The sequence below is a fragment of the Brassica napus genome, chromosome A7 (genome assembly GCF_020379485.1).
Source record: "Brassica napus cultivar Da-Ae chromosome A7, Da-Ae, whole genome shotgun sequence".
Classification (NCBI taxonomy): Eukaryota; Viridiplantae; Streptophyta; class Magnoliopsida; order Brassicales; family Brassicaceae; genus Brassica; species Brassica napus.
The window spans coordinates 3,456,999-3,560,188 of NC_063440.1; the positions used below are offsets into that span (position 1 = coordinate 3,456,999).

The window sequence follows — 103,190 nt, forward strand, 5'->3', positions numbered from 1 at the left end:
TTTTATCATTTGTATCTTTTCTAGCAAAAAGTCTAAATTAGTGATAACAAAATTTTCATTGTGGGATACCTATCAAAAAAAAAAATTTTCATTGTGGGATTAATGGTTTAAGTAATTTATAATATTTTAAAAAATTAAGTTGTCAATATTTTTTCAAATTTTTTATCAAAAAAATGTTCAAAGTAAATTTCAAAATTAAGATATTTATGTATTTTTATATGACATATAATTTAATTTCATATGATACATATATTTATATATCTTTTGTTTTTGATACATATTAAATGAAACTTTCAACTTATATTATTTTTTAATTATTTGTATCATGTCATAACAAAAATTTTAAATCATAGATCACAAAATTTGAATGTGAAACTTTTAACAGTTTTAGTAATTTATACTCGTTTTTAAAACATTTAAAATATAATATATAAAGAATTTTTTTAATTTTTATTATATGGTTACTATGATTGTTTAATTTATTTTAATAGGTTAAAATTAAACAAATATAATTTTAATACACACTTAGTTTTATCAAATCTTAATTATTCAAAATCATTAATTGTCATAAATACTTTAGCCACATTAGGCAATTCCGTAATTATATTTATGAAAATAATGAAGCACATTAATAATGTATTTATTGTGATTTAATAAAAAGCTTATTATATATTTAGATGGACTAACTTATTTCTCTAAGGATTCTAAGAATCATTCTAGTGATGACACGTGGCTACAAAAAATGTTGCAATGCTTCTCAAATAATATATAGGGGATATTTATCAGATTTGTAATTTGTGTATATTGTCGAAATACTTCGCAGGTCTTGCAATTGGTGTGGGAAAGTGTTGGCAGATGAGACTGGAACCGCTGAAGAATATACTAAACTCTTCCTTAAACATCATCAGGTGTTACAAGACTCAGTTATGGTTTCTGGCAAAAGAAGTCGACGTATCAAAAAACATTAAACTGAGTTTGTTATTATTTTAAGTTAGGACAAATGTGTCTGCTTAATATAGACTAGTGGTATTCCGGCACTACGCGCCGGTTCTTATATTTTATTTTTATCAAAAAAAATATTTTTCTGAATTACAGTTTGACTGTTTAGAGTAAATTCAGAATTTACTATATGAAAATGACAAATTACCTTTTAGATTTCTCATATATAATTAACTAACTAAAATGATGATGGCTTTTTATATCAATTATTGAACATGATAATGACATATATTCATTTCTAAATTGTTGAAAAATATCTATCTATATATATATATAAAGATGTTGGTGGCTCTCCTGGGATGCCACGTGGAAGGTCGAGCTCCTACAGATTGACACGCGTCCACTTAAATGAAACTCTGTGTTTCATTAAGTCGTATCTGCTCATTTGTGATTTGGGCTTTTTGTCTATGTAAAGGTCCATAACCTGAATAAGGTAAACCTAAGCAACTCGCCATCGTTTCCTTCTTTGTTGTTGTACGGCGACTTCTCATCTTCATCATCTCTACCACTGAAACGCTCTCGATTATTTCTTCTTCGTGTTTAATCTCAATTAATTCTTCAACCACGATGTAGCCTTGAATGCTTGCTTCGCTTTTCGGAGTCGGAGTCGGTGTATCTGCAGAGTATAAATAGGTCATGTTAGGATTTAAACCTTTGCCTAGTGCTTTAAACTTAGATTGAAATCAATATCAAAAGCTCTTTTTCTTTATTCACTATTAATGAATAACCTTACAAGAACAAAATAGAAATCACAAGTTTCTCTTAAGAACCAAAACCCTAACTATTGATTCTCTTGATCTCTCTCTATTTGCCTCACTCTTGTATCTTTGTTTCGGATGCCCTAACAAGCCTAGATCACCTCTCTATTTATAACATCATCAGCCTCTTAACTTTCCTATTCCTTGTTGTCTTGGTTCGTCTTTGACCGACATAACAAAACAAGAAACTAACTTCACGTTTCCTTTTTGTTTATGCAGGATTCTTGCTGGGCTGGAGTGGGCCAAGACAGAATTGGGCTTTTCTCTCTACAGGTCAGTATTCTTCCTCTTACAATCATCTTATCAGTATGTTTAAACAGCATAACTTTAGAATTTCCAATAGGATTCGATATGTATTTCTTTCTAAGTATAATAGCTAACCAGTTTGTTCTACTTACTGATTTGAAGTCCCGACGTTGTTCTTCCACTTCCTTGCGGCTGCTCAGATCGGTGAAGCCAGAAACGGGAGTTGAAATGATCATCCTTGATGCTGAGGTATTCCGTTCTTGAACCTCATGAACTCCTAAATTTTAAACAATTTCTTGCTTTTAAACTCATAAAAATCCAAAACTCAGTATTAAGATCCTTATTCAAACTCTTTTGAATGATAAATCTTGGACCCATTTAATGATTATGTTTTCTTTATACATGTGTTGCGGTCAATACTCATGCCAGTCAATCGTGAATGTCAATTGTCTTGCTCCACCGGCATGAAGAAGGACAAATGGTGTTGTTACGTCTCTTGCTCCAGGTGGACCAAGGAGCTTCAAGGACTGGCTCAGCCTTTACTTTCGTGACCTGCAACAACGCTAATGTTGTTGGTGTCCTCCGGTACGTAGGACCCTAAACACTTTGTTTTCTTAGCTTTAGATACCTTTTAAATGAGTTAATTTGGTTAATTATATTATGTTTTTGATGTAATGAATGGTTTAATGTTTTAAAAATTATAGATTGTGAAAGTTACTCACATTAATGTGTATAAGGTGAAGATTTATTGACTAAGAAATGGTAGCTTCAGAGAAAGTTAGATGTGATTATTTGGAAACATAAAGTGTTAAGTTCATGGCGAGAGAGAATCTTATGCTGCATGGGCTAAATCATCATAAAGTTATTAAGTCTCTACATCGTTTTTAGTCTATGGAGCATCATCTCCCTGGCCTTCCTGCAACTGAAGGTATTAAATTTAATCTTTTTCAAGTTTGTATTGTGTTTTGCGTTTCAATTCTTGCTGGTGAGCGATGTATATATTGTTTTATATAAGATCATGAGATAATTAATTACATAAAATTTTAATGTTCAAGTCTTCATCTGCAGTGTAATTATGCTTCCACATATAAGTGGTAATTGTGATTTCCAACGATGTGATTTTTATTTTCTGATTTTTCCCTTTGGTCTTTCTTTTTATTGATTCCCTTTGATCTGGCAATGATGACGATGATATGCCTGGAATGAACTCATTCTCTGCCAAGGTGGACGTTGGCGGTAGTACTCTTGAGGGAGCACCGACTACATGAGCAGATCCAAGTGATCTCGACACTAAGAAGCCTCCGGCTTGAAGATAGCAGAGAAAGCATGCATGGTACAATGGCACAAGTGAAGATAACGAGGGCTCTGAACGCCGTATTTCCTGTTTGAATAATGCTAGCATATCAATGTTGCTTAACGATTTTTTTTCCTTTCGTTTCATCCCTTTGGATTTGCTATGTTTGGTTCAGACGATGTTTAAAAATATTTCTAAGTTTAAATAAATTGATGTATTTGTGACATGTTTAATCATTACGGTTCCATTAAAAATAAAAACATGAGCTTCATACTTCGCCAAATATAGTCAGGGATAATTTGTTGCATTAATGTATAATTATATTTATAACATTCAAACAATATCAACAATATTTTACAAGCAAGAATCTGGGCAGCACAAACATAACAAGAATCAACAGAACTATAACTCTGAATATTTGGCACTTCAAATCTTTTCCTCACTAGGAAGGTTACTTTGCAACTTAAAAAGAGAATTCTTCCCTTCACTAATTCAGAATCATTATAATTTTACCTTCACTACCTCTAATATCCCATTTTATAAATCTGTATATATAAAGTTGGGTTTGATACTCTCCTAGGCTGTCCACGTAGGCGGACACGTCACTAATTCGAGTCTTGAGAAGCCGACACATGTCTGCGCCCAAAACGCGGCGTTTCATTAATTTGGAGTTGGAGATCGTGTGAGCTTTTGGTGTAACTCATAAACATGCGGGAATATTATCGTGTGGACTTTAGATCAAAATAAAAATAATACTTTTAACAGCATACTTTTATATTTTAGTAAACAAATAATGTCGTGTTCTTCGTCTTATGAACATGTCATAAAAACAGCTATTATGATATCGTTGATATTCAATCCGATCATACAGGTATGACAAGTTAATGTAAATCAACATAACCGAGTACGATGATTTTAATTGGATTTACATGTGTCAAAAAATACAATAAAATATTTTTATTTATTTTAATGTGTAAAATAGCCCGTAAAAACCAAAAAAACTAGGTGAACCAATAGGTTTATAGTATATTAGTGAACGTACATATAAAATGTATAATATTATATAGAGAATGAAAAATTGAATTTACTAATTTGATATACATATACTGAGCATTTAACATAGGAATAATGTTTTAGCAATAAAAAAAATAGGAATAATTATTTGCTTTACCCATTTACATCAATTTATTTTCTAAGGTCCATGATTTCACGATAAATAGTACTCCTATAATTATTTGCTTTACCCATTTACATCAATTTATTTTTTAAGGTCCAGATTTTTCACGACAAATAGTGCTCCTAACTTCTTCTTCTTTTTTCAAACAGTAGCTAAAACATATTATTATATATTACTCCTACTTAGCTATTTAAATAAACAAACATTCTCTGATATTTGAAAATTTTGAACGATTCCCTTTGTACGGTAAACGGTTTTATTTCAAAGTATTAATAAACCAATGCAAAAATATATTTTGCAAAATAATTACGCGGATCTTCAGCATAAGCTCTTTATTACATACGAGCATGAATTATGTAAAAAACTTTCATGCAATATTATCATTTAATTTAAATAAATTGTTATTGATAACGCAAGTTTCCACAGTATTAATAACTTATAAATTAATAGTAAAACCTATCTAATAAATTCTAAACTTATTTAATAACGATAGACCATATTCAATTTAAAGAGTGGCAGAAAGTTGAAGTATGACTTTTATTAGAAGAAAACTATCACATTTTAATTAAAACATACACAGACTATGCTACTCAGAGTAACAAAATGTTTTTTTGGCTTAGATAATTAAGTTTTTCCTTAACATATTTCTCTGGCATGATCTTTGCATAATTATATGCGGACATCACTAATTTTATTATATTAGATTGTTCTTCATAGATAATGAAAGTTACTATCATTTTAATTCAGTCCAAAAATATTAATTAAAAATAACAGCATGATCTCTGAATTCTATTTATTTATTTTTGTTTATAATATCGTTTTCAGTCTAAAATTTTTTTAAAAATGCTTTATAAAATTAATGTAAATTCATATAAATAGTTTTTTTTCCTAACTTCCTGCCCATAGGGCGGGCCGATCCTAGTATATATTTATATATATGGCATTCATATTTTTATGGTGCAATCATATTTATATGGATATCTAGATTTCATTAGTTAAACATTAGATGATATCAAATATATGTAGTTTATATATTATTATTTTAAAATAGTTGAAAATATAAATGTTATCTCATATTTATTTTAAATATATTTATAATTATTTTCATTTCTAAATTAAAATATTAAATGATATAGTGTATATGTAGATGATGCACTATCACTAAAAGAGAAAAAAATGTAACAAAAGAAACCTATTAAGAATCTTTACGCTATTATTATATTAAATATTGTATTAATATATTTGAGCTAAATAATTAAAAGAAGAGAAATATGAGACAATTCATAAATATTAATATATCTTCTCAGTTTCTAAAAATTGTTTTTATTTAACTTAATGGTATAAAAATATGATATTTATTTGACATATTTTATAGGTGGTGTTAAATCTTTATAAATATATCGTAAAAACTTTTAATTTTGTAAATGAATCCCTTATATATATTAGAGAGATCTTTTTTGTAAAAGTGTGAGTACTTTTGATTATTGTTATTTTATGTTTGACATATATTTAGACTTTTCGTGTTTTAAGAGTTATATATATATATATATATATATATTTAGTTTAATTTATATCATTTTTAAAGAGTTAATTTGTATACCAAAAGCAAATTTGAAAAAACAGAGACAAACTACATAAACGAATACGTTTTTGTGATGTTTAATTCTTTTTCGAACACGTTTTCGAATTCTTTTTATTTGAAGGGTTTACCTTTTCGAATATAATAGTGACGTTCTTTCCAAAATTCTCAAATGTCTAAGTACAATGCAGAAATCTACATACTCCCCATTTATAAAATGAAAAGTTGAAATTAGTGAATGTAATGTGATTTGTCCAAAATATAAAGAAGTTTGTAAGCAGTCAACTGATGTTATTGGTTTTTGATCCTGGATAGTTAGTTGGGCATAGAAATACACCTTTTTATTTATAATCCGAAAAACCCATAAGAATCTTGCGGAAGAGATGGTAGATTTCTTTATGAAAGCTGGCAACATAGAGACGGTAGATTTGAAACCCTAGATTTTACTTAATCATTGGAGCTTTCTTTAAATCGACGTCAAATGAATCGATAAGAAGAATTGAGAAGGCATAAGGTACCTGTTGACTTCGCAGCAGGAGCCAGGAAGAAGCAATGCTCACATCACATGGGGAACTATGTGAGGAGAACATTTTACCTTATTATATTAGATGGTTAAGTAATGTGGTTATTTCATCTTTAAATATTTTTAGATTAATGCTTGTGACAACATTTTTTTGGTTCTTGTGAGAAATGTGTTTTTTCATTTTTTGACATTCAATATTTTATGAAAGTAGCTGTTTTTAACCACAAAAATGTGCTTTGAACAAAAAAAAAAAAAAACCACAAAAATGTGGATCTGTTACTTTTTCTCATATTTTTTTTGCTATTGTTGCTCAAGTGTAATGTTATGTCAATGTCAACCTTGTATTAATTTTCTGCTGTGATAACGACAAAGGTCCCATAACAGCCTATGTATCCAGTAAAACCTTTAATTACATCCAAAACCACATAACTAACCGAGACAGGAATCATTAACTTATTTTACAGTAAAGCTTAGGAGAGTCAAATCAAGACATAAATTGAAGAGTCGACGAATGTCCAAAACATCAAAATCCAAAACGACTACGAAAGCAGCTGAAAAAAAAAATAACAGGCTAAAGACAGCCTAAAGTGTTTGAGTTTGTGTATCAGAGTATAAATTTTGGAAGCAAAATCTACGGTGAAAGTTTAACACCTCGTTTCTCAACCTCCATCCCGCTCTTTGGAACTCAACCCCATCCCGCTCTGTGGAACTCAACCCCATCTTGTTTATTTTCTTTGGTCCTTCCTTCTTATCTTCTAAGTCTCGCTATATTTTCTTTCATAATTCTATTTATTATCATCTTTTTCCTCCTCCATACTTTCTTCTGCAACTTCACCCTCCAAAGTCCAAATCACTGGTTCTTTTCAAATACTCAACTCAGTTGTGTATTTTGCATCACAACTGATCCAAGCATCTCTTAAGCAGAACTCATAAGCAAGTCAAATTATAAGTATTTTCTGCAGGTTTAAAGCGTTTCCTCATAACTAATCTTGACAGGCTTCCAACCTTCTCTAACTTCCTTGTTCTTTGCCTGACGCTTGCTCCTAGACTTTCTATTGTCCAAAAAATAGCACTCGAAGAAGTGTTTATAGCTTCGGATTCATCCATGAAACTAACCTTCTGAAAGTAACAGATATTGTTTGAATTTCCTAGAAGAACCCATAAGCCTTCTTCTCTGTTCGTAAGGCGTGTGAGGAATAATAGCACATAAGAATCCATTGGAAAGTTTAAGAGTGATCCAAGCTTGAACTACGGCCTTCTGTTTTGCAAGTGACTCTTACTTTTAGAGAAGGGAACAGTTTAGGACGTTCTTTCAAGTGAAGCCTCTTGAAATTTTTAGAATGACTAACGTGCACTAGGAACAACAGTAGAAACTTAAGGAAACCAAATCATATTGATCTGACCAATCCAAAAACAATTAATATGTGAAAGAACATATCCTACAACAGTTTTAAAGGAAAATTCTTGCCACCATTAAAACCTAGTTACCCAGTAATCGATAACCTATATAGCACCTATAAGCATTCCATCATCGTCATATCCTACAAATCAGTTCTGATCTGAATCTATAAGCATTTATATTGTAAATAATGCTAACTTTCTCTCTATTTGACGCTTTATTTTTCCTGCGATTGGGTTGCCGTGGATATTAAGTTGGGAAGAAGGTAATTTCGAGGCCAAAGTGGATTGTTCTGCCTTGGAATGTTTGAACTTGTTCACCTTCTGTAAGTCAATTTCTTACTAAGACTTGCTGTTAATTTCCCCATCCCTTATCCCCACAACATTATAAGTTATAACATCAGATTTTCACAAAAATTGTCAAAGAAAAAGGTTAAGAACAAAACGTCCAAAGTGAATCGTTCGAAGAATTGACGTTTTTTTTTTCTTTTTGAAGAGCCTGCATCAGATTTCATAAAATAATCAGAATAGGATAAGAGCAAAAGGGATCAAACTGGGGCCGACAAAATCATTATGCGGAGCCTTCTTAGATCTGAAGCAAAACAAATACTCACTGCATATCAAATCAAAAAAATTTTGCAGATGAGGATGAAAGACTTACTGGTGTTTTTATGCAGCATGAATACCCGATTTAAAGCTTGAGCGGATGGCATATCATAAATGCATAGAAGCTTGATGGCCTACAGTTTCTGAGAAGAGAAAGTCATCGTCGAGAAAAGTGAATAGAAAAACCCAATTAATCTCTTCAATGGATAGCTGTCTGACATGTAAAAATATAATCTTTTTTATTGGATGATTTTTAGTGCGGACATGGAGGTCTCACCATTGAGTATACCATGCTTTTAGTATTGTGACTAGATCTTTTCTCTGCGCTACGCACGGGTAATATATTTAAATTTGTTACCTTTATCATTTTTAACTTAACTTAACTAATTTTTAAATTTTTTTTTATGTTTTTAGTTTGAAGTAAGTATTTCTATTATATGTAACACAATTAACTAATAAAATATGAAGTATCAAATCTGAAATTTTAGAGTTATATAAAAAATATAATTATGTATAGAACATAAACTATCTTAGTTTAAAAGATCAGAATCTCATCATGAATAAATTCACGAAAAAGTACTCCAATAACCTAATTAAAATATAAAACCTCTTTTTTAAAAAAACGTACTTAATAATATTTTTTATGTGTAATAGTTGAAAACTGACAATTGAATATCAATCTAAAATATTATTTTAATATATCTAAAGGTAAAATATTAATTGTAATAAAAAAAATTTGAATTTTGTAATATTACATGAATTAAAGGTCTTTAAAATCAAAAATCTATTTTATTAACATAATATATTTTTTATTAATTTATTATTTTGACGTTACAAAATATTGATTTAGTTGTATTTGTATATTAATTTTTTAATAATTTAGTTTCCTTTTAAGTAATTTTAAAATTATCAAGAATATAATATATTTAAAATTATTTATTTAAATATATTCAAATATGACGTCTCATTTTTATGTGTGTTTGCGTTGAGCATATTTAATTTGTAGTTTGTATATTTAATAACACCTTGTTGTGTGTCGTTTTATGATTTTAATAAATGTGTTGTTATTTCATTTTTATTACTACTAACATGATTGTTTAGTGATCAATGATAATTTATTTTTAACGTTATGTATTATATTTTATCGTATATTTTCTAACTCTTCATGATGACACTTTTTTTTAGAATCATTTTAATTAGATAATATGTTTAAGGATGTAAATAAAATTGTGTATGTTGTAAATTTAGACTTTTTAGTGTAACTGAGCACTACTGAAAAAATCCTTGATACTGACATTAGAAAGAAAAAAATTTGAACCCTTAAAGTTAAGAAGTGAGACGTTGTCTTTGACACTTGGATTAAGAAGAAGAAGAACACCGGCAGACTCAACACCGGCGATGGCAAGCTCTGAGAAGCCAATGATTTGAAATCGACTAGTTCTCTATCGCCAAAAAAGAGCCGAAATTAGGGTTCTTAGTCTCCCCGATTTGGGAAATTATCAGTTAACCTCTTTTTTTAACCACATCCACTTTTGTTTATTTACTTTATTTTTTTGTTTTTTTAATTAGAACTTTTTTTAAACAATTAAATTTATAAAAAACGTATTAAGATTAGATTAAGGGTTTAATTGGGTTTTCAGAAAATATTATACTAAGTGGACAACTTATAGTTCATATTATGGTATAGGGACAATCTATTAGTTTTTTTTGTTCCATATTTACAATTTTCCCTTTAAATTATGGTGTGTATCCAAAATATCATTATTGCCAAATATCTTTTGCACTTTCAACCCAAATTATTTTTCCAAAATTATTATTCATTAAATTTTATATAATTGGATTTTTGAAATGTATAATTATTGTTTTATCAATAAATAATAAATAAAATATTTTTTTTATAGTTTTCAGATTAATTTTTTGATTTTTTTAGAAAAACTTATATGTTTTAAATTTTATATAGCTTTCAAATTATATGTTATAAAAATTTGAAATTCTTTTTCAAATTTAAAATAAAAATAGTTTCAATTTGAAAAATATAAAGAAACAAATTCAAAATAATTCGAAAAAATATTCATGAAGTAGCAATTTACAAAAGTTTGATCAAATTTTGTAAGTTAGTGTATATATATTTTCTTATCCAAGTAACTTTTAAAATTCACTAACTCTACACAATTTTTTCTCCCAATAATCTTCATCTTTATAGTAGACTTCTTACTCACTCTAATCATGCTTTCTTGCTCACTTACACCTAATCCATACCTCTAGTCTCTAGACCAATCTTTACACCCACAACTTAACTATTCCAACAACTCCTTAACAAACAACAACTCTTACTAACGACTTCTTACGATCTGGTTCACGTTCATCATCTTTAGCTTTGACTTTGTATTGATCTGAAACTTCTTCTTCCTCTTTATAATCACCACGGTTCTTCTTCTTCTTGCCTTTTAGTTTTTCTTCTTCTCACTGACTTCCATTCTTTCATTTGCAGGTTTTACTCAATGAATCACTTCTCAACACAAAGTAGTATGTGAAGCAAAGTGTGATCACTACCTCGTTCATTGCAACCATAGGTGTCTCATAAGAAGAGGTTTCGTCCGCCGCGGAGTATCTTTTTGCGAAGATTATGAATCACAACTTGTTTTCAACAGAAACTAAGCAGGACCATTGTTGAACGGCTTAAGATATGCTCAGTTAAATATACTTCGTTTCAGATGCATCGAAACACATCTTTGACTAATGTAGCTTTTAACGTAGAGAAGATGTCATGTACTGATGTAAATTGTTTAGATCGTGTGATAGTTATCAGGATCAAATCGTATTGGTATGAATCGCATTGGCATCTTTAGAATAATTTTTGTAAAGAGAAGAGAGCAATATGTTTGATCTATTACTTGCACACGTATTCGTATAGTATTTAAACGAACCTTAGTAATTTTTGTAAAGAGAAGAGAGCAATATGTTAGATCCTTTTTCTTTGAATCTGCATATATAAACGAACCTTAGTGATTAAATTACATGATATAAATATCAATTAATCTAAACTTAGACAAATTCTTTAAGATACGTTTGGACGTGTATTTGTATACTCCCTGTTCGAAAACTCGCTAGGCGCAATGCGTGCGGTTGGATAGGGCCTAGCGCCGAATCAATAAATCGGATATTGTACGTGGATTAATCGGCGAGGAGTTTTAGGTTAAATATATTCTTTATGTAATGTTTCAGCAGGAATGACCCATAGTCTAGTGGTTACTGGCGTCATATATTCTTCTCAGCACACGGGTTCGAGATGCTTATGATGCATTTTTGTCATTTTTTCGGATTTTAGGTTAATTAATAGGAAAATGACAAAAACAACCTTGTCTTCAACGTAGACCTGCACTTTCTCTCCCAAAGTTACAGCCGCCATTATTTTTTTTTTTGATTCAACTGTTTCTTTCTGCTATTCTTGTAGGTTTAAACTATAATTTAACAAGTATAACAGATACGTATGTGATTTCGAACACAAAACGTTCGAAAACGATGATTTAAAAAAATGTCCGATTAATTGACCGTATTGCACCAAATCGGGACGGTGCTATAGCGCAACGCGAGTTTCCGGCGAGTTTCCGGCCGCGGACACCGCGTTTTCGAACAGGGCTATTATGTTATTCTATAGTTAACCATTATTCTTTAGCGAGTGCTAAAAAAAGAAGTAAGCACTACAAATATGAAACAGTACATTCCATGAAAAAAAGAAAATCGTAAAGATGCTCTCTGAGTCTCAAACTTAGTCACATGAAAATGCAAGAAGATGATCCAAGCAACAAATACTCTTTTTCACAAAATAAATTTAAACTAAAAAATAGAAAAACAACGCCAATCAATACTTTTAGTTCCCCAAGATGCTTGCTTTGTCTAGCTGAATCTTTGATCTTATCAGCTTCTGGAAACCATTCCTGCAAACAAATAATGGTGATTATCATTGGTTTCAGGGAATGGAGTGATACATATATATATATATATATGTCTTATACTCTTGTGATCCAAATGTTTTTTAATAATCTCTCAAAATTGAACCATATACTCTGGATATGCCTTTAAACTGTATCATGTCACAAAATAACAGCTTGGAAGATTAAGAGTATATAAAGATTTAAAATTTGCAGCAAGAGAGATGAGATGTCGGTAGACGCAAATCTAACGATTCAAAAAGTATAGTTGCATCTAGAATTGTTCATGAAATAAAGAACTAAAGCGTATTTCCTACTACGGTCATATATCAAGAGAGACTTGAGAAATTCGAAAATCTCTGAAACTTTCAGTAGAACCACATCACCAATACTTCTTTCTTTATAAAAAAAAAACTTCTACATGTCCTAAGCTCAATCTCTTCAAGATTGTATACACACAAACAGAAGAACTTTGTTTCTATAATGGTTCCACATGATTTCAGACTCAATTTCATTAGCTTTCTTAGAACCAGTTAAAGAAGATGAAGTGTTTCTTGAGTAGACATCAGAATGATAAGCCCTTGAGAGGATGGAGACAAAGCAACCCAAAAAACGGATCCAAACCGGTAAATAATTGAGACATGGCTAATCGAGTCCTCTTCCTTCTGATGGCCTCTCCTCTGAAGTCTCCAGCCAAACACATCAAGGCTTCCTTGAACAAAAGGGAGTGAAGCATAAGGAAGGTTTGATCCGTGAGGACGGAGGAGCCGAGACTTGAGCAGTCGAACCTCCACGGGCCATCGGCTTTCGGATCAGAAAATAGAACATCATTATAATGAGAGAAAAAAAATTCTATTGCTATTATAATTGTGAGGATGATTTTCAGGGATGAGGGTTTACCTTTTTATAGAGATACACGGTCTGGAAGAGTGTAGGAATCATTGAATGAGTGTTCGCTAACTGCGTTGAATCAATGAAGGTTGTAACGCATGTGAGGAGATGAATCGATATCGAAACACATACGAAGAGATGAATCGATATTAAAGCACACAGATCGATATAGACGCGACGATTAGGAGACTCGTGTTTCATGCCCATGGATGTTCGATTAGTTAGAGACGACAAAGAAACACAAAAGGGGAAGAGACATTCATTTAGCTTAGGGTTTTCAGGAAACAGGCCTGATGGGCCAACAAAATAAAACAGAACGGATAAAAAAGCAGAAGCCTACTTTGCCCAATGACGTGGCAAAAACCAAGTTTTTTATTGGCTGATTTTTTATGGTGACGTGGACAGGTTCAATGGAGCTCATATATCCCTTTTAGTATATAGTATAGATATCAAAATTATTTTCTCCGAAAGTTCCAATATATTATAAGAAAACATTTGTAATAAATGTGTTAACATTAATTGACACGTAGTAGACTTGCAATCATTTAAAAAGTAAAATGTTGATGTGGTACCTTCACATGCAATCGTTTAAAATTTATGTGTTCACACACTATCTTTTTTAATCAGCTCAGTTTTAGTTCATACATTTTTAACCTTTGTATTATTGAATTTGAAATTATCTCCGTGTAACTACTAAATAATATCATTGTTGAAAAAAATAAATTACAAAATCATTAAGATTCGAATCTAGGACTCGAAAAAATATCCGTAAATTTTGATTCAATTGGTTTTGTTTCGATTTAAACTGAAAAAATCCGGATATCCGTAATTCTACGAAACAAAGCAAATACTAATATGCAATATCCATAAAAACACAAAGCAAATCAGATATACTAATTTTTTAAGAATGAATATCCTATCCGTTATAGGCATATATATACATACATTTAAAGAATTTTATATATAACTTATACCAAATTATATTTTATATAAATTTAACAATATTTTTATTTGTTAAATTTTATTATATAAAGTAGACATTCACTCAGAAATCTACTTAGTTTAGTTTTGTTTTTTTGTTGGAAAAAAAAAATATAGACATTCACTCTCTTCTCATCATGCCATGTCACTAAATAGAGAGAGGAGAGAGTGCCACCTGTCCCCATTATTGAAAATATCTGATCTTTCACAACGTTGTCTTCTCGCTACTCTGCAAACCCCCATCGAAACGTTTCCTTTCAACTTTCACACCAAGAAATTACTTTTCTCAATTATGGCCTTTACCCCCTTCTCAAGAATCTAATTACGTGTAATTAATTTTGATTCCTCACGTTCTATGTCATTCAGATTTTCTGATCTATAAAAAGGGATGTAAATGATAACAAATCACATTGCTTAATCCACTTCCTTTTTTTTTCTTACCTTTCAAATAATATGCTACGACAATTAGCGAATTCTCATCTCCTGCAGACGATAGAAACGATGTGGGTGTTCTCCGATTCGAGAATAGCAGAAAGCCACCGGAGATTCAGAGAAATTCCATAATTTTCATTATTGTGAAAAAAAATGTTTAGCGGGAAACTAAAATAGAAGACTTTCCAGGCGATTTACATGTAAGTCGTATATTTTAATTTCTTCACCAGACGACTGAAATGTAAAAAATTAACTAACTAAACACTTCATAAAATCAAATTAAACTTCAAAAGTGTTTACTATACACAAAAATAGACACATATAGGTAAAAATTTAATTTTTCAAAAAAAAAACATTCAAGCTTTCCAAAATCTAACCCTAAGAATACATACAATACTACAACATATGTTGTCAAACCCTAGACCAAAGAATACCATGATTCAGTACCTACACTTATCTATGTTGAAAAAAATTCATTTTTATTATATTTTAATTTATATCACTTAAAACTGTTTATATTTACATGATTTTAATTTTTCGCTTATCAAAATATTTTTTTAAAAATTTAAAAAATTATTTTGAAGATCAGCTACACCAGAAGACTTATTTTGAAGTCGTCCAGACATACAACATCTCAGACGACTCAGACGACTTACTAGAATTATATTCATAAAAATGGCTCTGTTTTTTTGTTTGGTCACAAGGGACTGGGCTATAATTTCACAAGGCTTTTAGTTTAGTTTTGCATTTGATTCAAGTTTGGGTATATGTTTAAAGTTAAAATCAAGTTGTGGATTAGTTTTGGGAAATTCCTCAATTACTTATTGGTTTACCAATTACACCCTTAATCTTGATAAGTCTAAATCTTTTTATTCATCATTATCTTTAAAGTTTACAATCATTATCTATTGCCAAATCGTAATTAATATCTCTAACCAATAAAATGACGCCACGTCATAACACTTTATACTCATTTTTTTGCAGATTCCAGGTTCAGTTTTTCTTGTTTCTTGGTTTCATATTAAACCTTTTTCTTATGGACACGGAAGTTGGTCGAATAAACCCATCACTGATCTGATGATCTACTTAAAGTTTTTATATATAACACGATAATTTTTTTTTTTTGTAAATGGATATAACACGATAATTAAAACACGCAAAGTAGGAAGATGGAGATGTGATTAATTAGAAGGTGGATCATCCTCGGGAGATGAGGGAGCCTACAACTCCGGCGATAAGGGCCGTTGGATCACCAAGCACGGCAGAGATAACGAACTGCACGGCCATTCCAGCGATCTCACAGCACTTCTGGACTTTGCCTTTGCTGCTGCTACGGTGGTGATGCTCAAGGGTGTTCTTCAACGCCAGGCTCTTGCCCTCTATGCGTTTACCACTTTGTCCTTTGTACAGCTCCCGCCAATTCTCCACCAACATCTCCCTCACGCACGCTACGTGGAGATTGTACTTTTTGCAAGACGACCTGTATTTAGTTCATATGTTTTCTACACTGTTACATCCTTATCATTCACAGAAATTATAATTTATATGAACCCCATTTTATAATCTGTTATACACTGTTACATCCTTATCAGTCACAGCAATCAATACTATTAAAAGAAAAGGAGTCTAAAAAATCTACTTATAAAAGTTGTTTGGACTCTTTCATTTAACTCATTATTTTTTGGTCTTACCATAAATTTATACTAACAATGTTACCATATATTTCTCTAACAATAATTTAGTCAATTCTTTTATTTATTTAAATCTCACTTCTAAATTCTAATCATTACTATTACTATATTTATCATTTTGATTTTTAATCGTAAAAACATTGAAACTAATGTTTTATATTATCACTTTGATCATATAATATATGATTTAAAGCAAGATAAATTACAGGACATATATGTGTACATTCTAACTTCCTCTTTCGTTTATAATAAAGTAATCATATCATATATAAACTTTCTCACTAAAATCTCATATCATATACTAAACTTTCAACCGTCTATAGTTTGATAATATTTTCATATTTAAAAATGATTTTTCTGAATATTCATGTTACCTTCACAAAAATGAAGAAATTCATTGGTTCTATTAAAGTTAACCCGACTTCACGATATCAGTATTGATTATTCAAGATTTGAAAATTATTTGTTTAGATATTATACTTTTATATACTTTTCACTTAAAACGAATCAATACAATTAAAAGGAAAAGAGTTTAAAAAAATTTAATATAAAAAAGTTGTTGGAGTTATGTATAACTATTTATTATTTTTCTGATAATACATTAATCATTCTAAACATACAATATTTTAAATATTTTTAACAGATCTTAATATTATTTCTTATGATACCTTTACTCATAAAAACATTTCATCAACCATGTTTTTGTACAATAACGTTAAAAATCTATATCAAAAAGTTGTTGGACCTGATATGGACGTAATGGGTCCACATCTGTTCGGGTATTTAAGATCCTAAAAGAATTCGAAATATAAAAAAAATCTGAAAAAAATCTGAAACACGAAAAGTATTTGAAACTCCAAACAAATACCAAAAAAATTTAAATACCTAAAAAATTTTAAAATCTTATTCAAAATCTAACACGATGAACTGGAAAATACCCAAAATTTTATCCAAATACCCAATTTTTTTTAATTTGAAAAATTTATCTGAAATCAAAACTCTAATCGTAAACCAAAACCTTAAAAACAATATCCATAATACTGGAAACATATTCGAAATATCCAAATATACCTAATAAACACATATTTATGATCGGATCTAGGGTAGGACCCGAACTCAAACAAAGACATGCAGGTCAAAAAAAACACAATATGTTATCTTCTCTGGACCTGAACTAACCTATAATTTTGGGTCGGTTTAGTTTTGTTTTTTGATCCGGATATAATTCTCACGTCGAAAAGAAACTTACGTAAAAGTGTACATATAAAATCTCAAATAAACTAATTTGTAGATTATATAGCTATTAAAAATTATGTTTTTCGATATAATAAAATTTTGTATTATAATATAATCCAACAATCCTGCGGGTCAAAATCTAGTTATACTTTATGTAATCAACCACATCTTATAAACTGTTAAATTCAGAAATATATTTTTTTGTAACAATACTATAGTTTTGCGACAAATAATAAGCTACCGTAGAGTACACGTTATGTAACTTGTATACCAATTACCACACAAGTTCATTTCCTTAAAGTAAAGGAGAAAGTATTGTGTTTAAACTTTAAATGACATTTGCTTTAAATCCTTGTTTGAAGGCCGTCGCTTTAATCTTTCTTTTCCTCTAATCATATATTCGGTATAAAAACGAAGTTCATGTTCAAGAATCAAACTATCGACTAAATCCAAATTTTAACTCAAGTTGCTTTATTAAAAATATTCTTCAGAGATGTTGATTTAGAATATATGCTAATGTTGACTAAAACACCAATGAAAACTTTCACGACAAATACAATTAGGCATGGTATTTTTTCTTTATAATCATAATTTGATTTGTTTCGTTATCTCAAATTAAATATAAAAAAACAAATCAGAATATTTTAAATTGATATTATAATAACAATACAAGAAAAAGAAAAGAATAAAGAAGAGAAACCTGTAACTCCAGCTACGGCCTTTTTTTCCACATCGATGACAGGACGAGCTAACTTTGCGGTAAAGGAAGAGCTTGGTCTCTCCATCGTCCAAAACCATAGGAAGCATAGCGCAACACGGGTGAAGATCAAACCCACATGCCCTGCAATGGTACACGAATCCCGACACGTCCTTCTGGCACGCGTTGCAGTATCGTCTTTCATTCCCTGGCGGCTTAGCCAAAAACTGAAACTTACATTTTTTGTAGAACGGATGTGTTATGGTGGCGGAAGGTAACGCGCAGTGTGCATGAAGATCGAAATCGCAGCTTTGATGATCACTGGAGCAGCGATAGCGAGAGCCGATCCCTACTTCATTGCAGCCATCACACTTGAAGGGCTTCTCGGTGTAGTCGTATTTGAGGTTATGTTTTGGGTGGCTAAAATGAGATATCTCTGCGTATTTCATATTTAGTTAGTTTTCTTTTAGAATAGTTTTATGTACAATAAGTTTGGAAAAAAAAATCATAATTTATAGAGGGGATTTTTGAGAAGCTTTAATCTGACTTGAAGCATCAAAAAAGAGAAGAGAGTTATCAAGTGGAATCTCTAAGTTGCTGCAAATGTAAGAAAGTCCCTAAAGAGAGAATAAGAATGTAGAATATGATGGTATAAAACTTTTTGCCCATAATTGATTAGACTATGTATTCCAAAATAATTTTCTAATTTTTTATTTGAAGCCTTCATTTTTCTACCACTTAAATTATACTGTTCTGAAACGAAGAAAAGTATTTCATTGGGGTCTTGCCGGAGATATAAATAACAACTACTCTAACTTGTAAAATTATGTTAAAATTATCTAATATATTAAAACAGAAGTACATTTTATAAATAACTCTGAGTTTTTACTATATTTACCAACCCCTGCCACTGAGTTAATTTTTTCTTTTTAAAATAAACTAAATCAGAATAAAATCAAGCCGTTGAACCACTATGTTTTGATCTATTAAATACAAACTTATATTGTACACATAAATTTCGTGGAAGCTAATAACTACTTTCCATATATTCACTTTTCAAAATTACTCCTAAATATGCTTACACTTTTCTAACGTGAATCAATATAAGGAATATGCTCAGTAAAATTTTCAACATTGCAATATTTTAACCTCAAATTACGGTACAAATAAAATATTGCCATATCATTAGTTAAATTTCAAAATATCTAAACAAGATTTTAGGAATGTTGCAAAAAATATCGCAGATATACCCTACCTATAATCTCTCCATATCTAACTATTAAATTCAAAAATAAGAGTTAACCGTTTTTTCAAAAAAAAAAAAGAGTTAACCTACATCGTTTCACCATGTCAATATATACGTTATAACCTCTTTAAATTAATAATCTATAAATTAATATGCACTAAAAATCTCTATAAAATAATATAATTTTATAGTCACAAATTGAGTTTTTGGTTCAATTAGTATATCGATAAATTAATAAAAAAAATTATAGTTTTGGTATAGTCCCAACGTTATTAATTTATAGAAGTTTTACTGTATAGCAATTCCAGTTACATACTTCCCATTCATATTCTGAAATCGCAAAATAGTGTCGCTTACTAAAAATTTTACACCTCTTAAGGATGTTAAACCCTACAAGACTTGATGGGAGTACACATGAAGTTACTTCATTCGTGAAATTAGAACACCGGTTATGGGGGAGACTTTCTTGAGTGCATTCTTGAAATCAGAACACCGGTTATGGGGAGAGTCTCTTTTGAAAGAAATATCCTAATATTCGTCAATATAATTTTTAAAAAATTCTTAAAATATATAGATAGTTATATAAGTCTCTCTATTAAGTGGGTTTACATATTATTTAAGCCTAAAATATTTAATATGTTTTCGATCATTTATCATTCTCAAATTACAAGCCAAAATAGGTAATCCTCTTAAAACCTAATTATTAGTGTAGATGATTATTTTAAATATTAAACAAAATAAAATAAAATTTCTACATACTAATTATGTAGTGCTAATAATTTAAAATTTAACTATACATGAAAGTCCCAAATTTATTAATATAGAAATTATTGATACAAATAATATTCAAAATGTAATATATTCTATGATCCAGAACTCCATCTTAAAACTAATATAATATTATATATTATAAGAAAGATGTGATACAAATGACAATTTGAAAAAAATAATTTAAGTTATCATATTCACACTATATTTTTCAAATATAAAAATATTATACGATTAATTATATGCGAAATGTTAGAAATATATATCATTAATTTATAGAAACAATATTCACTTATAAAAAAGTAAAAACAAACATCCGCGCTCGGCCGAGCGGGTCAAGCTCTAGTATGTCCTTAAAAGATAGGTACGATTTGCTACATGAAATACATGACTCTATATATGTGAACATGACAACATGTCATGAGACTGGTTTGGATTTGCCTATTTCTAGACGCTGATAGGTAGTTATAGTATTTGACACACCCATCGGGCCACCCTTTCTATATATGTCACATGATCATTCGCTGATTTTTTTTAAAATGTTTAATTATCCACATTAGTTTGTCCTTCAACTTTACCATCGATGTAGGGGGAATGTATCTATTTCAACCTGAATTTTACCCATCGTCCTTATTTCTATCCGAACTTTGTAATAATGCGTAATCCATATCAAACTACATAAAAACTCAAAAAATATTACATGAAATTTAAGCGTTGTGTTTTTTCCTTCACCAATTCTAGTGCATATTTCATACTGAACTAAACAAAAATTCAAAAATAATACATGAACTAAAATCGTGCTTATATATAATTGACCATCAAAAGTGTTATTCAACCATTAATTTATCGAACGACGTTGTTTTTGATAAATTCCGTAAATTTTTAGTTTAAAATACTACATTTTTAACGACTTAAAAATACTACATTTTTAACGACTTAAAAATACTACATAAACTCTAAAATTCGTGTTTACATATTAATTTTAAATTTTACAAAATTTATCTAAAATGATGTCATTTTGATAAATCAACAGATGACTAACATCTTTGATTGTCAATTTATATATAACCACGATTTTGAAAGTTTATGTAGAGTTTTCAAATTTTAAATTTTACAAAATTTATCAAAAACTACTTCTTTTGCATCTGATCTAAAGGCAACCAACACAAAATTCAAAATTTTTACAATCTATTTCAATTTTTAGTAATACTATAAAGTAAATATTTAAATTAATAATAATTGGTCTAAATTTATAAAATAATAATTTTTAAAGTTAAATTAAGACATAAATGATTATATAATTTTTTTATAAAACTGAAAAACCAAAATTTGATAATATTTATTTGATTAAACTAAAACTTAAATATCAGTTACTGTTTACAAATTTATACAAAAAAATTACTTTGGTCTAGTAATTAATCTGATCTGACTTGTCCACCAGTATGAGAGTTTAAACCTTCCAAAAATTAATTTCAAATTTTACAGAATTTATCTAAAATGACGTCATTTGATAAATTAACGGATGACTAATATTTTTGAGATTAATATATATATATATATACACAATTTTGAGAGTTTATGTAGTATTTTAAAATTTTACATTTTACAGAATTTATCAAAAATGACGTTTTTTGATAGATTAATGGTTGAATAACACCTTTGATGATTAATATATATTATTTTTAGCACAATTTTAAGAATTTGTGTAGTATTTTTGAATTATTTTTTAGTTCACTATAAAATATGCACTACTATAAAGTAAGGAAAGGAAAAGGCACAACATTTAGGGTATGACTGGTTTTCCCGCTACCACCCGCAAACGCAGCTTTTGCGGTTAGTAGCGGTTGCTGGCGTTTTGCAACAATCGCTCAAACCGCTCTAAACCGCTCCAAATCGCTCCAAATCGCTTTGAACCTCATAAATTCAAAAGCTGGTTCCAGCTAGCGTTTGCGGTTGCGGGCGTTTGCGGGAAGATAAAATTTTTTTTTTTTTCCAAAACAATATAAATACAAAAATAAAAAAATTCAATAAAAAAATTAAAGTGAAATTATAAAAATGCTAAAATATATCAATTAAATTTTAATTAATATTATAAAACTTTAAAATAAAAATATTTTCTATATTTTTAAAAAATTTAAACTATAACTTTCTAAATATAAATTTTATATTTATTATAATATTATTATTTTTGATATTTTTATAATTGTATAAAATGTAAATATTAATAATTTATTATTTAACAGCTGCTGCATTTGGTAGTTAACCAGTCATAAGTATCCCGCAAACGCACAAATTTCTAACCGCAGAACCAGTCGTACAAATCTCTTAAAACCGCTAGAAACCGCAACCACCCGCATCCGCAAACTCCCGCAACCGCAACCGCAACCGCTGCGGTTAAACCAGTCAGGCCCTTAAAGTTTATGTAGTATTTTGGAGTTTTTATGTAATTGGGTATGGAATACACACCACCGAGAGGAAATAGGCATGACGGCAAAGCTCAGGTTAAAATAGGTGATTTTACCTCGGTATAGGTATAGTGATATCAAACGCACACAATTTTAGGTTAAACATTCAACAAAAGCTAGCTTAATAATTTAGATTCTTTAGGTCTTAGATAAAACATTAATTTATTCCGGTCATATCGAAAACATGCCTTCACTTTGATTGGGTTCCAAACTGAAAATATACTGCCTATTAACCAGTAATTTTTTCAAAAGTCATAACTAATGGGTTTGAATTATGCCCCGACAAACCAACTAGCAGAGCCCCAAACCGAAGTTTGGCCAATTCGGTTTGCATTCGGCTCATAATCTATTAATTTAACAAAATTTATAACTAACGTTGCTTTTAACTGGCATTTGGTTTGGTTTGGTATTAACCGGTTTCAGCCCCTTATAAATATGAACCAAAATAACTATAATTTATCAAACTGAACTATTCTTTTTAAATTACACTGAAATTAGTCAAAAATTACTACAAATAATATTTTCTATTGATGTCAAAAAAAACAAAAATTTCTATTTTAACAAACCCTGCCATACCCTTAATTGACAAAACACTTCAGAAAAAACGCTATAATTTTATTTGCTGCTTAATTTTTAATAGTGACTAAGCTAAGATGACATAAAATGTCTAGTCATATGTTACTAGGATTAGACTTGCCAAACTTGATGATTAGATAAAAAAAATTGATTCAAATTAAATAAAAACATTACTATATAATTCATTTCGTAGACAATCCAATAAATTAGTCAAATATTATAGTTAAATAATATTATGTCAATATATGACTATATACAAGGGTATTAATATACATACAAGTCTAATCAATACTATTACAAAATAATTAACAAATAATATTATGTCAATATATCATTCTATACAACTTTATCCTATTATAAAATATATATTATAAATTTCACATTTAATCAACTGTATAGTTTTATGTGAAACTATAGAGAATACTATTACTATTTTATATATTTATCATATAAATATTTTTATTCTAAATTTTATATACGATAATTATATATACAATATTTTATATATTTTATTTATAAGTTATAGTTTTAGAATTTTAGAATATATAAAATATGATATTTGTAACATTTTTTATGATTTATATATTAGAAATTTAGAAAAAGATATTTATAGCATGGTTGATATGATTATTTTGTTCGTTCAAAAGTTGATACAATATATTCTCTAATCTTTTTTCATTATTATTATATTTAATATTTAAATAGCCATAGTGAGATTTATCAATCAAAAATCAGTTGCAATCAAATCACGATATATCTTTTTTCTTAATATCATGCATTCAATATTTAAATATTTATAGTAAAAAATTCAATCAAAATTCTGGTGAAAGTTAGTCTCGAGGTATTCTCTTTTTTCCTTTAAAAACATAATATTTTTAAAAAATTTATTTATAGAATATTATATTTTATAGATTATCATGAAAGCCAACTTCCACCAAATTTACTATATAAACAAGACACTCTCAATAAAAAAGCGTAGCCATTGAACTTTCTTATGGTTTGAATTTTTTTGTTGCTTTTGATTTAGTATATTTATATTATTTTGAATGATAAGATTATATATACACCTATATTTTCAGTTTGCTGATTTGATTTTGTTTTATAGGTAGATGAACTATTATAAGTTCCTTTTCAGAGAGGAGATTTGAGGTATTGTGAGAAGTGTTCACATATCAAACCTCCCAAATTTCACCATACCGAGTTTGCAAAAAGATGTGTGCTTAAGGTATTTTCTCTACTGAACACTCATGTCTCTTGCATCATGCCAAACACATCAAAATCGCCCAAACCCATTTTATATTAGGGAAATTTTCCAAATATGACTCAAAGTTTGATTTGAAATGCAAACCTATACTTAAACTTGAATCAAATGCAAAACTAACCTAAAAGCTTTGTGAAAATACATCCAACCCCTTGTGACCAAACAAAAAAATAAAATTCATTTTTATGTAAACGTCTGAGTTTTCTAAGATACTAGAAGTCGTCTGGACGACTTCCAGATAAATCGTTTGGACGACTTCCAGATAAGTCTAAGTCCTCTGGAAGACTTCCAGATAAGTCGTCAAGTGTTGTTGATATTAAAAATAATTAATAAATTGTTTAAAAAATATTTTGACAAGTGAAAGATTAAAATCATGTAATTATAAACAGTTTTAAGTGATGTAAATTAATGTATAATAAAATTGAATAGTTTTCAACATAGATGAGTGAAAGTAGTTAATCATGATATTCTTTGGTTTAGGGTTTGGCAACATATGTATTCTTAGGGTTAGATTTTGGAAAGTTTAAATGTTTTTTTGAAAAATTAAATTTTTACCTATAAGTGTTTGTTTATATGTATAGTAAACACTTTTTAAGTTTAGTTTGATTTTATGAAGTGTTTAGTTAGTTAATTTAGTTTAGAGGTTATGTTTAGGGTCTAGACGACTAACATTTAAGTCGTCTAGGAAGTCTTCAATTTTAGTTTTTCGCTAAAAATATTTTAATTTTCCGCTAAAAATATTTTAGTTTCCCGCTAAAAATATTTTAGTTTTCCGCTAAAAATATTGAGGTCATCTAGGCGACTTACAAGTAAGTCGTCCAGGAAGTCTTTTGAATCAAAAATATTTAAACTAATTAGATTTTTTGTCTCCCTATATAAAGAAAATTTTACACATTCTCTCTCTTCCTCTCAAATGGCTGCAACAAAAATGTAATGTTCCTCATTATAAAACTCTTCAACCTCTCTCTAATCTCTTTGAACTTATAAACATCAAACTTTATATCAATTTATTGTTTTTGTCTCATGTCTTTCTCACTAATTTATCCTGTTTTTGAAGGTTTTTCATCACATGGTTCTCAACATCCACTCATTTAAAAGTAGATCTATTAATTTTATATATGTGTTTTTGTGTGTTTATAAAGGTAGATCTATCTAATTTTCAACTCATTTTCTTTGTTTTTAAGCCATTTGAAAGTTTTTGGATATGCAGGTTTTTCATATTTGGATTTGGATATGAAGGTTTTTCAGATCTGGAAGACTTCTGGGCTAGAAGACTTTCAGACGACTTCCAGGAAGTCTTTTAACGGAGTCTTCTCCCATGTCTCCCTTTCATAACAGATCTGAGCGTCTTGGTAAGTTTTTTTTTTTTTTTTTGACGTCAAACGGCCATTCTATTACTCAAACTTGAGGTGGACTGGGTAACCAGACCGGAACAGAACAACCAAGAAAATGTAACTTCCTATGGAAGGATCTAGCAGTCTTAGCTAAAAAATCTGAAAACTGATTGCGCGCTCGTGGAACATGAATGATGTCGAAGTCCGGAAAGCAAATCAGCAGCGTCTCTATCCTTTCCAATTCTGTCGCAAAGCTAGGCCAGGCATGAGGATCCTTTATCATTGCTATCAGCTCCTTGCAATCTGTCCCAAAATTCTGGCAAGTTGAGTGTTGAAGCATGTTCTCCATTGCCCACCGCAGTGCTTCAACTTCCGAATGCAGAGCTGATTCCCGTCGATCGAAATTTCTTGTCCCCAACAATTGAATGTTTCCTCCACTGTCGAACCAGACCCATCCACATCCACTATACTGAGTAGAGGCTGTCCAAGATCCATCTATCAAGCAAATATTACCCAAGCTTATGACTTGGGGCTCCTCAGGAAGGCCTTCTTGTACCACGGTTCGTGCCACTTCATTCGCATTAAACCAGGCTTGACATTCACTCTCTGCATGTCGAACCAGCTCCAAAGGATCTCTGTCTATTCCCCTGAAAAGTTTATCGTTCCTAGCCTTCTAAATGTACCAAATTATCCAGGGATAAGGATCCCTGTCCTGCTCCGGCTCGATAATGCTGTTTTTTCTCCAAAATAGGTAATCCATATTTGCGTAAATACTTGGTACTGGAAATAGACCTGGGCTAGACGGAGTTGATGATAAGGACCAGACTTGTAGAGCTGGCGGACACTCGAAAATAGCATGTGTTACAGATTCTTCTAGCATGCGTCTTGGTAAGTTTTTATGTCTGATATTTCTTCATTTGATAACCTCATGTTACATAAAGTTCATAACTTTTTTCCAAACTAAAACTCTCCAAACCCACTCTAATCTCTTTGACTTGAAAACATTAAACTTTATATGAATTTTTCACTTTTGTCTCATGTCTTTCTCACTAATCTATCTTTTTGTTGCAGGTTTTTTAATCAGATGGTTCTCATCTTCCACTTTGATATGTACTTTGTGTGTTCTATAAAAGTATATATATCTAATTTTCCACTCATTTTCTCTGTTTTAAAGTCATTTGAACGTTTTTTGATATGATATGCATGTTTTACAGATCTGGGTTTGATATACATGTTTTTCAGATCTGGATCAGACTTTGGAAGACTTATGGGAAGTTTTCTCGGAAGTCTTCTAAAATATAATGCGCTAGAAGACTTCTAGAAGACTTCTTCAAAGTCTTCCAGAAGACTTCCTCGAAATTTTTTGACGGAGTCTTCTTCCATATTAAATGGAGTCTAAGGTTATCTTTGTAGAAGAATGATCTATAATAGTTTTGTTTGTGGTTCGTTTTGTGATTTGCATGTGTACTTCTTTAGTTGTGACTTTTTTTGTAAATTTGAAGAGATATTAATGAAAAAATTTGGTAAATATGTTCATTTTCCACAATATTATCTTGCCAAAATTACTTAACATAGTTGAAGTTATTGATACAACTTCAATAGCAAAACACAATAAAACAAAAAATTAATCAAATTTATTACAATTAAGGGAGAAGAATTCTCAAGAAAACTTAGTCAAATTCAAAAAAGATAAAACATTACATAAGTTCAAAGATAAAACACTTTCATTAGATACATAAGTAAAAAGTATATATTATGATCTAAGAAGACACATTAAACCATGTTGCTTGATATTCTTGAAGTTATTTAACACTTTTAAAAATTAAATAAACATACTTTAAGGCTACTTAACATTTCAAAAACTAACGTAGAAGACTTCCTCGAAAGTCTTCTCAACTAGCTAGAAACTTTACTAAGAACGAATGTTGGTAACCTCATAAATATCACCAATTAAGTTATAAATTTTATTCAGAAGCTCCAATATTGACTAATATATATGAACTAACAAAAAAAAATTAAAAAATCTTTATAGTTTTAGAGAAAATGAAAGTTTATTATACATTGACGCATACGACTTCAACAGAGATCGTCTGGTAGACTTCTAGGAAGTCGTCCATTTAGGTTAGTTTTGCAATTTATTTTTAACCTAGACGACTTACATGGAATTTGTCCATCTTTGTTTGTTAAAAAAAAATTCGAGAAGACTTCCATGTAAGTCGTCTAGGGAAAACGGGTTAGTTTTGCATTTGACCAGATTGTGTCAGAAATTTGACTTTTCCTAGACAACTTACACATAAGTCGTCTAGTAGAAAATGAAAAAATCAGTATTTTGTTACACCTAGACGATTTCCATGTAAGTCTTCTCAGGTTAGTTTTGCAACTGAAAAATAAAACAAAAAAAAATATTATTTTTTTCTAGACGACTTACACGGAAGTCGTCCGTCCGACGACTTACATGGAAGTCGTCCAAGATAAGTAAGGTTTGATAAGAATCTCGGAATAAAATCATGGGCGACTTTCATGTAAGTTGTCTGATGGACGACTCCCGTTTAAGTCGTCTAGACAAAAATAAATTTTTTGTTTTATTTTTCAATTGCAAAACTAACCTGAGATGACTTATATGGAAGTCGTCTAGGTATAATAAAATATTGATCTTTTAATTTTCTACTGGACGACTTACATGCAATTTTCTGACACAATCCGGTCAAATACAAAACTAACATGTTTACCTTATACGACTTACATGGATTTCGTCTCGAATTGTTTTTTAACAAACAAAGATGGACGGCTTCCATGTCAGTCGTCTAAAAAAGCACATTTAAAAGTCAATTGCATAACTAACCTCTGCGTTGACCAGAAGACTTCCATGTAAGTCGTCTACATGCATTGACCTGTAGACGACTTACCCGGAAGTCGTCTGGACGAACAGATTTGAAAGAAAAAAAAAACTAATTTCATAGTTTCAACCAGTGAGATAACTTGTTTAGCACACAAAAGTCTTTTCTAAGCACCCAGAATCTTGAACAAAAGTGACCCACCAAGAATCGTAAGCTTCAATGGCTCTATGAACCATAAAAATTTTAGAATCAAAATCTTGGGTTTTTTGGATGAATATGGAGAGAAAGTGAAACAGATGTTGTTTTTAGTTCATAAGAATTGAGAAATAAGGAGTGTAAATCGACTTGAGGTGCATTAAGAGCTTCAAATTGGTTGTTCATGGTGGTTGGTGTATTGATTGGGTTAACTTTTGACCAGCGGGTTAACTTTTATGTAAACATTGACCAGGTCCATTTTAAACCGTTCGAAGGGCGTTCTGACTCGAATTTTCCCCATGGTTTCAGATTTAGAGTCTAATTGAGCAGCTGGAGTTCATAGATACCACTCCTTCTTCCAGCTAAGGTGAGGGCTTCTCTGTTTAAATCCCGAACTAGTTTAGTACTACCGTTATGGAATGTCAAGTTTCGAAACATGATACGTCTCTGTGAATCGAGTCTGTTTAAGAGTCTTGCTTGTTTATTATTGTTATTGATTGTGAAACTGGAAATATGATAATAGAGGGTTTAACAGTTGATTGAAATACTTGATATTAAGAACTGTTATATCTTTATATATAAAATACACTTTCAATCTCTCCTGGGGGTGACAGCTCGGATTCCACGTCAGAAATAGGAAGTCTACAGCGTTGACACGTCGGATCCGCACCGTTTCACTAAAGCGTTGCTCTGTCCGAACGGGCTTCACGTGGGCTTCGTCATGGGCTTATCAAATTATTTTCGTAGCGAGGCCCGTCCGCATATGTCTTCTACGGGGAACCCTAAACAGAAGCTCCCTTTCTGTTATTCGTTCGTCGCCTATTGCCGCAGCGGCTGTCTGAAACCTGTAACGGTTTTGCTTTCAATCACCTTAAATTGTCTTTAATTCATATCCCACTACGAATCAACCTCTTGTGCCGTTCGTCTGCTAGATCGAGTATAAATATGCTGAGATTTCACAGGTGCACTCTCCACGCTCTCTTAATCTCACGCTTTGCTCATTCTCAGATCTTACTCATCATCTTACTCGATGGCTATGACGAAGGTTTTCTTTTCCGATCTCAAGTCTGGGCGTTGTTCATCCGTTGTTGAGCACGCTTTGTTTTTAATTTGTTATCAAGCTTTTCTGATTATTTTTTTGTTTGCCATATGAACAGGCGACCATGATGCCGGTGACGGTGAATGTAAACCGGTTTGCAACTCACATGCCTAATACATCTCCAGCTTTAACCTATGCAGCCTGCTACAACACGTCATGGATCCTCAGGTTACATGTATGGCAACGAGTAGATAGGGATTAACGAATGATCATAATATGTGACAACCCAGGTCATGTTTTTCTTTTTCAGGTCTCTCTGTTTGTTCTATTACTGTGAATCTGATATAAATTTTGCAATAATCACTCTTTGTTTGGATCTTCTGTTCATAGGTACATCCCTGTTCTACGGAAAACTGAATAAAGCCACAAATTACAAAAGAGGAATAAGAAAGTGATCCAAATCTCCAGAGAGGTGATTCTGGCCATGTAGATGTAACACCTCGAAACCCCCTCTTTTGTAAAGATTATGCGTCAATTTTGCTCAAGTTCATGTTTTCAGATGTTTGGTTTGTGAATCATACTACACCTATAAAATAGGTAAGCCTCATCTCTGAGAATCATCCTCACTAGAAAGTATGTTTTGGGACTTTACTCTTCTGTTTTCATTTATTAGAGATCTGATGGTGATTACTCTCACTCAGTTATGTGCACAAAAGAAATTTGATTTCAAAATTGTTATCTATTTTTAAGTCGCTCGCTTTTCTGAGAATGGATCTATTGATACCTAATTGTTTGTGTTCAAAGTGTAGGCCAAGCACCAAAAAAGTTGGAGACAAGCCACTTCTATCTGTTCCAATATTTGTCCAGGTACTTCTTCTTTGCATTAAAAAGAGTCAGATTAATTAAAGAGTTTGTACTAGAGTTTTCCTAGGGCATAATCTCAAATTTAAATTTAGATTCTTCACCTTTTGTTATCTGATCTCTTGGCGTATGTCATAACATTTTCTCATCTATGTGTCATCTTTTTACAGTTTATTGGGTTTTGTTAGATTTTGGAATGTTGATGTTACTAACCAGTAGGTATAATTTGAAACTTCTAAGTTCAATTGGTTGAGTTTTTTTAATGCAATGAGTCTATTTTGCAGGCAGCCTGGAACAATGTGCTTCTTGCTGTTCCAGCCCTGTTATATGCAATCGAAAACTATATCAGGTTCACGGTGCTATTACTGTAGCCAGTGTAGCTGCATCTGTTGCTGCTATTGCAGCCACCACCACCACGTCTTCTATCTCTAAAAGGGATGAGCAGATGGCTAAAAATTGCCATGGACGTTGCTTCCGCTGCGATCCTTGCGGTTGCTCAGTGTATGGAGGCTGCTGAAGTGAGTAGAGCTGAGAGAGCATTTGGTCTATGTTGTCAGCGCTGCCATCAATGTTCGTTCTGCCGGAGATATCTGACACTCACTGCCGGTGAGCCACAAGTTTAGTAGCTTCAAAAATCTGTATTTTGGTAGTCTTAGGTTTTTTAAAAGAATTATTTTGATCAAGAAATTCAATTCTTTTGATTTTATGTGAGACATGCTTAGTACTGGCAATTTAAATCATCTAACTTCAAACAAAGTTTTAAATCATAATGAATGATAACACTTTTATAGATCTTTAATTATTTTTACATTGGCTTCCCCGCCCGTAGGGCGGGCTTCCCCTAGTATATTATATAAACGAGTCCATGTGAGGAGATTTGCAGGGTGCAGAGATGTTTGTACTAGCAGTCATGTTTGAGGAGATTAGCGGGGTGCAGAGACGTTTGTACTGGCTACCATGTTTGTGGAGATTTACGGAGTGTAGTGTGGACTATTGTACTAGCGACGCATGTAGAGTTATATACGTATATCCTTATGAGGAGAATGCGGGGTGCAGAGAGCATCTATGTACTATCATCGCATTGGTTGTAGCATGTCTAGTGCACTAGACATTTTGATTGTTCTTTGTTGTGTAATAGACACCGTGATTGTCTCATGCTAGAACTAGGCCTACATAGTTGTAGTGGTATAAACTGATTCAGTGGTTTGCGGTTTAGCATCTCATACCTTGCTGGGCAACTCCTATATTGCTCACCCCTCCTTCTTTTCCCCCTTTAAATTGTTGGGCTTTCGGACCTTTGGAATTCAGATGTTTCCGTTTAGTTATACATTTCGGATTTTTTGACTTTGTGTTGTTATTAATATTTCAGAAGTTTATTTTATTTACTAAATTTTCAACGTGTAGGTTGACTTTCAAATATTTATAATTAAAGATTTCAGATATTATTATTTATCGTATTATTTTTGTTATTATCTTAAAGTGACGGATGTCACTTTTTTTATACAATCACTATAGAAAGCAAGAAAAACTAGCAGAATTGTAAACTATCACTCGAGCCCCACGCACTGTGACGATGCGTCAATGAACGAGATTGTGCACGTTAACTTTCGTTTCTATAAAAACGTTACTATTTGTTGAATTTTTAAGAGAAATTTCCTTTTTTCTTAGTTTCTTTTTATTTATATTTGAGCATAACTCCTAAGAATGGCGAATAACACAACCAATGACGACCAGCACATAATTCACCTTATACTAGAAGATAATCTGCGCACATACATGTGCGGAGTAAATTTTTATAATAATACTTGTTCATTAAATGGTATTAACATTTTACAACCCAACAATATTTATCGATTTTAAAATGACGAATACAAATGTTGGTCTCTTAAATGTATCATCGTTGTAAAAGAGTTAACGTATTACAACTCATTTTAGTTATTTTTAAGATTTCATATGAACAAAAAGAAATTAAGTTTTGCGGCTGACACAAATCATTAAAACCAAATAGGCAACATCGATTGTATAATGACAAAAATAGATTAGGTTTTCTTCTCTCGATTTGTTTACTATTGACTCTCAATAAGTGATTTCATTTTCTACCTCTACAAAATTGTACTTTCATTCTCGTCTATGTTTCATTGATATGAGTTTAGTTTCTTTTTTTTTTAACTTTTTCTATGAATTCGGTAAATTACATAAGTGTCAATTTAAAAAGATAAACATTTGTAAAATTTAGTTCTACTCTGGATACATATCTAAGAATAAAAGTTTTGAAGAAAATCACTGGCAAACTCTGTTAATAGATTAGTGTTCAAATCTAATATATCAAGTTGTTATATAATATAAGTGCAGACTCGAAATATAAATGTCTATCTAGTATATATTCACCAGTTCGGTCTATAAATCATCTAATTCTATAACAACAAAACAAATTACTTATTTTATTAGCTTACACTTTCGAGGTTTAGTTACTTAAGAGTACACAGATAAAATATATATATATATATATATACTTTACCATTCTAGTATATGGAAACTCTGTATAAACTAATAAATGTTTGATTTATTAAATGATAAACCAAAAAAGACTTATAATAAATAGTTCAAATATCTTATTTTTACAATTATAATAGCTAGATAAGGTATTAGGGTGAAATAAATATTAGACGAATAATCAAATCTCTCATTATTCGAACAAACTCAAAAAGAGGTTATATGAATCTTGTCATAATATTTTATTAAAAGCTTTTTAAGAATAAAAATTAAGACTAAATTAGTTAATCTGAATGAAATAATATATATAGTGCTTCCAACATTAAAAATCAAATTTGAAGAATTGTGTTTCTAGGATTGTCAGGATCAAATAAGATATTAGAAACCACATATTTAAAAAATAATTTGTATACATACAAGTATATACATTAAAGTAAGCACATAAATCAAAACTAAAACATTTTGTTAATTTGCAATCACGTTTTTGGTAAATATATCAAAACAATCATTTTATGTTACTTTATATGGTATACATTAAAATTAGTGATATTGACATAGATATATACTATATTTTAATATAAGTATTTATTTTGACATTTCCTATTCATATGATTTTTTAAACATTTGTATATTTGCTGTAACAAATATTTAAACTGTTAATCACAATTTTTTTAATATGAGATATTTCAATACAAATTTCAAAATTAAAATATTAAGATCTCGATAATATTTCACTGAAAATTTTGAAATTAACATATTTATATATTTTTATATAGTATATAATTTATTTCAAATGATATTAATATATATATATATATATATATGAATATCTATTAATGAGACTTCATATTCATATGATTTATTAGGACTTGACATTTTATTGGATACCCAAACCTATATCTGAATCCAATCTAAAAATCCGAACCGAAGTAGCAAAATACCCGAACAGTTATTGAACTTGGAGAGATTGAATATCTGAACCCAAATCGATAATATCCGAACCCGAACAGGTAAAATCCAAACCACAACGGATAATATCCAATTAAACCGAATGGATATCTAAAGATAACCAAACATAAGTATACTTAACCCATAATTCTAGTTTACTTCTCTTATTTTATTCAAAATATTTATATTAATGATGCACATTGCTACAAATTAGATAATATACATATAATTAAAGACAAAATTATTTGCTACTCACTTAAAATACATATCAAGCTCTTGTTTCTTTCATTAACAAAAGTTCATCTAAATTTTCAAAACAACAACTAAATTAGTGTCTTTATATTTTTAAAGTTTTATCTCTAAACATATTAATAGTTTAATCTTTTAAAAATAAGAAAACCAGATAAGTTAAAAATATAATTTAAATACAAAAAAAACTTACACAATGAATAATTAATTTTTTCAAACTTTAAATATCTGAACCCGACCCAAAATATCTGAACCCGAATATAAAATACCCGAACCCTGTCCGAAGTGTAGAGGGTCTATACCTTTATACTGAAATACCCAAAATTCCTAAATACCCAATACAAACCCGAACGGGTATCTGAACGTCCACCCCTCTCTTATATGATTATTTGTATCTTATTTGAACAAAACAAATTCAACCATTAATCACAAAATTTTCAATGTGGGTGTTTTACCATTTTTAATAATTTCTAGTCATTTTTTTAATTCAAAATATTACATATAAGAAAAAAATCTAATTTCTTATTATATATTTTAATTTTGTTTTTTAATTTCTTTTAATAATGTAAAATTAAACAAAAAAGAGAGAGGATACAAAAATTGTAATCAAATATGTATCATTCATAATCATTAATTATCATATATACATTAATCATATTATGTAACTCCGTAGCTTTTATTTAATGAAAGAAAAATATTATTTTGTACACTACTAATTAATTTGATAGTTAGTTTTAATAAAAAAACACAGATATGTTTATCTGAACCAATTTATTTGTCAAACATATCTAATAATCATATTCGTGATGACATGTGGCTAAGAAAACATGTTGTAATGCTCCAGGATTAATATATAGGGGATAACTTAAATGTTACATGTGTCATGTGCAAACTTGTTTTAGCTATTTATGTTTTTAATGATAATAATGTGTTAAAAATAATATATTCTGGTTTAATTATAAAATGTAGAAATTTTGATTGTGTTAGGATATGGTCAAGAGGAACAAAAACACTATAAACATAACTAGAACTTGATATGCGTCCCGCGCAGGTGTTTGATTTAATTTGTGTTCAACATAAACTCATAAACCGCTTGTTTTATAAACAAATTCCATGTAATTTGTTTATGTTTTGTAATTTACATATAGAGTAGAATATATTATCTTATAATATAGATGTTTGATAATAATTTTCTTTTTATTTGTATATAATATTATATTAAAAAAATTATAACTTGATGCAATTTGATGCAATATAATAAAATGTTATCTCCTTTTAATACAGGCGATTTAGTTAATATTCGTACAATATTAATAATGGTCAATTTGATGACAAAAAAAAATTAATAATGGTCCATATATGAATATGGATTTGATTAGATAAGTTTTAGAGTTGTAACTTATTTACGTAAATTGATTCCTAATGCAGTGGCATAATCTGTAAATAAAAAAGTATTAAATTTATTGTAGATGCAATGGTTAAATGTGTAAATATTGGTTCATACATTTTAGATGTTTCATAATATAATTAATTGTATTCAAAAGATATGGACCGAATCAGATAATATGGTTATTTTTGGTACAAACATCTGAACCCGTTTCAGATACATTTGTTACTTAGATATTTTTAGGTTCTTATACATCAGAAAACTCATCCAGACCCAGAAAGACCCAACTCAAAATCTATACATAAATTTATATTATTCAAGCGGAGCCTAATTTTAAAACAAAAAAATGATACCCAAAAAGAATAACACGTACCTAAATGAATAGCCAATGTTCATGCCTAACTGATTTTATAAACTAATAAAAGAACTCTCTTTATTTGTTTGGCTAAATTAAGTGAAATATATTTTGTAAAATAATTATATGGAGTGAAAGTTTAGTGACAATTAATGTAATACATTTTTATTATTTTGATTAAGTTATTATTTTATTCACAAAAACATGTCTTTGAATTATGTTTTTGGCTACGTAATTTCCATCGATTGAAACTAAAATTAAAAAAGTTTTAATAAAACAAACTAAACCAAACGTTCAACCATATGCAAAACCCAGTTATTTTACATTTTGATTTTATAATTGGCACAAAATTAATGTTGATTAACTAATAAATAAAATTTTGCATTATTATTATTATGATAATATAGTTAATGATGTGATGTATTGTTAAGGTAATATAATTAATAAAATTATTAAACTAAGTAAAATATAGAAAGGTAATTAATGTAATTAAATGTTATTCATGTTTCCAAATAGTTTTTATTTATATTGTTATCCATGTTTCCAAACAGTATCAATATGTACTTCAGGTTTAATAATATAGATACAATAATAACAAACAAAATAATCTATATTGTATGCCAAGAGTTTTACATATAACAAATTAGATGTTGAAAAATAAGCCGACGAGAAGTAAGCTTTACCGAGATCTACTACTACCGAACATCGACACGTACCCACCATAAATCAACGACGAAACACCAACCCTTGACCACCTGTAGGGACAAACAAGCACAGACAAATTGTTGGAACTATTTTTACAAGCCTATTGGCCTGAGTAAAAATTAAGTATATATGAATAGAATTTTACAAGCCTATTGAGTTAAGTAAAAACAATCTAATCTAATGTGAAGTAATGTTGTACTTTATATGGAGAAAGTCCATCACATTTGCAAGCCCATGGGTTGAGTAAAATGATGGAAAAGCCTTTTACTAAGTTAATGACTAAGCTAAGTATATTTGTGATAAATGGCTTAAGCTAAGTAAACTTGGTGACTAATCTAACTTAATGACCAAGCTATGCAACTTAGTGACAAATGGAAAATGCTAAAGCTAACTTGGTGTCTAACCTTGATGACTTAGTAACAAATGTCAAAAGTTTAGGCAAATTTAATGACACATGTCAAGTTGCTTTATGACTAAACTTTGTGAATTTCTCCTATAAATAGACATCTTGCCTCTCCTTTAAAGACATACTCTCGTACACTTGAGAACACACAAATTCATACATAAGCTTCTACATACAAAAATTCCAGCAATATCTATAGTCTTTCAAAGTAAGTCTCGAGAGTATTGTGTGGTAGTTGGTTCGCAAATTCTGTTTTGGATGAAGCAAAACAGTCTCACGTGGTTTTATCCTGGTACTCAAAATCGTACAGTTACGGGTGATTTATTGAGTTAAGGAAAGTTATCAAATCACGACACCACGCATTCGTCTTTTTTCATATCGATTTCAAATGTTTTTTACCGCTTTATATTATCGTTATCATCACACTTTGTTTCGTAATTTTCAATCTGGATTCTCGTGTCCTAACACAGATCGCATCAGCTAAACCGTACTTTCTATTTGAATTAGATAAATTTATTTACATGTATTTTATTACGATGAAATTTTGATTTTTTCAAATAAGATGATATAAGCTGTATACACAGTAATACTACTAGATTTACAAAATATAAAATAATCAAATAATCCCAAACTACCTTCCTCATATTGTTTTGGTTTCACTTAATGCAAACCTATTTCATAATAAGATGAACTCCATGATGTAGTGGGGAAAAAAATCAAAACTCCATTTATACTAACAAATTGAGCACATTAATAATTAAAACATCAATTGAAACCGGTAAAAATGATTTCTTCCTAATTCAAAATCAAGTTAAATACAATGTTAATACAAAAATTAGATACAAATTAAAATATGATAAGTTTAGCAAATTTAAAATAAACAGTTTCTTCAAAGTATATCACATCAAAAAATACCAATATTTCCCCTCATAGCATGCACACGATATGCTAGTATTTCTGGACGAAATGTGGCGTCGTTCAAATCTTGGATTTCAATGCTTGGTAGTTGGTTTCCACTGTCCAATCAGCAAGGAAAGAACACTAACAACATGAGCCATATCTGGTCTCTGTTTAGGCTTACTGGCACATCATTGATTTGGTAGTTCATACACTTCATAGATGCTCTGTTGTATGGTTGACTTCAATAGTTTTGCAATAGCTTTTAATAAAGAGTCTTCTACACTAGGCATTTTCTTCGTCCAATATATAACGTGGATGTCATTTTTGGATCACATGTAGTCTATAACTTAATGGCCGGTTATGAGCTCCATGAGGGTGACATTGAAGCTGTAAACATCCACTTTTCTTGTATCCATTCTGTTCACTGCACTTATAGATATTTCAATTATTAGCTACAGCATCAATTATGTTCTTATATTCAATAGTAATTTACATATTTGTAATACTATTGTTATATATTCTTCTTTTAAATATTTTTTTGCATATTGATGTGATCTGGAAAATATTAATAAATATAAAAATATTCTTAGTAATAGCATTTATATATGATATTTTTAATTCATCCAAGATTTTAATGTAATAGACCATTATTAGAATTAAAGTAGGAGCGAGACACCTAAAAATCAACTTATCAAATAACATTATATATAAATATATATAATATGTATTGATTTAACATTCAAAACTTGGATGTAATTTATTTATTTACATACATTTTCTTTTTTTCTTATATTTTTCCTGTGCTTATTTTTATTATTTTATTATATAAAGGATTTTAACAAAACAAAAAAAAAATTATGTTCACAAGTTTCTTTCACGACAGAGGTTATATGCTATCGAGAGTGTACAAAAGAATTTAAAACACCAAAATATGCAAGATCAGCATTGAAGTTTAATATTAATTTTAAATCAAAATTTAAAGATCAATTTAAAAAAATAAAATAAAAATAAAAATATAAAATAATGTAAGAAAACATAGGAAAACTCATTAAAATTAAATTGATATATTCTAACTGTTTTGAAAAACATCTCTCAAAAGTATGTTAAAACATACAAATATCGTATATCAAAAAAATATGTAATTATGAAAAAAAATCTAACCTAATGGAAATGGAAAGAAAATTAACACAAAATATGATGACAAAAAAGTTAACATAAAATATATTATAAATTTGTTTTTTATATCTAAAAGTATTAGTATTGACTATAAAAACCATTTAAATTTACAATAGTTTACAAAAAAAAATTGAAGATAAACTAAAAAGAACCAAGTAACCTGTGAGAGACACATACTGTTAAAAGGGATTATTTATGAATTTCAAACTGTTTTTATCAATCAAAATAAAATATTTACTCATCAAAATTTGAATGTTTAATCAATAGTATTATATTATGGTTTTGCAGAAAAGTATTTTAGTTTATTACAATCAAAACTTTCATAGAAATTAATCAAATATGTTATTACGAAGCAAGTATAATATTGGTGTCGTGTAGTCTACAAGACTTATTAATATTTTGAAATTTTGAAATTTATATTTCTATAAATAATAGAAGTACTTTTATCGAGACAGTTGTATTTATAAATACAAAAAATTATATATATATATATATATATATAGATATTTATATATACAAAGTAAATGTTTTAATGCGTACAATTTTATAAAAAGATATAAGTACGATAAACAAAAAATCATATTTCAAATACATTTATACGAAAATAAATTGTATATTAACAATTATAATTTTATTTAAAAATTATTATAAAACTAAATTAAATTATTAATACAGATTTGGCTATTAAAACGAGTATAAAATATTAGTTATATAAACCTAGACTTGGGCATAAACCTGCAATTCGAGATCCAGACAAAAAATGTTCTTTCTTAAAGGAAGATGTAAAATATCTGAATAGATCTATTAGTATTGAAAAATATATTCAAACCCGAAGTGTTATTTATCGAATTCGGATGTATAACTAGAAAACACCAAATTTCAAGTTGTTTATTTTCTCTTTGTTTCATGATTTGATCATTGAAATAACAAGTCCACTTTATGTTGTTATCTATATTGTTATCTATAAAATAATGCATAGTGTCTACAAATGTTATTTGTTTTAATGCTTGATTTAACACTTTTGTTGTTACTATTTTAACGGAAGTAAGTTAAGTGGTCAAGATTTTTCCACATGCTAGTGTTGCACTTACAATGAACCAATTGACCAAATATCTATCTTTAAAGCTATTTTTTTTTGTATTTAAGTGTTTTAGATTTGAAATGTTGTTAATTTGTCAAATAATGTGTGTGATTAATCCCTAATTTCTTTTGAGTTTTGAGTATATATATTTGATTATTTTTGTTTTAATTTTTGGTATATTCAGTCAAACCAATACCTGATATAGCCCAAAGCTATTCATTTATAGATTTTATGATGTTTTAAAGTTATATCTGAACCTGAATTGTCATTACCTGATCATGACGCATACTTATAAAATAATTTGTAGTACTGGTTAATTATGAAAACATTGCATAAACGATATTGCAACCGAAAATTTTATATATTTTACAAGGATTCACGTCTGACAATAATGATACCCAGATTTCACAATATTAAAACATTAATGCCCATGTAAATCATATCTGATCGGATCAAATGACTCTTCGGAAAGACTCAACCCCGACCAACACTTGATTACATCCTTTGGCCATTGACAAAAAAAAAAACATTTATGAACATTTGGTCAAACTAATGGAATAAAACAGATTTTACACATCAATAAAATTTTAAAATAGAATCTAGAACGAAAAATATTAAAGCTCAAAAATCTGAAATACATGAACCAAACCTGAATGAATACCCCCAAGCCATTCCTTACAAAGTTGAAACATAACTCAACTGACTTAAGAATGTCAAGTGCAACACTAAAACGGATCCTCCAACGGACCCTAAACCCCAAACCCGACTTGACCCATTTCTCTTCAGTCTCTCTCTTCACCACCGTCTCTTCTCCACTGTCCGATCCCTCAAACCCTACTTCATTTCTCAAAACACTCACTGTCTGGTTCATTCTTAACCTTTAAGCTTGCAGACAACATCATCTCCGAATCTGTGAATCAGCACAGGTGACCATTACTTTGTCCCAGTCACTGGGAAAATATTTAAGACCAGTGATCCTTTTACTTGGAACTTTCTTCTTCCCATGTGACAAGTTAATCTCTCTGTCCATTTGCAGCTGGTTATCTAAAAAAGCACAAAAACGAACAATCAGCTCCTAAATTATCCACATTACATATAACGTTGAATCTCAAATAAACTTTGCAAGGGAGTAAACGTGCCAAGTAGATGGTAAAAGGAACAGTTCCCTGTTATGGAACCTATTACAGCAGCCTGAAAACAATCACTAGTAAGAATTTTCAATCATACCTCGATATAAAACCAATGAAATATTTTTAAAGTACCTTTGCATCTGGACGATAGCACACAGCAGTCACAATGTCTCTTACATCAGTGTAGTCAACAACCCGACAATGGGACACATCCCATATTCGAACTTTCCCATCAATAGATCCGCTTATGAAGTAATTATCATCAACAGGGTTAAATGCCACACAAGTCACTGCGTAAGAAGGTGTAAGTGAGTACACATCATACAAAGAATGAAAATCATCATTGACAAAATAAATAACTCACCAAAATTGGTATGAGAGAAAGTTGCGAGACATTCATCATAATATACTCTCCATAAACGTACACTCTCGTCCATAGAAGATGACAGGAGATACTACAATAAAGTGGTAAAATGTTAAAGATCACAACAAAACAAAAAGCTATGAAGCATATGTAAGGTGTAGATAGCTGGCCTAATCCTCAGATGCCCAGCGCGTGGGGAGACATCAGCTGCTCCGACGTCTTCGTCCATGAAGCCGTCCTCCTCTGGCTCAAAATCAACCGCTTCAACTTCTAAGTTCGACATTACTTCCACCGATGCGATGCCGATCGAATGTAGGGAGATGGAGAGATAAGGGGACATTAACGGTCGACGAAGAATCATGAAGATGAATTAGGAAACCCTAAATCATTAAAGCCAAATGCGAAGCCCAACGAAACATAAATTGTTTACTTTAAAGCCCACTCATTTAAAAAAAATGTGGAGTTCACAATCTACCCACGTGGACAGATTCAAGAGTGAGCAAAGTAGTTTATTATAATATCTAATCTATTAAAAGGAGAGTACAAAATTAGATCATCTCTTAGAGTTTACCATTTATTTACAATGACATGTCATTGAGATACTTATTGAACCTATATTTAAATATGTTTGTCCTTTTCTAATTTAAATTATAGATTTCCTTAATTGAATTTTAACCAAATTGATTTTTCAACAGGTTTTTCTAATATAATTTGTATTCACATATTAAATGTGTTTCGATATCTATTATTAATAAATAATAAAGTAAAAATCACATATCATAATAAATTTATATAATATATAAATAAAATATAAAATGACCTATTCATAAATTATTGGTATAATGTTTATATATATATATATATATATATATATATGTTCAATTAACTAATATATATGAATTGGACTTATGTATATGAAAACATTATACCAATAATTTATGAAACACTGTGATATAATAAATGATTAAAATAACAAAAATATAATTATTCAAAGTAATAAATAAAATTTTATGTTTTAAAATGTTATACTAACAAATAGTTAATACATTTTAATTTACAAATATATATTATACCATTTAGTACAAAAAAAAATTAAAGTGAAAACAAATATTCAGATGGTCAAAGGTCAAACTCTATGAATAAATAATAACAGTGTGGGATAATATTTTTTAACAAAATTATTTTAATAGAAATTATAATTCCAAATTTTTAAATTTATTTTACTTATTTTAAGGGGTACTAAAATTTTAGAATTAAAAAGATTTATGACCCAACTCTATACTGTTTTATATGAATAACTGAAATTTATATCATATTTTTTATTAAAATTAAAATTTTACTTTTTGTTATAACTGGATAGTTTACTCTTCAATCTAAATTTATGAACATACTGTGCAACTTTATTTAGTGATATGCATTTTTGTTTATGAAAAAATAATTGAAAATATATATTGCAAAGCTTTATGGAGTAAGAACAAACAAATATATAAAAAAGTTTATGAAATTATCTGCAAAAATGATAAAAAAAAATAAAAGAAGAAAAAGACCATAAATATTGACTATAACATTATTATTTTCAAAAAACTATAAACGTTTAAGAATATGGTTAATGTTAAAAATACTTACTATTAACAATGTAAAAAAATTTAAGTATATAAAAACAAAAACAAAAACTCGATTATATGCAAGAGATGTTGGCTAGAGGAGGAAACAGAAGAACACATTTTCTTTACGTGTCCTTATGCAAAGAAAGTTTGTAGGGCTTCAGGTATAAATAATTTGGTTATAGACAGTACAATGTCTACATATGAAGAAAAATTAGAAGCTTGCTTACAAGTCTCAACGGCAATATCTCTGAGTCATTATCAAGATCTGCCTATTTGGATTCTTTGGAGGCTTTGGAAAAGCAGAAACGTGTTAGTATTTCAACAGCGAGATTTTCATTGGAAGAATATTCTGTCTGTTGCTAGGAGTGATGCAAGGGAATGGAGAAATATTGAAACACAAGATAATAATGCTTCAGATGGACATAGAATTTCTCCTACAATCAGAAGTTCACAAAGATGGAAAGCTCCACCAAACCAGTGGTTAAAATGCAATGTGGATGCATCATTTATCGATACAAGAGAACCAAGTTCAGCAGGATGGATTATTAGAGATGAGCACGGAATCTACAAAGGAGCTGTTCAAGTACAGGGCAATATGATATGTTCTCCATTGGAGAGTGAGCTTCAGGCTATTCTAATGGCTGTTCAGTTTTGTTGGACAAAAGGCTACAACAAGATTATCATAGAATCGGATTGCAGGAAAGCTATTGATATTTTAAATGATCTGGTACTTTACTTTGATTCTTTCAACTGGAAAAGAGAAATACGGTGGTGGGCAGAGAAGATTCAGAACATCTCATTTCAGTGGGTCAAAAGGGAAGCTAACAAAGTAGCAGATTCTTTGGCTAGAACTCCGTTACATGATATGTCTTCATATTGTTTTCATAATTATGTTCCTGTATTCTTAACAAATCTTCTACACGAAGATTATGTACAATCAAGGTTTAATTAATAAAATGAAGAAGTTAGAAAAAAAAAAAAACTCGATTGCACGGATGAAGGTCCGGTAGATTTTAAAGTGGAATCTAGAACAAAAAATCTGAAATACTTGAACCAAACTGTACCCCAAAGCCATTCCTTAAAAAGTTAGAAACATAACTCCAGTCACTTGAGAATGTCAAGCTCAACACTAAAACGGATCCTCCACCGGACCCTAAACCCCAAACCCGACTCGACCCATTCCTCTTCAATCTCTCTCTTCACCACCGTCTCTTCTCCACCGTCCGATCCCTCAAACCCTACTTCTCCATCAGATCCACTCGTCACCGACGCCGTCTCAATCCTCACTCACCACCGCTCCAAATCCCGATGGTCCACTCTCCGATCACTGACCCCTTCCGGCTTCACTCCTTCTCAATTCTCCGACGTCGCTCTCCGCCTCCGCAACAACGCTCACCTCTCTCTCCGCTTCTTCCTCTTCACCCGCCGCAACTCTCTCTGCTCTCACGACGTCGATTCCTGCTCAACTCTAATCCACATCCTCTCCCGATCTCGCCTCAAAAGCCACGCTCGCGACGTGCTCCGCCTCGCTCTCCGTATCCCCTCCTCCGAAGATCGCGTCCCGAAAGTGTTCCGCTCGTTGATCAAGAGTTACAATCGATGTGGCTCTGCGCCCTTCGTCTTCGATTTGCTGGTGAAATCGTGTCTCGACTCGAAAGAGATCGATGGTGCTGTGATGGTGATGAGGAAGTTGAAGTCTAGAGGAATCAATTTACAGATTACTACTTGCAATGCTTTGATCTCAGAGGTCTCGAGGCGTAGAGATGCTTCCACTGGGTATAAGCTATATAGAGAAGTGTTTGGATTAGATGAAGCTAACAAGGTTAAGCCAAATGTTAACACTTTTAACTTGATGATGGTGAGTTTCTACAGAGAAGGTGAAACAGAGATGGTGGAGAGGATTTGGAGAGAAATGGAGGAAGAGGTTGGATGCTTTCCTAATGTTTATAGCTTTAGTGTTTTGATGGAAACGTATTGTTTTCGAGGTATGATGGTTGAAGCAGAGAGGGTGTGGGAAGAGATGAGGTTAAAAGGAGTGGTTTATGATGTTGTGGCTTACAACACTATGATTGGTGGGCTTTGTAGTAACTTAGAGGTTACTAAAGCCAAGAAGCTTTTTGAGGATATGGGGTCCAAGGGAGTAGAGTGTACTTCTTTAACTTATGATCATCTCGTTAGAGGGTATTGTAAAGTTAAGGATGTTGATTCGGCTATGGCTGTTTATAGGGAGATGAAAAGTAAGAGTTTTGAGGCAGAGGGTTTAACCATTGAAGCGTTGGTGGAAGGATTGTGTGATGGTAACAAAGAAAGAGTTGTTGAAGCCGCGGAGATCGTGAAGGAAGCGGTGAGGGAATCAGAGTTTTGTCCTAGTCGGAAATGTTATGAGTTGCTGATAAAGAGGTTGTGTGAAGAAGGGAAGATGGATAGAGCGTTGAGCATTCAGGCAGAGATGGTTGGAAGAGGACTTAAACCTAGCCAAGAGACGTATAAAGCTTTTATCGACGGGTATGGAAGAGCAGGTGATGAAGAAACATCTTCATTGTTGGCTATAGAAATGGCTGAATCACTCAAGCTAAGAGATGAGGAAGAAGAAAGCTAGAATTTTGAGCTTTCTATGTATGTTGCAAGTGACAAATCTCAACTCAATTCATACTGAACAAACACATCATTGACCATTCTTATTTCTGAAAGTCTCGACTTGTGAATAGGTCAAGAGGGTAAAACTAAAACAAGATTGGTTGACAAGTTATGAGGAGAGACAGAATCATAAAAATCACTCTTACATAAACACAAATGGGGAAAATAAACAGAGAAGTTGTGAAATGATGTTTTGCTTAAAAGATGATAGCCCAAACGGGGAAGACGACGAGAGCAATAATCCCAAGGGTGTTGGAGATGCCATTAGCTTTAGTGAATGCGTTTTTGAATCCACCAGAAGCTCTAATGTGTTCTTGAAGCAAGTAACCTCCAATTCCTAAGCATATAATCAAGCCAACCAGGTTGCCTCGGAATGTGTAGGCTATTAGATTCGGAGCCACCACAATGAGTAGGATCGCAGCAGCCGGTAACTCAAACCATTCTTATAAACAACAATAACAGAGATAGTCAATCAGCAATGAGCTTGTGAAGAAGAATCAATTTTATTTAGAATGGTAACAAACCTCGGAAGTGTTTAGGAAAGAAGAGTTGTAGAACAACAGCTACAATCGCAATCCATTTACCAATTTCACCTCTATGAAATTTAAGACATTATAAAGTTAAAGACACATCTCAGAATAAATCGAAGTGTTGCATCTGGTTTACCTGAAAAGGCTAAAGATGACAGAAGGAAGGCTGAAGAAGATGTAAGGAATCAAAAGTGATGTGAGCATATTGGTCTTCCAGTTAGTTCGGTCCAAGACCAACAAGTATCTGCATTTCATTACATAACAAGATCAGCATAAAGAAACCAAGCAAGAGAGAGGATAAGTGAGTAAAAGACAGAGAGAGAGAGAGAGAGGGAGAGGTTACATGGCGGCGACTGAAGCAATCCATTCGAGGATGGAAGTACCAAAGCCTAAACCAGTGAGCATGAAGGTGTGATTAGCAAGGTTCTTCGCAGCGGTAGCGAGCTCGTTGAGATCTGTTCCAAGCATGTTTTGAAGGGTTCCATGGTCACTCCTCATCGGCGTGAAAGTCATTTACTTGGCCGAAGAATACAGAGGAAGAGAAAAAGTTGGCAACTTTGAAAATTATAGAGCAGAGAGGAGAGAAGATGGTTGTGAAGGACTCGTGATTGGTGTAACAACATAATATAGAAGTGAATAGCTGGATACTTCCTCGCCACGTGGCACGTGAGATCTTTTTAGGAAATATTTTTAACTTATATAAATGTAGTATCGATCTTTTATATTTTTTTGTTCACAGTATTTTATACGTTTATAGTATACTTTACTAACCCAATCGATGACTGAGGAAGACAGTTGACACGTGTCGAGTTGTGAATTCTCCCACGTTGCGATGGACCTTCTACGAGTGTGTAATTGGTGGACGTAAGCAACGCTGGTTCGAGCCAGCTGTAATTTAATTATAGTGGAATATGATATTTAATCTAATTTAATTGTAAAATTATATGTTTCGACCAGTTTTAAATGTAGTCAATAGTGAAACAAGAAAAGCGTATTTGCACTTGTGTGGTTTCGATTTCTATTATAATTTCGATTCATAAAAACTGTAACCATAAAAATTAAAAACATACTTAAATATACATTAATAAATATATAAATAAGATACTAAGAGCATCTTCAAAGAGTCTTTATTTTTTCTTCTATAATTTACATTAAAATAGAGTAACTTTATTATAGAGTTGAATTTGCTCCAAAAGTTCACTCTATAATAGAGTTACTCTATAATAGAGTGAAATATAGAGTAATCTTATTTTTTTACTCTAAATATAGAGTAAAAAAACAAGAATACTATATATTTCACTATATTATAGAGTAACTCTATTATAAAGTGAACCATTGAAGCAAATCCAACTCTATAATAGAATTATTTGTAGCATTGGAGATGGTCTAATTAGTAGCCCCGGAAAAAAACCGAACCTCAATTATGAACGGTTGCGCGAAATTCGAAACATAGCGTAGTATAGACTTTCCAGTTGGATTAAATTATTTATTTTTATATTTATTTATTTAGTATTTGATGTCGGCAGAAGATATTTTTGGTTTTGAACATTATTATTGCCTTGTGCACTCACCAACTAAAATATGAATCGTTTCTTAGTATTGTGTGTTTGTTCGGATGTATTTAATCCACACATTTTTAGGCCATTCAGAAATTGTCGAATAAAATTTATTTTTGCTTTAGTCACAAAGTCAAACTGTACACGTATCATATCTGACATATGTATGCTACTTACGGAAGCTCTTTTTTTTTTTCCTCACAACACAAGGTACAATTAAGTCCATGCCTTGCTTTTAAATAAAAGAAGGAATGTTCATGTGGATGTTATGGAACATTTGGACGAACATAATTAAGTTCATCTTTAAAAGAATTTCAATCCGCGCAAATGATATCGGACATGAGCTTCATGAAGTTACATCGTTGGTTCCTAGCTCAATGAGTGGAAAGTGAGGGAAATAAACGGAAACCTCCAATAGAAGCTTGGGTTAAATGCAATATTGGATGGGGTCTGGTTATAAAGTAAAAAAAAAAATTTGAATTGAAAGAGACTATTTAGGTAGTAAGAGACAAAGACTGAGTGGTTGTTCTCCACTGTCGATATTTTTTTCTCAGTATAGAGAAATGCTTTTGAAGCTCACTTAAAATCATTGTTCAGAAATATGGAGCGGCGGTTAAAGCTCCATGTAAACCGAACGGGGCGATTATGTGGAACAGTTCAAAAACTTGGATTTTATTTTTATATTTCGAGGTTCAAAATCAATTAATATAGGATAGATATGAAGATGTAAGATGTTTGCCCTGAAGTAGTCGCTGACGTAGTTGCTGAAACAGACGTCGTAGTGAGTAGTGAAGACCATGTGGAGTCAAGATGCTGAGCTGGAGTCGTGTAGACTTGGAGAGCAAGGGAGTATCTTGGAGATATGGAAAGGGGAATAAACTTGAGTAGCAAGTTTATGACTTAAAGAAAGAGGAATAAGTGCATTCCAAGAAAAGGAAAGTTGCACTTATTGTTATGGAAGATGTCCATACATGTTGTCTTGGAGACTAGGGTTTCGGAAACAAGGAGAATAACTATAAGATAGCTATGAGGTCGTCTGTATAGAGACAGAGACACGGAGGCTGATCTTATAGAGAGAGAGAAGCTCTTGGAGGTGTTCTGGGGTCGTGCTGAAGCAGTGGCTGAAGTACTTGACGGAAGAGAGACACAAGTGGGTAACTTAGGATCTTTCAGTAGCGTGTGTTATGGTGTTAACACTGACGTGTAAAAGCTGAATAAGCAAGTCTTGTAAAGATTGTTTAAAGGAGATTCTAATAAAGCTTAAGGGTTGCTTGTAGTTGTTTGTCTCTTGCTTTACTTTCTGCATTACCTTATTGTTGTGTCATCTTGCACTATCAAGTGGTATCAGAGCGGGGCACCTAAGTTATCGGTGTAATCCTGAAGATGAAGATGGACACGATTATTTCTGTGCAGAAGGCGATCGTGTTGAATGCGGACCAGTATGGTCATTGGAAGGCTCGCATGAAGCAGATGATTCGAGGAATCAATGAAGATGCTTGGAAAGCTGTGGAGATTGGTTGGGAAGAGCCTACCATAATCACAGGAGATGAGAAGAAGCCTAAACCAAAAGAGGATTGGTCAGAGGCAGAACGCAATGCATCAAAATTTAATGCAAAGGCGTTGTCGGTGATTTTTGGAGCTGTTGAAGCAGAGCAGTTTCAACTGATTCAGGAGAGTACTTCAGCTAAAAAGGCGTGGGAGATCCTGCTGAATTCGTTTGAAGGAGATGAGAGTGTCAAGAGGACACGTCTAGATCATCTTGGGTCGCAGTTTGAGAATCTCAGGTGGTCTGATAATGATTCTGTGGCGAGCTTCAGTGCCAAACTCAGTACTATGGCGCATGAAGCATTTGTACTTGGGAAGAAGTACAAGGAGAAGAAGCTGATAAAGAAGTTACTACGTTGTCTTCCAACAAAGTTTGGAGCTCACATGGCAGTCTTGCAGAGGACTACAAACACGGATGAGCTCAAGTTTGACAAGCTTGTGGGTATGCTGAAGGCACAAGAGATGGAGACAGACAGTAGTTCAGTCTCTACATCAAGCAGTGCGCCAAGGAGTGTGGCGCTTGTAGCTGACAAAGATACTGATAGGTTTCAAAAGATTGAAGATGACATTGGTATGCTGGTCATGAATTTTGGTAAGATGAATTCTTCTGGTGGGAGGAATCAGTATGGTCGCCAGGGAGGTGATCATGATAATGGCAGAAGGAGAGAGAGTCTCAAGTGCTATAAGTGTGGAGGCGTTGGTCATATAAGGGCTGACTGTCCTGTAGCACAGCAAAGAGAACTTAAGTGTTCTGAATGCAGAGGTGTTGGACACACACGGCGTGAATGTCCAAACTCAAGGAGACGACACATGAAGGAAGCCTGGTCCTCAACAGAAGCTGGTCGAAGGGTAGTTCGACAGGTGCGTCAGATCGTGATGCAGTACTTGTTATTCCGCTGCAGCAGGGGCTGTGTCATGATTATACATGAAGAAACAGACGGTGGGTCTGTAAGGCTTGACATCTAAGCATTTGTTTTAGCTTAGTATGCAATCAAGCAGGGGGAAAATGGTGATATTCTGGTCCTTAGTATGCATATCTCATGGGGGAGAAAAGCATGGTGTGGTGCACATCTCGTGGGGGAGAAAAGCACATTTGGTATGAAAGTTTCCTGATGAGGAACGTGGTTGCAACGTGGTTGCTGAACCAGAAGAGTGTTGTGCTTGATCGGCACACAAAGCTAAAAGGGGGAGATTGAAGATGTAAGATGTCTGCCCTGAAGTAGTCGCTGACGTAGTTGCTGAAGCAGACGTCGTAGTGAGTGGTGAAGACCATGTGGAGTCAAGATGCTGAGCTGGAGTCGTGTAGACTTGGAGAGCAAAGGAGTATCTTGGAGATATGGAAAGAGGAATAAACTTGAGGAGCAAGTTTATGACTTAAAGAAAGAGGAATAAGTGCATTCCAAAAAAAGGAAAGTTGCACTTATTGTTATGGAAGATGTCCATACATGTTGCCTTGGAGACTAGGGTTTCGGGAACATGGAGAATAACTATAAGATAGCTATGGGGTCGTCTGTATAGAGACAGAGACACGGAGGCTGATCTTATAGAGAGAGAGAAGCTCTTGGAGGTGTTCTGGGGTCGTGCTGAAGCAGTGGCTGAAGTACTTGACGGAAGAGAGACACAAGCGGGTAGCTTAGGATCTTTCAGTAGCGTGTGTTAGGGTGTTAACACTGACGTGTAAAAGCTGAATAAGCAAGTCTTGTAAAGATTGTTTAAAGGAGATTCTAATAAAGCTTAAGGGTTGCTTGTAGTTGTTTATCTCTTGCTTTACTTTCTGCATTACCTTATTGTTGTGTCATCTTGCACTATCAAGATATATAAGTTTAAGGTGTAAACAATAATTAAAAAGCAATATAGTTTGAAGGATTCTATGAAAATTTTAATGGTGGCTGCAAAAAAATTGCAAAAACAGTAAACCCCTTAAATTGTTCCGAGGAAGACGAAGAGAATATTACCTTGTTGCAACTCGTAAATAAAAGGAAGCAAAATGAAATCCCTTTTAGTTTCGAAATTCGAACACAGGATGTGTTGTTGTTTGACCATGTCAGCTTCTACCATACCGCACGCATTCTTTTAAAAAAATTATATAAATAATTAAAATTTTAAAAATGTAACCCAAAAATAGGAATAATAGTTTCCATTACAAGACTGGCTCGAACAAAATAGTCCATTTCAGAAATTTCTTATCTAGTTCGAACCTTCAACAAGAACCGTGAGGAGGAGAGGTGCACTTCGTTTACTCAGATCCCACATCGTCTCTAAATGTATCTAGTTCCGATGGATTTACTAGTCTTACTATCTAAACTATCACTAAAGCACAAGTGAACACAGAGACAGAACAGCGCTTACCAAGAAAACCTCAATTGCCTCTTTGTAAAATTTCCGCTACATCGGTAAGGCCACACACAAAGAAAGATCACGAGGGCACCTCTGCCAATGACGTAATGCATAAACACGGGCACAAGATGGCAGCCACTTTTGATCCAGAGATAGCTCCATACCCGCATAAAAAGGATAGCTATCTACACTACCATGAGATTCAAGGTGAATCCACGGAACTGGGATGTCATGCTTTGCCTTGAGGTGTCACAAAGGAGACATAGAGAAAAATGACAAACTAAAACAACCGCAATCCTCGCCACATGCCGACTCCGAGGACCAAAATCATATATCAATATGACGTTTAAAAGTTGAAACTGGTGACATCGATAACCAAGAAAATCAAGAGCTAAAAACACATTGGAAAGAGAGAACAATGACCTCGCCAGTGAAAGCTGAAACAAAAAGCCGAGAAGTGAAAAATGCAAATGAGAGGAGGAGTCGACAACACCTCAGAGGAGCCATAGACAACTCCAACCGACACTGTATTGTCCCTTCACTCCATGTGTCACCACCATTGACACCAACACACGCCAGCGTTGCAAACTAAGCACGATCACGAGCTAAACTGAGCCTCCGAAGCTCCCATGGAAAAAGATGAAAGGGCTTGACTCTCCAAGTCACAAAGGAGAGGTGAGGAGACCCACAACCACCGCCACTCATATACATACTGGGAGAAGCAGAGACAACAACTGAGAACCAGATCTGGAGATGAAGTCGAACAAACACCTCCACACAACACCAACCCTCCAACCGGCTTAAGGGACCGATTTCAAAACCCTGAAAAGACGACTTCGCCACGAGAAACCTTACCACACACCGCCTTCGAACTCCATGACCCAGTAGAACTACATCGGCACCGCACCTCTATGCGTAGAAATGAATACTGGCGAGATCTCCAAGCACACAATCACGTTGAAAACGGACAGCTTCAGGTGCCGTCTACGACGAAGCAAAGAGAAAACGAGAGACGGAGACAGCCTCCGGTGCCGAAATGCGCGCTCATGCGCTGTCCAAACGTTGGAGCTACACTAAACCGATTTGAAAGCGAGGAGAGAGGTTAGAAGATAGAGAGAAAGTCGGATGACTATTTCAACGTATATAAATTACTTATTATAATGCGCGCTCACGCGCTGTCTGAAGATGTAGATATTGATTTTTAGTGAATTTAGAGCTTAATCATCCTCATCTTCCTCTTATGTGGAAGTCGTATAAGTCAATGATTAATAAACTTTCGTTTTTTTTCTAAAATTATTAAGACTTTTCAATATTTTCTTGTTAATTCATGTATATTGTCAATATTAGGACTATTGAATGAAATTGATAATTTAACTGGGGATAATTATGATGTTGCCAACATTCATATTTATTATGTTTCTAGATAATAAGATAAGACTTATAGGGAAGTCTACTATGTTAGTTTCTGTAAAACTTTTATTTTTAACTTCAAGATATGATTTTTACTTTTAATATCAAGTCATATGGTTTAATGTATATTCTTAGATCATAAGACATACTTGTTTAACTTTCATGAGATTAAAATTTTAATTTTCATTTAAAATTTAAGTTTTCCACTTATATTTTAATTTCCCTCTTAAAATTTAAGTCTTCCAAGAAATCTTCTGAGAAGTGTTCCGAGAAGTATTCCATATACTTTCCGGAAGACTTCTAGTGAAAGTGTTATATGTTTGAACTTCTATAATGTATGATTTTTTTTTTTGAATTTTACTAAGTTTTCTCGAGAATCTTGTCACTTAGGTTTATTAGATTTGACTAAAATTTTGTTTTATTGTGATTTTTATTGAAGTTGTATCAATAACTTCAATAAAGTCAAATACTTTTGGCAATATATTATTTTACACATGAATATATTTACCAAATTCTTTTCATTAACATTTATTCAAATTTAGAAAATAATTCACAACTAAAAGAGTACACATACAATTCACAAGATATACCATAAAGAAAACTATTACATATGGAGTTATAGATCATTCATCTACAAATGTAAGCTTGGACTCCACTTGATATAGGAGAAGACTCCGTCAGACGTTTTCTAAAGTCTGACTCATATCTAAAAAGAATGCAGATTCAAAAACGTTCAAAATGAATGGAAGATGAGATAGATTCACCTTTTTAGAACACATAAAAAATACATATCCAAAATTTATAAATCTTTAAAAGAGTAGAAGATAAAAACCTGCAAAAACAATATAAATTAGTGAGAGACACATGAGACAAAAAATGAGAAATTGATATAAATTTTGGTGTTTTTTAGTTAAACGAGATTGGAGACCGGTTGAAGAGTTTTAATTTGGGAAAAATGTAAGAGTTTTAAACAACAAAAGATTACCAAATGAAGAAAACTCATACATGGAGACTTACCAACTTTTGTGATATTTTTTATAAACAAAGAATTTTCTTTTATTTTATTTTCATAGAGTGCTACATTTTAATAAATTAATAATTAAATAAATAATATTTTTATAAATATAAAATCTCCATACAAGTTTCTGTGAGTAAAATAAAATTTAACAATAATGTAAAATAATTAACTTTTGTTTCTTATTCGTAAAATAAATTTAGATATTATATATTTTATTAATTGATTATAAACTATTGGTTATTAATTTCTACAAATAAATTTATTTAATAATTTTAATAATTCGTATAGCATCTTCAATGTATTACTCTATTTTCTACTCTAAAATAGTGCAACACCAAAATGAGGTTAGGTTTTTTTACTCCTATGTATTACTCAACTTTGTTAGTCCAAACATAATATTTGAAAATGATTTTATTTTTATTTTATTAATAATTGTTAATAATATTTTATACTTATCAAAATTTACCAATTAACTCCAACTATTTTATTTATACGAAAATTCCTTCAACTATTATTTTTTTAAATTAAACATTTATTGTTAAAAAGTACAATAAATCATAAAAGAGAATATATATTTTGGTTCAATAACGAGCATTAGAATAGTTTCCCCACAAATGATCAACAAATGAATTTCATAATGAAAAATGAGCTTTTTTATCTTTGATATTCTTAATGTCCTTGTGTATATTTAAGCTCAACAAGTACAAATAATATTAGAGTGAAATGCTGAATCACAAGATCAACAAGCTCCTTCTCATTTTTTCTCCGTTTGGACAATACTTCACCGATCTTAACGGATCCAGAAGCGATTTGCGGGATTATTAAATCATTTATTTTATGTTATCTTTATTTTATATTATTTATGATTGTTTTGTTTTTTCTTTAATTATTTTATGCATCTTTATGTAAAATTATTAAATAATCCTTTCTGGAATATTCTATTTCCTTTCATGTTATTGTATCATCTTTAAATATTATTTAAGTAAAAACATTAAATATTTAAAAGACTATTTCATAAATAAAAAAACGTTCAGCTCCAAAATAGAGTAACGAGTAAGATTACTCCACAAATGGAGTAAACCTAGTAGCCCTTACCCCATTTTGGAGTTAAAAATAGAGTGAGGCTGAAGAAGATTTTACTCGAAAATGATGTTTGGAATAGAAAATAGAGTAGGTTTGAGATGCCCTTAGACACATAAAAATACATAAAATTATAGAAAAATAATTTTATTACCACATTTTATATTAATTTTGAAAAAGAAAAAAAAATTCCAATTCGAATTTTTTAAATTAAAATAATTTATAATAAGAAAATTTTACAAACTGTTTCAAAATTATTTATAGAAATTTTATGATTTATATTTAGTATAATATACTTTAAAATATAATAAGTAAACATATGTTAATGTATTTTCTATTTTGATATGACTAGAATATTTTTATAAATTAAGTGATAGCTTCTAAATATTTTATTGCTATTTTTTGTTGTATTCTTTTAAAATAAGTTATTAGTTACTTTTTGAAAAACTAAAAAAATACAGCCAAACCAAAAATCTAAATCTAAAAACTGTAAAACCAAAACTAATAAAACAATCAATTGCATGAACTATAAAATGTTATGTGTGATAACTCATATGGAATATTTTAAGATAGCATACTCCAATTCAAATTGAAAAAAAAACAATGTAGCATACTCCAATTCAAATTGAAAAGCAAACAATGTACTTTTTGTTATTATTCTTTCTATTTGGTAATACTTTATTATTATATGTTAAAAGTAGTAAATGAAGTAGAGCGCTGGCCTACAAACGTTTTTAATCATAAATGTATTATAAAAATGTAATGTATGTTTAAATAAGACCCATTTGGGTGAATAACCAAAACAAGAATGTTAATTAGGTAAGTGGACATTGTTTTTATTAATTGGCGAACCGTGTGATCGACATGGTTGAAATTTCAGTAGTAGCCTCACGTACGTATTGGAAACTATTTCCTTTTCCCCGTAGCCGGTTTTCTTGTCTCTTTCTGATAATAAGCACGCTGTTCGACACTGACTGATAAAAAAATAGATCAATTTACGTATTGTAAAACATGAGGCTCATAAAACATCTTATTATTTGTCCACACTACTATCAACCGTTGGATCGAAAATGAGCACATATTTCGAAACGGGCCTCCTCCATTATTCTCCTTCTTCGTCAATCTTCGGCATGCTCGAAGTCGGAGCTCTCCTCCACGCAATCCACCGCGGAAGCTCTGAAATCGCCCTGTTCAGCTAATAAACCAAAACATAATTAACCTAAACCTAATTAACCAAAACCTAATCTCTTTGCTGCCACCTCCTCCTTCCTCCTTTGCCTCTCTTCTCGATGTCTTCCTCTGTTCTGTCTCCATCCCCAGCACCAGATACCGATGACGACGGGGACGAGTTTGAGACCGGTGGTGACAGGGGCAAGCTTGAGACCGGTGGTGACGTGGGCAAGCTCGAGACCGGTGACAATGGGTCGAGACGGATGCGAGCTCAAGACGTCTCCTCTTGCTCACGACAACCACTGTTACCAAGAACAAATCAGAGTAAAAAAAGAGAGAGGGAGAGAGAGAGAGAGAGAGAGAGAGAGAGAGAGAGAGAGAGAGAGAGAGAGAGAGAGAGAGAGAGAGAGAGAGAGATGACCATTACATATGTCTCCCATCTCCATGGACGCACGCTTTGCCTCCTCCAATCCCAAAACAAACAAAATCAGTGAGATAAAGAGAGAGAGAGGCATTTTTAACAAAGAAAATTCACATCACTCATCTTTAGCGAGACCAATTAAGAGATCGGAAGATTTGTAATTTCTTCGTGATGTACCCAGATTGTGAAGGTTGGCGAGAGAATATGAAGCATCGTAGAAGAGAAGAGGGAAGAGAGAAGTATTGCGACTGAAGAGAGAAGGAAGGAAAAGATATTGTGGACGACAAAACCGAACTCTAACCAACCAAGAACACAAATCGACAACCACTAGAAAGAACACAGCAAGGAATCAGAAGAGAATTACAAATGTACGGCAAAGAAGAAAATAATTGTAAAAAAAAAGTGAATTGAGAAAAAAAACAGATGAGAGAATAGCATATGTAAGATCTTATAGTTTCATATACAGGTAACCGATTATACAAACAGGGGCATAGTTGGATTATTAAAAAATATACAGTGCTTTGTCCATTTACCAAATTAAAAAATGTATCATGTATATATAGTGCAAAAACCCTTTAAATAAAATAATATTATCAAGTAAAATTATAAAACTATTAAAATACAAATTTCATATACAATTTTGCAAAATTACAACCAAACAAATTAATTTAAAAATACAACCTTTTTGATACTTAAAATTATTGACATGTGCGAGGATATCAAGAGTGACTCCATCAATATCACATCAACTTTTTCTGCATATAATAGTTTGTTTTAAAGTCTCAACATAGGAGTGTCAAGTTATTCTAACAATTCTTCGGAACAATGAAGCGGTATTCGGATAACAAATAAATTTTGCTAAATCATCACATTAATATCCCAACATAGAGTGAATGAGCGAGTAAAGAGAATTTAAAAGAACTCTTAGAGATTGACATCACAGGTGGAATGATATTAAATTTGGGAATTCTTGAGAGCTTAAGAACCAAAAACATAAAATTTTGGTTTCTCAAGGATATAATGCACAATTTGGTAAAGGGATGGTCATCGAAATATTTATCGAAAAGTGGAAAGGAATAAAATCGGTGGCAATGACAATGCCAAACCATGTAATGTCTTTTTAGATTGTCGAGGACATTTACAAGGAAACTTACAAGTGTGAGTTCCCAATTCTAATGAAGCTCGAAAAAAAAAAAACAGGGGGTGAATTGGATGTCGTGGAACAAACTATGTTGCGATAAACATATGGGAGTACATGATTTAGGGATATAGACAAATTTAAACAGCCTTCTTGGCTAAAACATTTGGCGGATAATCGAAAAACCAACCTTTCTCTTTGCTATGGTTTTCAAAAGTAGATATTCTCAGAACACAATTCCTTTAGACCCATTCAGATCATATTCCTCATTTTATAGATGGCAGTATATTGTATTAGATAGATCTTTGATTAATACATGACTGTTGTGGAATCGAATCAACCAGAGATTAAGATCAATGCTAAGCAATCACAGCTATGAAACGATTTCGTGAGATCAATCTAATCGATACGCGAGAATCAAGAACTAGAAAGCACAATAAAGACACAGCGAGATGTTATCCAGTTCGAGCGCAAACCGCGACTCTACGTCTGGCCGAGGATCACCTCGGAATCCACTAAGCTCAGTGTATTCAACACCGCCGTATCAACGCCGTAACTCTCACCAGAAAAGCCCCAAGAGAAATCACTCACCCCCGTAGAATCTAACTTCTCTCTATCGCTTTTCTCTCTCCCCGTGTTTCCCAGAATGATCTACACACTCTACAACTCGTCACACAAGCTAGATAACAACCGCAGTCAACGGCCTCTAGCTGTGGACCCCACTCTGTAACAAACTTTCGAAAAAGAAAGACGATGACGTGATACGACGGCGTATTACAATGATATTAAACCGACTCCTAAACCGGAATACAATTAACAATCATTAATCGAACCAAAACCGGTTCTGATTTCTTCGAGTCTTCACAACCAACTTCCTACAAACTCCACCTTGGTTGCAAGACTTCACGCTGAGCTTAGATGAACTCTATCCTCGAGTTTCCTTCTGTTCTCAATGTACAGAGGCGCCCAGTAAGCTCAAAAGATGTTTGAACTTACTTACCGGCAATACTTTCGTGAAGGTATCTGCAAGGTTCTTATCAGTATGCACCTTTGACACCTGCACTTCACCTTCCTCCACCAATTTCCTGACAAAACTTAACTTCCTCGCCATATGTTTCGTCCTTTCATGATGAACATTATTCTTCGCAAGAGCCCTAGCACTTTGAAAATCACAGAAGATTTCAATGTTTGCTTGTTTATACCCAAACTCTTCACAAAGACCCATTAGCCAAATAGCTTCCTTTGATGCTTCAGTTAGCGAGATGTACTCGGACTCAGTTGTTGATAGAGCTACAACCTTCTGTAAGCTTGATCTCCAACTTATAGCACACCCACCAGACAAGAAAGTATAGCCTGATATGGATCTTCTCCTACCAAGATCACCTCCAAAATCAGAGTCACAGAACCCCACAATCTTGAACTCCTCTGCCCTTTCAAACTTCAAACTCATGCGACGAGTCCCATTGACATATCTCAATATCCACTTGACTGCATCCCAGTGTTCTCTGACCGGATCACTCATGAACCTACTCACTAGTCCGACAGGGTAAGCTAGATCAGGTCTAGTACCTATCATACCATACATGAGACTTCCAACAGCATTGCAGTATGGTACTGATCTCATGTATTCTTCATCCACTCTTACTCGCTTCGGATCTGCTGACATCAGTTTGAAATGAGCTCCAATAGGCGTGTTAACACTCTTAGCATTCTCCATTGAATACGTTTTTAACACTTTCTCCATGTAACTTTCTTGTGACAAGATCAAAGTCCCCTTAGCTCTGTCTCTTATGATTTCAATTCCAAGAATCTTCCTTGCAGCTCCTAAGTCCTTCATCTCGAACCTTGAACTTAGCTGATCTTTAATGTTGTTTATGATTGTCATGTCTTTGCTTGCGAGTAACATGTCGTCAACATATAGTAGCAAGTACACAAACACTCCACCTACCCGCTTGATATAGACACACTGATCATGACAACTCCTTTTGAAATCAATCTCCTTCATGAACTCATCAAATTTCTTATTCCACTGTCTCGGACTCTGCTTGAGACCATACAAGGACTTTCTCAGTCTACATACCCAATCCTCTTTACCTTTTTCTTCATATCCTTCAGGTTGAGTCATGTATATTTCTTCTTCAAGATCACCATGAAGAAATGCGGTTTTCACATCTAGCTGCTCCAGCTCCATGTCTTCTTGAACCACAATCGACATCAAGTATCTTATGGATACATGTTTAACCACAGGAGAGAAAATCTCGTTGTAATCTACCCCTTCCTTCTGAGCATAGCCCTTTGCTACAAGCCTGCCCTTGTACCTTGGATCCTCTACTCCTAAGATTCCAGGTTTTCTTTTGTAAATCCATTTGCATCCTATTACAGCTCTCCCTTTTGGTTTCTTTACAAGATCCCAAGTGTGATTTCTCTGCAACGAATCAATCTCGTCATCAGATGCAAGAATCCATTTCTTCCTGTGAGGATCTCTCATTGCAGACTTGTAATCACTTGGTTCAACCATATCTCCATCTTCAGCAACCATACATGCTAGATAGACGTAATCATCAAGCTTCTTAGGAGGCTTTGGTTCTCTTCTACTTCTGTCTCGAGCTAACTGATAGCTCCCCGTTACAGTCTCCCCTCCAGAGCCTTCTTGATCTGAAAGATCTTCTTCAGAATCACTACTTTCAACTGCGATCACATCAGTGTTAACCACACTATCTTGATTTGCCTCCTGACTCTCTCCACCTGAACTCATATCCTTCTCTTTGGATATACCGAGTTCTACATCAAGAAAAGTTGTGTTACTCTCTTTGTGTTCAGATGACTTTCTTTGTAACACTCATCTTCTTTGAAAGTAACATTTCTGCTTATGATACTTCTTTTATCTTCCAAAGACCAGACCTTGTAACCCTTTACTCCAGTAGGGTAACCAATGAATATACCCTTCTTAGCTCTAGGCTGTAGTTTTCCTTCATCAGAATGATGATAGCACACACAGCCGAACTTCTTCAAATGGCCAAACTGCGGAACTGTTTTTGACCAAATTTCTTCAGGTATCTCATTCTGAAGAGCAGCAGATGGGGTTCGGTTTATCAGATACACAGCAGTGTTAGCAGCCTCTGCCCAGAAAACTTTAGGTAAACCAGACTCATCCAACATACTCCTAACTCTTTCCAGAACTGTTCTGTTCATTCTTTCCACAACACCATTCTGTTGTGGTGTATAAGGGATAGTCTTGTGCCTTGCTATACCTTGATCTGAACAGAGATCATCAAACCTTTGATTGCAAAACTCAAGTCCATTATCAGTTCTCAGCGTCTTGACCTTGAGACCAGACTGCTTTTCAACAAGATTTTTCCAATCTGCAAACCTGTCAAATGCTTGGTCTTTTGTCTTTAAGAAATAAATCCAAACCTTCCGTGAGTGATCATCAATTATACTCAAAAAATAGTGACAGTTTCCGAGTGACTGAGGAACTGTGGGTGAGCCCCAGAGATCAGCGTGAATATACTCAAGACACGCCTTGCTTGTGTGTTGACCGGAGCCAAAACTGACACGGTGAGCCTTCCCAACTATACAGCTCTCACAGAACTGTAAAGTTGATATCTTCTTCTTATCAAGCAGCCCCTTCATGACTAGAACGTCTATCCCTTTCTGACTTACATGTCCGAGTCTACTATGCCATAAGCTTGTCTCATCTTCCACAGAAACCAGGTTCACTTCATCAACGTGACTACTTCCCTGAAGAAAACACAAGTTACTCTCTCTCTCTTGGCCTTTAGAACTGTTCTGCATCCTTTTGTCAACTTCAAGTAACCTTGTTCAGATGAAAATGAACAGCCTTCACTTTCAAACACTCCAAGTGACAACAGATTTCTAGAAAACTGTGGAATGTACCTCACATTCTTGATGAGTACGAAGCTACCATCAGATGTCTTAATACGAACCGTGCCAATTCCCTTGACAGACGATGTAGACTCATTAGCCATTCTTACTATCCTACATCCCGTTCTTCAAAATCTATGAACCAGTCTCTTCTTGGAGTCATATGAAAAGAACAGCCAGTATCCATTATCCAAATCTCTCTGTAGTCGTATGCTTCAGCAACGTTTACTTCTGACACAGTGAGAGATTCAATGTACTTGATACCAGTTACTGCAGACGACTCACCAGTCTCCTTTGTCGCTTCCTTTCCTCTGTCATGGCTTCGTTTAGGACAGTTTCTTTTGAAATGTCCCTCAGCACCACAGGTCCAACAGGTAGGTTGATTCCCTTTTCCTCGAGACTTCGATCTACCCTTCCCTTTGAACTTGCTCTGATTTGAGTCTCTTGTACCTGATCTTCCTCGGTTATTAGAGCTTGAGTATAACACTTCACCTTGAGATTTGCTCCCCTTGCCATTCCCATTCACTCCCAACTCTAGTTGTTTTGAATGGATGGAGCTAATAACTTCATCAAGTGTCACAGTAGTCTTACTATATCTCAATGTATCCCTCAGCTGATCAAACTGTTTTGGGAGTGACATCAAGAGTAAGATAGCTTGATCTTCTTCAGAGATCTCCACCATGACATTACTCAGATCTGTTATGATTCTCAGGAATTCATCAATGTTATTCTCAATTGTAACTCATTCATACGATAACCATATAAGCATTGCTTCAAATGCATCCTGTTCGGGAGCGACGTAGACATGTACTGAGCATCCAGTATCTTTAACATACCAACTGCAGTCTTCTCCTTTATGATCTTCCTCAAGATCTGATCCGTCACATACATGATGATGGTGCTTCGTACTTTTCTCTGCTTCTCAGCCAAAGATGCATCGACTTGTTGCTTCGAATCAGATTCATCTGCATCTCCCTTAAGCTTCGTATCTTCCAGCTTATCCTCAGACTTCTTCAGATCTTCTTCTTGACTTATAAGAGCATCCCTAAGTCCAAGAAGATCCAGGTTCGCCAGTAACCTTTCCTTCCACATGTTGTAATCGATCGAGCCATTGAACTTTTCCATCTCAACCTTCGCTTTCGCCATCTTGACGATATACTTTCGTCGATGCCGATCAGCCGCCTTCGATTCCTTCCCTAGATAGCGAAACCTAGGCTCTGATACCACTTGTTGTGGAATCGAATCAACCAGAGATTAAGATCAATGCTAAGCAATCACAGCTATGAAACGATTTCGTTAGATCAATCTAATCGATACGCGAGAATCAAGAACTAGAAAGCACAATAAAGACACAGCGAGATGTTATCCAGTTCGAGCGCAAACCGCGACTCTACGTCTGGCCGAGGATCACCTCGGAATCCACTAAGCTCAGTGTATTCAACACCGCCGTATCAACGCCGTAACTCTCACCAGAAAAGCCCCAAGAGAAATCACTCACCCCGTCGAATCTAACTTCTCTCTATCGCTTTTCTCTCTCCCCGTGTTTCCCAGAATGATCTACACACTCTACAACTCGTCACACAAGCTAGATAACAACCGCAGTCAACGGCCTCTAGCTGTGGACCCCACTCTGTAACAAACTTTCGAAGAAGAAAGACGATGACGTGATACGACGGCGTATTACAATGATATTAAACCGACTCCTAAACCGGAATACAATTAACAATCATTAATCGAACCAAAACCGGTTCTGATTTCTTCGAGTCTTCACAACCAACTTCCTACAATGACTAATCAAAAGGGTTGGAATAAAATCGTATATCTCAATTTGGGATGACCCTCGATCTTAACCCCTTGTCTGAAACCAAGCCAATTATTAATTTACAGTAGTTAATAGCTACACTGACAAAAATGTGAGATATGCACTCAATACAACACATGTTGGATCCTGAGGATATACCCATCATTGCAAGCATTCATGTTAGTCGGTTATTTCATCGGATTCTATGGCATGGTCTTTCACGAATACAAGAAAATATACTGTGAAATCAGACTATTATATTGAATGTCAATATCCAGATAAAATCACAAATGTGACTAGCATGGGGCCAGATATTAATGGATTATATACAAATATAATTCCTTATATAGGACATATATTCCATTAGTTTTATTAAAAACATTAAAATTATTTTATATAGTTTATGAATACCTAATTTTCATTGAAAAATAATTGATAAATCATAATATATGTTTTCTATAATTTCGACAACTAGTTACAATAAATCAGTATGTGCAATATTGTTTAGATTATTTAGTAATTATTAGTTAGGATTTAGTGTTCAGGATTTAGAGTTTAGTATTTTAATGACAGCTTTAACAAAGTTAAATTTTGTTTTTTGGAGCTATTAGTATTTTATTTATTTATTTTACAAACTATTTTGAAAGTGAACCCAAGAAAAACCTTTTATTATATTACCTTGATCTCGAACTCTGCTAATTCATCTCGTAATATGTAGAGATGGGCTGCCTGAAGTAACGGGCTTCATTAAGATGGGCCTTGGAGGTGATTTCTCTTCGACGTTTAATGAACAAATGATCACTTTAGTCTTTAGACTTCTAGTTTGTTTAGGTATTCATATGGTCTTTTTTTTTTTAAATTGGAAATATCGTTTGAATCTGATTGATAATTATGTAATTTGTATATGTTCGACAACAAAATGATCAAATATGATAGGCAAATAATTATGTAGTGTTTTGTGTAAAAAGAACTCTATAATTGTCATTATTTCTTGTTATTAGAATGGTGTGTGTCCTATGACTGTTCATATTTTCAGAGTGAATGGAAAGTTCCATCTTCAGATGATTCCCGGTCTAATAATTGAACATTCTTGATTGAACAGATATACAGAATAGATGATTGCTCTTAAACACACATCGCTATCATAAATTTACAAGGAAATGTAAGAACATGACAACTTCTATAGACAAAGATATACATGTAAATCTAGATATGTATACACATCATCACCATCTCAAAATAATTGTATCACCATGGAACAAAACGGTCCATGAGAAGACACACAGTGATCTCAGACATGGTTGCAGCTTCATCTTTCTCTCTTACCTTTTGTGTAAGCCTTCTTTCTTCTTCTCCTTGCTGTTGTTCAGACACAACAGAAGATGTACTCTTCTTCTTTTGCATCAATGGGTTTCTACGGTTTATCTTCTCACCCATCTTTTTCATCTCTCCCACCCAGACCTCCATAGCTTTTGCCATTCTTTTTTTTTTTTTGTTGATACTAATTTGAAAATATGAATGAGAGAGAGAGAGACCCATGTGAGCTTTATGTAGAGAATGAAAGGAGAGGGTTGTTTAGTCATTTTGAGTTAGAAAACCATGGTAAGTTCGATGGGTTTTGATATACTTTGTGTCATTGATGGAGAAAGGAGAAAAGTGGGTACCTTGGTGGTGTGGGGTTTACACTTGGGGACCATCCAATAATACAAGTCAAGAAGAAATGTCTTATTGAGATATGTACAAAGTTTTTCATCTAATAGCCGGTCAAATCATTAAAAAAAATCTTTCCCGTTGCGCCTTCTTGAATTTTACAAGTTATACAAATATATGGGCACGCTTGAAGATCAGAAAAGAAAAACAAAACAAAACAAAACCAACGGCTGGTTTCAACAAGGATTTAATACAAATTAGTTATGTGCTTGGAATATCCAACAACCGACCTTAGCTCAGTTGGTAGAGCGGAAGACTGTAGTCTGTGACAGCAAATCTTTAGGTCGCTGGTTCGATTCCGGCAGGTTGGATTTTTACTACTTTTTTCTTTCTTAATAAGAGTGAGTCGTGACATGTCATATAGTCTGTGCCGATTCCACACTTTTTCTTATCTTATTCAATTGTTAATTATTTTCAAACCCCACTTGGCACTATTTTGCTGAATAGCTTCATCTTTGAATGATTGTAATCCGAGTTGGATTGATATTATCCATTTCTTAGCCATTCCTTCCGTGTTTTAGTTGTTCAAGTTAAGCGTTTGTTTCATTCAAAAGTAGTTTTGAAACAGAAAATGCAAAATAATAGTTTCTGGTCTAACCATCACTGAGAGTGCTCATACGTTATTTTCTCATATGGATTGTGAAAACATACACAAACTTATTTGAATAGTGTACACACACCAGAGGAGATTGGAGTTTAACATCGTGCTGCTGCATCTGGAAGGTTAGGAGCAACAGTACATCTGAGCTCTGTTCAAACAAGCTCCAAAAGTTTAACACGCAGTCTCCTATGAGATGTCTTTCACACTGTTCTGCTGATGATTCCAAGACCTTTACGCCGCATTTAGTGCGCTGAAAGTGGTAGCAACAGATGAAGATGAGTGAGAAATTCACACCCCAAAATGGAACTGAAGTAAGTTACAAAATGGAATGGATCTGTCTCTTGAGTTTTCAAATAGCTTACCTCGATAACACAGCCACAACGTTCAAGCATAACATCCGTTTGTAGACATGCCTGTTCCAATCACAAAGATAGATCCGCTTTCTAATACCAATGACCGGTTGAGTGCAACATCATGAGATACTAAATGCGTCAGCAATAACATGATGTGGCATCTCTCCGAGACTTGAGGCGACATGTTGGTCAAACTTCGGTCTGATTCAAAACACTTGTCTAAATCCACGGAGTCCAACCTTCATACATGTTGCAGAGGTTATCAACACTTGTGGCTTGCTTGATTAGATAATCCACTTGCTCTGGAACACTAACCTCCCTATACAAATCGTTAACAACACTTGCTGATGCGAGTTTTATTTACAGTCTTAATAATAAAGAGTTTATTGGCAAGTTGGATACTTGAAACGTACCTGTTATCAGCAATAATATTTCGACCATCTATCTTAATCTCCATGGACTTGAGAACTGAGAGTGCATAAGCATTTTTACCTGTATTTATCATTGCAAGAAGCCGCCTTAGGTTCTCAATTTTCTTGGGGGAATTTCGGCACATAATTAATTGGAAGCACTTTTGGATTGATAGACTAACCTCTTGTGGTTCGAGTATGTGTCCGTGTTGGAGGAGAAGCAATAACATCACTTTGAACCTCAGACTGTTCACTTGCAATTTGTGCGAGCCTAGCTAACATTGGATATAGACCCTTCACCGAAGATGCAACAGATGGTACCAAAGGTCTAAGGTTCTGATAGATCTCTCCAATTTTTTCACCGTAAGATTGATATATAGCTTGTCCATGAATGGACGAAACTTCAATGTCTGTCTCGCTTTCCCTGGCCAGTACTTCAGCAATAAGAGCATTATCCTTTGACAAAGTTGAGTCTAGCGGAACAAGGATTGCATTTGCCTGTTTATTTATTTAAGAATTATAAGGCATTACGTTTTTTTGAATAGCAAGAAAAATCAAAACATGTCTAAAACCATAAGCAGAGACGTGCAAGATGTAAACCACCTTTGAAAGATCATCCACGAGAGAACGGTGTAAAGTGGCTGCCTCCTTTCCCAAACTATGAACATCATGCAGATCCCCTGTTGTTGCGAGAACCTACAATTTATCACACAATATATCATATACCTAGCATGTATATCAGCGAATACAAAATCGTTGTCACTAAATCCTCTAGTTCTAGAGGCTCACATTAAAGATCTGATACCACATTTAGCTCAAAAACAAAAGAATTGCAGACTATATATAATCAGTCGTATCTGAGTTTTCCAGAGATAGAATGTAAAAAGTTCACCGCATAAGTAAGAGAGCTTGGACAGATGGTTCTAATCTCCGACAAGTAGAGTTAAGATTCGAATTTTCAAGTAAAAACTATAATATCCTAGCAACACTTCAGTATGATAAATTTGGAAGTCAGAAAAGCTAACGCTAATAAAAATACCTCTTTGAGCAGTGCACCAGTTTCAGTGGTCAAAGCAGTGTGGCCTCTTGATGCCCGGAGAAAAGAAGCTAATGCAACACTAACTTCATGTGTGCAATCCCTCACTGACAGAATAGTACTTTGCAGATCACCTGTAAAGTTAAATATATAGATATGGAATCATATTTGTTATATGCAGCAACATTGCCTAATCAACAAAACAACGACTAGGGCATGAGATTGTAGTAAACGAAATGCACTTTCTAGAAAGTGGGAATTCTAGGCTAAGAGGATAAAAGAATCTAACCTGACGCAGACTTAGCTTTCACAGAAGCAATAGAAAGCTCATTTGTGGCAGAATATAGACCAGTCGAAGCAGCTTCCAAGGTGCTTTGTGCAAGTTTCCATTCTTGTTCAACATCTAAAATAGTAATTTAGAAACAATGTTACATCTGCAATATGTACGAGCAATTTTTTTTTCCTATCAAAACGATTCAATCACTTACGTGTGAAGGATTGATAAGTAACCTCCAGTCGCGCAACTAAGTTCATATAAGTTTTCTGCCATGCCCTGGAGTCCCCCCTGATTCTCGGATCACCCTCAAGAGCCTCACACGGATTTCTGAAAATTCCATCTCTGGATGCTTCAAACTCCAGAAGAGACATGCAGATTTTGGCAACGTTTGATGCTCTCTCTCTAGCATCCCAAAGCAACTGCCTGCGTCTTGACAAATGGTCATGAAACTCGGTAGGAATACCAGACATCTTGGCCGAAGAATTTCCAGCTGCAACAGAACTAGATCCACCGCAAGCCCACCCAATCGCTCTCTCTAGTTGTCCTTCGGCTGCGATTGAGTTTTTCTCGCAAGCTTGTAGTCTTTCTATCGACCTAGTTATTTGGGGAATAGCAGAACGTATAGTTTCCAGCAACTTAGCTCTGTTGAGGTCTAAGAAACTAGAATAAAATTTATCATCACTGACAAATACTTGTTGCAATGAAGTCCTAATGTTCTGTGAAGGGGTCAATGTAGCGTCGTTCATCCATTCCATTTGAACAATATCAAGGCTTGTCCGACGAAGAGCATCAGTTATGTCCTTAACTTGTTTTTTCATACGAGACGCTGCTGATTTTGCAGCGATAGTAGTTTCATGAGCATTGCAATATTCCTCGAGCATTGTATGGACTTGTTTCAGATGACTATATTCTGGCTTCACTTGATCCTCTCTAGTACTTCTTTCCTCTGAGAAGTGTTTCAAACGCTCGTTTTCTTTATCCATCTGAGATAAAAACGCAGGAGCAACGCTTCCTGCTAGGTAGCAATCTACCCGTTCTTGAAGTTGGAACTCAAACTTCTTCTTTATAAAGAGAATTAGCTGCTCAAATCCTAATGTCTGATCCACTGACAGGGTAGCATCATGTATGCATGAATCAAGGAATGAATATATGATGCCTACTTTCCAGATGAAGAAGGAATGATCATTAAGTACATTTCTGAAACGCCATATGCTCTCAGCTGGTGACAGCTCACAGCTGAGGAGATTCCCTAGAGCAGGGAGCAAATCTGACATAGAAACAGCTGAGCTGCTTAAGGAGGATAACTTTTTGTCTAGCTGTTCCAATTCCCTGAAAGGCTTAACCAATTCAACCAATATCCCTGAAATTCTGAGATTGTTAAGCTTCTTGCATTCATCTGCATTAGTGAGCAGCCGAAACTGTTTCTCAGCTGAGACAAGAGCATTTTTAACCTGCTCTTCTTTCTTTACGAGCAATGATAGTCTCTGGCCCCATGATTGTTTAAGTTGGTCAAGCTGTGTCCGGCAAGCCTCTCCTTGAGAAGCAAATTCCTCAACCTCTTCCCAGGATAGATGTTCCCTGCTTTTCAAAGCTGCTTTTTCAAGAGCTAGCTGCCCCTCAGTGATATGGCCAATCTTTTTCAAGTAGTCTTGCTCAAGTTCAACCAAGGAATCTCTTTCCACCTTTATCTCTACGAGTTGCTCCAGTGCAGTATCTATGGATCCACGGACCTGAGAGATCAATCCAAAGGCATCCATGAGATCTGAATTACTTAACAAGTACGTTTTAAGAACATCAGGTACAACAACGTCTGTCATTTGTGCAATTAAAGTCTTCGATGAAAGCAAGGTTCTGTGGAAGATCAAAGCCCAGTTCTCTTCAACACGGTGAGCAGACCCAGCCAAACTTTCTCCCACACTAGAAATCTCCTGACCAGCATAATGTTTTACCTCGTTAAGAAAGTCCACTACTATCATGCACATCTCTATCTGCGCCTCTAAATTAGTGCTCAGACTCCTAGATTCGGATACAAGGCTTTCATTTAAATCATTTCTTTCCGTCGAAGCATTCAAAATATAGTGTACTTTTTCCTTTGACCGATCATAGAGTGAACTGATGGATGTGTGTAACAAATCCAATGCCTTCAACGTTCTTTCTCCAGAATCTTTAAGCGTTCTTTTTCCAGAGTCCTGAAGATTGACTCTTTTGGCTGCCTCATATTTATCAGATAAACCAGCATTGGTGCTTTCCACAAATCCTGGAGACTGCACATAATTAATCAAACCATAGAAGAGACGATTCTTGGCCTTCGATTCGGGTCCCGTTCCACTTGAGGCTTCCAGTTCTGCATACTCTTCCTCCAACTTCTTTACATCATCTGCATACTTTTCAACTTTACGCCACAGATCATCGTAGCAGTTCCTGACAGATTGAGAGTCATCCCCGTGTACTTTTGCATATTGTTCACCAGCCTGTCTTTTGGCAAGGGACAAGATATCCGTAGACAGAGCACGCGCAGCTAACTGCAAGACTTGCGCCCAATCATATACCTGACTTGTTGTATGGTAGTTCAGAGGTAAAATTCTTTGCAAAGCCAAAGAATATGTTTGAAGTGCAGCCAAAGCAGAGGAGAGGCCGTCACTGAGATCGTTGACTAGAAGAGAAATTTCTTTGTCAATATTGTTGCATTGTGCTTGTGTTGGCTCCGGAACTACAGTCAGTCGAACTCCAGCAACCAGAACAGCAGATGTCAAGGACAAAGAACCCAATATGTCCGTCAACACTGTGGGGGCAGTAATTTCAGGAATCATATCTCTTCGTAAGGCACCAAGGATCTTTCCACGCTGCTCCATCCAAACAGCTGTCTCTTGAGCTTTTTCAGAGACCAAGGCTTTTGCTCGAGAAAATTCTTGAGCTTGAATCTCAAAAGAAGCACGGATGTTTTCTAAATTGCAAGTTGCTTCTGCAACTGTAGTCTTCGCAGACGTCTCGCGAAGACTGAGTTTTGACCTTTCTTGATCAGCTTGAAGAAAAACAGATGATGCGATCTCATATTGATTCAGCACCTTGGAAAACCGCTGGAACAAAAAATTTCACCATCATTAAGCTAGCAAACGGGACCAATATCAATTCATAGACACTGAAAGAAACCATCTTTACCTCCAGAGACAATTCAACAGCAGGCAACGCAGCCAGTAAAAGATCATGATGCTCCTGAAAGGAACAACGTAAAACCAGTATAGTTAAGAGTATGCAAGTAAATCAAGCTAACTATGTCATAGTAAGTGGCACGTAATGCTAATTCTACAGAATTTTAAATTTCACGGAGAAGACACGTACTGTAAAATAAGTGACAAATGAACATAAACGAGAACGGAACAATTATGATGTATTATATCTACTTTGGTGCAATGAATGCTTACCTGCAACCGAACACGAATTTCTTGCACTCTTGATGAAAACAAACTCAAGCTAACGGCAACCTCCATATCTTTTCTTTCCTCACCACCAATGGCAGCATCATCATGGGAATTTCCTCGGGTCCACTCAACAAGTGGGTCCCAAACAAAAACCTCCATCAACATCAAAAGTGTATCCTTGTTTTGCCTCAGAACACCAAGAACAGCTTCACAATTTGCTCTAAATGTGCCTTCAACACCTGTCAACCCTAACGCAGCTTCCATTGTCTGGGTTAACCGAAATGGTACTATCTCAGGAACTTCAAGCCGTTGCCCTTTATCAAAACAGACATTGTAATCTATATGTACCACATCCCCGCTACAAAAGTCCATGAGGATGTTATCCAAATGTCTGTCCCCAAGGCCGAGCATGTGACCAACTATACTCATAGCTGCGACACTACCAGAGTACCTGTAAATCAGGAATTTCTCAACTTTATTTTCACGCTAACAAAATAACCGAAGTAAATGTGTGATGATGTCTAATATCACAGCAGCATAAGAGATCATGGGACTAAAACAGCAGGTCTGATCTATATAGCCACTTCTAAGGCAATCAGACAACGTTCCCAAACCCAATTAACAATCGCCTTATAGAAAATAGTGATCACTTCGTAATCTTTTAAATGAAGAGAAACTTTTTTGTTAGGGCATGCTGTTTTGTTCGCTAGGGCTTCCTAGAGGTATTAAAGCAGTTGAGTGTTAAAATTATATTTGCTAAGTACCTTTTAAACTTTGTTGCGAAGGCTTTGAACCCTTCACTAGCACACCAAAGTTCCCGGTGCAGTAGTTGTTTTGGCACCTCCTTCATAAGATCCAATTGTACTTGACGCTTAACATCATGAGGCCAGTCTCTTCGTGAAATCACTCTTCTTATACCTTTATCCTTTAGGGCCGGAATCATTTTCCCATAAAACATATCACTTGGTCGAGGAACAGGTGGTAGATCTGGACTTTTTGCACTACCAGGAGCTGATGGTGGCATTTGGGAAAGCTTGGCACGTGTCTGCCAAGACCTGAAAATGCTATATATGCTTATAACATTGTCTACCCACTGGATTAGACCAGCTCTACCACTAATAGGAGTGACAGAATAATAGCGAATGCCAATAGTACCACCATCTGTAGCTCGAGAGGAGCAGAAGAAAGTGTTAATTGCCTGAAGCAATTGCATAATTCTAGCGTCAAGGCGCAAGTCTTCCCTGCCTTTTAAGAGATAAATATATTTCTTTCCATCTGAGCCAATCATAATAAGCTTTTTAGGTCGTGTCTTGGTTGGAAGGATCGTCACATGATCTGAAAGAGAAGAAACAGTGACTATTCCCTGGAGTGAAGTGTCAGATTCAGACAACGTGGGTTGCTTCTCCAGGCCAGGCATTGGAATGTTACAGGATGATAACAAAGACAAACTAGGAGCAACTTCCTTTAGAGATATTGATGACTTCTTTTGATGAGAAGCCAGAGACGTGGCAATACTATCAAAAGGACGCCAGACTTCCCCCAGAGCAGCAGGCGAGGGAGGAGTTTTAAATGTCAATATTGCTGAATTTAGACGTTCTATGTACTCCTCATAGAACCAAACCTCATGAGGTGTTACAGGCTTCCTAGAGGTTGAAGCCAAGCGACGTTCCAGTGCAACAACAATAGGGGCCATCATTGCAGAATATCTTGCAGCATTTATATCATTCTTCTCACTCTGGCTTAGAGTAACATTTTCTGAAACACGAGCAGCCTCTTCTTTCAGCAGGTTTATCCGCCTGATTACATCTGGAAAAAGAAGTGAAAGTTAAATTTACTTACCTCGCTGTCCGAAAAAAGTGATTTCGAAACAACATAGGAAACTGAATGAAAAACAACATCGGACGTTCAAATAATCCAAGAGAAACTCTCTAGAAATATAACATCTTCAGAACTCTATATATTGATGTTCACCAAAAATTCTACACATTATGTTGCGTCCCTATTGCAACCCTGAAACTCTAACCGACTTACAGTAAGTTGATAAGCTGGTACTACAGTTATGATCAAGTATATTCGGCCTATTCTAGATATGATTGGCATATGTTGCACGTGAAGAAGTCAACTATTTGGTTGAATATCGAAGGTCACTTAAATACGAGCTAGGGTTCCATATCAACTGATAAAGAAATGTACAGTAATCAACAGTGAGTTAACTTCCATTGCCCTAATTAAGAATCATAAGCTAGAAATTTAAGGTTACCCATATGGAGATCTTGCAGTGTGCTGAGCCACAGTTCCTCCCAAAGGACAGTCACATTCCCCAGCTCATTAAGCATAAGCTGCACATCTTGGATTAATCTTGGATATAGTTCAGCCTGCATAGGAATATCACAAAGCACATATCAGTTGGTGCAGCCCTACGAAACAAGTCTAAGAAAGAACGAAAAGTTAGACAGAGTTTATGATAGTCAGCTTAGCGAAAATACAAGCAAACATGTAGCTATTAAAAAATTTCCATGACATCAGCAAAGAGCTAAGGATTTGGGAGGTTGAGATTCCTTTTTAGGGGAAGACATTCACCAGGTTTGATATGTGGGTCGCTTTAGCTTGCAATATATGCAGCGTTCTGACATAAAAGTAAGACCAATTTATAATCAGATTGAAGTTTAAGGTATAAATAATACCAGACAGGCCTTTACGTGCAACAGCTCTTCAGATGGCTTCTCGTCACAAGCATTCACGTCGACAAGTGTTGGATACACTATGGACCAAGGGCACAACTTCGCCAGCATTATCAGTAAGCCTTCTATTTCTTTTCGCACCACCTCCTCGGGGTGAGAGCTCAACCGAGCAAAAAGCTGAGGTGTTACTTCCTGTGAATATTGTTACCGGAGAGATTAGAAATTTGCTTTTATCTCAGAGACATAGAAATAAGAGAGAGCTCTCACCTGCCAAGGCTCCAAGGGAACCATCGAAAGAGCATGTCTCAGCGTATCTTTTAACTCCACTCCGTAGTTCAGAAGGATGTGCAAAATATACAGTGTTGATCTTAATGTATGGCTACCAGCTTTTTTGTTCAGTGGATCATAGTCTACGCCTGTAAACTCACTAGTGCGTAGATTTTTTGATGAATAACGAAGGTACTGTGTGAAACCAAGTGCTGAATGCCCAAAGAGGGATACCCGTCTTTTTCTCAGCGACCACCAAACTTCAATCAGCCTTTTAACAATAGGTGCTATATCAGTATCTTCCCCATTTTCCTTTGCGCAGAGCAGTGTATCAGTTAACTGGGAAGCTAGATGAACAGAGAGACTATCCCAATCACAACCTTCTCCACCAGGAGCTGCAGCGGCGTTTTCTATCGTTTCAATGACTTGCTTCTGCAATGCTTTCATCCTTGCTTCGGAATGGTCTGCAGTAGTTGTATGATGGTTTCCATCTTGCCCAATGTTTGTGAGATCCGTGGACTCATCGTTCTGAAGAAACTGCATAACAATAGACTCCACCGATTGAGTCTCATCTTCAGTCAAGCGAAACGTTCCAGGTTGGAGCTCTTGAGCAAGTATTCTTGAAGAGAAGGATGTGTGGATGGTGGACTCATTAGATTTGCTAAAAGACTCCGTTGCCTGACGAAAACACCAAGAAGCATATGAAATCCATGATTTTCCCATCGCAGAACAAAGTTGGGTAGACACTTTTGTAACCGTGCCAATCATCTCCTCACTGATAGCCTTTATGCTTGGTTTTGAGCTCTCGTATACCAAAGGCTCGCTACTTACAGATGAAGGAATCTCAGTTCTGTTAAAATCTGCTGATATCTTAAAGACGACCTTTTCCAAATCCAGAGAACTAGCATCCCCTTTGAGCCAAGTTGCAAGTTTTAGGCATGCTTTTGCCTTTAAGAAGGCCACACCAGTATCCAAACATACTGGATGTAACGCAGTTACCTCTGGCTGTACAAACGACCAAAGATCCACAACAGCATCTTGAATTTTGTTTTCCTCATACATCAGCAAGGCTCCCTGGTACTGCAAATTTGATATAAGAAAGTCCCGCAGCTTAACCTCATCACAACTGGATACATGATCATTCAAATAGACTTTAAGATGATTTGCAAGCAAGAAATTTCCTTGTTTGCGAGCAAATCCAAACAAGTCCATGCAAAGCTTTAGAGTAACCCAGGCTGTCGGCGATATTGTCCTATAAGTCCGTAAAACTTTTAACCAAGGGCTGCAATCACGATGAATTCTATTGATCATAGACTGCATTGACCAGACGCAGGAGCTTAACATTAAATTATTGTGTTTCTGCTTAGGTTCACTCTCTCTCATCTGATGACTCTCTTCAAAAGCATAGAGGCAATGCAACTGTGTAGCATATGGCGCTGTCTCGGATAATCCGTCAAATGAAAGAGCCAGTGAGGTTTCATCTAGCATTGATCGGGCCTTCTGTAAAGTATGTGAAACCTTTTGAATATTTCCCTCAGCTTGGAAAAGCATTGCCTGCAGAAGCATCTGTTCACTTCTTTGCAAGGCCAGCTTTGGGTTAAGTGACGGCTCAGCACTAGTTTTAGGCGTTAAATCAAGACAAGCCCATGCCCCCTGAATATCGCCTTCATCGAAGCGTGCTAAGGCCCGTATTGCATTCATTTCATTTCCAGCAGCAGTCAAAGAACCTGAAAAGCTTTTTCCCGCATGCCTTGCACGAAGAGCCTGCAACTCTGAAAGCCAGGAATCTAGAGATTTCCAATCAGATAAAGCAGCATAACTCTCAATTATCCGTTCAATTACAAAATGAATGTCATCAGAACCCATAGAGCTGAGACAGTCCTCTTCCTCTAGTAGGTGAGCAAAATATGCAGCCGCTTTCTCATATCGTCCATCTGACTGATAAATCAACCCTGTGATCCATGGAAACAACGTCAATTCATCACTGCGCTTCTGATTGTCACTTTCTTCTGCGACCAAAGGAGCTAAATTCATTGATACCCATTTGTTAACGCCAAGCAGAGCATGTGTATCATGATTCTGACTCAAAGCCAATGACATTTTCCGCAAAATTCCTGAGATGTCCGAAGTTATCTGAGCCTGTACTTTAAACTTTTCTTTCTTCACTAGTATTGCACGACTTTTAAGCTCCTCAAGTCGCAATGTGCAATACTCAACCGTGGCATTGTGAGACTGGAGTGATATACCAGCATTCATCATTGGTTCAGATATTCGAGAAAACCATTCTTCGCAAACTTTACGGTTGGCTCGGAAAAACAGGACACTTTGTTGAGGCGCTGAGGATAAAACAGCAGTCCCCTCATACGCATTGTACACGTTTTTTTTCAACGCCTCTACAAAATCCAACAGTAACCTCATTGGTAAGAGATGGGCACCAGATGAGCCAACAACATTTTGCTCGCTATCAACCTGCAGCACAGTTGTGATGTCCAAAAGCATTCGCTCTAGGACTGCAAAAGTTTGAGTAGGGCCACCAAAGTTAGTACGGAGACGTGTGCTAACACAAAACCTAGCAGCTTCATGCACAGCCCACCAAGCGCCTGCCAGGTTATTCGCCAAGCAGATTCTCTCAATCGAGCCTTTCTCAGCTTTTATCGCCAACCACCCATTCTTGATAAGGTTTTCATCAGGATGCCCATCATCCGTATCCTTTGTTCCCTGAAAAGCATTAATAAGCCCTTGGATCCAAGAAGAAAAAGGAACTTTCCATCTCTGGGAAACATAATTCAAGACAGAGACAAGTTGCTGCGACTGAAAATGATGGTCAGATTGCTTAAGTGCAAAGACTTGCTTCCAATGCAAGTAACCGTTTCCTAGCATAAGAATTTCGGGCCTAAGAGCCATATGTTCGACCTCACTGTGCATGCCACAAACATACTGGGTAGCTGGCAAGAGATGAGATAGCAACTTAATGAATGCATTCTTTATACTCGTATCTGGATCTCCAAGCTTTTCAAGGAGGATCTCAGCAAGGGAGTAAAATGAAATTGGGTGTATCAGCTTTACCACTAGAAGCAGCTCTAAAACCTTTGCAGACAAACTCCTCACTTTCGGTTCAGTATCAAATGCAGCATCTAAAACCGCCATTATTATATCTCTAACTGCACCAGCATACGGAAATGTTTCACAGAAGTAAGCATCCATATTCAGATTCTTCGATATTGCCATTAGGTTCTCACAGAATTTCTGAATCCATTCAAGCGACGCTAGCTTTACATCAAGAGGGGATGAAAAACGAAGAGCTTTAACCATCGTTAAGCTGTATTTCCTTAGATGCTCAACTACCATGGTAAAAAATGTATGCTTAACTGGTGTCTTCCCATGATTCGTTTCTTTAAGAAGCTTGCTGCCCGGCTGAACTAGCACGGAACAGTTACTAAGGAGCTCAACTGCAGCTAAACACTCTAACATCCTCATAATGCTGACTTGCAACTCCGAACACGCATCAACATATGACTCAAAAGGATTCAGCTTTTCGAAAACAAAGGAAATTAACTTCTCTGACCTCTTAAGATACAAGGCAGCAATTTTCGGTACGTCACTCAGACTTTTTCTCCCTCCAAGAGAAACACAGGAAAGTAGGACCTTCATATCAAAGTTAATCATCGCCAGCAGCTCGTTTTTTGAGAAGGCTTCATAGGCTGTAACATCAAAAGTCTTGTTTTCGCTTCCCGATGAGTCCACAAGTACAGTCTTCAACAACTCAAGTTCATTCATCAATAACTCCATCGCCTGTTGAATAATTTCTTCACTCTCATGTTGAAGCAAGAATATGTATGTGTCAGAAGAGCCTGCGGTAACTAAACGATTTTGGTGCAATCGCAGCCGAGATAGTGGAGATTCGAAGCAGAGCAACTTCGGCACACATGAAGAGAGGAGGCCTTGCTTCTGTAGGGACAGTAGCTGAAGATTAGTTTTCAAGGTCCCATGGATCTGAGAAGTTGTCATCTTGCCATGAACAGCAACATTCACATTATCATTCTGCTCTAAGCTCTTGAATAACATTTCAAGAGAAGGAAAATAGTATGTCGAAAACTTCTCGCGCAATATTTCTGCCAGAAGAGTCAAACACTTCCATAGATCTTCAATCCATTTTGCCCATCCAAACCGCTGCCCCATAGTAGATAAGAAACCCAACAGCCGAGGAATCATTTGGCTCAGAGGTTCGTCCATCTTATAAAGCAGATTGTTCTCTAGTAACCCAGAAGCAGTGGAGCGCAAGATCGCTAAGAAACAAGAAAGCAAAGCAAGCAGCCTGTGAAACTGTTCCGGGGTTCCTTCACTACCATCACTAAGTAATACATCCATGTCACCAAGAAACTTAGATAACAATCCAACCGAGAAGTCTAAATTACCCACCCAATGTTTCTGAAACTGCAAGAAGCTATCGAGGACAATCTGCCTATCAGAGTCGGGTTGGTCTTGTAATAACGCCCAACCAAGCAACATATCAACAATGTCAAGGAAGTGAGGATGGAACAAAATAAAAAACTTGGAAGAGATCAAGAAAAGAACACCCAGAGCCTGATTCAACAAAGGAATAGAAGTTCTCTCATCTTCAAGAAGAGACTTGCATGCGTCAAGGATGGGCAAAGCATACCTATCTATCACATGAACATCCCCAACGGAAAGAAACTCCCTGACACTCTCAAGTGCAAGAACAGTGCTCCCATCTTGAACACTAACATCCCTAATTAACGGCAATGCCCAATCAATGAAGCTATCAACCAGCATCAAAAGGCTCTGTCTTCCAATGAATTCTATAGGAATAGAGCAGACAATAGCACAAAGAGCTCCGTACGCAGAAACACTAGCTTGCCTGACATCATAAGACCTGCAGAGATTCAAAAAAGATTGAGAGGGGATAACGAATCACACTCTGAAAGGAAGATAGGGTTGGAGAAGCGAATGATTTACTTGTCAGAGAGAAGTTGCCAGAGACCAGAGCAAAGATAGGAAGCAGAATTAGCGATGAGGATGGAGTTGGGAGGGTAAGTAATAGCTCTGTGGAGAGACTTCAAGGCGGCGAGACGAGCCGAATCGAGGTTCCTCTCCGGTTTGCTATCTCTTGGCCCCAAAGGAGCTGAAGAAATCTTCTTTTTGGTCTTTTTAGGTTTCTTGCTTTTGAAGGGAGATGAAGCATTGGTACTAGCAGCAGCAGCAGCAGCAGAGGTTGATGGAGGAGCGACGGGGTCCGAGGAAGAGGAAGAGGGGTTATTAGTTGGTAAAGCTGCCGAGAGAAGAGAAATCAGCTGCTGTTGCTGCTGATGGTGGAAGCCTTGCATCATATCAAGTCAATTGAAGCTTCGAACACGGTGGCGATTGCAACGGCGAAGACGATGCCGGTGCTCGATTTTGCATCTCTTTCTTTTCTGAAAATTATTGGGTTTGTTTTTATTTCTCAAGTCTAAGGAAGAAAAACACACACAAAACTATACGGACAAAGTTATCAATATGTTAATATTAGGGTTAATTTCGAAAACAAAACTTTTAAATTGTAGTATAAGATTTAAAAGTTAATTAATGTTTTTTTTTGGACAAAGAAAGTTAATTAATGTTAAATAAACGAAAATGGAAGAAGGATCGGATGTAGCCAAATCATAAACGAAAATAGAAGAAGTATCGGGTGTTAGCCAAATCCGAAAATGGAAGAAGTATAGGGGAAAAAAAAAAAAAAAAGCTGTCTAACGAAATTGAAACCCTAAAGTATGGACTACTAGGTAATTTTTCCGTGCTCATGCACGGCTTTAAAATAAATATATCATAATAATTGATTGCTACTTATTTTTAATTTTAAATTAATTTATAATTTATATGCATCACTTATATTAATAATATTGTATTACTTTAATTATAATATTTCTAAAATAAATATATTATAATATTGTATTACTTTAATTATACATATGATTTTATATATGTTATATCTAATCGATATTATTGTTTTTCGGTCGATTTAGTTATCATTTGGGTAAATTGGATTGCATCTATGAATTCAACTGTAATATTTTTTATTCTATATATTAAAATTTTGATTAATTTCTTATTTGCATTTAGGTGGTTGTTGTCTTAGATATGTAAATATATTTTATGAAGATAATATATAACTTAAGATATATTGTGCTTAGAATGAAATAAAAAATAAACTAAACTGTCTGATTCCAAATTACGTAAATTAATATAAAAAAAATGATAATATTCTGAAGTCTCATGCATATATATAAATTTTACAAAAGAACAGAATTGTAACAGTTAGTTAATATTTTATTTTCATTTTAATATTTTTTGAGTTGTCCTATGATTTATATTTATAAAATAAATTATTATTTTTATATATATATATTCTTATCGTAGTTAAATCTATGATTTTAGATATAAGTTGGATTAGTCGAATCACTCATGTTGTGAGTATATTGAGTTATATATATTCTTTCAAATTCAAAATGAAGTATAATTATTTTTTTATTCTAATTAAGTCAAATGTGCATGTATTTCGTAATATTTCCCAAATTATATGTTGATGTTTTTAAAAAAATATTAGAAAATAAAGTTATGATCAATAGGAAGTTACATGCGTAAGTAGCTGATACATTTTTGAAAGCTCATGAACACATATCAATATTACAATAATAAAATATTCAATAAATTCTAAATAATTTATGTCTTTGATTTATTAAATAGAAACTAAAATTTATTTTAAATAATCTTAGAAATTAGAATTCAGATTTGCTTTGTATTTTGATTATGGTTCTATTAAGTTCCACAAACATAAAAACATAAAATTTAAAAACAAATTTAATATTAAGAAAAAATAACTTTAATAATAATAAAATATAATATATGTACCTCATTAAATTATTTTGTAATTATTTGATCAAACGACGTTTATTTTTTTTTAAAATAGTTTTTTTAATATCTCTTAAAAATAAGCACTAAAAACTGTGATTTTATTTAAAAATAATATTATATAAGTAAAATATAATTTATCAATATTTTTTTGTTGTACTTGAAAAATATTATAGTCAACTAAATATATGAAAAATAAATAAAACATTACAATATTACAATTATAAACTATTTTTAGACAATTAAAATTATATCAGTTTATGTTACTTAATTATTTTATGTAATCATCTAAGAAAATATATAGATATATAAAAATATTTTTATTACTTTGAAATATTTGCTATTGTTTAAAATTATATTTTAAAATAAATAAGATTTCTTTTTCTAATATCAAGATTATATGTGTAAACTGTTTTTTAATGAAATCACATTATATAGAAATTTATAATTTTCATCTAGGAGAATATAGATATAAGGAAAGTATTTTATTACTTAAAAATTATATTTTATGTTATTTAAAAGTATTTTTTAAATGTAATATTATATGTTGTGAACTTTCCTTTCTTATGAAATCATATTATATATACATATATTTTTGTTTTTCAATTCTTTTTTTTTAGTTTATAAAAAGTTTCCTTTTTTATTATATGTGTATATTTTTGGAAAATTTTTAAAAGAAAACTAAATAGAAAATAAATAATAGTATTTAAAAATATCATATTTAACCATAATAAAATAATATTTTGCGCGATCCACGGACAATCCCCTAGTTTAATATAAAGAGTAGTATACCAAAGAGAAAAAGACCAAAATAGCACTAAATCAAGTTTTTGTTCCCAAACTAGCACTCAAAGTCAAAAGTCACAAAAGTAGCACTCAAGGGATGGGGTTTAGGGTTTAGAATTTAGGGTTTAGGGTTTAGAATTTAGGGTTTAGGGTTTAGAGTTTAGGTTTTAGGGTTTAGAGTTGAGAAGTGAGGTTTTGGGGATAAGATTTCAAATTTTGAAAAATAAAAAATTTAAATTTTTCAAAAGATAAAATGCTATTTTGGTCATTTTAATTTTTGAGTGCTATTTTTGTGATATAAACTTAGAAATGTGCTATTTCGGAGATTTGCCCTATATCAAATTCAATCTTATATTTTGGGTTAAACCTTAGGTCCTTAGGATTTAACAAGTTATGGGGGTAATTCGATGATACTTCAAAACGTTCATGGACTACTAAAAAAAATACTAACTCTCGGCTTGGAATATATTTACACATTTTAACGTAGCGGCGGAGGAGGTCAGATACAGAGTGTGCCCTAAATTGAAGAATAAAAGTTAAGTTTTGTTTTAGAACTTCCGGCGAGGGTAAAGCGATGTCGTACGACGATGTAGAAATAGAGGATATGGAGTGGAACGAAGAGATTCAAGCGTACACGTATCCTTGCCCTTGTGGCGATTTGTTCCAGATCACGAAGGAGGATCTACGTCTAGGCGAGGAGATCGCCAATTGCCCGAGCTGCTCCCTCTATATCACCGTCATCTACAACATGGAGGATTTTCAGAACGATACGAAGAATAATAACGAACCTAAGAGTCGTCAAGCCGTCGCCGTCGCGTGAGGTGAATCTCCCAAATTTGATTTCAGATTCAATACTTTCTGCCTAGACTGAAACTAACTTTGATCGAATGGTTGAGAGGTAGATTTGATTGTAATCTTTTTAGTACTTGTTTTAGTCGTCTCTTGTTGTGTTTGAGCTGGAAGAAGATAAAGCTATTTACTTTCTTGAGCTTTAGTTTTGTTTGCGAGAGTAGATAATTAAGTATTTACACGTAAACAAAACCAAACACCTTAAAACCAAATGTACAGGCTGCTCTTTTTCGGATTACTCACATGAGAATATGTTTGCTTCTGTCTAGAATGTCATGTATCATCGGTTGGGAGATTATTGGAGAACGGCAGGGGAGATTGTTCTCTTTTGCAAAAGTTTTGGAAACCATGTTGGAAGTGTGTCACCATCCTTAGATTATGGGTATTATTTATTACATTAACCGCATGTATAAACAAGTAAACAGAGTGTGTTGTGTTGCTGATCATTGATGATTATTAAAAAAAAGAAGAATGCTTTGTGCTTTCTTTGCATACGTTCTTTATTTGGTGTTTGTAGTTTGAAATTTTGATGAAGCAGACAGATGAGAAAACTCTCAACTAAAAGCATCTCCAATCTACTTCAATATCTATCTCTATATTTTACCTAAATAAAAAATAATTATTATAGATATGTGTTTGTTCCAATATAAGCTTTTATAATAAAATTCTTTTATTTTAAAAGAAAATATAAAATAATGTTATATTTTGATATTGAAATAGCATTATTTTTTTATTTTTATTTAAAGAAAACTCTACTATAAAAACATATACTAAAGTATATCCATTTCTATAATGAAATTTTTCTGTTATAAAGGAAAATATAAAAAAAAAGTCTAAAAGGAAAATATAAAAATAGGTTGGTGATGGTTTTATGACTTGTTTTCCTCAGTAGGGTCAAGAAGTCTAGGAGCCTACAGTACATTTTGTGAATGATGTTTCAAGCACATCTAGTAAATCCCTTTCACCATAATTAAAAAATCTCTTTCTCTGTTTCGCAAAAAAAAAAAAACAAAAAAAAAATGTACGTAATTAGTTTATTTAAAAATGTATATAAAATTTGCAAATATCTGTAAAATTTTAATGATTTCAAATTTAACAAGCAATTTAGTAGGGTTTTTCAGATTTATGTTTTTTTTTGTATTTTTAACATAAAATTCTTTAAAATCTACTAAAATTGAAACAAATTCTTATATATATATATATATAATGTGTGTGTGTGTGTGATTAATAGCAATGGATTTCAAATTTTCTAAGAACATCTCCAACATTTTTTTTTTCATTAGATTCATATAGACTCTGCAATCAAATTCCAATTTAGTTATATATTTCCCTATATAATAGTATCTGGAGATAAACTTATTTCAACTCATCTCTATTTATTTTCTTAAATTTTAAATTGCTATTTTTCTCTATTTATAAAGGAATGAATTACTCCAACTCATCTCTGAATTATGTGTTTTAGGAGATTTTGGACTGTTTTAATTTTAGTGGAATTTCGGCGAGTTTTGAAGTTGTTTGGGTGATTTTAATAAAAGTTTAAAAATAAAAATAAAGTTTAAAGGTGATTTGGTAAAATATTTTCTGAAATTTTTAGAATTGTTTAGGTGATTTAATTGAAATGTTAATATTTAACACGATAGACTCTAGGCATTGACCCCAATCTCTGTGTAAGTTCCACAATATACTTCACCCGTGAACCATTTGAAATTAAACAGTGTGAATTGAGCAACTGAAACTAGAAAAATTTTAATGTTTGGGGAAGAAAAAGTATGTGGCCACCAATATTAGAATGTTGACCAAACTCTATGTTTTCACCACTCACCACGTATCAAACCATGAAGACTACAAGACAATTTCAGAACAGCTTCAACTTAAAACTCACACCTATAGAAAGACAATTTCAGAACAGCTTCAACTTAAAACTCACATCTATAGAACACCATTACTTCCATTAAAAGTAGCATCATATACATTATGACAGTCATCTATACTCTTGAGTGGGATTTGTTGTGTTGGTTTTGGCTCTGGTCTCGTAGATTTTGTTTATATACACAAATCTGCAGGCCTTTAACGTTCAAACCAGTAAAGATTTGCATCTTAACGAAGTGGTTGGTCAGGTCTGTGCTATGACTGTTGGCTATGGCATGCTTTTTGCTGGTACAAGTGCAAGTATTTTAGTTTCCTCTCGCTTTCTACTTGTGCTAGTTCTCTGCTTCTTTGTTGCTTCTAAAGTAAGTTACTTTTGTGCAGTCTGGTAGCATATATGTCTGGAAAGCAACTGACACCGAGTCTGATCCTTTCACATATTTCACATCTATGGAGGGATGCCATAGCGGTGAAGTTACATGATTTATTGTTGGAGGTCAGCAACTACACTCTGGGTCTGTTGATAAAACAATAAAGGTGTGGGATCTGAATACAGTGAAATGTACAATGACTTAGGCAACATACCGACACGATCACCTCCCTCCCTCCTATGTTGGGATCAGTATCTCATATAGTCATATCGTCATCGTTGGATTAAACCATCAAAATCTAGGCTTATTCTGAAAATAGCAGCATTGTTATTGAACTGAATATTGCACAATCGACAACGAGGCTACATTGAGTCTGTGAGAGGATGGAACCAGGCTGACGACTAACCTCGTAGAGGTGCACGAGGGATTGCGTACTATTAGCGAGGTAGAGATAAAAAAGCTGAAATCTTCACGGAAGGAAGAGGTGGCTCGGTGTGGAGAGGAAGAGGAAGAGGAAGAGGAAGAGGTGGGGATGATGAGGAGAAGAGAGTGTTGGCTAGGTGAGGAGGAGGACGTGGTATGGAGAAGAAAGTGGTGGCTGGGTAAGGAAGACCATCAAATCCAGACTCCAGAGCACACTAACATGAAAGTCTCGACTTTTATGTGTTTACTAGGTGGACCGCCCGCACGCATGTGCGGAGTGCGGACATTAACATTAATATTAAATTAATATTATATTTACAACTATATAATATTTATGTTATATGTATATTGTTAATATGAAAGATTCGATGTTACATATTGATATTTATATTATATTCATATGAACAAAGAATATATTAGAACGTTTAGAAAACAATCACATTTAACACAAATCTTAAAACATCAGAAAAATATAATGAGAAAAAACAAATAATTCACGCATAACCCCAATAAAAAATCTGTCATGAAATATAAAAGAGAGATTTGAATTACCTCAGATTTATTATCATTGGTTTCATTGTAACAGCAGAGATCATTTACGGTTTCCTTCTCTAAGCTTTGAGTCAGAAAAGAGGTAATTCTAACAAAAATATTTAAAGATGTAAACAATCCCCAAAAGATAACAAATTATATAATTGATATGACAACGTCAATGAGTTTCAAAGTTCTACAAAACTTTTAGATTACCTTTGGCTCTCAGACGTACCGAAGAGGACCACACACAATAAATAAATGGCACTTGATTAGCATACATATCTTATATTATATTCTTGATAAGTGATTTAACTTTATAAAAAAGAAATTATCTTTTTTTGAAAGGGATGATGAGTTCCTAGGTAAACGGAGTCGTCTCTTTTTGTTAGTTGAATCACTACTGATTCAAAAATATTAATAAAGATACAACATGGAGAGGAAGAGAACATCAACAAACGGAGAGGAAGAATCCCACATAAAATTACCAGTAATGGTGTTCCCGTCTATGAGTTACTTATTGATTATCATACACCTGCGCAAGATCACAAAATTAGAATTTAAATTATAACGATCAAAAACATATGAAAACTTAAAAGATAGATGCGTGAAACTAATGGGGGTGGCGTGATATTTATACAGCAAATTAGTTTAAGTTTCTAAATGACCTAGTTTTCAAGAGAAACTATGGGATAAAATATCCTCTAATAAATTTTAATTCAGTTATGAGATAGAATATCTTCTAATATTTTTTTAGAAATATTCTGGTTATAATATATACATAATTTTGGTAACTCAAATCTTGTTATATATATATTTAAATATTAAATGCATGATATTAGGAAAGAAGATATTAGGAAAGAAGATATCTCGTCAGTTGATTGCAACTAGTTTTTTATAAAACAAATCTCACTATAACGATTTAAATAATAAATAATAAGGAAAAAATAAGGAATTTTAACGTTAAAACCCCTCAACTAAGTTTGTTTTGGGTAAAAATTCCTAAACTAAGTATTTAACGAAAATCTCCCTAAACTAACTTTATTTAATAAATTAAACTCTGATAGGTCATAATTACTATTACTACCAATAAATCTTTAGTTTAGGGGTTTCTACACTAAGCAAACATAGTTGAGGAATTTTTCCATTAAAATGAAATAAAATCAAAATATTGTAATAGGAGGATAAATTTTAAAAATACATTTTATAAATTAATGTATAAGCTTCTATAAATGACCTAGAACCTCTTATAATAATTTAAAACGTCTGATTTTTATAAATGTATTTATAATTTTATAAATGATTTATAAAGCATGCATTGAATTATTAGACATTGATAGTTATTATGATACTTTATATACAAATATAATTCTTTCTGAATATAAAATCATTATATCAATTCAAATAAACACTTTTGTTTATTATTTTATGTAATTTATAAATATGTAAAAACATTGATCGTATTATTACTCTTTCATAGTTTCAACAATTAGTTACCATAAATAACTATTTCTAATATTATGTAGATTATTTGGAAAGTGGTAATTGAATTATACTTTTCTTTTAGATAGAATTATAATAAATAAAATTAAAAATATCGACCAATCAAATTATAACAATTTGAAGAGTTCATTTATGATGAACACGTAATAAAAATCACTGATGTGACTTCTCAATCAATATATAGTAGGATTTATAGTTTTATAAATAATTTATAACATTATATAAATAATTTTAAATTTATTCTGTAAACAACTATCAATAATTTAAAAAATCATATTAATAAACATTTTTGGATTTTGTAATATTTAAAATAGTTATTATATAATTATATTCAAATACAATTCATCAAGTAAAGTATAAAATTATTATAATTATCTTATATAAAAATTCGTTCATTATATTTTATAGTTTATAAATATTAAAAGTAATAAATATAACATTATTAATCTTTCTATAATTTCAAGATTTAGTTGCCATAAATTGTTATTTGTAATATTCTTTAGATTATATGGCAAGTGATGTTAAATGTTTTTAAACTTATCTTAAATTTTTAAATGTAATCTAAATAAATAAAAATTAAAAACAATCGACCAATCAAATTATAACAATTTTTTAAAACTTCACCTATGAACGACACACGTCACCAGACCTCAGTAAAGTGACTTTTCTTTTAATATATAGGGGGATACATATTTTCAGAATGTATTGATTTATTTATTTTACAGTCTTTTCAAATAACATCGACTAGAGCTAGAACCCGCCCGACCGGGCGGGTGTTTTCTTTTGTTTACGTAATGTAATTAATTTTTGGGAAAATTGTTTTTTCTTAGAGCAAAAAAATGGTAACTATGTCCTTTTAGACTAATCTATACTACTTTATGTTCCATTAGACTAATTGTTTTTCAAAATGGCAGTAATGCCTTTAAAATTATAATTTTTAAACAAGATATATAATGAGTTCTATCAAGAGGGATCGATCGATCCATTATAAAAGCTAGAAAAATTATAATAAAATGATGACAAAAATACTGCACATAATACAAATATTTCTGTAACATAATTTCCCTAATAGTTGTTGCTTTTTTTTTAATAAAAAAGAAGCAAACGTGCATTTGATTACACTATGACAACAATATTGAGTCAATCCATAAATATATGTGAGCTAAACATTTGAAAAAATGAAAAACCCAACTTAGATAAGGTAATTTAAGTTGAGCCATATTTATATTGATCTAATTAAAATTTTTAAAATATCTGGTCCAACTAATCCAAATCTTTTTTTTACATGGAGAAAACCGTTAGTATTATGGAAAAAAAAACAGAAAAGGAAATCTAAAAAAATACATTCCGATCTCCATCTTTCTCTGTGAGAAAGACGATTATAATGGAGACAGTGAGATTATGCCGAAATAAATGAAAAAAATATTTTGTTGATTATGTTTTAATGTTAAAAGTCCATAATATATGATAGACTAAGATTTTGTTAGTGTTAGTTTGAATTTTGTGTGCCATCATATAATCTGTTTCTTTAAATACTCAGTGGTTATAATTTGAAAAAGGAAATGATAAGATCTCGTGCTTGTTCTACAAGTGTAGGCATAAAAAGGAAACGATTTTGTGCTTATCTACTTTATAATTGGCGTAAATGTAATTAGTTATATGGAAATTATAATATACTGGATTCTAAATTGTTGATTTTGTTTATGATATTTTGATTTGTACCAAGTAAATAGGGAAATTTGCAGATTTTCTGGATTTTGTTGTTTGTTTTGAATTTAAATGTATTCTCTTTTTATTTGTTGTGAAATTGGATTTATAAAATAATTATAATTATATCTTTATATTTAGATTGGAATGTCTTTATGAATTGCATATTTAAAATCATTAGAGGTTAGATGGTGGTGAAATTTAAAAAATACAGATGCTAATTTTTTAAAAAATTAAAGAATTTGTTTGCAAACATACGTTATGATTGTGATTATTTTTTTATATTGCATGGGAGCTATATGGAGGTAAAGGAAAACATGGTGTATTGGGTAAATTAACAAAATCGATGTGGTCGTTCAATAAAATAACAAAATTGATGTATAAGGCTTTTCTTTGTTTTTTTTAATATAATGGTTGTTCAAAAAAAAAAATTTGATGTGGTTTCCTTATTTGTAGGTCGTGGAGTTATTTTAGGAAATGTGGAAAAGGCAAATTATTTTAAGTTGAAACTAATTAAATTCTCAGTGACAAATGACTGTAAATAAGTTGAAAAATTAAAGGTTATTTTATAAGTGTACTTCTGTTTTAATAAAGTAGATGATTATGTTGTTCTACAAGAAGGATTTTTAACCAAAAATGAATGTCAACTCTTCTAAAATCTTCGTCAAAAGTTTTTTTAACTAAATATTGTTTACATTTGAATAACAATTGATTTGAAATAGTTTTTACAAATGGTTAGTTGAATAACATGGATTAACTTTTCACAAATCTCATATTGAATAACACTTGATTTGGAAAGAGGTTTTAAAATCACTTATTCAATTTAAAATCACTTATTCAATAACATGAGATTTTAACAAAATCCCAAAATCTTCTATTACCTTTAATTTAAAACACCCCCCTAAATATCATTTCTATTATAGAGTTTCCTTATTTTAAAGGAAGAAATAGCAAAGACATTGGAGATGATCTTAGTAGCCTCTTTTATAGTTTTTGTTTTTAAAATAATCTCTAAATGTTAGAGTGACAAAATAGGTCTTATTAAAGGGTTAAATGACATTTATTTTCTCCTATCTAATTTTATTATTTATTATTTATCAAATATAAAAAAAAAAAAATATTAAAACTGAAAATAATTTGCTTGGCAATTTTTTCAAATTTCTATTACAATTTTGTTTTAATCTCTTTTGGGAAAGCTATTTTATGTTAGAAAGTTTAGTAATAAATTTCTGAACGTGTATGATCTCTTCATGAACTTGTAACGCTTTCATAAATTTGTAAATATATTTATAAATGTAATATGTATGTATATTTAGAAAAATATTTCTAAATGTGTATGTCATCTTTTTAAAAATTTGATTAATATGCATATTTAAGAAATCATTACTCAATATATAAGATCTTTCAAAATTTTAAATATGTATAATATCTTTATAAAATTTTGATATCAAATTTATGAAATCTAAAACTTTAAGAAAATGTTATATATATATATATATATATTTTTTTTAAGAATGTCTTGCTAAATATACATATAATTAAGATTCAGTGAGGTATTCAATAAATATATACTTATGAAGATCTTAAATAAAAATTTAACAGTGAATTTTTAAATAAACATTTATGAAAGTTTTCCTAAATTTTATAAATATGTTATACACATTTATAACAACATTCCTAAATTTAGGAAGATATTTTTCTGGAGGAATGTTTTCCTAAACTCAAATTCAAAAAGATATCATACACATTAAAGAATATTTTCATAATTTTTTTAAAAAATAAAAATAATTTCAATAATTGTTTCAAAATTTTAGAAAATATTTATTAATTTTTATATATTTGTCGAATGCAGATATATTTTCTGAATTTTAAGGCCAAAACTTTTACAAAAGTTTAAAGCCAAATATATAGGATATCTTTCTGAATTTGTAAGAAAAAAATTGGATACATGAATTCCTTCATAAACGTGTAATTAGACTTTTGGAATGTATATTTATAAAGATTTTCCTAAATGTGTATAACATCTTCATAAATTTGACTTATATGCATTTTAAATATGTATAATATTTTTATAAAACTTATATATGAAATTCATGAAGGCCTTCTTAAAACTAGGGGTGGGCACTTCGGTTACTTTCTCGGTTTGGTTCGGGTTCCGTTCGGTTTGGTTAGTTCGGTTCTAGTATTTTTCCAACTGAAATAAACCATAGTTAATTTGGTTTGGTTTGGGTTCAATTTGTATTTGATTCGGTTGGGTTTATTTTTTAGATCAGTTTAATTAGGTTCTTCTTAATTAGGTGCTTCTTAGTTTAATTTTTGTATGAAAAATCATGTTTTAAAACATAAGTTATGTAAATATAAACTATGTGAACTAAATTCAATATAAAACTGAAATAAAAACTTTTAAAAAGTCATAAAAAGTATATAAGAATTAAAACAAATGAAAGTTAACTATAGAAAAAATCAACATCATTAGTAATGCCTCTTCTATCATTATTAAAAAAAATTGCAATGAATCACTTTCTATCTGACGATGTGGAGAAGAACTTTTGTTTTTAATAAAATTTGCTTTAGGTTTTAGGTTTAGATTTAACATCCACGTTTACATATATAAGAATATAAAGATACATACTTTTCTATTTTTAAATCAAATATTTTAATGATTACATATTCAGTTAGAAGAGTATATGTTAATGAATGAAAAATGGAAAATATGTGGTTTGGTATTAGAATTTTAGTATATTAGTATTACTAATATTTTTAATTTAAATAATTACAAAACACATTGGTTTCTCGGTTCGGTTTAAAACCAAACCATCCGGGTTGGGGAAATCTTCAACCGAATGGTTTGAAATATATTTTGGTTCGGTTTGAATCAGTTTTGGTTTGGTTTGACTCGGTTTGGTTCGGTTTTTTTTTCACCCCTACTTAAAAATTTAAGAAGATGATATACGTATTTAAGAACATCTACTAAATTTACATATAATTTAAATTCAGTAAAAAATACATAAATATATATTCATGAAGGTTTTCCTAAATATACATTTTAAAATGTGTTTTAAATACTTATTTATAAAAAAATTTCTTAAGTTTTATGAAAACATTATACACATTTATTAATATAATTCTAAATCTTAAGAAGATCTTATACTTATTCTATTTTTTTTCTTAGATATGCATGTAATTCAAATTCAGAAAGATAACATGCATATGTAGGAAGATCTCCCAAATTTTTTTAATCATTTCCTAAAATAAATTTGAAAATATATTTCAGGAAGAAAATTTTACAAAACAATGTAAAAATTAGTTTTTGAATTTTACTTTATTTTATTATTTTATTATTTATTTATGGAGTCGTTTAAGGACAAAAATATATTTTAGTGGCTATTTTAAGGGTGTAAGTGGTGACTGGTGACCAAAGAAATTATGAAACACTACATTGTTTAACATTTATAAGAAATTTCACCATTTAAGAGGAATAGTTTTCACTTTTCATTCTTTCTCATTCTTTTTATTGTAGGGAATGAAAAAAAAAATTGTTCCTTATTAAATTTGTTTAGGAAAATCATTTCTCATCATTCCTATAATTTTATTTCTATCCGTTCTTTCCTATTTGTTCCTGGTGTTCATGTGATGGTGGTTATTAGTTAGACCCGAAGTCATTTCTCTACAATAATGATAATTATTATAAAAAACACTAGTTATGAATTTGTTAGTGAGAAAATAACTATTTTGGGAGACAAACGATCCATTTTTACAGTCTAGATAACCGTTTGCAGTTTGCAGCGTTTCAACTCCCATCATTTCATTGACGGATCCTAAACCCGAAAAAACACACCCCTAGAGACATTCATTTTCGTTCTTATTCTAATCCATCCTTTCTAAAGGGAGGTACATCTTCAGTAGAAGTTAATCAATGTGTAAATCTAGCGACGACCCATATATATTAGATGCTTTACTCAGTTTTGAAAAAATGTGTTCCATTTAGCTATATTAAAAATATATCCATAATTTTTTATTTTTTTCTAAGCTGGAAAAACTCAAAAATAAACTTGGGGCCTAATCCATCGTTTCATTTGCTTGGGCTATGGGCCGGGCTTCATTTGCTTGGGCCATGGGCCGGGCCTGTGTAAATCCTTTTATATATATTCTTTTACTGGTTCTTGATATGTTCATACTGTTTTCATAGAGAAGAAGAGACCAAAGTATCTAAGAATGGTGAAATTAACAATCTTAAGAAAATTTTACTACAACCAACATGAGGATGATTGTAAATGGCTTGGCTGGAGCATCCGAAAATAGTGGTGTACAGAGTACAGTCCATGTTCAGACACGCAAATAAGCAAAAGAGATGGTTTCATCGTTGGTGTTGCCATCTCAAGAAGAGAAGCTTTCTTTCTTGACCAAGTCCAGCTTTACCCTTGCGATTCTCGTCTTGGTTTAGCTGCCAAGATGGCTCAGCTCGTGCTTTTTAGACCTAAGGTGGATGAGATCTCTATAAGATGGCTATATGGTATAATCTCAATGAGACTTAGTAGCAAAGATTAAAGAAGTAAAAAGATTATTTAGGATTTTGTTGCCTTGTGAAAAGAGTGAAGCAGGAGGATACATGGTTGGATTCGCAGGCTCGAAATACGCAATAAGATCTTTTTTTTATTTTTTTTGAGCAACACGCAATAAGATCTTATCCTGTAAAGGTCGCAGATGGAAGCAACACAATAACCCTTAAACCCTTGTTGGAAACAATCAACACTGAAATAGAGAACTGAGTCGTTATATGTATGGTAGTTAATGGAGTTTCAAAAGGGAGTACTGCAGAATCTGTTCTGGAAGAGCTTTGGATGCGATTCATGCAAAGGATCATCTTCTTCTGTGTGTCTGAACGGGACGGATTGTGCGGTTTCAATAGCAAAGTGCAAAGCTAGGGGAGGTGAAGCTAATTGCAACATCCGAATTCAGGTGGCGTTTTCAGGGACAGAAACCTTGAGTCACTGAACTCTTTGTACGAGGTTAAGAATATGAGGCAGTACTCGCTTACCGCCCTCTGTGCAAATGCTGTAAATTCTTTGAGCGGAAGACTTTTGTAAGAGAGAGAGACACATTGTAATGCAGCAGCTGCTATGTAACTGAGGTTCCTAAATAGGTCTTTTGAACTTTCATGTCTTAACAATGATGTAGCAAATAACTTACACCTCCCCAAGTTTGCAGACAAAAACAACATATCAATAAGATAAATGCAAAAGAAAGAAACACACAAAAGGTTTATATACAGAACCCTTCTGTCATTGTTGTATAGAAAACCCCCCAAATTGATGTTTTATACACAAGGAAGAATATTTAAAAGAACCCCAAAAAAGCACTAAAAAGAAAAAGAGAATCAAACTGTAACAAAGAGAAAGATGAGCAACTGGTTCAAGTCAATCATAGGCTACCTCCCTCATTATAAACATGGTGCTCTATTACTCTGACCGGCCGTTTGAGTTCTCCCTTATGTCTCTCAGAAGATCTTTCAGCTCGGGGAATACCGTTCGGAGTAGCAGCTCCAGTATTGCAAATGTTAGTTGCTTTATGCATACGTTTGACTGCGGTTAATGATTCACGAGTCAAGCCACAATGATGGATGATCCAGCCTAATTAAACCCTTTGCTCTGAAAAAGAAGACTAACCTGAGTGAAATAGAAGATGTCTCTTGCGCATCTCCTGTACTGATTGTGCCCTACCAAGCTCACCAAGGCTGTTGGCGCCCCATCTGATCATACATCAAGTATTGAGGCTACTTCCAATGAGACTAAAAACTAACTAGAGGAGTTAATTTGAGGAGAGCGTAAGATACTCACCGAAAAGGAATTTCTTGATTTCACTAGCCCTACGTGAAGCTTCAAATTGCTGCTCAAAGGAACTGGGTTTAACCTCCTTCATGCCACCAAGTTGGCCTGCGATTTGGAAAGCATTATCACTAGGGTCGGTCCTATCCGATGCCTCTTGACCGTCACCCACTCTGGTAAAGAACACGCCATTTGGCCAAAGAAGCTGCAGAGAAATTCAAATACGATTATTACAAGCATCACAAATTGGAGATATTACTCCATTAATACTATCATTTCCTCTGCTTTCTTACATCAACCAAAGTAAACTAAGCATCTTTGGATACTATCCTACTTGAGTTGTAATAGATTTCAACGAATGATCAAATATGATATCGGATCTCATAAGCAGGTGAAGATTCAGTTTACTTGTGAAAAAGATCAGGGAAAAACTTAAATCTTACATCTTGAGCCCAACGTATTCCATGAGCTACTGTGTCTTCATTCCGCAGCCAACACACTTCCCTCAGGAGCCAGTCATCCACAGCATCTTCCATAACTAGCTGTAATATTTGCTTTGATATCCAGAAAACTTGCCTCCTATAGTAATACCATTTTAAGATTATTCAAATAGAACAGCATGATCTACGAACAGATAACATCAGAAAGAATAACTACTTTGTCTCACCTTAACCAGCCCCTTCTATTTAACTGAAACACTTTATCGACTAGGTTCAAAATCGGCACACTGACATTGGGCGGATTCCACTGAAAATAAAAAGCAGAGGATAAGTATTCCGAAGATTCAAAATCAGAAGATACCAAAAGAACTAGCACTTTAAATCTCTTTGGTAATATTTTTCACTAAGCATAGTTAAATTCTAGGTGCAGTGATCAGATTGGGTCATTTGGCTTATGTATGTGTGTCATCAAGAAAAAATGTAGACTGTGCAAGAGAGACACTAAAGGACCATTTATGATGTACCTCAGGTACGCCAGTAGGACTATGAGCCACACTTGTGGATGGATCGGCATGCTGCGAATCGCTGAACCCTCTTACTTCAGATTTCGCTTTATAATCATTCTCCTTATCAAAGGGCACATTCTCAGGCTCTCCAAGACGTCTAACCACTCTTGGTGGGAAACACTTAGAGTCCAATTCATTATCTGAGTGCCACCCATTAGCTTCTGAAACAAGTCTACCTTCCCCTTGGGAATTCTCTCCAAGTTTGTCAATGTCTTCATTATCGGAAATGCTGCTGTGCATTGATTCGGTTGCAGTTTCCTTAGCGAGCTGAGTGTTTATGTCATGTACACTCCAGGAGAGATGGCGCGCAGGAACTTGATCATTTTCTTCAAGTGGAGATCCTACAACCTTGCGCATAAGGCCACCCGAGACCCCTTTAAACTGGCGTACAATATCGTCCATGGCATCATCAACATTAACTGCTCAATTCCAAAAAGAGTATATTGGCAAAGTAAAGCAACACAGGTAAACAATAACCACTTCTCTATTCATTCTGATCATTTTTTTTTGAAGCTACATATTGACAAAATACCTGCAAGAGTTTTCATCACCGATGAAGACTTTCCAAATGAATAGTTCTACAAAACGAAAACGGCAATGGTCAGATCATCTATGCAAATGGGGTCTGAAAGCAATAAAAGGTATTGCACTTAGGTCCTCACTTTTGAGGACTCCCTTAGAAAATCCCAAACTTCATATTGTTCAGCAACATTAGCTATAGACAAGAGATCCTGCAGAAAAGAGAAAAATGGCCTAATAAGAAAATGATGATGGTAATTATGTTTTTTTTTTAAATTGCTAAGGGGCTTAATAATACTTGTAGGTATTTGTCCAGCTGAATACAGCGGCGATGAACAAAAGCATCTTCGGTGCTTGATGAGAATATACGCTTGGGGGGCAACTGTAAATTGTAATTCGGGATTTCTTTGAGTTGGCGATGCAACCGCTCGAAATTACTGTATCTGAAGGGAAGAAAACAAGCAATGACAAAGTCAATATCAAAAGCTAGTGATATGAGTAACTAGTCCAATGATGTGCACAAGAAATGAGAAAATAACCTTCTCTTAACAAACCAAGTTTTGTTTTCCGTATCTGTCACCGCAATAGAATATACTGCAAATGATTTTGATGACAGCTTCTCAAAATAAGCTCCAAGAACCTGCAGCGACACAGACATAAGATACAATCTTCTGAGAGCTCTTCAACACAAAAGCAATAGTCATAAATTGCAAAAACACATACACAAAACGGAAAAGGTTGGTCAAGTGCATGTCTGTCGCACACAAACAAAAAAACAAGAGAGTAATACAGACCCAAGAGCTTACCCGACATTTCAGCTTTGAGCACTGCTGACTCTCTTTGTGAAGAACGATGTTTGGAGATTTACTATCACATGTATGATTCTCATTGTGCTTGATGTAAGCACTGGTGTAGAAATCTGTGATAAGAGGCCCCTCACCGACTCCTAATAGTGCCAGCCTCGTTTCAGGTTGTAAAAGATCCGACGTACTATTAGATCTCTTAAGTCTATTCTTATTCCCATCAGAAGGAGGTTCATTTCTAACACCAACCTCATACATGTGGCGCCCACCTTCACATGAAGCTGTTCTACTAATATCCTCCTCGATTTGCGCTAGTGAGTGCTTATCAACGCTAACTCTAGGGGGCAAATGTACCACTGCTTTTTCTTCTGCACCAGTAGTAGTACTAACTGAAGAGCCCGTTTTCAGAGATTTTTTGTGCTCTTTCTTTTTGTAGTTTCTTCCTTTAGTCCACATGTTTTCGAGGTTTTCGGGAGTAAGAACCTCGGTTCTCCTTTGCGTTGCGACCTCTAGCATCCGAGCCCAATCACCAGAGTGCTGTTGAATGCGCAGTTCAGGATGTCTTTCATCGTCTACGGATGGTGTTTCCTGCTCATCAACTTTTGCCAAATTCATACTTTTTGCTTGGCTATCGGAGGCTGACAATGAGGCAGAGTAAACACTCTGTTCTTCCCCAGAAAACTGCTCAAAGTTTCCCTCTTTAATAATATTGATAATGATCTCAAGCACTTCGTTGATACGCCTGGGAAAATATGGAAACTAAATTAGCATCTCTACTTTAGACAAACTGAAAGCAGCGTCTAAAGAATAGTTTCCACTGGATATATTTATCTGAAACTCTGAAAGCATAAGTTGTTCCTCGCTAGTTCGTATTATAAAACACCAATAACATTCTGGAAGACAGATAGGTAGAGAACTTACTCGGGGGCTGCTAAATTCAAAAGAGGTTGAACTACCAAGCAAGTAACAATCTCCCTAGCTATTGTTCGAACAAGAGGGCACTGAGCTTCTCGTGGTCTGAGAACCACAGATAATATGCCAGCGACTATTTTCTGAAGAACCTGTAAGAAAAAACAAAGAGAACGTTCAGGTAAAACTGAAAACGCCACTGCCTAGTTTTCATCAGAGCTATGCCGTCATACCTTGTACTCACTCTCAGGTGAGATGAGTGCAGGATAAAGTTCGCCAGAAGCCATAAGATGGTATTTCAATCTGTCATCTCTCTCTTCAGATGACAATGTCTTCATAACATCAGTACCTATAGCAGCGTGGTTTCTTCTAAAAATCTCCAAATGATCACCTATCAGATCAACTATATCCCTGCAAAATCAGGCATTTGATATTTCATCATCATCCAAATCAAAACTCGAGAACTTTGATGGCGAAACAGGACTAAAAGACGGCACCTAGTTAGCAGGTCGACGATATTGATCTCTTTAACCCTTACAGAAATTTCACCAAGAGCATCCATGATAACTCCACGGATGAGTTCAGGGGCCTCTTTATCAGGCGTGATCAAAGAGTACCACAAATTAATAACGAAGTCATTAAGGATCTTGTCGATGAAATCATTGATGGCAGCTTCCACAACAGGGGAGTCGATTTTCTTCTTCCACCTAGGAGGTGGTGGGGTAGTGGAAAGACGAGGATCGTTCAAGGAGAGCTGCTTCTTGTCGGGATAAGACAACCTGCTCTGTCTTGGATCTGGCATAACTTTCCATCTGAACTCAATCTGATTAAGAAGAATCCGAAGAGCGCCAAGAATGAGGATTGCCATTGGCAAATTCATCCACATAGACTTGCTCGTGTCTGCATGAGAGAGCAAAAGAGAACATCAATAATGATTAAAACATGAACAAACATATCAAGTGAAGTGGGTTTCTGAGTTCCAAAATGATCTTAATTCCACAAACAAATACAGAATCTCTTGTCTGAAACTAGAAATCGTGATCTTAAAAGTCATCCAAATCCAATTTTTGCAGCTGTAATGATAACCAAAAGTGTCTGAAACTAGAAAGGTGTGAGAAATAGACGTACGGGTCAAGAAGTAGGTGACGGAGAAGATGCACAAGGCCCACCATACGGTCCGTATTTTGGCTTCCTCGATCAGATCCTGTATAGTCTCCATCGCCTTCATCGCCGCCGCACAAATTCGATCGCAGGGAGGATTTAGCTTCTTACTGTAGCCCGAAAAGGGAGAAGGTCGTCAAGATTTGGATCAATTACTGATGATCCAACATCGTGGATTCTTCCTTCTTCTTCCTTGGATTTTTTTTCTTCTTTTATTACTTTTTGGGCATTGTTCTTCTTTTTTTTTTTTTTATTAGACTGCGGAGACGAGACAATTTCTCCGGACACATCAACAAAGGTAATGCGGTGTCGTTTGCTCTCGGATGCAAGTGCTATTGTTTACAACACATATTTAATTAACTCTTTCCCAAACGTCTTTTCTCTTTTCTTTTCTTTTTCTTTTTCGAATTTAGAAAAAAAAAAAATTGAATGAATCCCCTACATTATTTTTTTTAACACTTGATATATTATGTTATTACAAACTCGGAGAAATATTACAGACGATTCTACAACCGACAATTCTACCTACCTTACGAAGATTCACGTCTGACTGCATCACCTGAGCTGCCCTATCGGATCCATCCTTGACGATACTCTTTGCGTCATGCTGCAAATCTCTTGTAAGCCGTTTCTCCATTAATTCGCATAATTCCACTTTTTCCGGGAATCGAAACCCAAACCTGCTGATGTAGAAGCATTAAACCCCTACATTATTTATGAAGTGATTTTAAAAAAAAATTGCTTATGTGTCACTACCACATTCATTTTTAAGAAAAAAATGACCTGGCTTGGTAGAAATGATGACTTGTCTTAATTTTTATTATGACATGGCAAATTTCATTTATGATGTTATACATTTTTGGTAAATTTTTTAAATATAACCATTACTTATATTTACTACCATTAATGAAGATTTTAAACTAATAACATAATTATAAATATATAAAATTTCTAAATCAACTTAGAACTGAAAAATAAAAATATTTGAATTTTATATATATATTTTTGCCAAAATTAATTATGAATATATTTGTTATTTAAATGCTCAAATTATGCATGAGTTTTTCTTGGGGGTAAACACGTACGTTTACCAACCAATAACAGTTTGTCACTACGTATTCAATTTTTGTTTTAATAATTTACCAAGTTGTATTATGTTTTTAAAATATAAAGGTGTTTTTAAAATATAAAGCTTAAAATAAATAAATAAATAGTAGTATCTGCCAAAAAAATAATTTTTTTAACACAAAATATGAGTCCGTTGCGTTGCAACGAGTTTTATTTGATGTTTTAATTTAATAAAAACCATAAATAATAAATCATTTTATTATAGTATTATGATTGTTTCTTGCATATGTTGTTTGAGATTTATTTTATAATTAAAACCTGTTTTCACACCTAACTTCAAGTTAATATTTTTTTTTTTATAATCATGGTGCATAGATGAATTATTATAAACTTTATACTAAGGATTAGAGAAAATACTATACATAAACATTTAAACTGAACACAATCCCGAACACATTTAAAAAAAATCCCGAATAAGAAATAAAAAGTAAAAATGAAAGTTAAATACGCTAGTCGAATCAATGACAACATTATACATGTTCTTATGTACTAATTTAATGTTTTATTAAATAAGTCTTTAAAATTTTATTTTGCTAGGATTTTTAAAAAAAGGAAAACATTCTATTTTATAAATCTCCTTTTAAGTTACAATAAAAAATAATATTAAATACTCTTTTACAATTGTGTGTAAGATTTTAGAAAAGGTAAATTACTGTGAACCACCGAGAAGGGTCTTGCTGGAAAACAAGACTTGGACCGAGGAACTTAGCCTTGCCTTTAAACTGTATAGAGAGAGGTAATAGACGAAGAGTTACTGACTTTATCATCTTAACAGCAAAATATTTATTATTATGAGGGAGTAGTAGCAAGAAAGAATGTTTTTAGTTTTATAAAAGTATCGAATTATCCAGATGGGGAAGACTGTGAAGTGGATAAAGATTCACACGTTTTTTACAGAGAAAATAAAGTCATTTTGACAGTGATGGTCATAGAAAATTGATACCACTCAAATTACCCTAAGGAGTGACTTACTCTCTCAAATAAGAGGTTCAATTATAGTATTTAGGGATCGAATCCACAAGGAGCTAGGAAACTTATTAAATCTAGTTAAATTATTAATTCTAAGTGTTTGTTGTTTTATGGGTTTAAAAGTAAATAGCAATCCTAATTGAGCAAGTCTATTTCTCGACTAACAAGATGATTGGGGGTGTAGCTTATTGGAAAGGTATTAGATGCAGGGTTTCTATTCAGGTGTTGGAGATTATAATCTCATAGATGCCTAACAGTTGCATGCATGATATATTAGAGCTCAACTCCTTAATCACAGTGATCAGTAATGGCCATTTTTCACTGGCTAACTAACTAGATCTTGGATCTCAACGGTTAGTCTTTTGATCACAAGAAAGTGTCAATCGATGGTCCTATAGGGATATCGATCGATACACCTTTCACAAATATTGATCACAAAAGACAATATCGATCGATGCTTCTAGTTACGCCCTAGGCACAGGTTGATAATGCTCACTAGCTTTCTAGATCAGCGGTTAGCCTTTTTCTAGCAGTCCTAGTATGATAGACTAGATTCAGGACAGGATGGTCAAGGATGCTTGACTCATGCAGATTCCTAGGTTCATGTTCTAGTTAGCAAGGCTAAAACAAGCAGTAAGAACAATCTATCAATGAATACCACAACCAGTGGCGGACCCACTAAGACTGTAGGAGGGTCAAATGACACCCCTAAAACGTGAAATTAAATTAATTTGTATAGCATTTGTATAAGAATCTCTAGCCAAAATGGTTGCTCTCTACACATTGACACCCCAAAGACCATGGTTCAATACCCCTTTGACACCCT

General features: G+C 33.2%; 9 protein-coding genes, 1 long non-coding RNA gene and 1 other non-coding gene across 13 annotated transcripts; 4 read left to right on the forward strand and 7 right to left on the reverse strand.

Moving 5' to 3' along the window:
* Positions 1-15,865: 15,865 nt before the first annotated feature.
* Positions 15,866-19,105, reverse strand: BNAA07G03770D. Its single transcript, XM_013831123.3, has 2 exons — positions 18,444-19,105; positions 15,866-16,296 (listed from the first exon to the last, which is right to left on the reverse strand). Exons 1-2 carry the CDS (start codon positions 18,887-18,889, stop codon positions 16,014-16,016), a joined length of 729 nt encoding a protein of 242 aa, XP_013686577.1. The 5' UTR covers positions 18,890-19,105; the 3' UTR covers positions 15,866-16,013.
* Positions 19,106-30,051: 10,946 nt separating this feature from the next.
* LOC125576731 lies at positions 30,052-31,816 on the forward strand. The gene is made up of 3 exons (XR_007315162.1): positions 30,052-30,758; positions 30,971-31,028; positions 31,307-31,816. It is a non-coding gene; the product is annotated as an uncharacterized LOC125576731 (long non-coding RNA).
* Positions 31,817-41,263: 9,447 nt separating this feature from the next.
* LOC106392515 (uncharacterized WD repeat-containing protein C18H10.05-like) lies at positions 41,264-43,009 on the reverse strand. Its single transcript, XM_022693076.2, has 3 exons — positions 42,214-43,009; positions 41,982-42,139; positions 41,264-41,763 (listed from the first exon to the last, which is right to left on the reverse strand). Exons 1-3 carry the CDS (start codon positions 42,284-42,286, stop codon positions 41,653-41,655), a joined length of 342 nt encoding a protein of 113 aa, XP_022548797.1. The 5' UTR covers positions 42,287-43,009; the 3' UTR covers positions 41,264-41,652.
* Positions 43,010-44,893: 1,884 nt separating this feature from the next.
* On the forward strand, positions 44,894-47,528 carry LOC106396114 (pentatricopeptide repeat-containing protein At2g15980-like). The gene has a single exon (XM_013836421.3). The coding sequence runs from the start codon at positions 44,935-44,937 to the stop codon at positions 46,417-46,419; it is 1,485 nt and encodes a 494-aa protein (XP_013691875.1). The 5' UTR covers positions 44,894-44,934; the 3' UTR covers positions 46,420-47,528.
* LOC106396115 (cold-regulated 413 plasma membrane protein 1) lies at positions 46,474-47,598 on the reverse strand. Its single transcript, XM_013836423.3, has 4 exons — positions 47,331-47,598; positions 47,124-47,231; positions 46,982-47,052; positions 46,474-46,899 (listed from the first exon to the last, which is right to left on the reverse strand). The coding sequence occupies exons 1-4, from the start codon at positions 47,498-47,500 to the stop codon at positions 46,655-46,657; spliced, it is 594 nt and encodes a 197-aa protein (XP_013691877.1). The 5' UTR covers positions 47,501-47,598; the 3' UTR covers positions 46,474-46,654.
* A 9,306-nt stretch (positions 47,599-56,904) lies between these two features.
* Positions 56,905-58,034, reverse strand: LOC106396118. 2 transcript variants are annotated; one of them, XM_048737246.1, is made up of 3 exons: positions 57,531-58,034; positions 57,174-57,405; positions 56,905-57,109 (listed from the first exon to the last, which is right to left on the reverse strand). In XM_048737246.1, exons 1-3 carry the CDS (start codon positions 57,616-57,618, stop codon positions 57,052-57,054), a joined length of 378 nt encoding a protein of 125 aa, XP_048593203.1. In that variant the 5' UTR covers positions 57,619-58,034; the 3' UTR covers positions 56,905-57,051. The 2 variants fall into 2 exon arrangements, with proteins under 2 accessions (XP_048593203.1, XP_048593202.1); XM_048737245.1 differs by having other exon boundaries at positions 57,525-58,030.
* Positions 58,035-65,425: 7,391 nt separating this feature from the next.
* Positions 65,426-65,878, reverse strand: LOC106408980. The gene has a single exon (XM_013849673.3). It carries the CDS (start codon positions 65,825-65,827, stop codon positions 65,597-65,599), a length of 231 nt encoding a protein of 76 aa, XP_013705127.1. The 5' UTR covers positions 65,828-65,878; the 3' UTR covers positions 65,426-65,596.
* On the reverse strand, positions 65,426-80,591 carry LOC106408590 (serine/threonine-protein kinase SMG1). 2 transcript variants are annotated; one of them, XM_048737247.1, is made up of 15 exons: positions 80,080-80,588; positions 75,103-79,996; positions 74,839-75,027; positions 74,415-74,529; positions 72,919-73,960; positions 72,158-72,605; positions 71,895-71,948; positions 68,947-71,812; positions 68,748-68,861; positions 68,462-68,592; positions 68,026-68,118; positions 67,605-67,920; positions 67,426-67,504; positions 67,022-67,331; positions 65,426-66,909 (listed from the first exon to the last, which is right to left on the reverse strand). In XM_048737247.1, the coding sequence occupies exons 1-14, from the start codon at positions 80,448-80,450 to the stop codon at positions 67,232-67,234; spliced, it is 10,812 nt and encodes a 3,603-aa protein (XP_048593204.1). In that variant the 5' UTR covers positions 80,451-80,588; the 3' UTR covers positions 65,426-66,909; positions 67,022-67,231. The 2 variants fall into 2 exon arrangements, with proteins under 2 accessions (XP_048593204.1, XP_048593205.1); XM_048737248.1 differs by lacking the exon at positions 65,426-66,909 and having other exon boundaries at positions 67,126-67,356; positions 80,080-80,591.
* On the forward strand, positions 66,284-66,369 carry TRNAY-GUA. The gene is given in 2 exon segments: positions 66,284-66,320; positions 66,334-66,369. It is a non-coding gene; the product is annotated as a tRNA-Tyr (tRNA).
* Positions 80,592-83,208: 2,617 nt separating the features above from the next.
* Positions 83,209-84,129, forward strand: LOC106409425 (diphthamide biosynthesis protein 3). The gene is made up of 2 exons (XM_013850067.3): positions 83,209-83,615; positions 83,913-84,129. The coding sequence occupies exon 1, from the start codon at positions 83,369-83,371 to the stop codon at positions 83,612-83,614; it is 246 nt and encodes an 81-aa protein (XP_013705521.1). The 5' UTR covers positions 83,209-83,368; the 3' UTR covers position 83,615; positions 83,913-84,129.
* An 11,042-nt stretch (positions 84,130-95,171) lies between these two features.
* Positions 95,172-100,587, reverse strand: LOC106409424. Its single transcript, XM_048737249.1, has 15 exons — positions 100,235-100,587; positions 99,604-100,006; positions 99,340-99,517; positions 99,119-99,258; positions 98,201-98,939; positions 97,934-98,034; positions 97,693-97,837; positions 97,538-97,606; positions 97,408-97,453; positions 96,834-97,294; positions 96,537-96,616; positions 96,313-96,448; positions 95,882-96,074; positions 95,711-95,793; positions 95,172-95,626 (listed from the first exon to the last, which is right to left on the reverse strand). The coding sequence occupies exons 1-15, from the start codon at positions 100,332-100,334 to the stop codon at positions 95,504-95,506; spliced, it is 2,997 nt and encodes a 998-aa protein (XP_048593206.1). The 5' UTR covers positions 100,335-100,587; the 3' UTR covers positions 95,172-95,503.
* Positions 100,588-103,190: the final 2,603 nt, after the last annotated feature.

Coding starts and splice junctions, on each gene's coding strand:
- LOC106392515 (XM_022693076.2), bottom strand. CDS start 42,286: ATGGACGAGAGTGTACGTTTATGGAGAGTATATTATGATGAATGTCTC. Junction 42,140..42,213: donor TTTCTCTCATACCAATTTTG/GTGAGTTATTTA, acceptor CTTCTTACGCAG/TGACTTGTGTGGCATTTAAC. Junction 41,764..41,981: donor GCTATCGTCCAGATGCAAAG/GTACTTTAAAAA, acceptor GTGCTTTTTTAG/ATAACCAGCTGCAAATGGAC.
- LOC106396114 (XM_013836421.3), top strand. CDS start 44,935: ATGTCAAGCTCAACACTAAAACGGATCCTCCACCGGACCCTAAACCCC.
- LOC106396115 (XM_013836423.3), bottom strand. CDS start 47,500: ATGACTTTCACGCCGATGAGGAGTGACCATGGAACCCTTCAAAACATG. Junction 47,232..47,330: donor ATTGCTTCAGTCGCCGCCAT/GTAACCTCTCCC, acceptor AATGAAATGCAG/ATACTTGTTGGTCTTGGACC. Junction 46,900..46,981: donor CTTTCCTAAACACTTCCGAG/GTTTGTTACCAT, acceptor GTTGTTTATAAG/AATGGTTTGAGTTACCGGCT.
- LOC106396118 (XM_048737245.1), bottom strand. CDS start 57,618: ATGCCTCTCTCTCTCTTTATCTCACTGATTTTGTTTGTTTTGGGATTG. Junction 57,406..57,524: donor GATGGGAGACATATGTAATG/GTCATCTCTCTC, acceptor TCTTGGTAACAG/TGGTTGTCGTGAGCAAGAGG. Junction 57,110..57,173: donor GGTGGCAGCAAAGAGATTAG/GTTTTGGTTAAT, acceptor GGGCGATTTCAG/AGCTTCCGCGGTGGATTGCG.
- LOC106408980 (XM_013849673.3), bottom strand. CDS start 65,827: ATGGCAAAAGCTATGGAGGTCTGGGTGGGAGAGATGAAAAAGATGGGT.
- LOC106409424 (XM_048737249.1), bottom strand. CDS start 100,334: ATGAAGGCGATGGAGACTATACAGGATCTGATCGAGGAAGCCAAAATA. Junction 98,940..99,118: donor TTGAATTTAGCAGCCCCCGA/GTAAGTTCTCTA, acceptor ATATTTTCCCAG/GCGTATCAACGAAGTGCTTG. Junction 98,035..98,200: donor GCTCAAAGCTGAAATGTCGG/GTAAGCTCTTGG, acceptor GTGTCGCTGCAG/GTTCTTGGAGCTTATTTTGA.
- LOC106408590 (XM_048737247.1), bottom strand. CDS start 80,450: ATGATGCAAGGCTTCCACCATCAGCAGCAACAGCAGCTGATTTCTCTT. Junction 71,949..72,157: donor AAATTCGTGTTCGGTTGCAG/GTAAGCATTCAT, acceptor TGTTCCTTTCAG/GAGCATCATGATCTTTTACT. Junction 67,921..68,025: donor TCGTGGATGATCTTTCAAAG/GTGGTTTACATC, acceptor ATAAATAAACAG/GCAAATGCAATCCTTGTTCC.
- LOC106409425 (XM_013850067.3), top strand. CDS start 83,369: ATGTCGTACGACGATGTAGAAATAGAGGATATGGAGTGGAACGAAGAG.
- BNAA07G03770D (XM_013831123.3), bottom strand. CDS start 18,889: ATGAAATACGCAGAGATATCTCATTTTAGCCACCCAAAACATAACCTC. Junction 16,297..18,443: donor GGCCGTAGCTGGAGTTACAG/GTTTCTCTTCTT, acceptor AACTAAATACAG/GTCGTCTTGCAAAAAGTACA.